The sequence below is a fragment of the Urocitellus parryii genome, chromosome 7 (assembly GCF_045843805.1).
Source record: "Urocitellus parryii isolate mUroPar1 chromosome 7, mUroPar1.hap1, whole genome shotgun sequence".
NCBI lineage: Eukaryota > Metazoa > Chordata > Mammalia > Rodentia > Sciuridae > Urocitellus > Urocitellus parryii.
In genome coordinates this window covers 100,035,636-100,149,795 of record NC_135537.1, presented here as the reverse complement: position 1 = coordinate 100,149,795, position 114,160 = coordinate 100,035,636, and the positions used below count along the sequence as shown (strand labels likewise).

Genomic DNA, 114,160 nt, shown 5'->3' with positions numbered 1-114,160 from the left:
TGCACTCCTGACCCCCTTGCCTTGGTCTGCTCAGGTACCCACCCTGCTCCTGACTCTTCAGCCCCCAACTGCTCCTTACCTTCTGCCAGTGCTCTTGAACATGGTGCTCACCTCCCTCACACGCTCCCATCATCTCCGTCCCTCCTGCCCTCTTGCTGGTCAATGTCCATTTCCTTGTGTCGGGCTAAACTGCAAAGCCACATAAGTATTTACTCCGAACTTCGGATGCCACCGTCTGCCTATGGTTGGCAAGATGAGCTTGCTAAGACAAAGACCCTTCCTTAGTACTAAAAATCTCACCTGCCCTAAAGACGGAATTCCATTTTTGTGTCTGGAATGTAAGGCTTTTAAGGCAGAGCTCACCTCATGTCTGATGCCTGAGGAGCCTGGGGACCCCCCACCAGGAGCAGTGCTTTCAAATGCCTCTGCCTCAGAACTCCTCCTGGGTTGCTGACTGACTGCTGCTGTGGCTTAGGATGAGCTCTGAGCTCACCAGGGCAGGGGGTGCTCATGCTTGTCTCCCTAGCAAGGGGTGCAGCCTCCGAAGGCCTGTGGCAAGCTGCAGGCAGCCCTGGGCCACGTGTGGCACCTGAGGCTGCAAGCACTTGGAGTGAGCAGGAGTGAGAAAGGAGACGTGGCAGAAAGTGGCAACCCCCAGGCACCACCCTGCCCACCAGGTGTCCATTCCAACAGGAAGAGAGGGTGTGGGTGTCACAGAGCTGGGGCCTTTCGAGAAAATGAGGCAATGCAAAGACCCCTCTTCAAACCCGATTCACAAGACAGAATTAAAGACAGGTAGTCAGAACAGAGGGTCGATGGAGAGAATGGAGGCCAATTTGGGTCTGGGAAGTTGGAGGGATTGAAATGTTAATTTCTTCAGAGCCCTTCCTCCACCCTGCTCCTACTAGCAGCTAGGGTGACCTGTCCCAGAGATTGTCCCTCCCTCCAGGGAGTTATAAAAGTTAGTGCACCCTGGTCTCCTTCCAGCCCAGATCACTCCACCAGGCCCCTCCAGCCCCTCTCTTCCCACCTTGGGGCCCTCCCTCCGAGCATCTCCTGGCCCAGTCACTAGGAGGAAGGAGAGAGACAGGGGAAGACCAGGAGAACAAAGGAAGCCTATGGCACATAGAGAGGCGGACGCTCTCACTTCCTGGGATACCAGGATAGCTATGGCCCCCTGCTCCCTCCCGGAGAAGTCCACGTTACCCTTTTTAAATAAGCCCTGTTTTATATGCTGGCATGCGTCTCTAATGCTGCACTTCAACCTGTGGGAAAGCAGGATAACTGGAGCTATCAACTCGTGTAACCAAGTCGGAAAGATCCCAGACGTTGCTCAGAGTAATAGGCTTAGTTCAGTAGTTCATGGAAGGGAGAGGGAAAGGGAAAGGGGTCACTCTCAAGGGAGGAGAGGGACAATGCACCTGTCCTGCACTTCAGTTTTGTTGGGGATTCAAGAGAGAGTTCCAGAATCCCGCTCAGGCTCACTTCTTTACTTTTGATTGACAGCAAGATGACATCAGATTTTCAAGTCCCCACTGCCTTGACAATTTCAGGTCACTTTGTTTGGCTCATGCTGACTGGTTCTAATTGGTTTCTTACCCATAAATTCTTACCGATTTTATGGTTAGGAGAAACTATCCTTATCTTCCAGAGTTTCAGGATCTGGTCACAAAAGTCTCTTGGGTTCCTCCCATTGACATTATCTCTGGCCTGCATTTCTCCTGCAGTTAACAGGTGGTTGGCTGAGGAATGTGCCATGTCCGGTCTACTCAGGCCAGGCAGGGCTGCAAGTAAATTGCTTCTTGGAAAAGAAAGCATGTGGGGTTGCACAATGAGCCCAGTTTACAGAATTATCCCCTCACACTCACATTCCCATCATCCTCACCTGACCTGGCACACTGACACACATCTGAAGGTCACTGGTTCCTGCGTGGTTGATAGTAGTTCGTTCAACAGAACTTTACGGGAAGGAAATGTTCTATTTCTGATCAACCTGACAGCCCCCATAACATGGAACCACCAAGCTCCATGGTCAGAGTGACAGAGGACCTGAATTTTAAATTTAATCTAAACTTAAATGGCACCTGATCTGGGCCACCACATAGGGTGGTGTGGGTCTGTACATATCTGCATTGAGCTCAAGATGCCAGACACAACCCCAACATTTCAGCCAGGATTTCTCTACAGCAGGACAAGGCCGGTGTGGCCCAGGAGAGAATGGCCTCCAGAGAACACAGTCAGGTTGCCCAGGCCACGCCTCTGACCAACAGGGTGAGTCCAGCACACCAGCCAGCACACAGTTGCTGGCCAGCCATCAGTCCATTACACACCAACCCTGGCGCTCTGCTGCGCCAGCAAGGAGGGCAGGTCCTGAAGGGCTCTGCATTCCTCCGGGCTTACTGTACATTCTAAGAGAGGCCCTGAAAAGTAAGTGAAAATTTTGCTTCTTTTATTTGGTTAAAAAAAAAAAAAACCTTCGCAATAAGAAATTTCTATTCAAAGGCAGAGAAAGAACCAATAACATGGTCTAAATTTGAACTTCAGTCTCTTGGAGTCTGATGGGTTGACCCCAGCACCTTTGCCCACCTCACACTCCTGCAGTGGTTCAGGTGGGCACCTGAAATTACTGAATGCCCCTCCCCAGGCAAAGCAACCACAGATGTGTCCATCACACAGCAGGATGTCTCTGGGGCCAGACTCAAAAGCAAACATGAGAAGGTTGAACCTGCCAGATTTCCTCTTCCCAGAGGTAGGGAGACCCACCACAGGAAGCAGCCCTGCCCTGTGGTCTGGAAGACTCAAGGCCAGAGAAATGGAGACTGAAACTCCAAGACCGGGCTGAGGACTGAGGCCCCAAACAGCCCCCATCCTCCTGCGGCAGGAAGTGCGGAAGCAGCGCTCCCTGGGGACTCCTTTGAGCCCAGAGGCCTCGGTTTCCTCCCCTGTAAACAGCCAGGCCTTCCACAGCCCCAGCCTTCAGCTGTGGCCCCACAGCCAGGCCAAGGCCTCTGGGAGGGATGTGAGGAGGGCGGAGGGCAGGCCAGGGCTTCAGAGTGCTTAGGTCTGGCTTTCATTTTTATAGTACATCAGGACCAACGGCCATCATGGCACTGCAGCAACAACTGACACTTACAGGTCCAAGGCTCAGGACCACTGGCCATCACAGCACGGCAGCAACAACTGACGCTTACAGGTCCAAGACTCAGAAACGGCTTCTAAGGATCTAAGGAAAGTCATGCAGGTGTGAACAACACGGGGCCCTGTCTTTCCAGAAACTTCTGGGCACAAGGCTGGGAAAGGCAACCTGCGCTGCATGTGGGTGGGTTTTTCTCTTATTATTAGAACATTGGGGTGCAGGTTCAACCTGGCCTTGTGTGTGCTCCTTTTGGTTTTCAAACAAAAAGGAATCTTCATTAGAATATGTTGGGTCCTGACTCAAAGAAACCATTTCTGAGAAAATGGAATCTATAAACTGAGCAATAGAAAAAACCAAAGATTTGTTTTTTTAAATGTGTTTTTTTAAATTTTTTATAGTTATAGATGGACAGACTGCCTTTATTTTATTTGTTTATTTTTATGTGGTGCTAAGGATCGAACCCAGTGCCTCACACATGCTAGGCAAGTGCTCTGCCACTGAGCCCCAGCCCCAGCCCTATAAATGTGTTTTTAAAAAATGCTTTTGTTCTTGTAATCCCAAGCCACTGTGGTGGGGGTGGGGGTGTTGAGTGAGGCAGGAGAATTTCAAGTTGGAGGCCAGCCTCAGCAACCTAGGGAGACCACCTGTATCAAAAAAAGAAAAGAGGGTTAGCTCCAGGCAGAGCCGCTTGGGTTTAATCTCTGCACCACCCCAAATGCTTTGTTAAGTATGGGAAGATCTTCGTTGTTAGAAAATGTCCGTGTGGTTGAAGATATACAATAAAGGGTGTAGGGGTGAAATGGCTGCTGAGCACCTGTGTCCTTGGCCAGCATGTCTATGTCCCTGTGCAGCCTGGAAACCAGAGCTGGCAGGAGGAGTCCCGTTACTGGTAGCCTCCTGTGCCCAGGGAAGCACAGCATCCCTCTCGTTCTACTCCTGGGCCTGTGAGGGTCACCTTTGGATGTTCCTGCCAATACTCTCTCCCACTCAAGAGTGTAAAGCTATGCGGCCGGGGCTCCTCACGGACCCTTGGCAATCTATGGAATTAACAGAACACCAGAAAACTTGAGTGCTTTAATAGTGACTTGTACTTGGGATCCCTGGCCTAGAAGACCACTATTTTTTTTTTTTTATTGAACCAGGGGCACTTAACCACATCTCAGCCCTTTTCTTCTATTAATTTAGACAGAGTCTTGCTAAGTTGCCGGGGCCGGTCTTGAACTTGCCATCCTCCTGCCTCAGCTTCCTGTGTTGCCGAGATTACAGGAGGGCACCACCACGTCTGGTGTAACATGTTATTTGTGACACAGCTCTCAATAGATGAAGACCCCCAGAGACCTGTATCTCTACCACACATGCTACCATCTCCCTCAAGTCACCTGCACCCAGCTCCTGAGGAACTCATCAAGCACCCAGCCCCATTGTTTAAATACAGAAGTTAAGGGCTCTACTTTAGACAGAAGGGCCTGCCCCACCTTTCCTAACACTGCTAAGTGACCATGGCTGGGCAAGTCATAATCTAAGCCTGACACTCTCTTTCTGAAAATGGGTATAAGATTAGTGCAACTATTATTAGCTCATAGAGCTGTAACAGAATAAGAAATGCTAAGTGTCTGGCACGTTGTACCAAGACAAGTAACTATTTCTAAGGTGTCTGTTACTCCTACTTATGTTTGTGGTCCCCACGCCAAAGCAGGTTCTGGGAGGAGCTTTATCTTAACTCCTGTCTCCTTGTGCTCAGCACAGTGCCTGGCTCAGAAGAGCTCTCAGTATAGATTGTTGAATGGATAAATGCATCCACCCATCCATCTGCTCACCCAGTCAACAAGCATGAACAGCTGAGGGAGTGGCTGTGCAAAGGCCGAGAAGCTCATGTGTTTGAAGAATAAAGAGGCAGGTGTGGCTGTGGTAGAAGAAATGAAAAGGTTTTATATTTTTTTTCTGTTTGATTAAAAATGACCACACAATAACATTCAGAAATTAAAAATGATGTATTAAAATATTCACAGAAGTACAATTGAAAAAGATCAAAAATAATAATGAATTGACATTTTTTTCCCTAGTTGGATACATTTCCATTGAGCAACTAGATAGTTTGGAGTTTTAATTTCCTAGGTGATCTCTTTTAGGTGTCCCTTCACAAGACTCATGAAAAATTTGGCCTCTTTCTCTGGTTACAAGTCTGGCCCTGGTCACAAGGGCCAAACAACCAGAGGGAAGTGGTGGACCAGTGGGTGGAGGCTCTGCTCCTGGATACCAGCCTCTGGTAAGAGGCTTTTCCAAGCAGCTTCCAGGGCAGGCAGGCTGGCCAGGACAGACCCAGCACTCTGGAAACTCGCTGCCCTGGGGGAAGGGTCAGGAGGGATCTTCTCCCATGAGGCAGAGGCAGACAGTGTGAGGTTTCCACTGGGCAGGGAGGCCAGGAGTCAGGGAGGGGAGGAAAGAGAAGTGTGTGGAGCCCACAGAGCACCGGCCTCCCACTTGCATGGTCCTACAGGAAAGAGAGAAGGAAGGCTCACACCTGGGCACTGACACTGGGCCTCCCCACCACACTCCAGCCAGCCACCCACACAGGAGCCTGCTGAGGGCTCCTGAGGTCTTGAAAACAGGCAAAGGTCTCAGGGTCGAAGGCCAGAGTGCTGGGTGGAAATGGCAGCCAGCTGAAGGGCAGGTACGGCCAGCAGATGTCCACCAAATCCGTCTGTTGGCTGGCGAGTGCATGCAGTGTGGCTGCAGCCGGGGAGCAGCATGCAGGTCTCAGGGAGCAGCAGAGCTCAGGAGTGGATGGTGGGCTCCACAGAAGCCCTTTCTCCACTCACCACCTTGGAGTACCTTTAACCCAAGTCGTGTAATCCACATGAGAAAGATTTTCTTCAAAATTAAACCTAAACAGGAATTAGCCTAAAGCATTCTTATGGGCTGAATGTGTTGCCCCAAGATTTGTTATGTTGAAAATCTAATCCCCAATGGTTTTAGGAGGTAGAACTTTGAGGAGGTGATTAGGTCATAAGGTAGAGACCTTGTACAGGAATTAGTGCCCTTATAAGAAGAGGCCCCAGGAGATGCCCCCATCCTTCTATCATGTGAGGACACAGCAAAAAGTTAGCCATCTACTGTTCGGCACAGTAGTACACCCTATAATCCTAGCAACTCTGGAGACTAAAGCAGGAAGATCCCAAGTTCAATGTCAGCCTCAGCAACTTAGCAAGACCCTTTCTCAAAATAAAAAATAAAAAAGGCTGGGGATCGCGCTCAATAATAAGTCCCTGGGTTCAATTCCCATTATCCAAAAAAAGGTCATCCATTAACCAGGAAAAGAGGCCTCACCAGATATCAAAACTGCTTGCACCACAATATTGGATTTCCCAGCCTACAGAAATGTGAGAATTGAATGTTTGTTGTTTAAAGCTACCCAGTTTATAGTATTTTTGCTACAGTAGTCCCAAAGGACTAAAGTATCATTTCTTTTTGGTGCCAGGGACTGAACTCAGGGGTACTTAACCAGTGAGCCACATCCCCAACCCTTTTAAAGTTTTTTTTAAATTTAGAGACAGCATCTCACCAAGTTGAGTGCCTTGCTAAATTGCTTAGGCTGGCTTTGAACTTGCAATCCTCCTTCCTCAGCCTTCCAAGATGCTGAGATTACAGGTGTGCACCACCACACCTGACAACAGACATCCATTCTCAACAGGAGTTGAGTATTACCCCAAATACAGTGAAAAAATTAAGTTGTTGGGAGACGAAAAAGCCTAGTTCTTTTTATATATAAAGCACAGATGAACATATTGTATGTAAACAGACAAGCAGTACGTATGGTATTAAAAATTTCAGAGGGCGATTGATTAGGGGAAAAATGTAAAAAAAAAAAAAAGAAAAAGAAAAAGAAAGGATCCTGAGATTAAGGAAAGGGAGATAATAATGAAAACTTTCAATAACAAGAAACAAAGGTGGCCTAAAAGTGATTAAGGACAGATCAAGAAATGCTATGTGTTTAAGTGTTCCTTTCCATTCTTCTTATTGAAGTTCCAAAATTAAATGTATTAAGTAATGAAAAGACCGAGCATTGATTTCAAATACTCAATGTTTTCTTAACAATAAAAACTGCTATGTTTATGCTGAGTGTTCCCCAAAAGTACAAAGGCTTAGTCGCTAGGGTGGCAATATTAAGAAGTTCTGTAGAATCTTGAAGGAAGTTCGTTAAATTGCTGGAGAAATGCCTTTGAAGAGGAATGTGGGAGCCTGGTCTTGTCTTCTCTCTCTGCTTCCTGGCTCAGGATATGAGCAGTTTGCTCCGCCACATTTTCCCTGCCATTGCAATCCATTGCCTTACCAGCACTGAGCCAATACAGGCACCATATCTTCACATCTCCAGAACTATGAGCCAAAATATATTTCTCTTTACATCATAGCTAGCGTTTGCCAAATATTTAATTATAGTGATGGAAATCTGACTTATACAGAAGCATTATAAATTAAAATGAGAACAAGAGCAAATATAAATGTGGCTTGTACAAATTTTAGGGCATAAAGTTTTGGTAATACTACGATAACTCAGCAACAATTTATATAAGAAAAAATACTCACTTGGTGGTGGTAAAAATTCAGGATGACAGTCACAATCATCTACCTTCAAAGCTTCATCTACCACCTTCCCATGAAAACAAAACTAGTGAGACTGTAAAAATAATATAGCCATTTCAGTTATACCAATCCTCAGCATTTATCCAAAAGAACTAAAGTCAACATACTATAGTGATCATGCATATCCATGTTTGTAGCAGCATAGTTCACAATAGTCAAAACTATGGAACCAGTCTAGGTGGTCATCTATGGATGAACTGATCAAGAAAATGTGATACATACACACAATGGAGTTATACTCAACTATAAAGAACAAAATTATGCCATTTGCAGGAAAATGTATGGAACCTGAGCACATCATGTTAAGTGAAAGAAGCCAGACTGAGAAAGTCATTGGTCATATGTTCTCTCACACTTGGGAGCTAGAGAAAAAAATATAAAAAGAGGACTGGTCTCATGAAAATAGAAGAGAGACCCAGCAGAGTAGTGGAGAGGGACCAGGGTGAAGGGAGAGGAAGTACTGGGGAATGAAATGGACCAAATTGTTATATGCACGTATGAGAATGTAACAATGGATTCCACTATGATGTATAATTATAATGTACTGTTAAAAAAATAAGAATTCACTGGCCATGTAATAGAATTTGTAGTAGAATATGATAGAATTCACTCAATCGCCTAAAATATGCATCTAGTTACTAAGTTTAAATGTATAAGCAAGCATACAAAATGATAACTAGTGACCAGAGATCAAGACAAATGACAAATTCTTGAATGACAATTCTATCTCTGATGCCTAGAATGATGTCTCATGTGGCAGCTATTCAACAATGACTAAACTGAATATTACCACATTATTCCTGTGCTCTTCTCCCTAAATTAATACAGCCTCTTGGAGATTTTCAATATTACCAACAAAAGGACTTAACGGTATATTAAGAAAGTTCCTTTCAATGCCCATCACCCACCCAATGCCAAAACATCATGATCTTTTCTTTCCTCATATCTTGAAGAGAAATATAATGTGACTTAGTGATAGCTGCTGAGTGTTGGATGTATATCACAGGTAGAGGAAAACTCAGACACATTTATCTGGGTCACCGGACCTCAGAGGCAGGCTAGAAGCCTTAGTGTGGTGCTCTGAAAAAAACATCAGACCAAGATTGCTGCTGAGCACAGCCATGAAAGGGCAACAGAAGCTGTAGATACACCCTGGCAGAGGTGGGGAAGGAGTGCCTCCTAGGCACCCCAGCTTAGCACAAGTTGGCTGGTGAGCTCCTACAGTGCCAGGTCACAAACAGATTACAAATCAGAAAAGGGAGAAAAAGACAAATCCAAAACACAGGGAGGGGCAGAAGTGACTTGACCAACAGACCCCATTGTCACTCATTCCTGAGACTGGCAAGGTGACCTAAAAGGAGGGTATAAAAATGGACTAAATGGCAAAATTATATCTAGAAAAAAAATACTTTTAATATCTGTAAATATAGTCAGGTTTGACAATACATTCCTATAATCCCAGCAACTCAGGAGGCCAAGGCAGGAGGATTCCAAGTTCAAAGCCAGCCTCAGCAACTTAGGAAGGCCCAAAATAAAAAAAAATTAAAAGGCTAGGGATGTGCTTAACTCAGTAGGTAAGCATCTCTAGGTTCAATCCATGGTTTAAAAAAAAAAAAAAGTTATGTAAGTGTGATTTCAGAAGAAATTCTGTGGCTTTAAATATATTATTTTTATGTAGTTGTATGAGGTATAATTGGTTGTAGTTATATGAGGAATAATTGCACTGGGGATGTGGTTCAGTGGTTAAGCACCCTCGGGTTCATTCCCTGGTACCAAAAAAAAAAAAAAAAAACCACAAAATCTTAAAAAAAGAATAATTTTCTTGATCTGAACAAGTAAGAGTTTATACCACCAAAATAGTTGGTTTCCACTATCACCGACATGTTACTATTAATAGCTGAAATAATTTTAAGTTTTTAACTGAGCTTACCTTTAGATTCTGATTACCACCATTTGCCATCTTGTAGTTTTTGTGAGATCTCTTTCCATCTCCACAAAGTTAAGTGAAGTACTAAAAGCAAGTGCTGATAAATTCCTAGGTATATTGGCCCTAAAATGGGATAAAAGGAATGACCCCTTTATTCCTACTAATTAATGAGCATTTTTAAAAGTTATCCTTCAAACAAACAGGTTACAGCAATTATAGTCTTTCTTCCTTGAAAGCAAGCTACCACTGTTTTGAAAAGATCCTCTACCTCTCAGATAAGCCTTTATACATAAGTAGTATTTAAAACAAGTTCAAGGATAGTATTCTGGGTTCTAATATTAAAGTAAATAAATCATCATGTTTCACATATTAACAGCTTCACTATCCTGTGTGCTTATCAAGGGAGAAAGGCTTAATCTATTTAAATTGCCAAATAAGCAAATGTAGAATCCTGGCTATTTATTTTCTTATAAGCATTCCTAAATCAATTTGTACTCTTTGAAAAGTATCAAGAGGTTGGGGCAACATTTCCAGGACAGAGAGGAAGGGCATGAGGCAAAGGCTGTGTATCAGCTCTCTACTGCCAGGACCCCATGACCAACTGCTCACCATCAAGCACAATAACTTCAAATTAACATTCCATTCCTCTTTTCTCACTAACTTAGGCTACTAATAGTCCAAGTCGTTCAATAAAATAAATCTGACAACTCACAGATCACCTGATATTTTGTGTACAAACACACACACACACACACACACACACACACACACACACCAAAAAAAAGAACCTTCTCTTTCTTCCATCCCTAAATTTACTATAGTTGCGATTAAGCTTTTAAAATGATGAACACAAGTGATTCTTAAGTTCACAGGGCAAAGTCATTCCAAGTAGTAGCTACTGATCTGATATTAACTCACCTGCTTTCATAAAAAGCTTTAATTGGATTCTTATTTGGTGTTCTACTTATAAAAGTCAATCACACACACACACAGAGTAATCAATGGATTGGCAACACAGACTTCAAAACATTTTCAAATTTCCTTTAAGCTGAGTTAAGAACATCAAACAACTTTAGAAAGTTGAAAAATAAATCAAAAGAATTTTACATTTCTAGATGTCAGTAATTTCAGAATGGTGTCAACAAACTGTTGTACACCATGTCTGACATTCCACTGCATGTGATTACTGACAAGATGACAGCAATACATTGATTTGAATCAGAGACGGTACCTGTTTCAAGGAGCTCACAATCTAAGAATCTTGTTAACAGCTGGATGACAACATCTGCTAGTTACAAAACTGCTCACTTCAGCTCCATAGACACTGAATATCCAAAGAAGAAAAAAAAAAAAGGAAAGACCTAGATATTCAAAGTGTAAAGAAATTTTTTCAAGCACTGAGAAAGAAAAATGACTAAGAAGAGAAAACAAGGTTGAAGAATGGAAATTTACAAGTCCTAGCCTGCACAGCCAATTTCTGATTATAGATGTTCATCATGCTATCGAATTATTTGCAAACTTGGTGCAAACAAATTAAGCAACTCTATTGAAGGACCTTTTCTTTTAGAAATAACTTAAATGATGAAAAGTTTTACACAATTTCCTTTCAAAAGCATTTATTTTATTCAAAATTTCTGAAAAGAATATTTTTCTATAGAAGAATAAATGATAATTTGGTTACTGGCTGTTTCAAATAAAAAATACAAATCATGTATAATAACCTAATGGAACATATTACTAACTGTACACAGAAAGATATAGAAAACATAAGTAACTTGAAGATAACATAACAAAATAAGCACAAATCATCTGAGAACTGATTTATGATCCTCTGTTAATCCAAGAAACCCACCTTTGAAACTTTAAAGAGAATTCAACTGTAACCAAAAGAATCTTAGGTGAAATACCTTGTCGGTCTTCTGTTTGTTTTTGTAACTTTACATGCTGCAGAATTAGATCCTTGATTCCCTCAGGGTCATTTTTACAGTTTTTGAGCTTTTATGTTTGCTTGCAGGGCCCAGTCATATTCCCCTAGCATAGAAAGAGCAGCACAATAACGATAATGACCCTGTTCCAAAAAGATGAATTTAATTTTTTTCTCAAAACTATGCTTAAATTAAATAATAGGTAAGGAAAAATATTGTTTGAAAATGAATTAATTAAAATGTTAGATCAGGCCCCTATCATGAAAAATAAATAAGAATGTTAACACCTCAAGAAATAAAACTAATGAATTAGTGGAATGTTATGAATAGGCAAGTGATTTTTAACAATTAACTAGAGATAAATATTTTTGCTTAAGAGATTTTGGTACCCCAGCAAAGTATTTAACTTCTGTTATATTTTACTAGTAAAGTACTAAACACAGTATTTTGTGAATAAAAGTAATTCATTATAAGAAACAATTTTTAAAAAAATACTTTAAGGCAATAATATTTACTAAGTCATGACACGCCTTACACTTTGGAAATCAAGATTTGGGAGCTGGAAGGAGCAACCAGCTTGGGCAGCATTCCCAGCACCTCCAAGAACACAGGCTCAAATAACAGGTGTAGTCAGGCTAACTCTTCTCTCCATCTCTCCCCTTCAATCAGCTTTTATTTTATCTGTAAGTGTAGTTCCTAGCTTTAAGAAAAGGTTCAAAAATCACTGACTTTATTCTCAATTCAAATGGTAAGGTTTGGGCTTCTTGTTTTTGTTTTTTGCTATAGAACCCAAATCCTTACTGACTCCAATATTTGGAAAATCCATTATATCTAACATCTTAGTCTAGAAAGCGAATAATATCAAACCTGGGGCTAATTTAACTAACCGGCTCCCAGTTATTCACAAATCAAACTTCCATTTTAGGTACCATGTCTCCTCTAGAGAGATGATCTACCAGAAATAAAACAGGCCAGAACCTGGCCTCAAGTCATAGTTAGAAACAAACTAAAGAACAATAATTTTATGACACCTAGTCCAGATCTCCTTCCTACTTACTACACATTTTACAAAGAACATTATGATTAGATGAGAACCCGGTAGAAAAATCAAAATAAGTGAACCCTTTAAGTGGAAAAAATCAAAAATAAGTGAACCTTTTAAAAAGGAGTAGTTTTTGGCTAAAAGAATCACTGGCACGTTTATTCAGAGTCAGTACTGTGTTCTTGTGGACCTACGAATTCTGAAGATTTTATTCTAAAGACTATGCATTTCATTAAACTTTGCTTCCCCTTAGAGGGCAGAAGTCCTATTTCCTGACACCTGCAGTATAAGAGGACAAAGAGATCTCTCATATATACTAAAAGGTGGAAAATCCTACCACTAGATATTTGTCAACTTTCAAGTGCAGATTACTACATTTAAAAAAATAAAACACAGAATAGAAATAATGTTAAATCATAAATCATACCTGCCAAACTTATAGTGAATACTTTCTTCTTTTCCCCTACTATTCTCACCACCTATTGGATCTTTTTCCCTGGACCCCATATAACTTCTTCTGGTTGAGAAAGCAGTTTATCCAGCCCCCAGTGCTGAAGCTTAATGAAGCTCAGATTAAAGTATCTCAGTTTCTTGAACCCAATTACCATAAAAATTTTTGTTGTTCTTTGACACTCTCATTCTCTATCATATATGGACGTTCCTTACTATCTGTTGGTCTAGCATCCCCTCACCTAGGGGTAAACATTTCCCACTCCTCATAGATATGGCATGGCAGTACTATCAGTTTTAGTGTGCCATCCCAACATACCACTTCCCAGGTCACTGTAACTGATCCACGCTGGGACACATGACCCAACTGAAATCAGCCTGAGCCTTAGGCTTATTATATAGATACTGACAGGGGTTTCTTCTCATTAGAATTAATAGCTATGACGGATATTGGTTTGGGGCTCCTACTACAAAGTCAAAGTTTTGTTTTTTTTTAAAATGTGAATATATGTACTAGGATATTTATTGAAGCAATGTGTTTAGTTGTTTGTAGTGAAAACAATGATTTGGATTGCATTTAATGACATGGATAGAATCGGTGATACATTTTTGGTTTTTTTGGTGTGTGTGTTTGTGGTAATGGTGATTGTACCTAGAGATGTTCTATCACCAAGCTAATCCTCAGCCCCCCACCTTTAATTTTTTTTTTTTTGCAACATAGTCTAGCTAAATTGTTAAGACTGATTTTGAATTTGACAATTTTCCTGACTCAGCTTCTTGAGTTGCCAAGATTATAGGCAGACACTATGACATCTGGCTTTGTGATATATTGTTGTGTGTTAACAAGGAAGTTGTATTTTAATATATGTAGCCCCATTTTATAATTTTTATAAAACAAAATCATCTGTGTGTTCATACTTATGAGGGTATTTGTGTGTGTGGATGTTTTAGAGAGCTAGCAAAGAGGATGGACATATGTTTTTAAACTACAAACCACTGAGCTTGGGAGGTAGGGTGGAAGGCTTCTCCTCAGATGCACAGAGGCTTCGTGTATTTTAAGAACTTCTTTTTGGATTTCTGTAGCATAAATTTGAGTTTCAACAGATAGCAGTTGCTACCTCATAGAGATCAAAAACGGGCATAAAATATAGGTGAGGAAATACCTTAGAATTTAGAATTCTGGGCATCTCTGATTAATGTTATATTCAGTTATCAGATCAGACTTTCATATGGACATTTTAGTTTCATTTTTCTCCCCAAATAATACAGTTTTGAAAGAGTATTTAAGAAAACAAACTATTTAGTATTTTTTTTAATATTTTAATTTAGACTTTTTACATTGTCTTTCTTCAAATATCAACTTTTCTTCTTCCTTAAATATAGTTTCTTGTAGTATTAAATTCTCAGCAGAACTACTGCAGTGATGACAGGAGACTTTACCAATAGAGTGGAATATATTGTATGTTAGAAGCAGGTGGAATTAGATGTATTCTGACTTCCAGTGGCTCATGTGTTCCTTCTCCTTCAGGTGGACTGTCTGAATCCTGCTAACCATCAAAGACTGTGTGTGCTTTTTAGCAGCTCATCTGCCCAGTCCAGCAATGCTCCCAGTGCCTGTGTCAGTCCTTGGTAGGATTCTTCTCCCTGTAAACTATTGCACTTAAGAACAGAATTCTAGCAACTGACAAAAATGTAGACATTCATACTTGTTTTTAGGTATATGGCACATTGCTGGTCATAGCTAAGTTGACAAAACTCTGAAATTTGTAAATATGTAATTTGTTTATGGGAAGAAATAAATGAGAATAACCTGAGAGTGAAAAAAAATGTGAGGGATAGAAGAGAAATTTGTACTTACAGAAAGAAAGTTGACACACACAAGTTGAATTTTGATGATAACAGTTAGGCAAATTTTTCTTCAGATACCATTTTTATAAAAGCAATCAGCCTTTTGCTATATTGTTTTTATTTTTGGTGCTGGGGATTGAACCCAAGGGCTTTGCACATATTAAACATGTGCTCTACCATTGAGCATACCCACAGCCCAGTCTTTTGCCTTATTAATGGGTTTTATTCTAAAACTTAATTCTCTGTTGAAAATATAAAACATATTTTATAATGTTATAAATTATTGTTTCAAATCACAGGCACATGATCCTCACATAGACTATATAGTTTTACATGACATAGCTTACGTTTAGTTTAACATGTACCTTATAGCTCAGTGGTAGAGTGTGTGTTTGTATTTGTGAGTCTCTGGGTTCCATCCCCAGTACCACACACAAAACAAGACAAAGTACTATAAGAATGTAATTATACTTTCTGCAGTATTGTTTCCATGACAAAACACTTACTTCCAGAAGTGATATTCTGGAAGTGGTATAGCAGTGGTATAGGTCCAGTAGGCAGATGGGGGTTGGGGAAGCCCACAGGGATTTTCTCTGGGAGAAAAGGGACTCCTTAGGTCAAAATTTGAATAAAAAGTGGGTTTTTAAAGGCATATAACCTAACTCTCATTTGTGAGCATTTGTAGATTAGATAAAAAGTTAGCAGTTGGATGCGTCAGATTAATGGATAAAGAAAATGTGTCATTTATACACAATATATTACTCAGGTATAAAGGAGAATGTAATTATGGCATTTGCTAGTAAACGGATGGAACTGGAGAATATTATGCTAAGTGTAATAAGCCAGTTCCAAAAAAAAAACAAACATCAAATGTTCTCTCTGATATGTGAACACTAACCAATAACAAAGGGGGATAGGAAGGGGAAGTATAGATGTGAATTGTATTAGACAAATGGGAGTGAAGAGAAGGAAAGGAGTATGGGAATAGGAAAGAGAGTAGAATGAATCACACTTAACTTTCCTATACTCAGATATAAATACACAATCAGTAGCCATCTTTCTTTTCCTCATCTCTACTTCATGGATATTGTTTTTATTCACAAGAAATATAATATAGCCCGAGATAAAACCTACCAGCTTGGAAATATGCTGGTCTCTCCTGTTCTCTCATTGAGATATAGGAGACAACTTGCCAGCCCCTGAGATGGGGACATATTGGTTTCCCTGTTCTCTCCTTGAGAAGATAAAACAGACATGCCATCCCTCTTCTCCCTCTGAGAGACAGAAAAACTGGTTGCCTGTCTTTTTTTCCAAGAAACAAACTTGCTTTCTATAAGATCAATGGATGCTTACTATATCAGTCAAGATTAAAGCCATCCCTACTGTGCAGCCATGATTCTAGCCTATAAAATGTTACACTCAAAGAAGAGTTGGGGCTTGTCTCCACCCTTGCTGCTGCTGTCACTCTCTTTTTTTGCAGAACAGACTTGTCAGATCCTGATAATAAACCAGCTTCTTATCCCAGGTGTGTGTGATTAGTCCTGCACAACCATTGTATCTGGTTTTCAAGCTCTTAGAAAGTGGCTGCTATTACATAGAGATGTATATATGGGTTGTATCCATACATTAACTTTCCTCTGTATTTCTATGCTGTTAAAATATTACTCTTCCTTCACATTCAAGTTCACATGTTAGCTCCTCATTGAAGGTTTCCATGACCTTTCAAAAGTAGGAAAACCTGGGCCCCATAGTCTGGCAGTGTGGTCCATCTGCTGACTTTGTTCAAGGCTCATTCTTTAGGGCCTCCAGTTGCCCTAGTGCACCTAGGTGAGGTTGGGCTGGGGAGGCTCCCAGGGCCACTCTGGCCTGGCAGTTGAACATTTCACTTTTGCTATGGAGTGGGCTCTTAATGCTGAGCACAAAGCCAAGTCCTTTAGCACTCACTCCTGCACACTCCTGCATTTTCATTTTCTCTCCCTTCTTCAGGACCAGCCTTGATTTTCCTTGCTGGCCTTCTATGAATATATACATAATGGAGCCAGAGATAGATCGCTCCCATGCCATCTCACTAGGGGTAAGATCTACACAGTGTGTGCCCGTTAGGTAAGAGGATAACAAGGGGAAACTTGGGGTGAATTTTATAATAGTAAACTTCCTGAGCAGGGAATAGGATACAACTCATTCTTTGTGGGGTTGCAACTTCAGTCACCTAGCAGGCTGTGGAGTAGCTGCCCATGGGTCAGGTGCCATTTTTTGTTCTGGTGATGGAGCTTGCTTCATTCACCAATATATATTTATTAAGCACCCTACCATGTGCTAGACCCCGAGTCATCTTTTTAGCGTACAGTGGTGAACAACAAAGGTTTTACTCCTCCCTAGTTCACTTCATTTAGTTGGGGAAATGTCACCAGAGCTTAAGATGATAGGTTTGAAGGAACCAAATAAGGACCAGACATGGAAAGTAACAGACCTCTATCTACAAGACAGTCAGAGAAGGATTAGAACTTGAACAACAGGGAAAAACCCTAGTGTCAAGCAAGAGAAAGAATGTTTTCCAAGCAAAGGGGTCATTAGAGAACAGATCTCCCAGAGCTTTAGTGGCCAGAGTGGCCATTGGGATTTTTATTCTCTGGGTGTTGGGGGAACCTTTGGCTTGTGTTCATTGGAAAATGTTCTGATTTTGGTGTGGGGAAGATTATTCCATGTCTCTTCAAAAGTGTGGACAAGGTACACACCAGGATATCTCTGGGACAACTTGTGTATGTAGTGAAAGAATAGCTTCAAATTTCAAGTCCTGGCAAACCTGCAGGAAACCATCTATGAGCATTGTGTGAACTAATCAATGCTGGAGACCTTAGGCTGGGAAGCCCAGTGTTAAGAACTTCCAGGTGAAATCCATTAGTTTGAGCAGCTCTAATCTCTGATGGAGAATCAAGTTTGAAGAATTACACCAGCAAACTTTTATTTCATTATCAGATAAAAAAAAATGCAATGGTGGCAGATACCTGTAATCCCAGTGGCTCAGGAGGCTGAGGCAGGAGCATCATGAGTTCAAAGACAGCCTCAGCAAAACAACAACAACAACAAAAAGGCAAGGCACTAAACAACTCAGTGAGACCCTGTCTCTAAATAAAATACAAAATAGCGCTGGAGATGTGGCTCAGTGGTTGAATGCCCTCAAGTTCAATCCCTGATATCACACAAAAATAAACATATAAACTCTTCAAGTATATTCTTTGTGTTCATGAAAGTTATAGATTTAGCAACATTATGCAGCGTATTCCACAGTTGAGCTCTACAGCTGCAATATGCAATGATAGGAGCTTTGTGAAGCTCTCAAGATAGTATATATTGTAAAGTTACTATTAGGAAGGTAGGTTCAGGAAAGATGGTGAAACATATGTTTGCCTAGCAAGAGAGTTCCCTATTCCCAGGAATTGTATGCCTGAGATCAAGGTTGAAGCTGATAAGACTGTGGCACAGAGCCACCTGATACAGGGCATTACCACAGCAACTGGGCATCCTCTACTTTGTACAGAAACTTCCCCAGGCACTGAGCATGCCACAGCCATGAAGACATCAGACTCATCCTAATCTCAGACACTTGCCACAGCCCAGCTGGCTAGGCAAAATAACCGGGGGTGGGGTGGGGGGGTGATGAGCAACATTTTTAGAGTCTGTAAACAAGTAAGGATGGTGCCTGGCATTTTGCCAGAGGAAGTGGTTTGTGAAGTAACGCCAGCGAGACATTAAGTGTGGAGATTCCTTATTGGTTGACTGCTGTATCTAGTTTATGTTAATTAAGATAAGCTGTGTGGAATGTATAAATACCTCTGTTGTCCTACAATAAACAGCTCCCACTCCTGCTGTATCAATCTACACAAGTTGTTCGTCACCCCCCTGTTATTTTGCTGCAGCCGGACTGCGGCAGACACTGTTCTCCCATTCTCTGTCACTGCTCTCCACAACACCTGACAAAAGTAAGCGCCAATAAAAGACTCCTCCCACAGTGAAACCTTGTACTCACTGGTCCTTTTGATCTGTATTGCTATAAATAAAACACGTAGGGGCTGATTCTGTGTTAGCACCAGATCCTTCTGGTGGACTCAATCAGTCATGCCTCTACTTTAAAAACATTCTTGACTTTTGTCTTTATTTCTGATATATTACTTTACTTTGAGAACTTTTATTTCACAGCTATCCCATCCTTCTGATGGGTATGCATTCCCTTACCCACAAAGGATGTGAGTGACACAACCCTTCCCTTCTGAAAGTAAGTGCCATGATAGGCTATGTCTTGAAGGGCTTTGAGTGGAGTGGCCAGCATCCCATCCTCCCAGAGCTTCGCCAAGCACCACTTGCAGCCCTCATCCAGTACACCCTTTACCTTGCCTTACTGCTCCCACACCAGAGGTGCTCGCTCAGTACTGGTCTACCAGGCCCAGGAGGACACCCCACCTGAAATTCTTTTATGTCCTGTGGTCTTCAAGCCCCTCAGCCCCAGGAGCAAAACAGAATTTTGGATTAGCTCAGGAATCTGAACTCAAACAAGTATTACCCTGTCTTTAAGCAGCTCACCTTGGTTAATTTTTTGAGCCTTACTAAATATGAATTCCTCATTATGAGGGAAAAAAAAACATAAAGACTCAACTGGAGCTGGAAAAAGGGAAGTCAGACTCCTTGGGCTGAACTTATTGGCCTTGACCTTGTTATCCAGCTGTGGACTGGCCCTAGTGTACCCCACCAGACACGTTGGGCCGTGCAGAGTTGGTGTGGTGGCAATGCTGCAGATCTGTTGCTGGTGGAGGTGGATGGAGTTGGAGCAGCTTGTAAACAGGATGCCCCAGGAGGGCAGATCTTCTTAGTACTCCAGCTCTTCCTCCAGTCCCATGGGTGTGCTCACAGAGGTGTGCTCAGACAGCTCCAAGGAGAACAACATATTTGCACATGGGCACTTGGAGGGTTCAGATAAGGAGAAGTCTGTGATGCTCCTGAGTCACTTCACTGAGAGCTCTGCCTGACCCATGACCCATGTATTACCTGTGCAAAATGAGGCTGGCTACAGCCCTTGACTAGCAAGCCATCACCATCTGCCCCTATAGCTCTTGCCCACAGCCTTACACCTGCCACCCAACTGAATGCTGAGTTGTGTGCACAAAACTGACAGACAAGGTGCCAACAGGAAGTTCCTCTCATCCTCTGTGCACTAGTGGTTTGTTTGGAATAAAAGGGGCAAATGGTCTGGCCCCAGGAGTGGTATTAAAGTATACAAGAGCTCTGGTAGTTCTGTGCTGCTCAACACCTTGCCCTCATTCACACCCCATCCCCCTGTGCAGGTCCTCTCCTGACTCTCTGAGAGCAGCTCCATGTCATACACTATCTGCTGTGGGCCCTTGACAAAAGTTGTGCCTGCAGCCACTCTAGACATGGTGCTGAAGATGGCACGGCAGATAGCCCTGGTAGTCCAGATCACCATCACAGCTGCCACCATGATGCCCAGTACTGCCCTTCACATGACATTTAGCATTCTGTTTGTTACAACACAGGCAACAAGGGGTTAGCAGCTAAACAGCATCTTCAACAAAGTTCCTTTGGACTTCTCTCCCCCACTCTCCTGACACTGATGATCCCTCTTCCTCTCCCTCCAGACTACAAACTTCCTGAAGGGTGATTTAAACGATTTCCTCATGGCCTAGCATAAGTCTCAAATGCTATCTTAAGATTTGTTTTGGGATAAATGAACTTCTTTTGAAGACCACCCATACCAGGCCCTCTTTGAGCAACATAGTGTAAGGCAGCAGGAGGGAAAAAAGAGACTTCCACCAAGCACATTATCCTAAGGTGGCAGTGTTGAAGGGAAAGGCCCTGACCTGCAGTTGCTACAGGTGTGATGCAAGCAGAAACCTGGAAGGAATAAATTGGAGGAGGGTGGCCATTCTCAAACTGGCTGCCTGTTGTCATCACCCGTGGGAAGTTTTGCCTGTCCCCTCCCTCAGGACTCACCCTTCCATGGAAAGCAGAGTCTCTGGGTGAGGTCCTGACTCTTCAGTGATCTCCTGCAACCTGCTGATCCTGGCTCTAATTCTCCCAAATCTGTGTTCAGTTGGCATCCTGGTAGCTTAAAATTTACTACTGTGTGATATTTCTATCACATCAATTGGAAAATTCAACAAATTGTAAATTAGTTCCATCCCCATTTTTTCCCCTGGTTATAGGTGGCACCTAGCTATATTACTTCTGGTTTTTAAAAAGCTCGCCAGATATTTCAAAGGGCAGCCATATTGAGGAGCTTCTATCCAAATTATTCCCCTTTTGGTCTGAAGTGTCCCACTAGAAAATATCTGTTGCCTACTTCCTGCCTTTGAGTTAGTGTCATTGCATGCTACTCAGATGGCCTCTATGGAACCCTTATGAAGTACAGAAGACAGAGTAGATTTGTGGTTTTGTTCTTAGTTGTTAAGTTTCTTTGTATACAATTTAATTTCTTTTAAAACTGGTCAAATCTCTTTCAGTGTCCTTTTAGGGTTGAATCTATGGAGACAAGCAAACTTAACGAAGGAAATGTGGGAAACTTGAAGTAATGTGCAATTAAGAACCCCGATTGTCCCCTTGTGTGATTGTAATTTCCCATTTGGAGGCATAATTATTTGTGGTGTAATCCCGTGGCAGGGATCTGATTTTAGACGAGTGAGCTCCACCCATCCAAGGGTAGTCTCACAGGTACCATGTAATGGACTGATTTTCTTGCATCAGAAAGACCTGCAACCAGATGCACAGCTCTATTCCCCTCTCAGGCTGGATGAGTCACATTTTGCTCTGCATAGTAGACTGCAGTATTAACTTAAGTGAAACTACCATCACCACCATGTGATGCAGGAGTTCAGCTAAACAAACTTGGACTCAGTAAACCCTGAGGTAACCAGAAATCCTAAGGACAGAGAGAACCACTGAAATGTAGAAATTCCACTCTTGAAACTGGTGCTGGGCTCCTAGAGAACTTCTAAAGCAAAAAGGTAACTTTAGTCTGGCTAAGAGAAGGCAGAAAGAGGTTGAAAGGGCTTTTTAAAATTGTATTGAGGATGACAGTCTAATCAGGATATGTTCCAGGATGACATCTGGAACAAGAGGCACATTTCAGTACATACTGCTTTGGACTGTCTGCAGGAGATAGATTGTCAAGGGCAACTTACTTCAAGGGCTCTAAACTGATTTCTGTAAAATCTTTGTTGTTCAGATATTATCCTCTATAGTGTTAACATCAAATTCTTCTTAAATATTTTTTGTCTGAAAACTAATTGTGATTAGGATAAGTGGAAAATTATCAACTTAAACATTGACATATATTGTGCAGGAAAAAAAATCAACAGAAACCTCTCAAGGATATTTTTGTGTCAGTAAATGGACTTGAATTAGATGCTGACTAGATCACAGAGGGGAGTTTCTAATCCCAGCTGCTAGAGCCTGGCAAATGTGACTTGACTATCCCCTCTCATCATCCCATAGGCAGTGGGCCACAGACCGAGTAGCAAGTATATATCTACTGCAAGTTTGGCCCTCAGGGAGAAGCATCCTTTCTGCTCCATCCACCTGCCATCAATAGAGAGAAATTCAAGATTGTATTTTCTTAGTGTTTGCTCCTATTTCCTTTTTCCCAGCCTTTCTGCTCTCCATATAATAATAAAATATCTCTTGGTGCAGTTTTACATATCATTTTATAGTGTTATAATCTCCACTGAATTTTTTCTAAAAGAATATCTGGTATCCATTAAATTTTGTGAACCAATTTTCTCTGCAGAAACTATTGTTTTCTCTTATGTTTATCTGATGAATAGAGCACAGTGTTGAAATAGACTCTTGGAGAAGAAAATACTATAAAAAATGAATATGATCATTTCCTTTATTTTCTTGAATTTTACTTTATAGCAAGCAGGAATGCGCCTGAATCATTGCCACGACTTGCTTCAGGTCTAGGGAGAACCTCAAAGCTGTGCTTCTGAGGCAACTTTCTCCTTTCCACCTCCCCATGTTAAATAACCAGTTAAGACCAAAAGTGTCTGATCAATTCCCATTCCCTTAGCCTGGCCTTCAACAGCATACATCAGCCCATCTCCCTGTTGCCTTCTTGCCAACCTCGTTAATCCTTCAGTATTTCTTACTTCAGCAGGCTCACATTCTCTGTGTGTATTATACTTTTCTTATTTTTACAGAGCTACACTATATAAAAAATGCCAGTTGCTTTCACTCAACAGGGTTTTGCAGCTCAGTCATATCATTGCATGTCTCTTGAGCCCATCCTTTGAATTGCCAGGTAGTATTCCACTATGTGATCATTCCATAATTTGTTTATTCATGCTTCTACCAGAAACATTTGGGGTTTTTCCAGAGTTATGCTATTATTAATATAACTACTATGAACATTCCAGAATGGTCTTTCATGGGCATATGTTTTCATTTCTCTTGGATAAGTTCCCAACACTGTTATTGTTGATTTATTGTATTGGTATATGTTTGACTTTATAAGAAATTATCAATTTTAAAAAATTTATTTTGTTCTCTCATTAGTAATTACAAAAAAAAATTATAGTTGATACATATCCTTTCTAACATTTGGAATTGCTACTCTATTTATTTATTTATTTATTTAATACCAGGCATTGAACTCAAGTGCACATAAATTATAGTTGATAAATATACTTTCTAACATTTGGAATTGCTACTTTATTTATTTATTTATTTATTACCAGGCATTGAACTCAAGAGCACTCAACCACTGAACCACATACCCAGCCCTATTTTGTATCTTATTTAAAGACAGGGTTTTCCTGAGTTGCTTAGTGTCTCACTGTTGCTGAAACTGGGATTGAACTTGCCATTCTCTTGTCTCAGCCTCCTCAGCTGCTGGGATTACAGGCATGTGCTATTGCTCCCAGCATATTTAATTTTAATAAGTTATATAAAATGGTCTTCTTGTGGCTCTAATTCACATTTACTTCAGGCAAATATGATTATCTGAAGCTTAGTTCTTACCCAAGCAGAAGTTCTAAGGTCATAGCCATGAGGAACGAGATTTAGATTCAGCATACCCTAAAGGTTGCAAACGAGAGGTGAAGGAAAAGGAAACTTGTTAGTACTCAAATCATGAAGTGAATAGCTTCTGGATGGCATCATAAGATAAAATGCATACCAAGTGTCAACAACACCTTCTTTCCCTTTCTGTGACCAGCACTGTTACACGCATGCATTCATATACCTTCCACATGTTCACACAGGATACATGTTATATGGCAGGCTTTAAATCTTTCCTCACATAAATCTGCAGTGATATAATCTATAAAGAAGGACCTAAAATATGAAAACTACTAGTAAAAAGTGATTAAATATAAAAATTAAAAGAAATATGCTCTACCAAATATTCAAATATTCTATGGCATACTCATACTTGCAAAGGGAGACCTACAGGAGCTAAAATCTACTTCATTTATTAAGCTAACATTGTCAGAATTATATGCAGTTCCCCTTCAAAAAATGTAAATCCAGAATCAATTAATAAACAAATTAACTACAATTAAGCTCGTCAAACTGCATGTACAGAATATGTTGAGAATAGTGAAGTGGTATACTATTTTCTTTAAAAGTTCATTATGATGTCTATATCTCATTATGTGCCTTACTAAATAAATTTTAAAATTAAATTTGATTTTCAAATTGTAAAATATTTGTCTTAAAGAAAAAGCAAATATTGTACTCATCCATTTTTAAAAGTAGAAATGGGAAAGCCAGGCTCGATGGCACATGCCTATAATCCCAGCAGCTTGGGAGGCTAAAACAGGATGATCATGAGTTTAAAGCCAGCCTCAGCAAAGGTGAAGCACTAGGCAACTCAGTGATACCCTGTCTCTAAATAAAATAGAACATGGGGCTGGGGATGTGGCTCAGTGTCTGAGTGCTCCTGAGTTCAATCCCTAGTACCCCCCCCAAAAAAAAAGGGAGTTGTTGCAGTAATTCATGTGCAGGTCAGCATGAGAAAGAAAGAAGAAGCAGAGCAAGCAAAGTAGCAGCAGAAAAAATCCTTTATTCTATACAAGCAATCTTTTTATAGTATTGTGAACAAAGAAGACAGCCTTCCAACAGCAATAAATCAGGTCTTTCAGCTAATTAAACATAGCATACAGAAATTTAATTTCTAATCAGAAGTGACCCGCTTCTCATGGCTAATCTACTTTCAGCTTGGAGCATGCTGAGCTCTGCTCTTGTTAAGAATAGATAATAAATTTTTTCTCAGTGCCCTCTTAGCCCACTTGTCAGAACATCCCGTTTGCAGGCAAGTCCTCCCAAGGACAGCAGACAACTCGTTTTCCAGCATGTCCACTGTTACCTTATCTAAACCTTGAAGGAGCCTCTTGTATTGAGTAGGCCCTCCCAAGGACAGCAGACACCTCGTTTTCAAGCATGTCCGCTGTTACCTCCCTATACCTTGACAGAATATCCTGTTTGCAGGCAGACTCCATCAAGGACAGTAATAGTAAAGCAGTCACATCTGATTCTCTACAGGATTGAGCAATATAATGGGTAATATGTCTCATTTTCATTATAGAAAAAAGACAAAAGTGAATAAGAAATAAGAAATGGAAATAAGAATAGGTGGGTCAGAAATGGATAAGACACCTGGGGTTGTGGCTCAGAAGTAGAACACTTGTCTAGAAAGTGGGGGCAGTTGGTTCAATTCGCAGCACCATGTGTAAATGTATAAAATAAAGATAAACCTCCATCAACATCTGAAAAATATTTTTAAAGTAGATAAGACAGGGCTGGAGGTGGTGTATATATTCCACACAATGTCTGAAGCTCTAAACCCAGCACTGAAAAAAAAAAAGATAAATACGTTCTCCTGTCCAGAGTTAGCTGGAGAAAACACTGATGAATCAGACCAAAATGGTGGATGTGGTCATAGGTAAATCTGAGAACAGGAACAAAGGATACAATGATTAGAAGCCAAAGAGCAGTTAAAATCATCTTGGGAAATCATGTTAATATAATAAAGGAATCAGGGCTATCAGAAGATTCACAGAATGCCATTGGCTTTTGAAACACCACTTATTCATCCCAATTTTCATTGGTTCTTATACCTATTACAGAAAAATCGCTGTTTGCTGTCTTTCATTTTGTGAGTAAACATATGGGAAATGCTCATATTTCATATTTCAGAGATTTATTTTGGAAACTCAGATGTGTAGGTTAAATTTTATATGCATAAGTCCTCTGACATCTAGAATTCTGACTACCTTACTTATGTGCTCCTAAAAGATTAAGATTCAAACATTTCATAAAGCATTTTGTCATTCTGACATTTAAATAATTTAACAGTTTTTGATCTAGTTAGCTCCCAGTAGAGAGAAGACACAGTGCAAATCCCTTAAATAATGTTAGAAGAAACATTCAGAGATAAGTAAGTCAGCACTCATCACATTTTACAACTGCTCTTTGACAAGCTATTTCAAAGAGTAAGATCCATCAGTCTGCTTTAAAAGAAGTCTTGCTCCAAGTTAAAGCACTATCATCAACACAATCACATTTTATATAGTACGTGCCAGAGGCCTCAGAAATTTGATCAACAAACAGAGCTATTATTCCACGTGTCTGAAGTCTTGAAGAATTATGTATATAACTCACCCATATATAGAAGACACATCCATTACAACATCAATCACAACACAGGAAAGTTCATAAGACTGCATATACATGGGGGTACTGTCTGCTGCAATGTATATATTGGGTGAAAATATCAAAGAGAAAATATTTTCTAATACCTGAATTCTTGAAAAAACAAAATTGTGGAAGTATTCAGTATCTTTTAAGAATCAAAGTTAGCAAAAAACCAAAGACCATAAATTATTAAATAACATATAAGGCCATACAACACAATACCAAAATAAAAATAGTAATTGTTTCAGAAACTCTTCTATTATCAAATAATAAAAGTTGAATTATATCTCTATTTTACTGACATAATTGCATATGTTAAATGTTTTTCTTATTCCTCTTTGATTAAGTGAATCATTTCATAGATATCACCAAAAAAATTAACAAAAAAATTATCCAAACTCAAGCTATAATTATAATCCATCTCTGATTTGAGTGATCATGCTACCGGAAAGTTCTTATGTGTGCAATCAATATAACACAAAAGATTTACAGTTTGATGTCAACATCTAGCATAACACAAAAGCCCAAGAAACCACTGAACACTGAATCCTTTCAAATTAATGTTTGGAAAATATAATAGATACATATTAAATTTACTGGGATGGGAGAAGTGGTACTTTTTTCTTAAACTTAATCTTCAAAATAAGAACACAAAAATATAAAGCTAAGATTACATTTGGTGGCTGGGTGTGGTGGCATACATCTATAATCCTAATGGCTCAGGAGGCTACCACAGGAAGAGCAAGAGTTCAAAGCCAGCTCAGCAACTTATTGAGGTCCTAAGAAGCTCAGGTATCTTCTCTCTCCAAATTAAATATGCAAAAATGGGCTGCAGATGAGGCTCAGTGGTTAACTTCCCCATACCAAAAAAAGCTCCCCAAAACAAACAACAACAACAACAAAATAGATTACAGTGGGAGAAGAAAGGAGGATACTTTTTAGAGGAAGATAGTTTGAATTTATTTTTTAGAATGTTTTAGTTGTAAATGGACAAAATACCTTTATTTTATTTATTTATATGTGGTTCTCAGGATGTAACCCAGTGCCTCATATGTGTGAGGCAAGAGTTTTACCACTGCTCCACAACCTCAGCACTGAATTTTATTTTTTAAGCACTAATTTCCTATAAATGATTTAAAAACTTAATCCAGGCAAACTAGAAGTCAAAAGAGACTTTTTGCATGGTTTTCTAGGGGAGTTACTAAAAGCTCTTGGACCCTGAGGCCCAGAGAACATTACTGAGCTTATAGGGAAGTCACCATAACAGACTCACGATAAGGTAATTACTACATTGAGTCGCTCCTTTGCTTCCCCTGTAATCTGTTACTATCATTAAGAGAACATTTTCTTGGTATGTTTAAATGCTCATTTGAACCAACATCATAAAAAATGAGATGGGCAAAGGTATTCCTTATAAGCTTATAGAAAGCAAATTCAAAATCTTTAATCTTAATTAGAAGATGATATTTAACAGTAGTTTCTTAATTAAATAATTATAAATAAGCAATACTTTCAACTATTTCATAGAAAAAGGATGCAAACTTATACAATAAATCCACCTAACACAAAGGATAGAGTTTCATAAAAGTAAAGTGTTTCAAAAACTAAGATACATTAGAATCAGTCCAGACTTGAAAGTGTACCACATTTATAAAAGACCCTTGCTAATAATAAAGATAGTATGAAAATTCAAGCTAGACTTTAACAACAAATATAACAAGAGATTATTTGTCTAAGGCAACTGGAGGTTGTGGGTGGGGCAAAAGTACCAATGGATACATGTCACATGAATTCAATTACCAGGAAAATGTGAAAAGAAAGAAAAATAACTTTTCAATTTCACCAGGCTTACAAGATAGCTTGGGAGTCAACAAAGAAGAGACCAGAATATTTCAGAACTAGGAATGGGCCTATCAGTAACAGAAAGCTATGAGGTTGTAATGAGAGAGATGGGAATATATCTTCAGGGCTCTCATATTGAACACACATGTTGTTTTTTAAGGGAGGGATCTCATTTCAAATATACATATTTTTACCTAACATGGATTTTTTTTTCTAGCCCAGCATCTGCAAGGTCATCACTGGCTCTCTGATAAATATCCCTCTTTGTTTCTATTTTGTGAGAATCAGACAGACCAACAACTTTGGGAATAAATCCCTCAAAATGCTTGTCTGGCTTAACTTTGTAGGCTTTATTTTTTTTAAATATTTATTCATTTCAATTGTACACAGTACCTTTTTTAAAAAATTATTTATTTTTATATGGTGCTGAGTATCAAACCCAGGGCCTCACACGTGGTAGGTGAGCATTCTACCTCTGAGCCACAACCCCAGTCCCAACTCTGTAGACTTTAGCAACAGTAATGTGAAGTCTTGTTGAAGCCTCCCTGTAGTTATCCTGTAAGTCAGAAAAATTATTTTATAAAAAGAATCTTACAAAAGGCAAGGAATGAGTTAAGAAAGTGTCACACTAACTCTTTCCCCAACCACAGAAAATATATTACACTATTTATTCAGAAATATCCAAACATCAAATATACTAATAGTTCTTCCACTTCTTAAGATAAAAAATTTAAATGCCAAATTAATGCCTCAAATTTTAATACTGATAATATAAAGGAAAGGGTAAATGAACAATTCTTCCAAATAGTTTTTAAAGCAATCCCAGCTCTGCCATTTATTAGATGTGTGAATTTAAACAAGTTGCTTAACTCTGATTTCTGTTTACTCATCTATAAAACAGGAATTACAATATTAACTTCACAATGTTGTGAAGATTAAATTAGATCATGTATGTGAAAGTTCCCAGTATATGGTCTATTACTCAGAATGCATTCCTAAATAATATATCAGCTATGAAAAGTAACATTCTTAGGAATAGGGACATGTACCATTCATATGACTACCTGGCACACAGTAGGCCCTCAACAAATGCTTTCTGGACTAAATTCAATTTGGACATTCAAGGAAACTAATCACTCTAGAATATATTGACTCAGTTCTTTCTCATAGTCCATCTTATGTTATGGGCACTGACAGGATCTTTTTGATAAGTTGTAGTACTACTATAATAGCTAATAGTAATGTGTAGCAAATTTTACTGGAAAGCCAATCCTAGGTGCTTATTAACTAGGGCTCAGGATGTAAACTAAATCTCCTAACCATCTGATTCTTTCAAATTGCAATGACATGCCTGTTCCAAAAGCACCTCTGCAATTGCATCAAATACTGTTATGGAATCTGCTGGTAGAGAAATGAGCTGCAAACAAATGACAATTAGACAAACAATTTTCCATTGTTTCTACATATTTTTGCCACCAGGGAAGAGAAGTAAACATAATTATTTCTAACTACCTGTGCATCAATAACATATATAAATGCTCTTGTTCCCCTGAATACAATCTTGCTGTCAAAGGTTGGGTCAAAAAAGTCCATTGGCCCAGGAAAATCCCAAATCTGGAAATTCACAAAGTAGCTATTGGAAATGTCATGTTTATAAATCTTGTTGGTGCTCTCCAAATAGAATGGGTGACATCTTGTAAAACACTACCTGCTAGGAGAAAAAAAAAAATGTTATGTCTCTTCAACTTCAGAATTTAAATTTAAAACTCCTTAATGGATTAACAATAGAAAACTTGATCTTTTGGCATAAACAAACAAACAAACTAAATAACTAATGTAAAAACTGAATGTTTATAAATGCATTGGTACTATCTTTTTACTTATAGCTAAGGAAAACAGTAAATCATTTTCCATTCAATCTATTTTAAAGCTGAAACGTTTTATCCTATTTTCTCTGCAATATACTCAGTACTAGCATTAGCACTCTATTGTACCCACATTGTTGTTGTTGTTTTGGGGGGGTTGTTTTTTGGTTTTGTTTGTTTGCTTTTATTGGGGATTTAAACTTGCCAAACTCTAATTTAATATGATGAAACTTTTGTAGCAAAATATCCAGAAGTTTTGATCATTCAAAAATCCAATGCCTACCCCAGGATCTGAGGAATAATAAACATGAAATATTTCCTCATTAAATTTGCACTCTTGTGGAAAAAATAAACAAGGAATGTAATTATACAGAAAATGTCCAAAACATGAGGGGGACTTGTGGGAGCTGATAGGTTAAATAGGCAACTCTCTTGAGAAAAGAAATGGTAAATGCAAATATTGAGAATCACAATATTCACAATCCATACAATCATAACATAAAATTAATTTGCCTCACCGTTACACTGTAGAAAATAAAATGATTTCCAAGGTTTTGTAACAAATGGGAGGAGCTAAAATCAGTTTGCTGCAAACCTATCATAAGTACCCCAAGTCTTTGTAGAGGTGAGAAGAAAAGTAAATAAAACACAGTAATAAAGCAAATTCAAGAGGGTACTTTTTAAAAACATCACAACTATGAAATATCACACAGACTTTTTTTTTGCATAGACTTTTTCAACAAAGTGTAAAAGGGGAAATACTAGGTGTGCACAATAATAGTTTAGAAGTTTGTTTTGTGTGTAATGAGGATGAGAGAAGTCAACTTTGCCTTTATTTTCCCCTTTACCAAACAGTATATAGTCCTCCATTCCTTTCTGACAGACCCAAAGTGAAAACAAATGGACAAATGTGTATCTGCAAAACATTTTCAAAGTTTTCAAAGATGTTTCTAACTACACATCTATAAGGTGAATACCACCAGTAACTACACTCACCAGGTCACTAGGATTTAAGTAAGTGGAGTGACAGTACCCAATTCCCATAAGTGTTGGAGCCAAGACTCCTCTGGAGTAGTAAAGTATTCAAATGCCTGGTGCCTTAATCAAAACCCTTTTGGACCCTGCTCCCTGGGGCTTGGCTGGGAATCCCTGCAAACTCAGGGCACCTGAAGCGAGCCAGGACAGGAGATGGAATCCAACAAGTTCTCCTAGTGAGATCTGGAGGCTGTGTTTCCCCTTGTCAATGCCCCACGGCCTGTGTCCCCATGTGACGTTTCTGTCTGTCTCCAGTCAGTTTTACCAGAGTTCGGGATCCCTGTGCATTTGGCTCCATGCCCACTTGTGGGAGTGTGAGAGAAAGTGAGCTGTGACCCGGGTGTAGGCCAGCACGACCATCACCCTCCTCTGTGCCTCCAGGTAGCGGCCACCTGGGACACTGGAGGGGAGCCAAGGGAGGACAGAAGGACCCAACACCACCAACTCACCCTCTGAATGGAGGACTTGCGGCTGTGCAGCATCCCCAAGAGCAGAATCCTCAGCTTTGAGCTGTTAGGGGTCCCCGGGGGACCGCCACCTCATCCTTCTTTTCTCCACTAGAGAAGAAGTCCTTTGGGAACCAATCCACCCAGTTGGAACTACGTGTCAGGGGCGTCTCCTCTGCCCCATACTGCAGGGACACGGTGGCAGCAACCAGAACACCACAGCCTGCGCCCTGACAGGCCAGGACAGACCAGGCGGTGCCACCTCTCCCCACTTACCCACACGCCTGCCGCCACCTCCGCCACCACTGCCGCTGCCACAGACCTGCCTGCCGTGGCTGCCTCTGCCTCCCACTAGACTGCTGCCGCAGTCACCTCTATACTGCTTGCCGCCACTGACGCTGCTTCTGACCCGCCTGCCTTGGCCGCCGCCTATCCACCTGTCGCCACCGATGAAGCCCTGCACGCCGCCACCAAGGAAGCCCTGCCTGCCGCCGCCCCGCCTCCTGCTCCGGACGCCAGGCCGCCTGACGCCCACGCCCCGCTGCCTGCCGCTGTGGCACCTCGCTGCCTGTTGCCGCCAACGCCTAGCCTGTCACCGCCTCCGGTTCTGCCACCACCGCGGCCGAAGGCCTGCTTCCCGCCACCTCCGTGGCCCCGCCTTCTGCTTCCTTTGCCTCGCCTCCCGCCACTGGAACTCCCGCCCCACCTGCCGCCAATGCTGCCTCCTCAGCCTCGGTGCCGCCGCCGCCGCTCCACATGCTGCAGCGCCTGCTGCTGTTGCCGACACGACCGCTGCTCCACCTGCAGCTGCTGCCTCCAACCCGCCTACAGCCGCCGCCAACGCAGCCCCACTTGCCAGTGCCCGGCATCCCGCTGCTGCCCTGGCGGCCAAGGCCCTGCCTCCCGCCACCTCTGCTGCCGCTGCCATCGCCGCCATCGCCGCCCCTCCACCTGCTGCCTGAGCCGCTTCTTAGGAGCTGTAAGGAGCCTTGCACATGCCCGGAATCGCCTGACTAGTGGCAGTGGGGCTGGGATGAGGATTCTTGAGGAGTGCGGCCCTGCCTTGATTTTTGAAGAGCTTGGTCCCTCTGCCCTTGGCCAGGCCCTTGACCACACGCACCATGGTCCTTCCCTGTAGCGCAAGGCTCCTCACAGTGTCTCTACACTCTTCCGAGCTCTTGAGAGCACCCCACAACGGGAGTTGCTTTCTGGGATTTTGGGGAAGAACTGATTGTTCTGCTTCTCTAATTATACTCATGGAACCAATAATTACTGATGCCTTGATACTGAGTATCCAACAAAGGGCTTGAAACTGGAACGGATTTGGACCCTACCTGCCCTCAAAACTGCTTTAAGATTAAGAGATGTCGGACCTCTGAGAAAATTGCCTCCACAGATTAAAAAAGAATAAAAACAATTAGAAAGCAAAAATTCCAGAAACTTTCCTCAAAATCAAAATTCTAGAAACTCTCCAAACGCAAAACTTGAAATGACTACATCCTACATAACACCCTAAATGCACACGAGTGAAGTATTGTGTAGGCACTCTATTGGATGTTTTATAAGTGGTCTGGAGATGATTTAAATTATATGGGAGATTGTAGGTGGGTCCTATGCAAAGTCTATCCCATTTTATGTGAGTGTTGAGCTTCCACAGATTTTGGTATTTGGTTAGGTGGGTCATGGAACCAAACCTACACAGATACTGAGAGACAACTTATGTTGGTTCAAAGAAAATCTGATATTTCAGAAATGCAGAAAGCCAAAAGCAGAAGCCATACTTCATTTTTGGGACCTGTGAAGTACATCTTTTCCTAACTTTTCATCTAAGTATTGAAATATGTATGCGTACATGTGTTGGCTTTTCTACAAATATATTTATCATTTCTATCTCATCCTTCCATTTGGGTCTTTCCTTATCATGACAGTGACTGTGTGTGAATGTGTATGTGAAATGAGTCTCATTTCTTTCTTTCTGTTTTTGGTACTGGGGATTGAACTCCAGGGTGCTTAACCACTGAGCCACATCCCCAGCCTGTTTAAATATATTATTTAGAGACAGGGTCTCACTGAGTTGCTTAGGGTCTCTCTTAAGATTCTGAGGCTGGCTTTGAACTCTTTTTACTCCTGCCTCCACCTCCTGAGTGGCTGGGATTACAAGTGGGTGCGTTTTTAATGGTAACATAGAATTTCCACATATGCATGTGCCGCGTCCGGCTAACGGGAACCGAGTCCGGCGAGAGACGTCGAGGTTAAAAAATAAAAAAAAAAAATCACAGGACACCAAGGTTCTTCATCCAGGAGGAGGCATGTGTGCCGTTTATTATCCAAGTTTGTTCCCTTATATACTTTCTATAACTGCAGTGGAAATTTAGCCAAAACAGAGGAGGAATAACACCTGCTACTCTTGGGTTACCGTGACCGTCCCTTATCAGAAAGCTCCGAGAAGGCCAAGATGTTCCCAAAAAGGCACATATGTCTGAGGCAGATAAACATGAAACCGCAAGCCTGCATCACAACCCTGTGAGCTGGCCACTTTGACATGCAGAACAAGAAACTCGGGGCTGAGCCCCAGGGGCCAGGGAAGGCCTGCCACCAGCAAGTCCCCCTCTTTAGTTTTTTGCATGTCAAAGGGAATCAAGTAGCCCCTGTCTTAGGTCGTCCACCGCCCCTGCACTGCTTACCCGTCTCTGGGGAGGCCCCATTCCCCTGGCTTAGGTTGCAGTGCAAGCGTGGAAGTTGCCCGTCACTGGGTACTACAAGATCAGCTCTTGTCCTAGTAAATGAACACTTTTCAGTTAGGATGTCATGGCCAGCAGGACACAACTGCGGATCCCAGTCATAATCTTTGCCAGTGGGATAGCTATGACCAGGGAGCTTTCTGAACGTAAGGGTCTGGGATGACGGCACCAAGTCAGCAGGGTAATTAGGGACCTGGGCAAAAGCAGGCACATAGGAGGGCTGGGTATTGGCTCCTGTCCATCTACATCTCATCTCCGGATGGGTCGTAAGTACACCTCGTGGGCGGAGTCATCCATCTCCAGGCGTTGATAGTGAACCTGTATTGGCTTGGAGGTTAAAATGTTAATCTGGTCCTTAATGAATTGAGTTATCCTATTTGCAACAGTCTGGCATAAGGTCAAGCAGTAGGTATTGTCTGCGATTTCCACTGTATTAAGTATTGCTATAACATTGGTGGTGGGCCCTTGCATTATATAAACCAACTAATGTTAAGAGATATCAGGAATAGAGATGATTAAGATGAAAGACTAAGAGGTAAGAGGGTAGAAAACTCTTTGCCATTTCAAGAAGTGAATAGGGAAAATGCAGTGGTGTTATAGGATGGGTTGCTTATGAAGAGGGAGGAGAAAAAAGTAGAAGTGAAAATTCAAAGAAGAGTGAAAGAGAACAGTCAAATTTGGCTGTTAGCAAAGGAAAAGAGAAAGAGGGAAACATGGAAAGAAGAGTAGTGAACAAGACAGTACAAAACAAAATTGAAATTCACTAATCAAAAACCCTAACCCTCAAAAAGCAGAGCAAGGAAAAAGGTCCCAATGTTGCAATCAAAAGAAGACTCAGTAAGGGCCCCAGGAGGGGAAGAAGGTAGGGCAGGAACCCATTCATCCCAGTCCAAAGAGGGTTCTCAAATAATTCTTTTCTCTAGGTCTTCTTGAAGCTCCTTGATTTTAGTGCGAACTATGCCCGATTTATTGGCATAGAAGCAGCACCTTTCTCCCAAAGCCAAGCAAATCCCTCCCTGATTGGTGGTCAGCAGATCTAGGCCTTGCCTATTCTGAAGGACTACTTCTGCCAAAGAGTCAATTTGGTCTTGTAGGTCCCCAATAGTGCCAGATAGGGTCTGCACATCATCTATAAGCTGCTGAGATAGACGGCGGTAAGAATGTATTGCTGTACCCAGTCCAGCTGTTCCTGTGCCCACAGCAGCCATTATCCCCAGTGTGGCGAGTAGCGGTAGAGCCTGTATAACTTGCCTGTGCCTTTTTACTAGGGTGTCTAGACTGGGAATAGGTAAGGGCTCATCCCCAGGGACAATGGTTGTTATATCAGGGAGGAGCAAGGCGAGGACACAGACACCTGTCCAATTTGCAGGGAGTTGGGGGAAGGCAGAGTTCCCACCACACATAAAAACAGTGCCATTAGGGGGGCAGAGGGCTGGAGTGGGTGAGGAATAATTCTTGGTTATTGAGATTGACCGGTTTCCAAAGGAAGTCACTCCAACATCAACATCATAGGTGTTATTTTGCATCATACCCAGGAGACATTCTGTGAAAGTGCCCATAGGTTGGACCTTGAAAGGCAGCCCGGGCTGGCAGGTCTCATCATCAGATGTGGTGGCATTGATAGGAACCGCCACGGGCATGACTGCCCCTGTTGTGATGCAGAGCCAGCAGTCACTAGCAAGCGTGGGATCAGAGTTGTTAAGTAAGAAAAGGGTGGTTTTTAAGATATCCCACGTATTGGCATCCAGATCTGGGAGCTGAGACTTAGGCAGCACCAAGGGGTGGTATATGAGGTCAGGGACCTGTGGTTTCAAGAGCTTGATAACTTGAAGATGTTTAACAGAATCAGTAGGTTCCCCCCCCCCCCATCAGAGATCCCTGTAGGGGCTGCAGTGGGCCAACAGAAGGGCTTACTGACTTGACCCTGGCACCCAGCCAACCGGAGTTTAGATTCAACTCCCCCTTGGCCAAAAAGAAACGGAGTGAAGTGAGAAGTCACTCCCACCCCCTCCCCAGACCGGGTCTCGGTCAATCTGGCCTCAAAATACTGTCGTCCCTTGTGTACACAAATCGAGGCCGTCTCATAGCAAGAGACATGAACTGCTGAGGTATAAGTGCAAGTTGTGGAGCAGTTACTGAGGGTTTTTTCTGGACTAGGGGGGGTTAATCTTTGGTTTGTTCATGCATACCCACTTAGGGTGGGTGAAATCCCCCAATTTGTTGATGAACTTCAGCCCAGAGGTAGGCTACTTTGGTTACACAATCAGCCGTCTGAATCCAGCTACTGGGGGCCTGATTCCAAATCCCTTCCCTGCACTCGCAGGGGGTCCCAAAAAGATGTTGATAGATATTACCTGGTGGGGGACCCATTCCTGCATCCACAGGCCTGCATACCAGGACTGTTATAAGGAAGATCCAACCCGCAAAACTCATTCTGTCGCTCCTTTGGAGAAGCGAAAATGGTTGAACCTGAAGTCCCAGGGTCGTCGCTCCTTCCTGAGTCTATGTCCACCGGTCTCGTGCAGCGTTCCGGGACCCAAATGGGTTTTTCCCGTCCCTGGAGGGAAGACACATATAGCTCCTCTCACTCTAGCCAAGAGTGGAGCAGGGGATTGCCACTTTCCTGTAGATAAATCCTTCCACCTTATTTGTGCCTTTTGCATGGTGGGAGAGGAGAAGTGACGCTGCACCGCTGTACGGCCTTCAGCGTCTGTGAGCAAAAAATTTAAAGTGAACAGAGTTATATTTAACAGTGCATGTGGTCCCTGACAACTCTGGTATATTTCTCCCTCTTTTGTTTTTTGCAAATAGGTTTTAAGATGTTGATGGGCCCGTTCTACAATGGCCTGTCCTTGGGGGTTATATGGGATTCCTGTTTTGTGTATAATATCCCACTGTGAGCAAAATTTTTGGAAGGTTTGACTAGTATAAGCTGGGCCATTATCTGTTTTTATGCATTGGGGGGTTCCCATGAAGGAAAAGGTTTTTACATAGTGCTGTATCACATCTTTAGCCTTTTCTTCTGAATGTAAAGTAGCAGAGATAAACCCAGAAAATGTGTCTATACTGACATGTACAAAGGACAACTTTCCAAAACTAGGAATATGAGTTACATCAGTTTGCCAGATGTCATTTGGCTGAAGGCCCCTTGGGTTGACTCCCAGAGAAGGGGAATGGATAAAAGATGCACAAGTAGGGCATAGGGAGACAATTTTTAAAGCTTGATCCCGGGAACATCCTGAGCGGAAGCGTAAGGATTGTGCATTTAGGTGAAATTTATTATGAAGCTGGAGGGCCTTATCATACTCAGTTATTGTATATACATGGTTAGTGGCATGTGTGGCAGCGTCTGCCACGGCGTTGCCCGCCGCCAGAGGGCCTGGAAGCCCAGAATGACTTCTAATGTGACCTATGAAGAGGGGATCTGCCCTAGCCCATATAAGAAGCTGTACTGTCTGTAGTTGGTCCATGATAGTGGATTGTTTTCCAATTTAAGGTGCTGTCTCAATCGCGGAGGCTAGCCTGGCGATATAGAGACTGTCTGTGAAAACATTAAGGGGCACCGAGCTATAGGTCTGTAAGGCCAATGTTAAGGCTGCAACTTCCACCTTTTGGGCTGAGCAATCAGTCACCTTTTTGCGGATGACCTGGGTCCCATCCGAGACGACAGCAAATCCATTTTTGGCCCCGTCAGTGAAGACGGTTTGTGCGCCTGGAATAGGGTCCTGTTTTAGGATCTTTGGGAAAATTATTGGACATGTTTTTAGACTTTCAAGGAGCCTGCTTTTAGGGTAATGATTGTCAACCTGTCCCATGAAACTACAGAAGAAGAGACACCAGAGATCATGTTCCTGTCTTAATTTAGAAAGAATGTCTTGATTATATGGTAATATGAGAACATCAAAGGTTTTCCCAAACAAGGCATCTCCTAGATATTTTGCTTTCCAAACTAATTGTATTACCAGATCATGGAAAGGTATCAAGACCCGAGAGGGGGATGCAGGTAAGTGAACCCAATAAATAGGACCAGTCTGCCAAAAAACTCCAGTTGGGGTGAGTTTTGACAGCAGAACAATGAATAACAAGGACTGGGAGTAGTCCACCTGCATTACCTGCATCTCTTGTAAGGCTGTCTCTATCAATCTAAGTGCCTTTAAGGCTTCTGGAGTAGGTTTTTGCGGGGAGGTGGGTAAGGGGTCTCCTCTCAAAAGGTCATACAGGGGTTTACGTTAGTAGTTCAATATACTTAATGTTTAATCAACAATGTGAATTTATTTACCAAAATTAATCTTTATCTTAAACAGTAAGAATTATTAGGCAATAAGGATCTTTCTTTAAAGAAATAAACTTACATTTTAATAGGTGTTTATCATGTCAAAATATGGACAAAATTTTAGCTCACATTAGTATAGTTAAATTAGGAAAATAACCTGAAATACCCTTAAATTAATTATAGTCAGTTTAGTATATATAAATCTCTTTTTTAATTGCTCTAACTTTTTACATCATCTGTTTAGATAACAATATAAAAATCTTTTTTACTTAGGAAAATGAATATAAAGACCTTGTTTTACCCAAAGATGATTTCTTTCTTCTTTTTAGGATCCATGTGTGCTTTTTCTTTGTTGAAGCATCTTTTTCTTTTTTTTTTTTTAATATTTTGGAACAATTTCTGAAAACCTTAGAATCTATAAACAAATTATTATACTTTGATAAGAAACATCAATGAAAATATAGTTAAAACCCTTAGATATTTTGTAGAAATAATTATAATAATTTATTATCTTATGAGTTTAAACAGTAACTTTGAGAATTAGAAACTACTTGATTGTATTTTCACTTAAAAGCAAATTTATAGTAAACACATTTATCTCAAATATCTGTAACTGAAAAGGCAGAGTATCTGATAAATGTAAATATAAAACATAAATTATGGGCTTCCTGTTGAAGAAAAACAATTAGGCAAATAAATATTAACTAATCAATAGGCATGTACTAATTAATTTATAGATTAACAAATATAGGTTATCTAAATATCTAAAAATATATATATTAAGAATAAGAACATAACTTATAATTGTATTAACTTTATGTAACCACGTGGTCTTAAAATATTTGGATCCATTTTAATTTATTTTTAACTAGGAGTGCACTCTTCTATGTGACGTCACTTGATGTAACTGAAATAAGATCCTTGAGTATACATTTTTATTTTTATAGTTAGCAATGAAAATAAGGATTTTTTGGTCATCACAGGAACTTTGCCGGCTTGTTCCTGTGGCGAGCAAATGCATCCTCATAACCTCCAAAATTAAAAGTAAAATATAAAGAAAGCATATTTGATATCTCTCATCAATAGAACATTATTTAGTAACACAACTATAAAGAAAAAGTCAGGTTATTTAACTTAGAACTAGTTTAAATTTAGGACTGTAACATAGAAACCTGTGGAATTAAATTTTGTCTGAAAAGGATATCTTTTGTTAGCATTTACAGGTAGGCATTTTTTAAAAATACAGGCTCTGAGCAGCTCTGGTAGAAATCTGAAACACAGCAGTACAGTTGGTGGCTAGAAGGCGGGACTAGAAGTCCTGTCTGAGTGACTGTGGAAGAACCAATCAGAAGCCCGCAAAAGTGTGGGAGGTGGGACCAGGAAGCTGCTCTTCTGGCCAGGCACCCCATGGTTACCATGGTGATGCAAACAACATGGAGTCTGCTGCCCGTTTTCGGGGCAAAAGTTTCCCAAGTTTTCCTAGTCGATTGCATTTTGTTTGATTTTGTCTGCATTTTTCCCCGCCTGGCCAAGATCTTACTGCAGTAGCAGCTTGTTCTGTCTCTGCGACCTGCGGTTGCAGCTGTACATCCTGCACTTCCTGGCGTTCCCCTGGGGAGTCTACAGATAGAAAGGGGTTGGTCCGTGGGAGGTGACGAAGCCGCCCACTCCCTGGGGCACCATTCCATTCCTGGATTGCCCCGTACACCTTGGCTTCCCGTTTTGAGGGCAGCGGCCAGAACCTGTCCAGTAATATGAGCTCCATCAATATCCTTACAAGCTCGAATCATGTCATCAACACTCTTTGCTCTGGTAGATTTAATGGCATTTTGGCAATAGGAATTTGCATTTTCAAGAGCCAATTGCTTAATGATTGGCATGGCTTGTTCCAAGTTAGGGAATATTTTTCCTGCTATCTGCATCAATCGGGCAATGAAGTCAGAATAAGGCTCAGAGGGTCCTTGAGCAATTTTTGAAATTTTTGTTTCAGCATTTGAAATAGGTAGAGCCTTCCAAGCCTGAACGGCTGCTGTAGCTATCTGAGCATAGACCCCAGGATCATAATTAACTTGTTGATTTATGATAGCATATTGTCCCGAGCCTGTTAACATTTCAAGGTTACGCCGTGGGAAGCCGGCGTCTTGATTGACTCGGGTTAGCTCGAGACACCTCTCTTGATTTTCACTTTTCCACAACAAAAAATCCCCTCCGGACAACACAGCCCTGCAAAGCTGTTGCCAGTCACTAGGTGTCAGCTGATTGGCAGAGAAAGACTCGAAGAGAGTCAATGTAAAGGGGGCATGGGTTCCGTAATTAGTAACTGCCTCCTTTAGTTGTTTAATATCCTTAAAGGCTAAAGGAACATGCACTCTGGCCAGCTGTCCATTGGCATCCAGGTTTTCAATTACTGGAAAAGTTTGGGCCGTCTTAGGCTGCCACTGAACACCCCCCACCTTCTGAGGTTGTCCTCATGCCAATCGGGGTTATAAGGAGGGAGCTCAGCATCGATCGGGGCCATAGGTGCTTTAAATCTTGACTTTTTCAATCGACCCTCCAGTTCCTCTATCTCCCTTTCCAGTTCTTCCTCCTGCCAGCTGTAACCATGGAGCCCAGTTAGTAACTCCCTTATCTTAGAAATGTAGTCAGCACTGTGAAGCCCAGCTCAAGGCCAGAGGCCTTGTTTACATATTTTTGTGGAAAACTAGTAAGGGAGTGTCCAGCGCCTGGAGTGCTGATTTTTTCAGACAGTAGCCAAATAAAACAGAGCAACATGAAAATAGGAAGTTTATCTACATTGAACTTTTGTAGAGATTCTTTTGCTGAAAGTCCTAAAATAAGCCATGGTGAATATTCTGGAGAAGGTCAGTTAAGACTTTTCTGTGGGCCTGGTAGGGAGGGGGAAGATGAGAAGGCAGGGTTGAGAGCAGCTAGGGTGGATCTAAGAATGAAGAAGGAGATGTGAAAGAATAATGGGAAAGGGGTAAGAACTCTGCCATTTGCTCTTCCTGGACCTGATTAAGGGCCTGTTCACATTCAGCAAGCTGCTCCTTAATCTTTACTTTATCAGTTAAAAGAGCATCCTTTACCAATCTCCATAGGGAGAAAGTAGCAATCGGGACTCTATCCGGACCCTGGTCCCTCAACAACTTTTGGATATCCTGCTTTATCAAATCCCAATCACTGTTATTAAGAAAGCCTCCTGTCAGAAACCAAGGACAAGCCTGGGCTATAGCTTCAACGAATTCGGTTGCTGTCTTGGTTTTTATTCCTGTTCCTTGTTTGCTTAACAGTTCTTTAACTTCGTTGGCCAGACGAAGTTTCGCTGTTGAGTTACCCATGGTACGTACCCTGTCTCTTTTAAATTATCTTTATACCAATCCTCCCCCTTCTCCCTTAGAAGGTGAGCCTCGTCCGCTTACCTCTGCTTTCCGGACCTCAGTGAGGACCTCCAGATGCCGCGTCCGGCTAACGGGAACCGAGTCCGGCGAGAGACGTCGAGGTTAAAAAATAAAAAAAAAAAATCACAGGACACCAAGGTTCTTCATCCAGGAGGAGGCATGTGTGCCGTTTATTATCCAAGTTTGTTCCCTTATATACTTTCTATAACTGCAGTGGAAATTTAGCCAAAACAGAGGAGGAATAACACCTGCTACTCTTGGGTTACCGTGACCGTCCCTTATCAGAAAGCTCCGAGAAGGCCAAGATGTTCCCAAAAAGGCACATATGTCTGAGGCAGATAAACATGAAACCGCAAGCCTGCATCACAACCCTGTGAGCTGGCCACTTTGACATGCAGAACAAGAAACTCGGGGCTGAGCCCCAGGGGCCAGGGAAGGCCTGCCACCAGCATGCATGTGCCATAATTTTGTGATGGATATCCTATAGGTGAATATTTGGGTTATTTCCCAAATTTACTATTACATATAACAGTGCACACTATTTGATGAGATACCATGTGGTTTCATTGGGTCAAATGGTGGTTGCATTCCAAGCTTTCTGAGGAATCTCCATACTGCTTTCCAGAGTGGCTGTACCCATCCAAATTGATTTATTCTAAGCAAGTGTCTACCCATGTCCTTTAAGTTTAGAGGCATGGGGTTCTGTTTCCAAGGATGTCATGCCATTGTTTAAAATTATTGTTGAAACTCCAAATATGTGTAGCTTTTCATCCACCCTTCCCACACACAAGTAAGTAATTATCACAGTATCTCACTGGATCTCCAGTGCCCATGCCCATATGTGTTTGCAGCTGATGGCAGGGTTGAAGTTTTGTGGCAGAGATCAGACAGCACAGGCTCAGAATATTTCTCTCTTCCTCATTTCCGATCCTTTTATCATTGGAGATGGAGCCCAGCAGCCTCCTTGAATCCTTAGGTAGTGTGAGCCTAAAATATCGGTGGCATTATTTCTCCTCTCCATTAGGCACCAATAGTGAAAAAGCAAATTGGGAGCACACTTATAGCATCTGCAGTAAGTCTGAAGTTTGTGTGCATCTGTTGGGCTGCAGTGATGAGATGAATCCTCTTTGCTAATATATGACTTGCAGCTTGAAGCCTCCCCAGTCTCTGGATTATAAAGCAGGTTGCTCTGTGGGCAGCCTTTCAGCCAGAGAACACGTGGAACAGAGCAAGGGCGAATCCTGGGAATGCAATGAGCACACTGGAATTTTTTTCCTTTCCCTTTTGGTGGTGACTTTAGCTAACAGCTGCGTCAAAACCTGGCGGATTCCATAAAGCCTTGCAAGCAAGGGCTGCTAGAAATGAGAGCACACTGAAGTATGTCAGCAAAAGAAGAACAAGGGGCTGCTCTTGTAACATGCACTCTAGTACCTTGACCCCTCTCCTAAAAAATATAGTTCTCAGTCAGGCGTGGTTGTGCATACCTGTAATCCTAGTGGCTCTAAAGGCTGAGGCAGGAGGATTGCAAGTTCAAAGCCAGCCTCAGTAAAAGCAAGTCCCTAAGCAACTCAGTGAGGAGACCCTGTTTCTAAATAAAATATGAAAAAGGGCTGGGGATGTGGATTAGTGGTTAAGTGTCCCTGGATTCAATCCCCTGTAAAGGGGGGATTTTTTGTATATGCTAATTATATAGAATAGTGGGTTTTGTTGTGGTATATTTGAAAATGCATATACCATAACTGTAGCATAGACAAAGGGGTCAGAGGGAGAGATGAAGGGGTGCAAGGGGAGGGTACGCTGAATGAAATATATCAGTCAGACTATCATGAATCCTATAAAGAAAGAAACTTTCAAGCCTGCCACTGAACTAAGACTCTGTCTACCACCAACAGATGGAGCTTATGTCATGTCCCTTTGGCTTGGAAACAAATATTTCTTAACACCTTTTCAGAACCTAACACATAAATTGAGACTGAAATAGAAGACAGGAACTTACTATACTTGATCATGACCTGTTGGCATATCACTTAAGATCTATTGATTCCCTTCTTCTATAATTCCATAGTCATAAAGAAAATTGGAATCATTTTGTTAAAAGCTAGAATGCTAGGTAGTGCTTGCCCTGGAGAAAATGTACCAGAAGTTTGTGCCTCAAAGGAGTGGAGTGGAGTTACAGCTACAAACCTGTTATCTCTGATATCCATTTCTAGTAAATTGTTTTCACACTATCTGAGCAACTCTTAATTAATTGGTAAAATGAATTTCTGAGCAGAATTTTACTGGGGTCTGATAAGCCAAAAAATCCCCTCTTATTCACCCCTCACAAACACTGTTTGGCATTTTGACAAGGATTCTCCCCTCTTCAAAGTTGAAGAATGAATGTTTTTATTTTATCAATCCACATATTTTAAACAAGTTTTTTTTTCCTGTTTTGTTTTATACCTGAAATTGAACCCAAGGGAACTTAACCACTGAGCTATATCCCCAACCATTTTTCTATTTTATTTAGAGACAGGGTCTCACTAAGTTGCTGAGGCTGGCTTTGAACTTGCAATCCACTTACCTCAGCCTTCACAGCTGCCGGGATTACAGGTGTGCACCACTGCACCCAGCTAAACATAACTTTTTAATTCCACTTCTACACATGGGTGTATAAATTCTATGTGACCTCAACTGATGTAACCTGCAGATTAGCCATGGAATGCTAAAAACAAACATGATTGGTGTCTATTTAAGCAAATTTTTAGATGGGTTATCACTTTTCACAGTTTGTCCTTGATTAGCATATACAGTTTCAGCAAGAATCTTGCAGTTTCTGATGTAAGTTCTTGCCATGAATTTTTATTGGTGGGGGCAGGGATAAGAGCTGGGATTTTAACACTAAAGCCTGCTGTCTGTTGTGTGGATAATCCCCAGTTTTTTTTCTTTTGCATTTGACTGTGCAGATGACATAAAACATTTTGTGAATTGGAAAGTATGATCATATCCCCCTCAGGTTTCATTGAGGCACAGATTCCTAGTGAATCTAGTTTGTGCCTGCACTTTTTTGGGGAGGTGAAGTATTTTTGCTCTGAAGGATGCTGCAGCCACTTTTCAAGTGAGAAAAAAGTCATCTCTAATACATGTGAAATTTTTCATTACCCAAGAGGAAGGGAGTTGGAAGACAGCCTTTTCTTTTACTTTCTTTTTTTTTTTGTTTTTCTTTTCTTTTCTTTTTTTTTTTTTTGTACCTAGGATTGAACTCAGTGGCACTCAACTACTGAGCCACATCCCAGCCCTGTCCCTTTGTATTTTATTTAGAGACAGGATTTCCCTGACTTGCTAAGGGCCTTGCTAAGTTGTTGAGGCTGGCTTTGAACTTGCCGACTTCCTGCCTCAGCCTCCTGAGCTGCTGGGATTACAGGCATGCCCAGCTAGGGAGCAGTTTTAAGTCACAGAGACATTTGATCTGCATATTTGTGTGAGTTAGTGTCTTACTAGAGACATTTTTACAAATAGTTTTTAAGTTGTAGATGAACTCAATAGCATTATCTGGTTTATGTATTTTTATGTGGTGCTGAGGATTGAACCCCAGTGCCTCACTTGTGCTAGGCAAGCACTCTACCACTGAGCCCCAACTCCAGCCCACAAATTAATTTATTAAAGCTCAGCTTTTCCTCCTGTCAAGTGGAATATTACCAATATACTTCACAGGGTTGCAAAAAGGAGTTAGAAAAAGTGCTTAGAAGAATATATTCTCTATAATCCTTAGATGTTGTGATTAATGTATCATGCACAATTTCAAGTAGCTTACATCATAAGACACAGCTAAAAATGGTGAAATGAATATCTCCCAGTGGTAGAAAGTGGTAGAAAAAGCACTTTGACACATTCTGGAGTCCTGATACATTCTTACTCTGGAGTCCTGATACATTCTTACTCAGATCGTGAATGGGGTTCTGTGTGCCCCTCCTATGGTCCATGATGGTTTTGCTAGGTTTGTATCTAGTAGGAGTACAGGTAGAGCAGCAGATGACACAGCCTCAGGGCCAAGTTTGGTGGTACTAAGCATGATTCCAGACAAAGAAATTCTCTCCAGCTCGCTGGTGACAGATTCCTGCTTGCTCTTCCTTTAAGTTAAGAGATGAGCAGAGGTTGATGGGCAGGGAGTGGGGGTGAGTTTGATTCTTCCTCATGGCTTTATCTTTGTGAAATAGGTTAGGGAGATTGTTATTTGGACCTTCATGATATTTCTGTACCCTATAATGAGCGAGTCTGTGCTATACAGATTGATAGCACTCCATAAATAGAGATGCCCCCACCTTACGATGGGTTGACTTAAAATATTTCAACTTTACAGTGATGTGAGAGCAGATCTTGGCAACCACTCTATTTTTTTTTCACTTTGAGTTCAATATTCAGTGAATTCCATGAGGTGTACCACACTGTGTTATAAATTGAGCTCTATGCTGGGCACAGGGGTGCAGGCCTGCACCTGTAATCCCAGCAGCTTGGGAGGCTGAAGCAGGAAGATCACAAGTTTGAGTCCAGATTTACCAACTTGGCGAGGCCCTAAGCAACTCAGTGCAACTCTGTCTCTAAATAAAATACAAAATAGGGATGAGATGTGGCTCAGTGATTGAGCACCCCTGAGTTCAATCCCCAGTACCCCCTCACGACAAAAAGAGGTATGGTGTCAGTGATTTTGCTCTGCAGTAGACTCACACCACTGGACTTTGGTTAAGGCAAGCCAGGCTGAGATTTGATATTTGGTAGGTTAAGTGTATTGAATGCATTTTCAATACAATGTTTTTAACCTCCTGTGGGCATCCTTTTATTGTAGGTTGAAGAGCACAAGAGTATTGGTTGGTGGGCTGAGGATTGGGGGGCAACCTCTAAATGTTTATGTCATCTATAGAAAAGCAAAGAATTGAAATAAACCAGTCTGTGCTTTAGTTATATATTAAAAATTCTTGATGTGCCTTATGATGGTAAACATATAACAAATTATTGCTGTAATGACTGATAACACTCAGTTTGGAATTGGGGAGACATGTTAGCATATGACTCTTTGGAGCCAGTACAAGCTTATAAACTCACACAACTAATTAATACCACTTGTGTGCTGGGGTACTGTGCTAAGTGGTTTAGGTATATTTGTTCATTTAAACATCACTGTAACTTGTTTTTTTGGTACCAGGGATTGAACCCTGGGGAACTTAACTACAGAGCCACATCCCAAGCTCTTTTGTTATAACCACAGAGCCACATCCCCAGCTCTTTTTATATTTTATTTAACGACATGGTCTTGCTAAGTAAGTTGCTTAGGGCCTTGCTAAGTTGCTGAGCTTGTTTTAACTTGCAGTCTTCCTGCCTAAGCTTCCAGAGCTTCTGGGATTACTGGTGTGTCACCATGCCTGGCATAGAACCTCTTTTGAAAGGAGAAAACTGAAGTTCATAGAGTTCAAGAAGTTGGTCCAAGGTTACATGGGTTGTAAGTGACAGAATTTCCATGGGCACCCACACAGCCTGGTTTCAGGGTTCATGCTGTGGACTCAAAACTATACTGTCACCTCTCAGCAAAATTTCAACATTGCTAATTTGAAGTTTCCTTAAGTTAGAAAAAGTCAAACAAGAGCACAGTCTAAATCAGCTAAACTTGACTAAATCCTTTGCTCTGTCCCATTTGCAAGCAGGTGCAGCTGTAGGTGGGGGAAATAGGTTCCTTCCTCCCTTTGAGAGTCCAGAATTACCCCTTAAAAGCCACACACTCCTCCTGGTTGTGTCTCCTCTCCCACAGGCATCCCTCTTTCCCCAGACTGTGCCAAGCATACATCACTCTCTTCACACAGGAGTCTCCAAGGGCCTCCAAAATCATAATTAAGTTTTACCTATAGCTGATTTTCTCCCTGGAATCAGCCACTGTGGAATTCTGAGGAACCAAACACTTGTCTTTATCACATTGTTTACTCTATATAAGCCATTTTTTAATTCTTATACCAGGGATTGAACCCCATGGTGTTTAACCACTGAGCCACATACCCAGCCCTTTTCTTGTATTTTATTTTGAGATAGGGACTCACTGAGTTGCCTAAAGCCTCACTAAATTGCTGAGACTAGCCTCGAAGTTGCCATCCTCCTTCTTCATCCCCCTGAGCTGCTGGAATTACAGGTATGCACCACCCCCCTAGCACATCCCCAGCCCCCTCCATCACTCAGACACTCATACTCCACCCCAACTGTACACTTTTGAGTTATTTCTCAAGCTACCCCCTAGGGCCCTCTTCTTCATAGCAGTGCTCCTTTTGTCACCAAATAATGTAGATCAGTGCCTTGAAAATGAAAATGTCTTAATTTGAAGATTATTTTTCCTTTCATCATTCTAGGCAAAGAAATGGCATTTCTTCTTACTGTGAACCATCAGGACGCTGCAATGTAGGAAACATTCTTTGTTGATATTTTGTTCTCTCAGTGGTATCATTGTAGATATTTCTGCCACATCAATCTGGGTTGTGTTATCCATCTGGGATACACTATGGAGGATGGACATGTTCAGGAAGAAAAGGACAGTGGTGTCCAGGGCTTATCTCTACCTAATGGTGGACCGTAATAGTGGCCTGAAGCAAAGTGTAGAGGATTGCGCTTCTGAAGGGTGCATAGCTGCCTACGGATTCACCTGTGACAGTTTCTTACCCTGCAGTGTACAGGGTAGACCAGGCACAGTGGTGCATGCCTGTCATCCCAGCATCTCAGGAGGCTGAAGCAGGAGGATCACAAGTTCAAAGCCAACTTAAGAAACTTAGTTAGGTGCCAAGCATCCCAGTGAGACCTTGTCTCTAAACAAAATACAAAATAGTGCTGAGGATGTGACTCAGTGGTCAAGTGCCCCTGAGTTCAATCCTGGGTTACCCCGTCCCTCCAAAAAAAAATGAAAAAAAGAGCTGCTGGAAAGGGTTTGACATCTTTCTCACTCTGGGTAACGTGACTGTCGTGTCAATATTTTAGCCTCACATCAGTGATGCCCAGGCAGCTTTATCTATTGATGGTCATCTTGCATGCCCCCAATTGTAGCCTGTCTTCTGTCTTTTGCATAGCTCAGTCCTGCACCATCAATGCTGCTTGATGTTGATAGTGACCATGAAATAATAAGAAGGTCAGACATGATCTAGGTGGGTACATGCACACTTGGTGGCTAAAAGTTTTCATGGCTCTGTGTGTATTCATAAAGCACTATGAAGGTGTCAAGAGCATTGATTTTGAGGTTACAAATTAAATCTGGTGGGTAGGAAAATTTGCACACATAGAAACTATTAATAATGAGGATTAAATGTCTCTCTCCCTGTGTGTGCAGCTGGAAAGAGGAACCACTTTTGTGATGCAGTGAAAAATCCCTCACCTACCAATTTATAACACTTTAGCTTTGGCTAAATCTCCAATTTTTCTTATCCTTCTTTAAAAAGGAATGATACCATACGGATTTATGAGCATTAAAAAATTTGATGACCTTAGCACAGTAGGTAGTTGATACATATGTGTGTCCCCTGCATAGATAGTATTATTTTGGTGGATGTGGGTGGTGGTGATGGTGACATGAGCCTTGGAGACATTAAGCATCAACCTCAGCATCCTAATATTGAAAAGAATAATGTTTCTGGGTATTCTGGTTTATTTTCCACTCAGTACATACTATAATAACTATTTGGAAGACTATTGTGAGCATTCAATAAAATATCCTGCTGGATAGATTTTGGTCATCTTTGAATCCCAATACAATTGGGAGCTGTTTCACAGTCATGGAACAGTCTAGATGTTGCTTATCATTTTCCTTCTCATTTTAAGTATCATCTAGGATATGTAATTTTTTTCAGTATTTAGGTGGAACCCAGGGCCTTGCATGTGCTAGGCAAGTGCTCTACCACTGAGATGCATCCCCAGCCTATTCTGATTCTCCTTCCTCTTATTATTATTATTTTGAGACAGAGTCTTCCCAAGTTGCTGAGGCTGGCCTGAAATGTGTCATCCTATTGCCTCAGATGCTAAGATTATAGGTATGTGCCACTGTGACCAGCAAGAAACACAAGTTATTTTTTTGTACCAGGAAATGAACCTAGGGGGCATTTTATCCACTGATCCACATCTCCAGTCCATTTATATATTTTATTTAGAGACAGGGAATTGCTAAATTGCTTAGGGTCTCACTAAGTTGATGAGTCTGGCTTCAAACTTTCAATCCTCCTCCCTCACACTCCCAAACTGCTGGTAATACAGGTGTAAACCACTGTGCCTGTCAGGATATAGAAATTTCCATGGATGTTATTTTTCCATGAGAATTTTAAAGTTTATCATTACTTGGCATATTATAGTTCTTGTTAATAGTGATTATCAATATTTTGTCTTATGCCAGTCATTCATGATAGAGTTGATTTGTCTGTGGAGAGACATATGGCAATGTTTTGCTTGTCATAATTATGCAGAGGTGCTACTATCATCAAGTGAGTAGATGACAGGGACACTTCTAAACCTCCTGCAATGCACACGCCATGCCTCAGAATGTGAATAGTGCCTGGGCTGAAGCACTCTGCACTAACTGCAAGCTCCTTGGAAGCAGCACTGTGTCCTACTCCCTGTCCTGAGCCCTGGCATGGATCCCTATCAGATCTACCTTGGGTCCTCAGATACCTCCTGAGTTACATAGTCTACAAATACACTTAGCCCCTGGGTTTAGCATTTCTGCAGATTAACTTTGTGACTTCTAGATTTTAGGATTCATCCACAGCCATTTTTAATATTTTATTCAGGACAGGGTCTCACTGAAGTGGTTAGGGCCTCACTAAGTTGCTGAGGCTGGCCTTGAACTCATGATCCTCCTGCCTCAGCCTCTTAGATGCTGGTATGACAGGTATGTGCCACCATGCCCATCTCTCTTCTGTTTTTATTTTACATTTTTGATGACAGAGATTTAACACAGGGCCTTGGACATACACATATAGCATACACTATAAATATAATTTTATCCTCTTAAAATATTAATCTCATAATATCACAGACATTAGGGAAAAAAACAGTATAAACACAGCTCAAAGCACTGTCCATGGACTGCCCTCACTCTCAAAACTGTTGGTTCCCAGGCAAGCAAGTACAGAAATTGAGAGAGTTCAGAAACTTGGGAAGCCATGGGCCAGTGCTTGGTGGTTTCTGTTCTCAGTAGGTATCTGTCTTCACCATATTCAAGAATATGAATTTCTTTTACAATGTATGACCTTTTAGTATTTAAACTTTGCATAATAGTTAAAATTGTTGGATAATTCAAATACATATTTTTCCAACTTTTATCATGTAAATGTTAAAATGCACAGAGAAGCTGAGGGAGTTGTATAGTGAACAATTATAGAACTACTAAAAATGTGGATTGGGTTGCCATGCTGCTGCTTGCAGGTCCAGCCAGTGTGGAAATGAAGCCTCCGTTTGAAAATGAACTTCTTCTGGAACAAGCCCTGCCCCTTATTTCATGTATTGTTTCTCCCTGCTGTCGTACCACTCAATCAGGACTGAGTAGTTTCTACAGAGAACTTTAGGTACTGCTCCTCCACCCAGTAGCAATACATGGTTGTTTCAGAAGCACAGAGAGCCCCCATTTGGATCCCCAGTTTTAGTAGGTATTGACATTTAGGTGTCTTAAGTGCACATTTATGTCTCTTTCCCAATCTTACCCTGTCATGTCCTACCCCGAGTCTTCTGCTTATTTTATGGTTTTCTCCTTTCATTCACCTTTTGGTTTACTCTGATCCAACTTCTTTCCTAAATTTATTAGAATTTTTGGTAATTTTTTTTTGTCTTTGTGTGTGTATGTGGGAGTGTATTATGGGTTTTTGTTTTTATTTATTTGTTTTATTTTGGTGGCAATAAAAAAGATATTCAGAGACAATTACAATAATAGTAAAACAGGAACACTTACAAGTGCCAGATGCAAGGCATAGTGAACTATGCCTTAAATCAGAGTGAATCTGTCACCCCCTATTTTTTTGTTTATACACTTTAGTGAAGGAAATAGAGATATGTTTAATGTCTTTGATTACATTTTTACCTTCCAGAAAGTAAGTTTATTATGATATTAAAAGAATTTCTTATAAAATCCAGGACACAAAAACACAAGATTTCTCCTATTCATATTTAAAGCTTGAAAAATATTAAGTGTGCTGTATAACAGAAAGAAAGTTTCAACAGGGTGTCTTTAACCATTTATTTTTTTTCTTTTTATAATGTATATTGTGTGAAGGGACACTTCAACAATTGCTTTCTGGTCACACATAAAACAATTCTACCTGTCTTCTATGAGGGGAACTATGTTGTATCAAAGGATTTCTTGCAACATTTATAAGGACCTTTCTTTCCCAAAGAATTCCTGCCAAGTATTTCCTGTGGGACAATAAAAATAGTTATCTCTTGTTAGGTTTATTTGTTAAAAAGCTAATTATGATGAAATGATAAAGATATTTGTGTCTTACATGTAGTTTTACATTGATTTTTTTTTTTTGTAACAGGCATTGAACCCAGGGGCACTTAGACACTGAACCACATATTCAGCCCATTTTTTACTTTTTATTTGGACACATGGTCTTTCTAAGTTGTTTAGAGCCTCAATAAGTTGCTGAACATGGCTTTGAACTTGCAATAGTCCTGCCTCACCCCAGAGTTATTGCAATTGCAGACATGAACCATTGTGGCTGACTGAAATTAATTTTGATAAATCCTGGGGTCTTTTGGAGATCAGAAAGCTAATATATCTTGTCTAGTAAGTCTCTCCATGAACCCTGAGAAAATTCTCATACTTCTATAAGCACAATACTCTTTGTTTTAAGAAAGCTTTAGAAAATGGAACATCAATGTTTATTCTTAAATTGCAGTTTTCACAAATATACTGGATGAAACAACACAAGTAAAATATCTAATAATTTTCATAAAAATCCTGAGTTATATTAAAATGCTATATCCAGATTCTCAATAATTAGAAAAAATGGAGTAAGATGGAATATGTTGGTTTTGTATTTTTTTAGAGAGAGGGTCTCACTGGGTTTCTTAGCACCTTGCTTTTGCTGAGGCTGGCTTTGAATTTGCGATCCTCCTGTCTCAGCCTCCCAAGCTGTTGGGATTACAGGTATGCACCACCATGCCCAGACAGAATATACTGTTTTAAATTAGTTTAAAACTTCATTTTTTCTTGTTAGTGTAAGCATGTGAATCAAAGAGAACACTAGCGTCATGGGAATAACAAGTATGTAGTTGCATTAAACAAATTTTACATTTTAGCAAATTTTTCACTGTAGGCAAATTTCTTTAACAATTCCAAAAATGTTAGACTACAGTGAATTTTGCTGATAGGTGATGAGCCAAGTTTCAGGGTCTTGGTGATATTATATGTGTTTGCCTCCAATTCCTTTCTGGAAAACATCTGATAAAAATTAACTTTTAACAAAATAGAAGTATCTATACAAATGGCTCATTTATTTTTCTTGGTCCTATCCATTTCCATTTGAGGAATTTTAAAATTTTGAATATAAATGTTTATCTTGACTATTTTAATTAATGTTCTAACATTTGATATGTTTTTCTCCTCACTTTTCTAATTTATCAGCAATTGTTTTGTACTGCTTATGGCTATTTTCCGCAGCTTGGTAAAATTTTATATATTTGTGGAGCATATTCATCACAGTGTAGTAAGTGGAATAACTTGATATTTTCATTTCTTTTAAGAATGTATTCTCACCAAACCCTAGAATATTCAGTGGAGCAGGGAATAAGTTATTTATCATTACCCAATAAAAAGGGAAGGTATAAAAACTATAAGAATGAAAATTTACTTTTTAAGAAGGAATGGAATTTTTTTGGAGAGAGAAAAGGTAAAAAATTTGTCTTAATGAATATAACAAATGAATGATTATTATTTAAAATAAAATCAGGTTATGTTTTGAATAGCATTTCAGAAGACTCCTCAACTTAAGCCACTCCCATTTGGGGGGCTAATACTTTTAATTATGTAATTATACAATTTTACTATTCAGTATTTTGTATAAAACCAGTAATAATATACCATAATTTCAAATCAAGAATATGTGTCAGTCTGCATATATATGCACACTTTATAGGTCATTGTAAAGCTACCTTCAAAATACTTTCAAGAAAATCAACATTCAATCAGTTCTGTCAGCTTTAAAAGTATGATAAGTAACATTTAAACAACAGCAACAAAAAAATCAAAACAATGATCAAAGACTTATTAACCATTTATTTTTTAAAACTAATAATCTGTTCATGAATGCAGATTAGATAAAAGTCTGCAAATTATTAATATAATACTGCATTACTCTTCTATGACAGTTCTTCCATGTGATAAGGAGGTAATTTCCTTCAGAGTATGGGCAAATTGTCCCATGTTTTAAACACACCCCATAGTAATTGCACGTAGAGATATTGTTCTTTCAAATTAAGAAGAAATGGAAGAGCAGCAGTGAGCTTCACTAGAACATTGTAGTTGACAATAACTATTCATTATTTTTTTTTTTTTTTTGGCGGGGGGAAGTTTGGTAATCATTGCTTTTTAAATGCTATAAAAATAAGAAAAAGAAAAGAAGCAGCTGGTTCCTTCTAGAAAATACCAAAAGAGTGCACTTCTCATCTGTCATGGATGGCAATTCAATAAAAGCAAAGACTCAAGGTGCTCTTGGCACAAGGCTTCCAGAAAATTTATAGTCTGTGTGGCCTGCATGTCTGCTTCAAGTCCCCAGAGTAGACAATAGGACTTCATGAGAACACTGGGAATGCTTCTGAGACTAGTCTGCACAAAAGCTAAGTGGGAAAACAACCCTTAGTAAGCAGTAGCAAGGTGAGTTTGGGGCCAATGGGGGAGTTGAAAGCTTAAGCTCATAACTGGAAAATTCTACAGAAAAATAAAGCCACCACACAGTACAGGCAAGGGTGCCTGTGAATGAAGCATGGCTTACCATCAACCCTCTCTATTGTTGAGAAAAGTGTTCTAGTGTCTTTTATACACCATGAGTTTCTCTAAGCTAGAGGAGCATACTTTTTAGACACTCAGCTCTGGGTCTCTTCCTGATGGTTGATGATTTGAGTGAAGGGCACCTATGAATATTCATTTCTAATTTTAATCCCAGTGGAAGTGGTTTTGGTGTATATTTTAAGGTATTTCAGGCCCATAAGTTAGTATAATCACTCTACCTGAAATGTACTCCTTCATTTTCTATAGAAGGAAGGTATTCAACTGGACTCCAAGTTACAATCCTTGAAGATTTGTGTATTTTGTGGTTTCCTGTTGGATGGAGTTTGCTCTTATTTGTTGCAGAAGGAACTTTCCATGTGTCAGACCCAGAAATTTTCTGGTTCATACACATGTCCCCAGTAAGCTTAATCTTGTTGCTATAAAATTCTTTGACGTAATAGCAGTAGTCATCTGGGAATCTGAAGGAATGTGCCTTCAACAAATCTAAAGTGTCCTCTGACTAATTTAGTGAACTACTTACATACAGTGTTTATGACAGTGATTTTAGCTGGAAAGTTGAGAAGCCAACCCAAAAAAGCAACTTCGAGAAAAGCACTGTGGTTACCAAAAGTTTTGACCAAGTCCCTAGATGGCTGTGCACTAAGAGGGGTCAGAATGTGGCATGAGCCAAGGTGTAAAGGACATCTACTCATTCCGCTGCAGGACATAACCATCTGCTGCAGATGGGCATATGGATTGGCATCCACTGAGATTAGTTATGGAGGACTTGGCCTTTACAAGTTTCACCCTGAGTCACAACAGTTAAGTCCTGGGCACAGCTCAAGTGTTTAGCATTTTCTCAGCATGGAACAGCATATGGAATGGTCCTACTTCCACCCAGCTCTTAGCCTTTTTTTTGCCTGAGGGACAAGAATCCACTGCTTTCCTGTGATCTAGTCCCCAGGTTTAAAAAACTGGCAAGATCCTGCCCGCTCAGAGTCTACTGCAGAAAGAATTGCCCACAAAGATATGGCCAACTGACTTCTGCCTTAGTTCCCATTAATGTCATGTTTCAATCCAAGGACAATTTATCCTGTCTTGCTACAACTTTGAAAAAAGGCAGCTCTGTGGATTCAGTCTTCCTCACACATTCACCTTGTCTTTGAAGAAAAGCATTGCCTGATGTTGCCTTCCAAAAGGACCTCTGTTCAGGATTCAGAGTAGGAAAGAACAGAATGGTTACGATGGATGGATAGTGTTCACTTCTTAGGGAAGTAACCAATGTGATTGCAAAATATTCTTTAATTACAAAAAACAGGTTTTTTTTAGCAGCATATGAACACTTTCTGTGATCATTGTGCATTACACACCTGGCTGTGTTCCAGGAAGGTTAAGGAAGAAGTCACTCAACAATTAAGTTCTGTCACTGCCAACAACTGTAGCTCAAAATTAATGACTTTCACTGGAATGTCCTCAGTGTGATTACACAAAAATAATAATCCAAATTGGTACAGGAAGACCATGAAAACTATTGATATTGTTTCTTTTTAAAGCCACCATAATGTGGGATTGCTCTTTGCAGAGGCAAAGCCCAACAGTGAGTGTGTATGTGTGAGTGTGTATGTGTGTGTGTGTGTGTGTGTGTGTGTGTGTTCATACATGGAGGAAAATAAAATTTTAATTTTACTGACTGGGATACCCAGTAATGCATAGCCTTCTGATACTTTGGTCCCTAAGTAATATCAAAAAGGAAGTTCCTTGGCACAAGTCTTCCAGAAAATTTATAGTCTGTGTGGCCTGCATGTCTGCATCAAGCCCCCAAAGCAGACAATAGAGAACACTGGGAATGCTACTGAAACTAGTATGCACAAAAACTAAGTGGAAAACACCCCTGAGTAAGCAGTAGCAATCATCTTTCAACTTAGAAACCAGTTCTGCCTCCTAAGTTTTCTAAAGTACTCATACAAGTTTCCTGGCAAGTTTTCAGTGCCCAATGTACTACTTGGTGTTCCAATATGAAACAGTGTTTAAGTGCCATTTTCAAAGGTTCTCTCTTGTAAAGCATGCTTTTTTGAAAGGCAATCAGTTGAGTACTTCATATAGTGAAATTCACAACAATATTTCAAAGAGAAAAGGCAGAATGATTGAATTAAATAGTATCCCATTTGGAAAGATCCATGGCCAGAGCATCTGCTGGGGTCACAGTGTAAATAAAAAATAAGAACATCAAAATCTCTCTTTAGATACACTTCTAAGAGCCATCAGTGAATATGATTATCAGTAGAAGGACAAAATGAACCACACAGACCGGGCAACACTCTGGATGGTGAAATTTGTGCTACTTTCACCTGAAAGTAAGTTGAAAACAGTGTTTTTGTGGTTTAACTCAGATAAAAGTGAATCAGGCCCTTCATGTCACTGCTCAAACCTCAGACTCTGGGTTACTGAAACTCTAGTGGATCTTTTCTTGTTCAGATAAATTTCTAAGGGGGAAAGCAACTATAGCATCTGAAATTTTGTTTTGTTCTGTGTAGAGAGCCATGGCCAGTCAGAATGACGCCTAGCATTTGCCAGAGGGAATGTTTGAAAGGTGATGCCAGCAAACAATTGAGATGATGATTTGAGTTAAGCTATATATAATTGTTGTGATGCTGGATTGATTGTATTGTATATTTGACCTTTACTGTCAGGCAATGGGGCGGCTCTTGATGCCTCGGGCACCTGCTACTTTGGAGTTCTTGGGGATTCCCAGAGAGTTCCCATTGGTTGGGGAAGTGCCGGAGGCAGGAGTGCTGGTTTTCTGGAAGGGCCACGTGGGGTGGCGTCGGCAGAAAGGCACGAGTGATGTGCCAGTGAGAGCTGAAATAAAGTAGTTGCTGTTTGAACATACAAGGCTTTGTGGTGGCTACGTTATTCGTGCTCAGCCAGACTGCGGCAGTTCTTAAAGAAATTTTTCTAAATCTTGTCAGAATTTTCTATTCCCAGATTCTTTCTTCAGTTCTGATCACAACTTTTTTATTTCATGCAAAAATATTAGTCCTTGTTAAAGAGGGGCTGCTAAAACTGCTTTTTCTCAAAGCAGATTACTTGGTTGTTTTAATAAAATTACATTCAAATGTTTAAAACTGTGAAGTGTGTAATGAAGAATTACTATGGGTGATATAATGTTAGATTTTGATCGTATTCAGCTTTTCAAGGCCCCAATTCTATCACCTTGTGGAACTCCATTTATTATGTCACCATCACTACCTTGTTCAGGTTTCTGATTGTCTTGATTTTCTACACTGCTTGTTGAAATACCACCTAAGAGAAGTCTGGTGAAGATTGATGCTGCTTAGTGTGTTCCATTCTTCTGCCTCCCTAACTTTTGCTGAATATGGTCCCTATCCAGCCAGACACTGGGTTGTTTCATGACCAAATTCTTCTGCTGAGGCCTGATCTCTGAGCTGGGTCTACAGATTTGGACCCAGGAAATAGTCTTGGCTGCTCTCCTCCCATAATGCTTTATGATGTGGCCTATTTGAGTGGACATTAGATCAAGGCAGACTTTACAGTGCATGGAAATGGCACCTTCTACATTTTCATACATACCCAGAAATTATTTTACAATGGCATCCATTGGGGTGCTATCATCCACAAGGAAGAAACCATGGTGATCAAAGAGTTTAGCAACATATATCCTTTTACTCAGAAAATACCTATAGTAACATTTTGAGTCTTACTATCAGGAGAATGTTGTGTATCTTGCATAAATTCTGCAGAAGGTGGTCTGATATTTTTCATTTTAAATCTCCATTTTTTGCTATTTCATAGTGTTTGTTTTTATCAATGTCAAATGTGTTGAAATTTAAGAAGCCATAATGTGTTGCCTTCTTCATTATATGAGAACAGTAAAGAAAGTAATATAAAATTTGAAACTTCCATAGGCAGCAACTCTGAACGGATTAGAGGATGTATTTCCATAGATTGATATTTTATGTGCATTTTCTGGACTTCTCCCAAATATAGAACCATATCCCATATGACAAAGAAAGCAGCAGTAGCTTTTCTCTGATCAGAGCTAGTAAAATGAATAATTCTCCTCCTTATTCTTGTAATGCAGTTGAATTTCTTATTTTTGTTGTAAAATTATCTGCAAACCATTTATGAATTGAATAGTTTGAAATCTGCACAAAAATCCTCATGTTCAAGTTTATTGCCTATGAGGAAAAATGTCTATTTGATGTATTTTTTAGTCTGCTATAGAAAATGGCACAGTGATGGCAATTAGTGTTAGACCAGGACGCAAGAAAAGACCACTGACTCCAATTAAAATCAAATTAAAGCAAGCTTATTATTTCGACCGGCCGGGCTGCCTTTCCCTCCCAAAACGGCGGGAACAAGACAGCCCCGAGGCTTCTTTGTGGCCCAGTTTTATAGCCCAAAAAGTTACACAAAGGGGGGGTTACAGATAACAACATTCTGAAGAGCATAACACAAGTTTACATTTTTGCTGGCCCCGGCATCAGAATTTATGGAGATCTTAGAGACTCAGAGAGGGTCATTGTCCGGCCAGGGAAGGCTAGAATTTATGAGGCGTCACTAAGGTTTAGGAAAGGGTTGTTATCTGGTCAGGGAAAACCGGACCTGGGTGAGTTCAGGGCACGGGCAGGCATTCCAATCAGCTCTACAACATCAACTAATGGCCAGGCCATACAGACATCCTGATATTTTTACAGAAAACAGAAATGAATCCTTCATAACTTGTGACAAGCTGGCTTCTAATCTAATGAGATAACTAGGCTAGGTATATCATTAGTAATGTCCAGGTATAGATCATTATCAAGGTGATGCATGTTCTGCAATATGGAGGTATAACTCTTCTTCACACTCAGGAATTTCAATCAATAGTGCCAAGAACAGGGGCATGCAGTGGCCCAACTCATTTGCTCATCAATTTTCCACTTCATGGACTTATCCATGGCCCAAAATAGAATAACAGCCATGGACCCATGCATATGCATGCCCAGGAGGCCTATACCAGCCCCAAGAGAGTTTACATGGATAGAATGTGGGATTTAAAACATAACAAATTTAATATGGTTTAGATTTTTTTTATATTAGTAGCTATTCTCAAGAATTGATTAAAATCTTGGTAAATACAAAACTACCCACCAGCAGTTGCCTTGGTTTCCATCCAAAACTCACTACTTTTAGTTGATACTGATTGTTTCTGTCTTCCTATACATGAGTTCTTCCTAACCAGAGAGTTCAATGTACATACTGTTTGTGTGAGAGGTAAGAAGAGCTTTGCCATCCATCCTGTGTTTTTCCTGTGGAGTATCAATCATAAGACTGTCTTATGAAAATTGAACTAAGGATGAAAGGTTGTACCTGATCCACTATTAAAAGAAATGTTTCTATGCAGCATAGGATGAGAGTAGCAGACCACTGTTTCTTCACTGATACCCTCTCTATTGCCCATTCTCTCATCTATAAAGCCAAGCATAGGATAGATCCACTCCACAGGCTGCTCCTGGAACACATTTTTCCAACTTTTCCATCAGAACAGAAAGTATTTCTTTCCAAGTCAAGTTCAGTGCCATCAGGATTCTGATCGGTCCTGTCTGTTATGTGCCCAGCCCTAAGACTACAGAAAAAGGGAGAAGAGAGTTATATGGGTCCTCCTCCATGTCCACATACTCTTGGAGCTCCTCTGTGTGATCTCTCCAGGAGTGCAGTTGGACATATTTGTTAGCACAAGGTTTCTAGAGAGTAAGATCTCTTAAAGTCACACCTAGAGTTAGCACAGTGCTTCTTATATAGCCCAGAGACCAAATCACTCAAAGACCAATGCATTCAGAGAAAAGGGATACATACTCCAGTTCTTTTTTTAATATCTAGTTTTTAGTTGTCATTGGACACATTACCATTATTTAATTTTATATGGTACTGAGGATTGAACCCAGGGCCTCACACATGCTAGGTGAGCATTCTACCACGGAGCTACAACCCCAGTGCCATACTCCAGTTTGTGATGAGATATATATTTGAAAAATTGTAGCCATTTTGAATTTATTATACCTACTCATAATAGAACTAGAAATTTGCTTTTCCAGGGTTCACTGAAGACTGAGTCCAGACAAAATCTGCTTAGGTGTATTGTTTCCAGACTGGCACAGACACGTGGTAGTGTTGCCTTCAAGGGCATTCAACAGAACTGCTTCCTTTACCCAGGTATTGTAGCCATGAAGAGGCAGCTTTTGGATTTCTCTTTCAAGGAGGTTTGCTGCCTAGAATACTAAGGAGTGCAGGTGGCAGCCTCTGGTTGTCAGCACCATCAGTCTCTGCCTCAGTTGTAGAGAGCTTTTCCCCCATCATCATGCTTTTTCTGAGCACTCACTACTTTTAGTTGATTCTGATGTATACTCCCTATACATGAGTTCTTCCTAGCCAGGGAGTTCAATGTACATACTGTTTGTGTGAGAGGTAAGAAGAGCTTTGCCATCCACCCTGTTTTTTTTTCCCCTGTGGGCTATCAATCATAAGACTTTCTTATGAAAATAGAACTAAGGATGAAAGGGTGTACCTGCTCCACTATTAAAAGAAATGTTTCTATGCAGCAGAGATGAGAGTAGCAGACCACTGGTTCTTCACTGATACCCTCTCTCATTCTCTCATCTATAAAGCCAAGCATAGGATAGATCCACTCCACAGGCTGCTCCTGGAACACATTTTTCCAACTTTTCCATCAGAACAGAAAGTATTTCTTTCCAGGTCAGGTTCAGTGCCATCAGGATTCTGATTGATCCTGTCTGTTATGTGCCCAGCCCTAAGGCTACAGAAAATGGGAGAAGAGATTTACATGGGTCCTCCTCCATTTTCACATACTCTTGGAGCTCCTCTGTGTGATCTCTCCAGGAGTGCAGTTGGACATATTTGTTAGCACAAGGCTTCTAGAGGGTAAGTTCTCTTAAAGTCACACCTAGAGTTAGCACAGTGCTTCTTCTATTTTTATTATTATTATTGGTTGTTCAAAACACTACAAAGCTCTTGACATATCATATTTCATACATTTGATTCAAGTGGGTTATGAACTCCCATTTATACCCTGTACACAGATTGCAGAATCACATTGGTTACACCTCCAGATGTTTACAGTGCTTCTTTTTATATAGCCCAGAGACCAAATAACTCAAAGGCTAACTCACATGCTAGGTGAGCATTCTACCATGGAGCTACAACTCCAGCGCAATACTCCAGTTTGTAATGAGAGATATATTTGAAATATTGTAGCCATTTTGAATGTATTATACCTACTCATACTAGAACCAGGAATTTACTTTTCCAGGGTTCACTGGAGACTAATCTGAGTCCAGACAAAATCCGCTTAGGTGTATTGTTTTCAGACTGGCACAGACACATAGTAGTGTGGCCTGGGAGAGCAATCAACATAACTGTTTCCTTTACTCAGGTATTGTAGCCATGCAGAGGCAGCTTTTGAATTTCTCTTTCAAGGAGGTTTGCTGCCTAGAATACTAAGGAGTGCAGGTGGCAGCCTCTAGTTGTCAACATCATCAGTCTCTGCCTCAGTTGTAGAAAGCTTTTCCCTCAACATCATGCTTTTTCTGAGCAGCCCACATCCAGTGGTGAGGGAAGCAGGAAGATGATGGCCTGGCCACTTTGGTCCAGCCATTTCCATCTGAGTTAGATAATACTTACTAGTGATACTTGTTCCAGAACTCTCTACTGGCTTATACAGGCTCTGCAAGGTTATATTGAAATTTCACTTCTTCTACTGCCCAAAACAACTTCTTATCTCTTCCTTTCCTGAGTGCAGATTCCCAATGAACAGATAATACACAGACAGTCACAGATTGTGCTTCCAGAGTATGTGGCCTGTGACACACTTCAGCAACTATTTACCCATACCTAGATAAGCACACATGTATGTGTATATAAACACACACATGTGCATAAATGCTCAAGGCATGCAATTATACATGTATACATACACATATATAAAATGCATAGCATATATACACATATATAAAACACAGACATTGGTACATGGGAATGCTGAGATCTTGGTAAAAAATGAAACCAGCCTCCACTCATTCATTCCTTCATTCAACCAATATGTATTGAGGATCTAATATGTGCCAGAAAAAATTCAAACCAACTCAGTTTCTGAAAATGAATGAGAATGAGAAGATAAAACGAAATTAACTAAGTCCAATTAACAAAGTTTGGAACCAATACACAACTAACTAATCTCCATCATTTTTGCAGAACAGATTTGTTTCCATTGCTGTTAAGGCTAAAGTGTTTACCATTTCCTAATTACTTAAACATTGTAGAAAGAGTGATTGTAAATGCCCTGTCTGGTTCCAAATTATACTGCACTCTGAAATACATCAGAATGATCTTAAATATTTTATAAATGTTCTGGACTCCACATAGGACATACAGTATAGGAAATCTCTCCTGCAACCACTACTATAATGTAGGGTGAGTTAACATAAACTTCCTTTGCTCCTATGTCATTATCTCTAGCAGACAGTTATCCTGACCATCCTGTTGTGAGTGCTTACTGGCTTTATTCATTAAATAAATGCTTACTGAATACTCTAGCATGTGCAAGATATTGAGCTGGGTGTCCTAGAAACAATGTTATTAGTAGATATTGCTCATCATTGAGAAAACTTTAGTTAATATGAGAGATAGAACTATAATCAGTTAACTATAATACATGTGCCATAATTATGAATATGTACTGTTCATGATGTATTCATGCTCTCTCATGAAAATATATATATATATATATTTATATATATATATATATTTATATATATATATATATATATATATATACACACACACACACACGTGTATATACATATGTGTTTGTATGTATTCATGCATACATACATACACACACACTCACACACATATTCTCTCTTACTCTTCACAAGAGCACTACAAAGTAGATATCATATTACACAGGCTTTAAGATTCAAAGAAAGTAACCTCCTCAGAGTTAGGTGTATCACAATAGATTAGACTAAGATAGGTTTCCAAAGTCCTTGCCAAATTCTCAATAGCATGAATCCTTAGGGAGTACTACATGTGTTTACATGTGTATGCATCTACAAGCCGGTGTCTTAAGATTGGGTTATACTACTTAGGAGTAAGTATCTTGCCATATTCACCAGGATTTCCTCCTCCTATGCTAAATATACATTACTTAATAAAAAAATTCAAGTTATAACCAAAATGAAGTACACATTAAACAAACTTGTGTTCTCTAGAAGTTTGTAATAGACATTGAGTGAGAGAAACCATACAAATGTAAAATATGTGGCAAATCTTTAATCAAAGCTCACACCTTATGTAACACCAAAGAATTCATAGTGGAAAGACCCAGAGAAATGTAAAGAATGTGGCAAAGCTTTTAATGTTATGCCAACCCCTATTGGGTACCAGAGAATTCACACTGGAGAGAAATCATACTAATGCAAAGAATGTGGCATAGCATTCACTGTTCAGAACAGCCTTGTTGTGCAACAGAGAACTAACACTGGAGAAAATCCATACAAATGTAAAGAATCTGGCAAACGTTTTAATCAAATGTCAAACTATATAATTCCAGGGAATTCATACTGGAGAAAATCCATACAAATATAAATATTTTGGAAAAATTTTTACTCAGAGACAATATCTTTGTTGACATCAGCGAATTCCTCCTGAAGAGTAGTGATACAAATGTAAAGAATTTGGTAAAGCTTTTAATCACAGATCATGCCTTAGTAACATCAGAGTATTCATACTGGAGAGAACCCATACAAATGTAAAAAATATGGCAAAGGTTTTAATCAAATATCACATTTTATTCAACATGAGAGAATACATACTGGAGAGAAACCATACAAATATAAAGAATATGGCATAGCTTTTAATGTTAGGCACACAGTTATTTTGCACCAGAGAACTCACACTGGAGAGAAACCATACAAATATAAAGAATGTAGTAAAGCTTTTAGTGTTAGGCAAAGCCTTGTTCTGCAAAATAGAATTCATAATGGAGATAAACCATACAAATGTAAAGAATGTGACAAAGCTTTTAATGAAATACCATACCTTAGTATACAACAGTGAATTCATACTGGAGAAAAACCTACAAATGTAAAGAATGTGGTAAAGCTTTTAATCAAAGATCACACCTTAGTAGACACCAGAGAATTTATAATGGAAAGAACCCATACAAATGTAAAAAAAAAAAAAAATTCAAGGCTTTTATTTGAAGAGTAGGCCTTACCCAACACTAGGGAATTCATACTGGAAAGGTTATACAACTGTAAATAATGTGGCAAAGTTTTTAGGTACAATTCAAGGGTTATCAAGCATGAGAGAATTCATACTTGAGAGAATCTTTACAAATCTAAAGAATGTAAAATATGATTTATTGTGATATCATGACTTAATAATTACTAGAAAATTCATACTTGAAAATATAGTTTAAATTGCCAAAAAGTGGCAAAGTTTGAATCAAAGCCCAACATTTAAAAAATGCCAAGAATATTACAGTAGTGATTAAACTCTACAAATGTAAAGAATGTGACATAATGTTTAATAAAAGAACACACCTTACAAATTTCCCCCAATTTAGAATTCAAGAGAAGTTTTGTACTTGCCAAAAAATGTCAGAACGATGCTCAAAATTTAAAATTCATACTCTCTCTATTCCAAATGCATATACTATCTATTATGGAAAATTGAATAAAGTACTTCTTCTACCTTAGCAATGACTTGCATGTTATATAAAAAAGCATCATCACTCTTTTCATTTTTATAAAAGCAATATGTACATTTATTCATTAATTTATGGCTGTTGTAAAATACTTATATTAGCCTTGCTTTTCCTATAACATGCACTTTTATAACAATGTATCTCAGAATCCTCTTTTGCCTTTCATTTTTCAGAAATACACTTTATTGTAAACAGCAAAAACCCAAATATCACATATGTATTTATTTTTCTTACTATAATGTCAAGTCTGAGATAATCTAATCACATAATTTATACTATGTGCCTTTTAAAGTTATTTTAATACCACATCAAAATTGTAAATAATAGTTGGATCCATTGTTTGACATATTTATGCCGCAGTCTGACCGAGCACAATAACCGGGAATGTGACAAGCAAGCTGAAGGTTGAAATGGGAACTGCTTTATTGCAGGGAAACTCAGCAGGAATTGAGCAGGAACTCAAGGTAGTGAGAGCTGCTCCTCTTCTGGACAGCAGAGGTACATATACACAACTAATTACACACAGCTTAACTTAATTAACATCATCTAGATACAGCACTCAGTCATTAAGGAATTCGCATCATCTTAATGGCTTGTTGGTGTTTCTTCATAGACCAATCCTCCTGGCAAACTGCCAGGCGCCATCTTGACTTGTTTGTGGCCCTCAACATATTTATACATGCAATAGTATAATTTGATCAATTTTATGCCCAAATTCCTCTCTTTTCCCTTCCTTGCTTCCTATCACTTATTGTTTTCCTCTACCCTATAGTTCACATTAAATTTTAATGAGATCCCCATTTTTCCATTCTTCAATTTTCCACATATAAGAGAAAACATAGGATCCTTGGCTTTCTGAGACTGGCTTGATTTGCTTAACATGAGGTTTTCAATTTCCATCTATTTTCCTGGGAATTATATGGTTTTGTTTTTTAGGGTTGAATAAAATTACATTGTATCCACATTTTCTGTTTGGTCTGTTGGCCAATATCCAGGTTGTTTCCATAACTTGGCAGTTGTGAATTATGTAGATTTGTGTTGCTAAAGTATGCTGACTTTAATTCTCTCATATAAGGAGTGGTATAGCTTAATCATACACTGGCTCCATTCCTAGGCTATTAAAGAACTTACATATTGACTTTAATAGACATTGCACTTATTTAAAAATGTTACCAATATTATATTAGTTTCAGTCACCTAGGATTCTCACCAGCATTTATTATTATTTAAATTCTTGATAGCCATTCTGACATATATGTTGGAATTTTACTTCTGTATTTTCTTTTATGGAATGCATAATTTCTGGTCTCATTAGCAGGTATTTGATTGAGTTGATTGACTTTTATTTGATTGACTTTCACTTTTGTACAGGGTTATAAAGGTGGATCTAAAATTATTCTTCTATATGTCCAATTTTACTAGTAGCATTTGTTTAAAAGACTGTCATTTCTTCAATGTATGTTTTGGTACTTTTGACAAAGATCAGATGACTATATCTGTAGGTTTGTCTCTGAGTCTTCTTTTCCATTGATCTACAAGTCTGTTTTTTTATATTGGTATCATGCTATTTTATAACCCTTCATTTTAAATTGAAATCAGTTATCATGTTGGCTACAGCATTATTGTTTTTTTCCCCCAGTATTATCTTGGCTACTCTGGTTATTTTATTTTTCCATACAGATTTTAGAACTATTCTTCTAGGTTCTGGGGAAAATACCAATATTATTTTAATAGGGATTGCATTGGATTTGTAAATCACTTTTGGTACATAAATGACTTAGCAATTTCAATTGAGCATACCCATGAACATGGGAGGTCTTTCCATCTTTTATTATCCTTTTTACAAATTCTTGCTTCAATATTTTATAATTTTTATTGAAGACATATTTTATTTCACCTCCTTGGTTAGATTTATTTCCATGTACTTTTAAAATTCTATTGTAAATGGAATGGTTTATTGATTTTTTTTCCCAGTGGATTGATTATTGGTGTGTTTAGAATTTGTATCTTGCTAGTTTGCTGAATTATTTTTAAGGATCATTGATTTCTTCTGCTGGAAATTTTTTAAATTTCTAGGTAAAAATCATATCGTCTACAAAAGTGATAATTTAACTTGTTTATTTACTAATTGTATATCTCATATTTCTTTTTCTTGGCTAATTGTTCTGGCTAAAATTTCAAGTACTACATTTAATAGCAATGATGAGAGTAGACATCCTTGTTTTATTTCTGATATTAAAAAATACTATCAGTTCTTTCCTATCCAGTAGGATATGTTTTTTTTTTATTTTTTGTATACAAATATATTGAAGTGAGGAACTCACTTGGTCTATAGTACCCTGATCTTCCTGATATGTCCCTAGGTATTTGGCTTATAGTAGCTTCCTAGGATGGTGATGGAAATATCTATGATCCACACACTTTTTCCATTTCATTGAGTGATTTGACAACTATCAGTAGTAACTCCTTAAAATCCTGGTAGAATTCAGCTGACACTCTGGGGTTTTTGTTGTTGTTGTTGTTGTTGTTGGGAGGCCTTTTATTACCAATTCAATCTCATTTCTTTTTATCCAGTTTATATTTTCTATGTGCTCTTGATTCGATTTTGGTAGGTTATATGTTTATATAAATATACCCTTTTTAAAAGATTTTCCAAATTATTGAAACATATTTTCAAAATAGTCCTTAATGATCCTCTGTATTTCAGTGATGTGTGCTGTTACCTGGTTTTTCATCTCCAATTTTAGAAACATTGTGTTTATCTTCTCTCTGTTTTGGTTAATTTGGCTAAGTGTTTATTAGTCTTATTTATGTTTTCAAACAATCAACTCTTTTTCACATTAATTATTTATATTGCTTTTTAATTCTCTTCATTAATTTCAGACCTGATATTATTTCCTTTCTTCTGCTGTTTTTTTTTTTAAATTTTATTGGTTCTTGCTTTGCTAGAGCCTTAGATTGTTTATTTGATATGTCTCTGTTTTGTTTGTTTCATGTTGTTTTTATGTATGTACTCACAGAAGTAAACTCTTCCCTTAGAAATACTGTTGTGATTTAGGTAGGCAATGACGTCCAAAAGCTCATGTGTGATACAATGTAGTAAAGTTTATATGTGAAATTACTGAGTTACGAGAAATTAAATTTAATTAATGCATTAAACCCCTGATAGGGATTAACTGAGTGGTAACTATAGGCAGGCAGAATGAGGCTGGAAGAAGTGGTTCTTTGAAGGCATGCCTTCAAAATATACATTTTCCCCCTTTATTAGGGGATCTGAAGTTTGCCTGCCTCTCAATTCTTTTTCCATTCGGTTTCCTTCTCCTGAGCTGCTTTCATCCATCACACTCTTCTGACATGTCTTTCTATTTCACCTGAGTGAAATAGAAAGTGGGTAATTTTTGAACTAAGACCTCTGAAACTATGAGGCCCCAAATAGTTGTTTTCCTTTAAAATTGTTCATATCAGGTACTTTGGTCACAATGGTGCAAAAGATGACTGAAAACGAAATTGGATGGTCATTAAAAACCTATTAGCTACCAAAGAGACCCTGTTAAGTACCTTACCTAGAAATAATAAGAAAGATGGCTTGAGGGCATCTCAGTGGATTGACCACACCCTTCCCAGGGATTAAATCTCTCTGTAGGGATTAAAAGTAAAAATTCTTTTGAGAAGGAACCCTAGGTCACCCTTTTTGTGCTGGGAAGTTTTGGGAGTTGTTTCACAATGCTCAGTCACCTAAGCACTCAGAGGCCACTATAGCCCTGATACCTAGAGACTTATCTACTGCTTGAGAGGGCAGCGTTTCTTGGTGTTAAACACATGGTACTTGTTCTGCAGGATTGCCAGATACTGGATTTAGAGTGTCATAGATTCTTCCACAGATATTTCAAAAGAAGTCCTAGGAGGCCAGGAAAATTCCAATATGATTATATTCCCTGCAGGCAGTTTCAGAGAAGACAATGCATTTAAAATATGAGTAGTAAACTAAAGTTACAGAAGAGACAAGATTTGAAAGTAAAATGAAATCGCCCAGCTGGTCTTTCATTTGCAATCCTCTGAACTCAATTTCCCAAGTTGCTAGGATTACAGCTATTAAAGTGACTCTAAAATAGTTCTTTGTTGTTGGTAAATTTGAGTGATACTCATATAGATGGTGTCAGGGGTCTTCTTTATGACCAGGTTCTTATTTCTCTGGGTTTATTATGTCTATTAGTTAATACCCTGTGACCTCTTCTCAAACAACTCACATGGTTTGTTCTTTATAAACAGATGGATATGAGCCAGGTGTGGTGGTGCTTGCCTGTCCTACCAGAAGCATGGGGAGGTGAGGCAGGTAGATTGCAAATTCAAAGCTATTCTTAGCAAATTATTGAGGGCATAGGCAATTTTTATAGACTGTGGGTCAAAATAAAAATAAATAAATAAATCTCAACATGTGGATCAGTGGTTAAATATATATAAACTTGAGGATTGTGTCTTGCAGTCTTAATGTATCAGGTTATTTTTCCACATGCTGATATATGTCCTATATGTCAGAAAGAGAGAAAGATGAAGATGGACTTTTTAGTTGTTTCAGAAAAATCTTGTATCTATGATCTCTAGTCTCAGATCCGAGATCTATGTACTAGTGCAAATAAGAGTGGTTTCCAACAATGAACTACATACAAAGCAGGAGTGACAACTAAGGCCTTGTGAAATTGATCACACAAATCAACAGGTAAACCAAGTTTAGATTCCAGATGAAATAAATGGGCAATAAATAAAATCACATGTGCTAAAAAAAAGTACAAGGACTGGTTAATTGTGTCAAATTTCATTCACTTAAGAAAACAATGAGGTATTGAGTGATGATTCAGTTGAAGAGTGATTGATTGCCCAGCATGTGTGAAGCACTGTGTTTGTTTCTCAACACCACATATAAATAAATAAAAATAAAATTCTATCAACAACTAAAAAAACAAAATGTTTTTTAAAAAGAAAACGAGGGCAGCAGGACGGAAGCATCAAGAAGATTGACCAGCTGTTGCTAAAATTCAGCCCAGAGAGAAGTGCATTGACACTTATCACTGTATATATGGTTAAAGTAATTTGTGAATAAATATGTATATAATTTTATTTATGGAAATTGTATCACAGTTACATTAAAAATTATTTAGCTTTTCTGTTCTCTGGTCTTATAACAAGCAGCTTGAGATTTAAACTCATTAGCAATTCCCTGAGTCAGCAATGTTCCCATATTCCTCCCCTAAGAAAAAGTGACTCAATAAGTATAATTTTAAAGTTTCTACTATTCACATTAAAAATGAAAAAAAAAAGTCAGGCACAGTGGAGTGCCCCTGATTTCAATCCCTTATTTCCTTAGTGCAAATGGGCCTGGAGTTATAGCTCAGCTTGTACAATGCTTGCCTTCTAAGCATAAGGCCCAGGATTTGATCCCCAGGATCATGAGAGGGGGGGAGGGAGAGGGAGGGAGGACAAAGGAGTTTAATGAAATGTTTGGAATGTTTCTATGGGTCATTTTAATAAAATGGTCTTACATATAAAAAAAAAAACATATGAAAAAAAAAATCTAAATTGTGGACCCATGACAGTTAGTCTGAAAAAATAAATCCTCCTATGGAGCAGTTCATTTCTATGTTTCCTCTGGGAAATCAAGTTTGAAATATACCAACAGCTGAAATTTTGAAAATTCTGTTCTCTCCATTTATGGTATCTTCAGTTGCCACAGTCTGGCTGGGCACAAAATGACCGAGCCACCACACAGCCTTGTAGGTTCAAAACAGGAACTCCTTTATTCTCCGCACTCCCACAAATGCCATGCATGTGGCCTTCTCCTGGGACACACTACACACCAACCAGAAAAACCTTCTCCAGAAATCCATCCTCTGGCACTTCCCCAACCAATGGGAACTCTCCGGAAATCCCTGGGAGAACACCAAAGTAGCAAGCCCAGGCGGACAGCAGGGGTCTAATATACAATTGAATACACATTAACATAACCATTATGATCTCAATGGCTTGCTGGCTTCACCTCTCAACCACTCTGTTCTGGCAAAAATGCCATGCATCATTCCAGTTCGGCTATGGCTCTTAGCATTCAATCATGACCTAAGCCCATGTGCATAGCTTTGTTCTGGAAACCTGGCATTTCCCCAGATTGTATGCTAATAATTGCTGTGATTATCAGGAGAGAATCCCAAACCCAGGTGTGATTTTGTTTCTTTGCATAAGGCTTTGCTGGTATATAGGTGATTGAGTTGTTTTTTCTTCCTGAAATTTCTGAGAAGCAGAACCTCAAATTCAGAATGCTGAAACTGATCTTTAGCTTTATATACATATCTCAGAATAAATCCTATATTTTCATCTTCTTGTTCACATTCATAATGCTAACTTTATTACTCCACAGTATAATAAACAATTTCTCCTATTATATTTCAGACACAGTATTGTGTAACTCTTTTTCTCCAACACTAGATGGCACTGTTTATGGGATTTTGCTCTGTTGTATTTTATATGAGAGGAAAAAAATGAGAAGATCACTTGGCTCTTTTTGTAAAACAATTCTCATTTCTGTCCCCTCTTTGTCTTCCATAGATACAGATACCTTATTGGAAAGTCTTTGAGTGGGGATTCCCCATTGTAGACTTGACAGGATGATGTGTTCTCATGTCACTTTCATACTTTCTCTTGGCTTAGGGGTTTCTGAGCGATCCACAACTCTCATGTGTATATACTTTGGAGTATCTAGCTAATTTGAGTCTCAGTGTCCTCTGTTGCCAAGAGAAAGTGGTCTGAAATACGGTGTAAGGGTTAACAGGGGGGTAGTTAGATGCCCTGCAGTTACAAGGAATCTCCTGGTACACTCTTCATTTGAAGAAACTTTATTTCTTCTTCTTTTCTTTTTTACTACTCACAACTCTGCTACATAAAAATTGGCATGCAGTTGTTTCTTTATCTTCCTCATTCTAATACCTTGAAATTATACCCTTGAACTAAGGCATCAGGGAAAATGCTAAAAATTGGAGAGCAGAGTCCAGAACATGAAACAATCCTGCAGAGCCCTCTCTCTAGTTCAACACAGTTATTAACTAGTTTTCTCTGAATAAGATCGTTCAACTGGTTCTGAATCCAGGTGCTGTGTTCTCATCCAGCCATTTCATTCTGTCCATGATGGTGCCATGAGAAATGAGACCAAGGCTTTGCTGAATTCCATTTTTAACACCCTTGTGCTTCCCTGATCTATAGGACCAGGAATCTTGCTGAAAATATTATGACTGGTTCTTGGACAATCAAATGAGTTCCTAGGATTAACCCTTATGAAGTGTAGCATGCTTTTTTATTTTCCTGAAGAAAGCAAACCAGAAATCACAAAGGTAGATTATAGAATCCTGTAACACAGAATCCAAAAGTCTCCAATTTATTATCGTTTTACAATGTTAATGATGATGGAAAGAAGAAAAGCCATTCTGAGTAAAATGCTGATAATGGAAGAAAACTCCCTATCAGTATGCCCTCTATTCTGACACCCTTTTGATAAATGCTGGTTAAAGCCATAGAACAGTGTGGCAGTTGGAAGAACTGTCAGGAGGGCAGTGAGGACACGTTTTTAGCAAGGTGAGCAGGAGCCACCAGACAACTGGCCAAGGAGAGCCATTGCTCCTGAGGCAGTGTCCCCCTCAGAGTTTTAATACTCTTGTTTGTTGGCCAGAAGTGACTGGAAGCTTCTTTCCCCTGCCCAAAGCTCATGGGCACTTTACAAGCCATGTCCTGGGGAGCTGAGCTGGGCCACGGAGGCACAAAGGGGATGGGGGTGATCATTACCTGACAGCTCTGATGGTGGCCTTGAGGGTGGGGATCATGTCTTCAATGAGAGAGTCATTTCCGTAGCCCCTGTCTTCTGCCATGGGATCATCATGGGAGGGAGACACAGGTGTCAATGGCAGGCCTCAAAACGTGGAGAGGCTCTGAGACCCTCCCTGGAGTAGGAGCTTCCAGGCCTCAGGCTTTGTCTCCACTTTGTGGGGCCACAATGTGGCCTCCAGCTGCCACAGCACCCACCCTTCCTTGCACCCCCCATTTCTTGTCCAGAAGTTTGAGTTAGAGGCCCAAGGGCTGGGGAGGGCATGTGAAGTGGGCAAAGTATGCCCCACAGTATCCAAGAGGTCTCATGAGACAGCAGTGGACACCTGTGTGGGCCTCACAGTCTGATAGATCTGAAGTGGGATTCTTTCTCTGTCGGTCTGTCCTGGTGACCTTGGGAAGTCACTATCTGTGCCATTCACACTTCACAGGTCTCAGACAGTACCCAGTAATATGGTGAGACTCAAGGACCCAGTGGCCTCAGACACGGGAGTCACTGCTTTCATGCTGGCCCTCCCTCTTCATGAGTAGAAGATGCACACAAGGCCATTGTTCCTATGGCTCCTCAACCTAGGTGGTGGTTTTCTGACCCCTCTTCCCCCTCCCAGACCTGGGTACTGAGGTGTCCATCTGCAAATGGCTGTGCAACTGGTCTCTGCCTTCAAGTTGACCTGCACAGCTGTTTGTCCTTCAGGGCCACCTCAGAAACCATGGCAACCTGTCCCCAGCTCCCTGGAGACAGCCAGGAAAGCAGCTAACTCAGCAGCCTCCTGTCCTATAAGCCCTGATGCCTGGAGGGACATGAATGAGATGAAGAAGAAAGAGGGAAGGGAGAGACATTTTGGGGACTCAGGAGTTCTTCAAAGGAGAAGAGGGGAGGTGGGGAGGAGGTGGGCTCAGGAGAGCAAAAGTCTGCGAGACAGGCAGAGGATGGGAGGACAGGTGGCCATTACCTTGGGAGCTCTGCCAGAAAGCATAGGCTTTCATGCAGAAGGCGGTGCGGAAGCGCTCTTTATTGTTTAAGCCAGCAGGCTTTGACTCTTTAGAAGGACTTTCTTCTATGTCATCTACATTCAGAGGGGTAAATAGCTTTCCTTTAGTATTGCTACCAAGAAGATTAGAAAGGCAAACCCGATCCAAGAGACCCAGCTTTTGGCTACAAAAGAAGCAAAAGTGAACAATTTTCCTCCTTAAGTGCAGGCTCTTGTAACTTCCCAAACCTCCATAAAGACTCAACGTCCTCCTCCAAGGCTGATGGGAATCAGCGCCCAGTGTAGGACACGGTGGGGCTCACATGCTGGGCACCAGTGCCCAGCCTCACATCTTGGGTGAGCTCCTCAACTCTCTGGACTCAGCTTCCTCCTATGCTAAAGTGGGGCACACATAAGATACAGGACACATAACTTGTGCTCTTTGGTCTCCAGCTTCCTCACAAGGAGAATAAAGACAGTGAGCCCATGCTTCACACAGCTGATGAAGAGTTAAATGCAGTAATGTTTGTAAAGTACTTTGCCCACTGTCTGGGATGCAGGAAGCATTCAATAAATGCTGGCTATTATCATTATCTTGGTAAATAATCCTCTTCTCACAGAAGCAGTGGAAAGCTTACCACATTTGTGAAAATAGTGAATACAATTTCCTGGGCCACAAAAAAGGTTTGTGTGGGTTTTTAAATTTTATTTTATTCTTTTACATGAACTGAGATGAGATTTGGGGATTTATATTTTATTTTCCAGTGCTCCTTAATGCTAATCTCAAATCACTCAACATTGCACTTTTATCCCTACTGGCAGAAACTAAGTACGGGAGGAGCTAAATTCCAAATAAATTAAGCAAGACAAATGAATGGGAGCCACTTTATCCTGATTTGAAATTTCAGCATAATTTTGGAATGATAATGAGAAGGCCCTCTTGGTTCTATTTGTGTTGGGACCTAATTCTTTGTCAGTTAAATGCTTTAGTCCAAACTCAAAGTCTGAATTGCTTTGGCCACGTTCACTTAATACTGCGTTGGTTACAGATGATACTCAGACTGTGTTAATATCCAGATGTGTAGGGTCCAAAGTCAGAAATCTTGGCTCTGAATTGCTAACAGCCCTTGTGCCTAAGAGGCTTACAGAATTCTTCTTCCAGCAAAGTGTATGATCAGATTACTTCTTAATTGCATTTCCTGAAATCCAAGACCCCATAGGATAATCACATGCAAGCAAAGTTCACCACTGAAACATGAGGCCCAATACTGCCCTTCTCTGTACAGATTTCCAGTGCACAATCCAGGACTTGTTCCCAGGGTACTGCAGGTCTTGCAAGCAAAGCCCTTCTTGGAGCTGACATCAAATTTTCTTGGAAAGCCTGGGTCCCGTCATTGTTAGGTACAGACAGTTTCCAAATATGATCTAGAAAAGCTGCAGGTAGATGGACTGGAGACAGAGGGTGAAATTTAGGTGGCTCTGTCCTGGCAGACACAGCCCTTGTCTTGGGCCCTGGCCTGAGGTCTCACCACCCAGGAAACTCCAGCCACATTCAACTCCTCAAGAGGAGACAGATCAGGCTGCAGCAGCCACACACCCCACTGTCCTTCACCCCCATCATCATTATAATCAACACTGGCCTCTTTCATGCATTCTTGGGCATCTTTCATGCCTTCTGCTTGGTCATCAGATACTTTCGTAGGTGCTTTTATACATCAGCTCATTTCATCCTCATTACAACCCTGTAAGGTAAGTACTAGGATCAGTCATTTTCCTGATGAGGTGTAGAGAAGTAAAATAAATAAATAAATAAATAAATATTGCTCAAGGTCACAATTAAGAAGCTGCAAGGTCAGGGTCCCAAGTTGGGCCATCTGGCTTCAGAGTTCATGCTGTCCTGAGAGGCACTGCAGGTGCTGAGCGTTTGACCAGCCTCAGCATTTTAAATATTCAATTATTTATTTACAGGTGGCTGATATATTAAAAACAATACATCACAACCAGAACACTCATCACTTATCCTCTTGCTGTGGTTTTGACTGATGTCTCAGGTGCCACAGGGTTTCAGGTTCCACACGGGGACCATGGAGACGGGGTCTGGACAGTTTTCCCTGCTGCCACTCCAGACTGACAGTTCAGGGGGCTGAAAAGTTGTTAAGGACAAATGCTCAGCCATTGCCCTAACCACCTGCAGCCACCCACACCCTATGCTGAAAAGAATGAGCATCAAACAGCTTGCCTGCTTAGGCATGGGCCTCTGCAGCTTGCCACTCACTGCCAAATGGCTGAGAGAGGGGGAATCTGTGCTCAGACTGCCCCCTCTGCTAACCAATTTTCAAACTCACCATGCTGCCCTCCTGTAATTTTGAGCCAGTCCCTGCAGCTTCCACACCATTATGCCCTCTGTGGAGGACACTGCCTTGGATGCTATTTTGGCATGCCCTCCAGTGGAGGGCTGCTGGGCCCAATGTTTTCAATCTCTGGTACCAAAAATCTACTATAGAAATGAGATAATATGCACACCACTTGGTTTGAAGGGGAGAGGAAGAGGCAGCCTATCAATCAGCTGATCTCAAACACTAGAACATCTGCAAAGTCCAATTTCAAGTCTCCAAGAAATATAATGTATGTGTGTTTTAAAACATAGTCTTCATTATTATTTAGGTATGGCAGGGCCAACAGCTCAGAGGAAGCTGCCACTGAAGAGGTAGCTTCTTATGTTCTGTTTCCAGTTAAAGGGAGCACCATGACATGAGTGCCACATAGGGGCTAGGAGCACTGGCATCAGTCAAAAGCACAGAAGAAAAAAAAACACAGATGGGAGAGGAAAATGTGGGCAAGAGCTCTTGGTGTGATTTCTATGATTAGGAAGAAGTGGGGTGGGGTCATGAGGTTTAGGATTGTCTGGCTTAATTAATTCAGTGGGACTTGAGGCAAAGGGCTGTTCCTTATTATCTGCTATCTGCTCTTGAGGGCATTAGCACAGGTGGATGATGACACAGGGAGTGAGATCTCTGTAAAGCAGGCTGTTGGGGCATCAGCTGGCTCATGTTTCAAAAGCCTACTCAGGCACACATTGCCATCTCTAGGAATTAGCAAAGTTTGAAAGTGGAAGAAAGTCCCTAGGGTTTCAGGAAGACCCCAAATGTCAAAGCATCAACTGCAGGTGCTTCCAATTTAGCCCTTTCAATCCATGTTTGTTATGTAATAAAAGAGTCATAGTTTTATGGAAGTAGAAATGTTTATGTGAAATTGTTTTTAAACTGTACTCTTTTAAACTATACTTTTTAAACTATACTTTTTTAAACTATTCATTTAAAAAACAGAAACAAAGATCGATGTTTGTCCTTTTCATCCCTGCTCTTTGATGGGAGGGTTCTTCTCTGTCAGATATATTCCGAGAGCTTATCTGATGCAGACTCAGAAGGCAAGCTGGACATATAGAAAGACCAATGGTTCTTAAGTCTGCAGGGCACTTGAAAGAACTTCTAAATGAATCTGGGAAAGTTATAAAGAAAAAAGGGTAGTTTTTAGTAAAAATTACGTTTTTGAATATGTTCTAGTGATGATGTTCAAGATATAATTATGAAAACTCTGATTGTTGTGAAATTATGGGGGGAACCTGGTATATTTTCGTTCAAATATGATATTACTCTGAAACTCAGTCATGCCTACCATAGATTCAATTTGTTACATGATTACTAAATGTCTTTGGATAAATATTTTATTTCCTATAGATATTTTTTTTCTAGAACATAGAGCCTTTAATTTTATATGCATGTAAGTGAACTTTAAAATTTAAAAGAAAATTAATTCACATATAAAACTATAATTCTAACAAAATTATAATTCTGCAGAATTTTTTTGGTAATAGCACATTTTTTAAAAAAATTCCATTAACAAAAGAGTGTATTCTCCACTTACATGTTAACTTTACATTCATTTAAAAAATACATAGTATTTCATTAAATAGATTTATTATCACTAAACAATAATAATTTAATTATTATATACTTAAAGCTTGCTTTCAATATTTAGACAATAAAATGCTGGGTATCTGTGGTATATATAGTCCCTTAAGTTTCAGTTTTTAAGGTTGTTTTACTTGCAGAACTCAGATAGAATGGAGAATAAGTATGGGTAGCAGGGTCTGGGGTGATATTTCTCTCACTGCAAGCTAATCATGTGTGAAAATGAATTTAGAGAATTGCATGTCTCCATGAACTACATCATGTACTGATTAGAGAAAAAAAGTGACCTTGACATTGATGAGATTGACTTATCTATAAATGTTGATGAGCACTCAAGATGGTTGAATGAAGTGATACTTCCTGTGTGGTGGCTGCTCTCATAACTGCATTAATCAAGGTTTAAACCATAACTTCTATAGTTCATTTGAATGATTAGGTATGTGTGATGTGAAGATGAAAATATTAGAGCAGATATGGAATTAAGTAGGCAGCTGTTCAGGAATCAAGTCACAAGTAACAAGAAAATATGTAGAGAGGGGTATTTTATAATGTAAAGGACTTTTCAAAACTATTTAAATGTGGCATTTATACACAATCGAGTATTACTCTGCATTAAAAAATGACACAAAATCATAGAATTTGGAGGGAAATGGATGGCATTAGAGCAGATTATGCTAAGTGAAGCTAGCCAAGCCCTAAAAAACAAATGCCAAATGTCTTCTTTGATATAAGGAGAGTAACTAAGAACAGAGTAGGGAGGAAGAGCACGAGAAGAAGACCAACATTAAACAAGGATGAGAGGTGGGAGAGAGAAGGGAAATTGCATGGAAATGGAAGGAGACCCTCAGGGTTATACAAAATTACATACAAGAGTAAGTGATGGGAAAGGGAAAAATAATACAAGGGGGAGGAATAAATTACAGTAGAGGGGGTAGAGAGAGAAGAGGGGAGGGGAGGGGAGGGGGATAGTAGAGGATAGGAAAGGCAGCAGAATACAACAGACATGAGTATGTCAATATGTAAATCAATGGAAGTGTAACTGATGTGATTCTGCAATCTGTATATGGGGTAAAAATGGGAGTTCATAACCTACTTGAATCAAAGTGTGAAATATGATATATCAAGAACTATGTAATGTTTTGAACAACCAACAATAAAAAACTAAAATAAAAAAAAATTATAAAAAAAGAATTAGTGAGGTAGAAAACAAATAGAGAAATCAGTGAAAATAAAAGCTGATTCTTTGAAATTATCAATGAAATTTACAATCTATCTTGCTGAATCTTAAAATGATTGTACTAAGAACACAGACAAAAAATTGTATATTTACTTCATTAATTTACTCAAATATAATTCTAGAAAACGCAACCTAAAATCAGCCATCAGCCAGGAAGAAGAGAGGATTTGGGGAAGGGCAGAGAAGTTCTCTGATACATTTGGGGTGATGGACAGGTATATTAACCCAATTTTGGTGATGGTCTGTCATATTTATTATATCCCAATTATACCACTTTAAGACTGTTTTTCTCTTTCTCTCTCTCTCTCTTTTTTTTTTTTTTTTGGTACCAGGGATTGAACCTAGGGACGCTTAACCAGTGAGCCACATCCCTAGCCCCTTTTTAAATTTTTTTTATTTTGAGAGAGGGTCTTGAAAAGTTGATGAAGACCTTGCTAAATTTCTGAGGCTAGTTTTGAACTGGCAATCCTCCTGCTTCAGCCTCCAGAGCTGCAGGGATTACAGGTGTACACTACTGCACCAGGTTTTACAACTGTTCTAAAAGGACAGTCTTATTTTTAATTTTCTTAATTTTATAAGAAAATATTAATACTAGCTACTACTAGTATGTGAGAATTGGAGGGGATATGGTTAAAAATGATTTCTGCTGTTCTTTTAAGAACTGAATTCACTGGACACAAACTGAACATTATTTGTAATACCTGCAGTTTACCCATTTAATTTTATTGCAGAGAAATGTGACTAATTATGAATATGTTCATAATATTAGTGAGTCTATGCAGTATTATTTAGCATATATCTAAATAGCTACAAGCCAATCATATTGTACAATGTTTTTACAAGCTGATAAGAGGAAATATACAGCCACATTTCAAAGAATATGAAGAAGTAATTCATTAAGATGGATACAAATAGCCAACAGAAATATAAAAAAGGTGGTCTGCCTCATTACTTATGAAATACATATTCAGAAAATGGTGAATTAACCACTTGGGTCTATCAGGTTATCAAATATTGAAAAATTGATATTTTCCAGGTATAGGTGAAAATGCAAAGAATATAGATTTCTAAAGACAACCTAAAACTGTATATCAAAATTTTAAAAAATGTTGACAAATTAATTTCACTTCCAGAAATTAATTTTAATTCCAGGAATTTGTATAAGATAATAAAATAATATATAGATACTAATCAAATATTGTATAAAGTAGTAACAAAGTTAAACAATTCATATGTTCATCAATAGGATGAAATAAAACATCATATTACCTATTGGGTAACATGGAATGTCACAGACAGTTGGAATGGAATGGATAAGCTAGATCTAGTGGAATGTGATGATCATTATTATTCAAAGTACAGATATTTGTGTGAATATAACCAGAGATATGAAAAATTGTGCTCTATACATGTAATAAGAATTGTAATGCATTCCACTGTCGTAAATAATAAATAAATTAAAAAATTTTAAAAAAAACTGTCTAATTGTACTTGCTAGTAAATCTCTTCATTACTAGTGGCACCCCATGTTAAAAAATAACAATAAATTCTTTGGAGAGCTTTAAAAATGACAAACTTATGGTCATCTTTTATCTACTCTCTTCTTCCCACCCTTTATCTCTCTTAGCCCATTTATCAATTACTTAAAAATTCACGTCTAAATTTATATATATATATATATATATATATATATATATATATGTAATTTATATATAATTATATAATTTTCATGTAATTATATATGTATATATATATATATATATATATATATATAAAACAAATTACACACACATGTTCATCTTCATCATTATCACCATCTCAATTCTATCATCTGTTGTATTTATATGAATTTTATGTTCCTGTAAAGATTAATGGGCTGAAATTTTAGCCCCTGGTATGGCAATATTAAGAATCTTTGAGAAGTGGGACGATGGAAGGTAACTAAATCATAGGGACTGAATCCTCATGAATGGATTAATGCTATTTCTGGAAGTGGGACAAATCTCATAGAAGTGAATTAGTTCCCATGAGAGCTGATAGTTATATAGAGAGAAAGCCTAGGTCCTACCATCTTCCACTGGCTATCTTGCCATGTGATTTCTCTGTTCCACACCATTGTGATGACATCCACAATGGGGCCATTACCAGAATAGAATAGATGCTGACAATATGATCCTCCACCTCCAGAGCTGAGATATATAATACTCTTTTTCTATGAAGTATCTACTATTGGGTATGTTGTTATAGCAACACAAAAATAGACTAAGTCAGTTACTCATCTTCATTTGTACTTTTCGCAAGTTTCTTGAAAGAAGTTTGCATTCTGATAATTGTGTAGCTGGGAACTTACTACTTCACTTTACAGTTAATTTGTTAGCTGTCTCTGATTGAGATTTTGACCCCCACATACCATCTGAGACTGTTTTGTTATAATCCACAAAGACTTACTTTTTTTGGTAAATCAATGAAAAATATTATTTTTATTTTACTTCTATTACATCTAAAATCATTTAAATTACTTCCTCTCTAAGCCATTGTGACAGTGTCTTTTCCTTATTCTTCATCTGTTCATTTTATTTTACTTCATAGTTACTTCATTTTTACTTTTTACTATATCCATATGCTCAGGGTTCTTAAATCTTTTTGGTTTTCTACTATATCAACATGCTGGTAATTCTCAAATACCCATTTGATGACCAAACCTCCCTTTCTTCCAATGTTATACCCATGTAGTCAAATCCTATTAAATTTCTTCAGCTGGATTTTTTTTCTCATTTAAAAATAATTAACTGATACATAGCTCAGCTGAATTCCATAAATGTCATTAAAATGGAATGCATAGATTTCTCATCCTAAAGTTCTACCTGAAATTTTTAACTCTGAACAGCAGTGAGGAGTACTTCCAGTCCCTTAGTAAACCTGCCAGAAATAAAATAATCCTTCACTCTTTCCTCCCTAGTTTTCCTCTCCATACTCTATTTATCTTCTGGATAGCTTTCAAATTCAAATTCATTAGAATTTCATTCTAATTCTTTCTTATGTGGATTGTTAAAATAGCCTTTGATCTGTCTCTACTCTCTATTCCATTGGGCTGTTCTTAGTACTGTATCAGGACTAAAGTTCATGTATTTAAATCCCAGCATACTTTCTAATGGGTTAGAGTTTACAATTAATGTACCATAGCTTTCTGAATAACACTGAATTTATTACCACAGAATAACTGACTTTTGTGACTCCATTATTTTTTTTTTCTCTTTGCAAGCATCTCTACATCCCTGTATCAAAATACTACTTAAACCCGAAACTCATGCCTCTGGGAATCTTCATTCTGCCCTTCTCTGGAAATCACTTCCTTTTCTTTCACCATGTATACATTTTTTCTGAACTTTGGGATTATGGTTAGTTACTTCTTTCTCAAGAAGTCTTTCTCTGACTCTGCTGCCTTTGTGTATGTATTTGTTCTCTATCCCTGTGACCCAAATCACTATGAACTTGATGACTTAATAAAGAAAAAAATCTTTTAAAAAATAATTCTCACAAGTCTGAAGTTAACACCCAAGAACCCCTTGGAACTTTTCTCACTACTGTAAAATTCACTTATTTGGGGTTGCATGTTTGTGGTTCCCATGCTCTTGCTGTCTGTCAACTGGAGACCTGTTTCATGGATTGAAGTCCTCCTCCTTTCCTTCTTGCTTGGCTTCTTCAAATCTCAGAGTGCCCTTAGTGATCAGTTCCTATGCTTCAAGTATCTCTTATTTATGTCCCAGCCAGAGAAGCGACTCTGCTTTGAAGGGCTTATGTGACTAGTTAGGCCTTCTATATCACTTTCTTACTTAAGGGTTTTCTGTACCATAAAACATAAGATAAGCTTCAGAGTGATATCTTGATATATTGAAAGACTCTGGAGATGGGCAGGACAATGCTGATGGCCTCTTTAGACAGTCTGTGTACAACAACCTAATAGGATTTTTCTCCTTACATGTTCTTGAAAGCTTCTTATTGGGGAAATAATATGCCACAAACCCAATTTTATGAGGGAAAACTGAACCTTAGAAAAGTAATGTAAATCAATGTTGAGGTGTACTAGCTAGGGTAATGTTCACAGAGATTATAAGAAAGTTGTTAAAACACTGAAAAAATGTGGTTATTTATATCTTCTTGGTATACATACATCATCATCATAAATAAGGCACTTAAATTAACATAATTGCTTTATATAATAAATTAATAATAATATCCTGATGGATATCTGGGGGAATCCCTTACCATGTACAAACCATTTTACCACATCATATAATCTATTTTGAAATTGAAACAGAAAAAGAAAAAAAGGGGAGGATGTAAATATGCTAAAGTGAGGAAATATGCTAAGTTGAGGAAACTTATAAATATATTTAAAAATATAGATGTAACATACTGATATTAAAGTTTATTTTTAGATAAAGGATATTTGTAAATGATTAATCAAACAGTTAATTACAGTTTCAAGTCCTCTAAAAAATAATTCTATTTTATGTTGTTGATACTGCCGGTTCCCAGTGACAAGTTCTGCTCCCTCACATATTGAAGTAGAACATTAGAAAATTCACAGTAAGGCAAGCATATAAAGCAGGTTTTATTTAACAAGGGATAGCATAAGCTTCTCTGAGGAGGGAGAAGGGGGCCATAGATGGTGTTTCTAGAAGTGGGGCCATTCTGCCTTTTTTTTATATAGGACTTAGGCTTCCTTTGTTCTCCTGCTCTCTTCCCCTTATCTCTCTCCTTTCTGCTTATGTGACTAGGCCCAGGAGCTGCTCAGTGTGATGGCCAAAATGTGAGCAGTAGATGGGATGAAGGGGCCAAGTTGGAACCATCAGGGCCGGAAGGCAATTAACAACTCCCTATAGGAAGGGACAATCTCTGAGACAGGTTATTTTAGCAACAGGTTGGAACAGGTTCAGGGTTATTCTTGATATGGGTGGAGAAAGGGCTCTGAAGGCATTAACATTTCAATCCCTCCATTCTCCTGATCTAACCCTTGCCTATCTTCCTCTCTGATTCTTGCTTCATTGTTTATTTAAAATTTTATTTTCAGAACAAAATACTACCATTATATAATTCTGGTGTTATATATTATACACATATATAATCTTTGAAGGTTTTTTTTTTTTTACAAAATTTTAGAATGTTGGTTAATAGAAATACAATCTTAAAAAAAAGTCACTTTGATAAAGACACATCAAGAATTTAAACACATCAGCTGCATGCTATAAATTCTCCCTAACACCAAAATATTTCTCAGGGAAAGGACATCCTTAATGCATGCTAGTATATTCAAAATACTATTTTTACTCTCAAGTGGCATGATTAATCAGAAGAAAAAATAAGTACAATGGCTAAACATGACATTTATTTTCATCAGTGATTTCTTTTGAATTCACGGTAAGAGGAAATATTTCATTTCTCTGTAGTTAAAAAAAGTATAAAGATTAATCATATGTTCACTCTCCTTTTTCAAGGCATTTTTCTTTTACTGATTAACAATTTTGATTTTTGTTCTAAAATCTCACTTTTCAACTTATATCATTATGATAAATCATTGAACAGTATAATTCCTACCTGAAAAGGTAGTATCAACAGAATCTGTAAGGAGAGTAGTCCACAAGGTCACATCAACTTCTTTCTTGCCCAATAGCACTCTCTCTATCTGATCTCCTTCATTACATTCCATATAACATGTTTTATTAATGAACATCACTTAGCAAGCTGAAAGGAAAAATTCCCCTTTCTATTTTCTCTTAAATACACTGGATAGATTTAAATACAATTATTTAAAACATATTTCATTATTGACGTCATAAAATCTGAAGAGGAGAGATCCACAAGGCAGATGGTTCTTTATAATTAGACTTACTCTTAGAAAGCAGGATTGGCCTACTATTACAGCTGTTCTGATGGCAGAATGTTGATTATAAATTCTTTATTTCACTTGTTTTTTTTTTCTTCTTTTATTTTTTCCTCTCCCCACCCCCACTAGCCACCTTCTTCTTGGATTATTGCTTTTTCACTTAGGTCGGATCAGGTCCATTTATACAAATCACCTGTAAACTCACATAAAGCTGTGAAACATCCAAAGCAAGATTCTTTTGCTTGCTTGTGAGAACATAAGACTCTTGTTCAAGCTTTCCCTTGATTTGATTTATATCTATAAGGCATATGTTTTTAGTCCTTTTCGGCATTTCCAAGTCTTCTATTTCTTGCAAAAAACACATTGTTGGATTTTATTTTCCTTTGTGAAATTTATGGATCCTTGTCTTTTATTTGGTTACTTTAATCCATCTTCATTTGTTTTAATTTCTAACTAGGATTTTATTCTGCCATATTATTTAATGTTCTTTTTATTTCTTGTACTTACTGTGCTCTTTTAATTAACTTCTATAATATTTTCTTCTGGTGTTTAAAGTTTTATACAATAATTTTATTTCTGTTTCTCTTTAGAGACACAAACAATACTTCTGTTTCCCTAATATATCAGTGGCTGTATCTTCCCTCTTAGAAAAGAAGAGCATTAGTAAACCTCATGTCTTTACCATCTCTATGATGCCCGGAATATTACTTACTTCTGGTGACATGAGTAATCTTTCTCTTTTCTTACATTTATATATTCATGAATCATAGTTCATTATATTTAATTAAAATTATTCCACTACCTTTATTGGTTCTTTGGGTTTGGAGAAGAACCAAAGGCCAGAACATAGTGTTTATCTCTGTAAGAAAGCTGAAGTATCTTGTGTGTGGGATAGGGCATGGATATGGACATTTTGACAGAAAGTCCCATTCAGTGAATCATAAGACAGCTATCACTTGATTTTGAAATAGTCCAGCAGAAAATAACTATGGTCAAGATGGCACTCCAAGTTCTTTTTTATGTTGGAATGTAGATAGAAGACAGTTTTGCCAGGTTGCAATCTACAAACACTGGGAGTTAGATTAGAGAAGTAAAGGACTGAATGCCCAAAGCATGTCAGCCTCCACCTACTTTAACTTTACCCAGAAGAACTCTTGCCCAAGAAGATTCCCACAGCAATGATGTGAGGGCAAAAGGATAGGCAATAACAATCCAAAGGCAAAGAGGTGGGACATAGGTTGGGGAGAGCTAAAGGAGAATTGGAACTGATCTTCCTGTGTTGCCTCTAGCTCTTCTCTGCCCTAAGCTGGCCACTCACTCCCTCAACAGAGCAGTTTAAAATATACTTGTTAGTGTTGTTGTTGTTGTTGTTGTTTTAGATCTTGCAGTCCATTTTTCTAATCCTGTGGATTCTTGGCATCATTTTTTGAGGCAGTAACCTATACAAGTTGAACATCTTGTTGAACACCTGCTATCTTGGGTGAATATATACAGATGTGTGTGCATGTTGAACTTGTATCTATATTCAGTATATATTAATTATATAAGGGATATATATATATATATATATATATATATATATATATATATAGATATAGATATAGATACCTTTACTATACTTCATGTTCTTTATTTAAATCATTTGGTTTTTTTTTTCATTTTCTGTATTCAGTGATAGTATATATGGTTTTTTTTTATAGCTAGATAATACTGTACAGTTTAAAATCTGCTTATTTTACAATGAAAAAAGTTTCCATGTACAATGAAAATATATGTTCTGAAAGATGACCTTATAAAATTCCCTTGAAAGGACACTTCATATAGTGTGAAAATACCAAACAAAAATTTTTTAAATGCAATTTTTAAATAAGTCACAAATTTCAAACCTGCAGTCATTAGGCAGCATTTGGAAAGAGTTTTGAAGTCTCATCAAAATTTTTGTTCTTTCATGTACAAAATTGAATACTGGTAATTGTTACTTAGTTTATAGCCTAAGTGACCTCCAAACATCATTTTAGTTTACCAAAGCATCTTTTATTTTTATGGTGCTTGAGCTTGAACCCAGAGCCTGTGCATGCTTAGGCACATGCTCTACCACTGAGTGACCCAAAACCCCATATTGATTTGGCTAAAAAAATATAGCAATTAATGGAAAAGTATATGTTTGATGAAGTACATACACAAAAGCATTAACGTGAGCACATTATCTTGTGTTGGTACTATCAAAAAAGCAAATTCTGGAGAAAAATTAATACTTACTCAAATTTCAGTTTAAATTTTGTTAATTCTCCTCATCCCCAAAACAATTTGTCTTAAGAAACACTGTACTACTTATTGTTTCCTTTCTTCTTGTCCCCTTTTACTATCTCTGCTTCTCTTTTCCTTCTTGTTCCTCACCCTGATTCTTATTTTTTTTTCTTTTATTTTCTGCCACCACTGTTTCCTCCCTTTTCTTCATATTTTCTCTCCTTTTTCCTTATCTTCTTCCTTGGTCATCAAGTAGCAGTGGTAATGGTGGCAAAGTTGCACGTACTAATAATGGTTGTATTCATCATTCAGTAAATGCTTTCCACGTGCTGGACATTGAGCTCAGCTTTTAACCAGATGAGTAATTTTAGTTGGTAGTTCTTGGGATTCAATGGGAAGTTCAGTTCAATTTGCATGCATTTTGATTAAAATTATGCTCTGACATCTTTGAAATTTGATTGAATTAAAAGACTAATGAATTTATATTAAAGATAGACTTTAAAAGAACTCTAGAGTTGGATTTATATACTCCAAGTAAAGTATATAGCCCCACTATATACACTTTTTCCCTGGGTTAATTTAAAAATGGAGAAAAATATAATTCTTGAGAAACAAGAATTGTCAATATTTGAAAATAAAATAACAAATTAAATTTAATTGCCCATAAGTTTACTTTATAAAAACATTACTTTTTTAAAAAAAAGTACTCTTCTCTTTGCTTTCAAACACCAAACTAAAATATATGGCACTTCATAATAAACTTAATGGAGATGGTATTGTATGCAATAATAATATTTAGGGTTGCTAAAAAGTTTCTTTTAGAGAAATGTGTTATAATAGAAAGAAAATATAGAACAGCTTCTTGATAGGCAGGTGCTTCCTTCACTGATGTATTTTTGTGATTGACTTTTGAGGGTAAAATTCATTATCAAGAAATTCTGTCTTGAAATTATTTTACAATAAATTGGTTGCATTAGATAAATGCAAACTAGGTGTTTCTTCTTTAAGAAGTTTACCATGTTTGCTTTCCTCAGCTCATTTAGAAAGAATGAAAATATGGAAAGCCAATTTACATTGTAACTGCAGGCATCAAACCAATTTGACTTTGTAGATGCAAAAAGTGAAATGTATAAAATCATTTTCATTTTAAATCACAAGAATAATGATCCTAAACAAGATGAAGAAGATTGTAGAGTAGATTTTTGTTTAAACTTGTTTGAAGTATAATAAAGCACAAACTTACCTGTGAGAACTTATCAGATTCATTAGGCAGAAAGTAATATTTTGGGGATGGGGTGATTTATAGTGTCCTGGAAATTGGTACACAATAAACATAGCCAGTCTACAGATCATGAAGAACAAAATGAATGATGGTAATGCATTTTAAATTACCTTGAATTTGTAAAGAAGCAGCAAAGCACAATCTCATTCTAGTTTGGAAAGATTAGTTTTGCTGCAATATGGAGCAATTATTAAGTGAAACAAAATAAGAGGAGGGACTACTTTTAAAATGTTATTGCACTGATTCTGAAAGAAAAAAAAAAAACATTTATTAGGTCCTGGAGTAAAACACTAGCAACGAAAATAGAAGAGATAATTTTGGAAATTATTTAGTAGTAGAATTTCTTGAACTTGAGATAGATGATTGTCGGAGGTTAAGTGTCAAGGATGACACATAGGGGCTTTATAGAAAATTATTTTGATAACTATGTCATTGTGACAGAGAATCTAAAAGAAGAAAAAACCACTAGAACATGACAAGTTTTGTTTAGAATACTGAGATTGTGATGCATGATGGATATCTAATTAGGCATGGCTGCTCAGCAATTTGACGTATAATATAAACATAAACATTATTAAAAGAAGTGAAATAGGTTTTAGTAATGAAATAAATGTAAAGAGTAGGCATGATATTATCACTCATGATTTTTCCTTGGTGAGTATTAGCTTTCTATTTTATTATAGTTGGAGCTCAAATGAAGTATGTTAATTGCAATGGAGAATGTTAAAATGGACCTCAAATGAAGAATGTTAATTACAATTTTTAATGGGGCATCAATGGCATCTAAAGGTAGTGGATCAAAAACAGATGAAATTATCTTTTAAATCATTACAATTTCAACAGAAGTTAGCTTCTGCTTTTATGCCTCTGACATCACTAGGATTTGTATAATATTCTCAAAATGAATATTTCAATTTTGAAGACAAATACCAAATGGAAAGTTACAGTAAATACATTTACCAAAAGTCACTCCCCTTGTCATCTCCAATAGTCACTCATACTTGGTATGTAAATACAATATAAACTTGAAATAACATATTCACTAATATAGCCAATATTTTTCAACAGAAATCAAATGATGGGAGCAAGGTGATAAACTGATACATGTATTTATTTCTAGAAGCATTTTTGCTTAAACTGTTTTTTAATATGATTCAGTAATATGTAGACTGAGTATGAAAGGTATTTGCAAACAGTATTTGATTCATTCTATTCCCTCAATTTGTCCTAAGGAGGATTTCAAAATAAGAAATGGAGATATGTATGAAAATGTTCAATGTGATTCAAAAGTTAGCCTGATATCCTCAATATTTAAATAACATTATATCAGAAAACTGCATTGAAAATTCACATGCAAAGGAATGGAAAATGAAATTAAAAAGAATGTCTACTAAACCTCAAATCTTAAGATTTTATTTTTATTCAGAATTATTTATTAATTGAATTGCATTTTCTTTTTGAGACCAATTGCACTACATGCTTTTTTTTAAGAGAGAGAGAGAGAGAGAGAGAGAGAGAGAAAATTTTTTAAATATTTTTTTTAGTTATCGGTGGACACAACATCTTTGTTTGCATGTGGTGCTGAGGATCGAACCTGGGCCGCACGCATGCCAGGCGAGCATGCTACCGCTTGAGCCACATCCCCAGCCCTGCACTACATGCTTTATTACTTAAATAATATGTACATACCAAAATTATCACATATTATCCATTTTATAGGTAATCAATTTATAGAAAGAAAATACAAAACTTACTGTAATTGTATAGCAATGTAGCCCTATCATATAAAGTAAATGTTCATAAATAAAAATTGGCACTTGTATATAAAGCTTTCATGATCAAGGATCACTAGATACCACCTAATTAAGACATGTCAAGAACCAGATATTAATTAGTCACCTAAAACATTGGTGTCTATTAAAAGATTTTAAAACAATATTATTAAAAATTGTGTAGCCAGGGAAAATTGAAGGAGCAGGAGAAAGAAAAATGGAGCTCAAATGAACTATGTAAATTATCATTTTTAATGGAGCATCAATGATTTCTAATGGTAATGAATCAAAAGACAGATGAAATTATCTCTTAAATTTTAGTAATCAAAACAAATAAAGTTAAGAATGTGTAAATCTGTGAGACTAGGGAACAAGAGAAAATAATTTTTCATTTTTATATTACTACTACTTAAAAGTTCAACCCAGAGGATGTAGATGTGCTGATGTTGCTGCAATTTTGTTTCATCCAGTTATTGTCACAAGGAGAGTCATCACCAAGCACTATTCCCTTCACAGAGCAAACTGTTGCTAGATTCACACTAACAAAGGGGTTTTAATTCTATTTCTCTTTCCTATAAGAGAATATGAAATAATTCCAAGATACTGAAAAAATGGTACTTAATGTGTTTTGACTATGTAGAGGAAAACCACTTAAACAATGAAAAAACTGCAAATCACATTTTGAAACTAAATACTGATCATGCCGTGAGTCCATCTTGGTAAATCTGCCTTTATGGAAGAAAAAGCTCTCCCATTTACTTGATACCTAGGTCATGGTTCCTAAGAACTGATACAATGTTTAAGACACTTGCAACTTTTTTTTTCCTGAAGAGAAATTTTTCAGACATTTTTGTAGAGTTTCCATGGGCTGTGGGATAGGAGTTGGATCCAAGGAGCTTGGTCCCCCATCAGCAAAGGCCTGTGTGGAAAGCAGGAGAATAGTATGAAAACTCACTTGTTTGTGAAATAATCAAAGTAGTGCAGTTTCTCTACTAGTAAAATGTGCAGTAAATCTTAAAGGAATTAAAGATGCAGAATTAAATGAAAATGAGCACTTAACTGCGCTTTATGAATACTGGTAATTCTATGTTAGGACAGTCCAGTTTAAATGAAACCATCTCCAGGGAAAGAATTACAAAAATCTATTTTTTTTTCTTGAAGAAAATTAAATCAAATACATAATATTTGGGGATTAAAAGTCTTAATCAAATATCTTTTCTTAAAATATGACTTGTTGACAAAAAAAATTCCAAAGTGTGACCCAACATGCATTCTTGGTCTTCTATGGTTATATGTACCATTTTGAAAACATCTTGTTCATGAGGTTAAAGTTAATGCTTGATTCTCTGTTTATATCATGTTTTCAAAATAGGTAAAATGGGTGTCACCAGGAAGGAATATGACAGTTACAGTGACAGTGCTGCAAAAATGCAAAGTACGTTTTCATCACGGTGTGTAGGCACAGGCCTGGAGCCACCAGACATAAAGGAACTGGCTAAAGATGTTTTTAACATAGTCATTCATTCATTCTTCTGTGTTTATCTGGAATCTACAACCTGTAGTGTATGAAATGCTTTTGCCTCTCAGCAGATTGCTAAGTGGACAGTGTTTGGCACCTTCCAACGTGCTGTCCATTAACAGTATCCCCAGACCTGCCAGCTTCCATCTCTGGTAACACAGCGGGAAGAATGGAAATGCTTTCTGTATTCAGCTTCTAGAAAACCATCCTCATGTGCTAGTGACACATATACTTAAAACCTCTCTACTTGAATTCTACCAAACTAACTCTCCCTCCCCACCTGTAAGATGTTGTTTACTGATCCTTCTCCAAAACTGTTCCAATGGAATTCAGTCGACTGGAGTCAAGCCAAAAAAAATATGTATGGTACATATATTATAGGACAAGACTGTGCTTAAAAAACAAGAAGTCCCTTACTCTTTACAGAGCTTGCTGTTTAGACAATGTTTGAATGAACTGAAAATCAGTTAATGCAATTCAGTATGTACGGGCAAGGATAGAGCAGGCAGTGGCAGAGGACAAAGCCTGCAGTAAAGGCAGCTTCATACAGGATGGGAGAGTTGCTAGGGTGGCCAGAGGGATGGCTTCATCAAGGGAGATGTCCCAGGAGGTCCCAAGACCGAAGAGCATCTGCATAAGCATGGAGGAGAGCCCCTCCAAGAGTCCAGCTGGTTCTCTGCTTCAGCTGGTTCAACTCTGACATTTCTTACATTCAATTAGTCCCTTCCTTCCTCATCTCATGCTAGTCTTTCTATGTTAAGTGTTTCCCACTCACTCTTGTTCTTCAGTGCAATCAAAAACATTTGGGACTTATTGATACATAGCCTCTTCCTCCAGGAAACCATCCACCATTCATTCCCTGATGATAATCACTTAAAAATAACATTGGTTTTTCATTTTGCAATCAAAGCATATACATATTGAAAAAAATCAGAAAATACAGACAAACATAAAATGGAAATAAAGGTCATCCACGAACCCACATCCAGATAAAAACCTCTGTGACAATTTTATTGTACATACGTCCAGATTTTCCCTACCCATGTGGATATTTTTCCTTGAACAAAAATTACAGTTTACAATACTTATCCTTGGAAATCTAATTTTTTGCTTCATGTAGTGTGAATCTATTTCCTAAACAAAACTTACCTGTGGCACAATTTCTGTGGTTGCATAGGATTCTTGCTTGGATCTGCTTTAACCTATTTAAAAAAACACTTTATTACAAATATTTTATTATTTCCATTTTTGTCATGTTCTCTTATCATGTCTGATGGGCTTATTTCATCTTAGTATTACACATTACCCAACAGGTTGCATTTGTTGACATGTCACTGTGCAATTATTTTCAAGTTATGTCTGTGCTATGGTTTGGGTGTGTCCCCTAGAATTCAAGTGTTGGAACCAAATGTCTAGTCATATGTTAATGATGGGGGCAAGATCTTTGGGAGGTGACTGCATCAATAGGGATCTGCCCTGATGAATAGACTCATCCATTCATGGGTTAATGGATTAATGGGATATTGAGGAAGTGAGTTAGGTATCATAAGGGTGATTTGTTAGGAAATCTAGATTGACCATCTTTCATGAGCCCCCTCAGCATGTCATGCCCAGAACTGCCTTGGAATTCTACAGAGTTCCCACCTGAGGAATGCCTTCCCCAGATGCAAGTCCTTGACCTTGGACTTCCTAGCCTCTAGAACTATAAGAAATTAATTTCTTTTATTTACAAATTAACCAATCTCAGGCATTTTATTATAGCAACAGAAAACAGGAAGATAGGAGTGTGTATTTGTAAGTCTTCCACGAAGTCAAAGCATCTTAGAGACATGGGCAGTTTTCCTTATTAGGAATTATTCATATAGCAAGTGTTCACTGCTGCTCAGATGGGTTGGCACAGTCTGCTAGGATTACATCTGAATGAACATTTGTCTGGGGGTGACCTGCAGATTTTGCCCACTGTTCAAACAGTGGCTGGCCTGTTGGAATGGAGAGCAAAAGGAACAGGAGCAGATAGTAGTGGATCCACTGGTTCAGCTGATGGCCCAAGAATGTTCCAGTTCACTTCCCAGGAAGCTTTGGGAAAACTGCTAGAACTTTAGATTATGAATTTGCTAGAGATTTTCTCAGGTGAGGAAAGGACAGACCACAAGGGGGAAAAGCAGAGCACCTGATGCTGGAGGTCAAGCATGGGAGCCATGGGAGGGTGTCTCAGTGCAGCTGCAGGTCCTGCTGCTTCTTGCTCCACTCTGGACTCACATCTATACTAAACTTCCTGTTCCTTCCTTCGAACTCTTTATTTCTTGTTCAATCATCTTCTGCAACCAAGACATGAACACAGTTCCAGACAAGGTGACAATGAAGTTTATGTCCCTTCTGCACACCACCCAGCCATCCGACCTACCCTATTGGCCGCAGGTGTTTTATTCACCTGGTTCAGGCCAGTTTTCTTCTGAAGTTATAGTGACCTCCACTCTTGTAACTTAAAGGGGGAAAACACTCTCTGTCTGTTGGTCAAAACCTAAACAAGAAATAAATAGTAAAATGCAATTTTTATCCAGTTTCCTTTTGGAAATTCAGATGCTCATTCATTTTATTGAACAGCCAAACAGAGCTGTGTAACTTAAGATAATGGTTCCAGTGAATGTATAAATTTAGAAATGGCTATTATATCATCAATATAGTTGTTTAGGGTATGATGCCATTGAAGGTGGCCCCTCCTGAGCCTGCTTTTGGTCGCCCCTCCAGTGGCTTTCCAAGTGTTAGCTGATTTATCCCTCAACACAGCCAAGGCTGTCACTGTCACACTCCTGTCTCACAGGTGGACCAGTGGAGGCCCAGTTTGATTGGCAGCTGGTGAGAGGCAGAGCAGGGTGTGACAGGCGTCCCTACTCTGCAGTTCTGCCCTGAGTCATTATGCTGCCCAGGAACCTGGAGCAGGGTTGGGCACACACTGAGGGGCCCTGAGGGAGATGGGAATCTGCAGAGCCCATGAAAGCAGGGCTCTTGGAGGTTTGCACTGTTATAGTTTGTGCGGAATGACCCCCTAAGATTCATCTGTTGAAGGCAGCAATGTTCAGAGGTGGGACTTTGAGGAATTAATTGAATCACGAGGGCTTTAGCCTCATCGTGGATTGATCCACTGATAGATTAGGATTTTAATGGCATTGTTGGGAGGAGTTGGGAACTGTAGGAGGCAGGACCTCACTGGGTGAAGTAGGCCTCTGGGGTGTGCATCCTGCTGGTTACAGCTTGACCCCACCCACTTCCCTGCATTCTCTCTCTCTCTCTCTCTCTCTCTCTCTCTCTCTCTCTCTCTCTCTCTCTCTCTCAGCTTCCTGGCTGCCAGGAGGAGACAGCTTTCCTCTGCTTCACCCTTCTGCCTTGATGTCCTACTTCATCTCAGGCCTAGGTGACCAGGGACCAAAACCTCTCAAAACGTTAACCTAAATAAATTTCCTCCTCTAAGTTGTTTTTCTGAGATATTTTGTCACAATGTTGGCAATGGACTAACCCAGATGTCCCCAGGACAGCAATGTCTACCTTAAGGCTGCCTTGTTTTTACGTTAGCATTGCATGTCCACATTCTGTTTTCTTATTTTTAGCCTGGTGTGTCTTTTCCATCCCTCTTCTTTCTAACCTTCTGCTCTGTCCTGTGTTGCATTGTTTTATGTTACATGATTCTTTCTACATGTTTAGACCTTTTTTTTCAGATAATGATATGATCTTGACAAACCTTTTCACAGATTTTGATAATATTTTTCATATTTCTTACTTTTTCATCCTTTAAACACCGTTCAGGATTCTGAGTGGGGAAGAAAAAAGCTAAAGATTTCCTGGTGGAGAGACAGCAGATATTATCCACAAGGTGCTATGGAGTCTGAATATACTCTGCCTATGTGTTTAGGATCCCAATCCAAGAGATCAGTGTAGACAGATGCCTGGCCCATGATCCTTAGGGATGATTGGCAGAAGCTAGTGCTAAGTCACTCTGCAGGGGTATTTGTATGACCCCAGACATTCCATTGAGAATGAGGTCACAAATCAAATGCAAAACACAGGGAAAATTATTCACTATGATTCATGTGCTTAACTCTGTCTTGCTTGAGACTTGGAGAGCCTTTTGAATCTGAACAATCATGCATTTTAGAGAGCTGCAAAATTATTTTAAAATAGTCTCTCTGCCAGTTTCTCCAATTCTTTTTGGAAAACATCTTTGTAGACTTACATTGGACCTTCTCATTTTATTCTATGTGCCTCTGAACAACACTTTCATGTGTGTGTATATAGATATCCCTTGATTTATGATGGGGTTATGTCCAACAAACCCCTCATAAATTGAAAATATCAGAAGTTGCAAATGCATTGAGTCTAACCCAAAAAGCATCCTGCCTTAACCACACAATAGATTGTATACTGTAGAGTCATTGTTTCCCTCTCATAATCTAGGGGCTGACTAGCAGCAATGCCTTTCTGCCCCCACCCATAATCATGACAGAGGATTATACTGTAGATCACTAGCCCTGGGAAAGAACAAAAATCAAAATCTATATAGTTAGGAATTTATTTCTATTAAAATAATATATATGCAATGTTTAAAGCTAAATAAGTTCTATTAAGACTTAGGATATAATAACGAAATCCCCTTCCTCACACAAATTCCAGCTCCCAAACCCACTGTTTTCAACTTGTTTCTTCTGACATTTGCCTCTGCATTATTACATTATGATAATGCTACTGTTTTCAGGTTTGGATTTCATCTACTGATTTCTTACTACAGAAATGAGGAATTTCCTCTCTTATACCTCTATGACAATGTTCCCCTTCCCTTTGTTATCTTTCAAATTTTTCCCAAGCTTTTCTTCCTACTATCATTTTTAAAATTTTCTAAAAGATTATTTTCTTTCTGCAGTGGTTTCCTTTTTAATTACCTCCTGTTCTTGATTCATGTATATACTATCTTTTTCTCCTCCTCCTCCTCCTTCTCCTCCTCCTCCTCCTCCTCCTCCTCCTCCTCCTCCTCCTCCTCCTCCTTCTCTTCCTTCTCCCTGAGGACATTATCAATAGTTGCTTGTCTTTTCTGATTTTTCTGCTTCTGCATGTTGCTTCCATTTCTTCAAAGTTATTTTCTTTTCCTTTTTGATATAGAACATTCAATTGCTTTCTAATCCTCACTTTTAAATAGGAGCCTGAGCAAACATTATCAGACAATTGAGGGAAGTGTTCATAAAAAAAGACTACATGTTTTCTTTTGCTCAGTTTTCTAAAAGGGACAACCTGCACATTTGTGCTCGGGGAGTAGACTTTGGACGCCCATGCTCTCCAAACCAAGTGCAGGAGGGAGTGTGAGGCTCATAATACAGTACTACAGTACGTGGATCATCTACTTCTACTTCCACCTTCTCCTTGTGGGCTCCGCATTAGCCTTCTCAAGCTACATGCTATTACTGATGTCTTATGGTGTATCTCCTCCCTGTTCCCTTTGCTCCTGAAGTGCCTGCCTTCCTTTCACCATTGTTACTTCAGTGGAATTCGTAGGAAGGAGGAGTGATAAACGATTGTGTTAAAAGAAACATTTATGTTTAAACAGAAACCTTTTCTTGTTTCTTAACTTCTTTCACTGTGTTACATTCTGAATAATAATTCCACATTTTTCTAATCCCTGAGGACTTGACTACTACTTCTCCTAGTTTCTTCTCTTTCTTCTGTTTCTTGTTTTGTGTTTCCTGAGTCACCTTCTCCTTTACATAAAACATTTACTCTCCTAGGTGCTTTTTTTTCTTTCTTTTTTTTTTCTTTTGTGTGTGTGTGTGTGTGTGTGTGTGTGTGTGCATGCGCACGTGTGGTGGGTATCAAACCCAGGGCACTGCCCATGCTAGGCAAGTGCTCTGCCACTGAGCCACACTCCAGTCCACTCTTCTAGGCTTTAATTTTGAGTCCGAGCTCATCTCTGGTGGACAGGGGAGGCCTACTGTCCACTCCAGAGGAGGGTTGGGGAGGGTGTGTTTTCATGTTTCCTCTGTAAACCACAGGATTTCACTGGCTTGAGATTTTTTGTTGTTCTTACTTTTCAAGATTCCTGCACTTTTTGGATGATGTAAATTTAGACTCTGCACCTAAGCTATGTCTAAAAGTAGTGTTTTGACTTTTCCTTGGAGACTTGAAAATTATTTCTTGCCCAGATCCCAAGGCGAGAGAAACCTCCTGCCACTCCTTGGGTCCAGAGGACAACCTCTCTTCCTGCCTTCTGTGCTCAGGTGGAGTGGTGGGCTCTCGGTTCCTACACGTTCTGTTTGATGATGCCAGGGTTGGGATTCTGCAAACAACATTTCCCCTCTGTCACTAAAAGGGAGGAGGCTCCTCTCTCCTTTAGCTTTTGCTCATCAGGTTCTCTGAGTGAGGATGGAAGGGGAGTGAGAGAGGACACTCCCACTTCCTTACTGCTCCATTCCTGAAGCATCACTCCAGCCAGGATCTCATTGTGGCTATCCATGGTTCTCTTCCTGGCTTATTTTCCCATCACCAATAACACCCTTATTGTACCCAGAGACACCAGTACCAGCTGGCAGCACCCCTTCCTGAGACTGGGTCTTGGTTATGTGGGGACCCTCCTCCAAGTTCTACTGAGCTCACTCTTGGAAAGGAACACATGGATCTAGATAAATAGCTGGTTGTGGTGGGCAGCTTCAAAGATGGCCCCTGTTAGCACAAAACAACTGAGCCACGTGCAAACTTCACAGATCAGCACAGTCTTTATTCAGTGGTGGAGTCATGCATCTGACGGACTCAATTTCCTGATGGAAAATGAGCCACTGGCCAAAGGGGGATTCTGTGCTTGTATATCCTACACTGAGAGGTGACTTAATTATTGACAGAGCGGGTCAGTTTGGGCACTCAGGAAACAGGTTTGTGAGAATTTTAAATTTGTTTTTCTTTGGCAATATTTTTACTTGGGGAAGAATGGAGGGTCTGGGGTCAGTGTTCAGTGCTTCTCTTTCCCTTCAGGGTCCCACTCTATTGTCACTGGTGAAGGATTTATTTGGGAAAGGATCAATGCTTTGGCTTCCTCCCAGAGATTACCATTCTGGCTGGATGAATATGTCCTCCCCAAGGATTGTGGTGTCTCTAGATGATGTTTGCTTCATTCCCAGGGGTTGTCCTGGCACTGGAAAAGGATGGACTGGGAAAGGATCGATGTTATCAATGTGTTCTTTCTCAGCCCCTCTTCCCAGGCCACACTATTTGGGGCTTGCCATTTCCCATATATGACCGCCCCAGCCTTTTCTCTCTGTTATTTGCACTCCTGTGTAGCCCCATCCCTTGAATGCAAGCTGACAGACAAATTGATAGTGGCACAAATGGTGGGGAGCTGCCTCTGAGACCAGGTCACAGAAGCCCTGGCCTCCATCTTTCCCTCTCCTGCCTCTTGCTTGTTCTCTCTAGAAATCTGGCCACCATGTGGCTAGCTGTTCCCTGGAGAGGCCCAGAGGCTGGGAGAACAGAGGGGAGCCTCTGGCCGACATGTGAACGGAGCCTCTGTGTCAACAGCTTGTGAGGACCTGGATTCTGCCAACGGGAGTGGGCTTGGAGACAGAGCCATGCCCTGTTGAAACCTTGAGTGGAACCTTATAGGGATGCTGAGGAAAAGGCCCAGCTAAGCCCGCCAGGATGAGAGACCCACAGAAACCATGAGCTGATTAATGTGTGCTTGTGTTTTTAGGTTGTGAAGGTTTGGGATCATTTCTTACATTGCCAGAGATGATTACTAATGCAATTCACTTCTGACAACAGAACATCTTTTTCATGGTGGCAGATCTTCAGAGATTCTAGCTGCAGTGGTTACAGTGGTAGTCTTCCTTTCTCAAGGGGCTCAGAACCCATCATGTCTCCCAACATGCTATTTAAACCCTGGCTCTCGGCTGTTAGGGCCCGTGTCCAAAGTCTGCCGCTCAGGGCATCATCTTGCAAGCTCATCCTTAGTTTCTGGCAGCACCTTAAAATTTCTTTTACATTTTAACTTAACTACATCTTTAAAACACATTGAAATGTTTGTCCAGGATTCCACTGTGTTTTAGGAAGAAGTGGCTTGTCCCTTCAGCTCAGTTTTCCCCATGGCCAGCTGTTCAAAGTCAAACACAAGGCCCTGAACATTGCTACAAAGGATAATTAAAAATTAGGAAGTCTCTGTATTTTAATTCTCAATATTGAAACAGATAGATCTTTACCAGTTGTTAAAAGGCAAACTCTAGTTGGTAGTACAAATGATCTCCCAGGATGAATACCATTAGGGCAATCTGGCAGCTTAATCGCTTCCTCCCGGATGACTTATGACTTGGAACAGACAGGAAAGGAGGGTATCAAAACAAGTGCTTGAAGTGCAAAGACAAAAAATGTTAATAATTAGTAACAGCTAGAAGCAAAGTTAATTTTCAGTGGGCCCGTAATGCCAGCTATTTAATGCAAATTAACAAATGACAATTTAATGTGAAGGACTTGAAAGCTAATATTCTAATTTTCCAAGTAAGATCAATAACTCAACAAACAATAATGTGTTCCAGAAATGAATTGAGAACTAGAGCAATTACTTTATTTTAGAGATAAGTGAAATGCTACATAAAGTTTATATTTGTGGATCCAAAATTAGACTAAATTAGAGTTGGGTGCAACGTGCATTGGAAGGACAGCCTCATAAAAATGACAAGTGCGAGCAATAGCTGATCACACCGTGATAAAACCTGTCCGATAACACCAGATAATGAGCCATTGCTTACCTCTCTGGAGGATTACAAAGGGGACTTCTGAGTTTAAATGGTGTTGTTTTGAAGTCTTGGATCTTGTGTTTTCAATAAGAGCTTTGTAAATGAGTAATGGAAGAGCCTGCTGCTTTCTGGTGCTGGTCTGCTCAGGATGAATCATTTTGACCTGAAAGATAAAAACATACTCTTGCGTTTAGACTGTAAGCTCACTGTGACCAGGAGCAACATTATTATTTTTTTTTTTTTGGTCTGTTTTATAGAAAGCACTAAATAAGCTGGTAACTTCATTTGTGTGGTCCCTTGCAATTGATAAACATATTCACACTTCATCTCACTTCATCCTTAAAACCAACCTGGGGGACAGGTGTTCTTAGCTCATTTGGTAGACGAGGGGGCTGAGAATTACAGAGGTGTGAGGGGAAATGTCTCTGGCAAACCCGAGGTCCAGGCTTCCTCCCTGGGTTCAGCTGTGCTCTGCCACATTCAGGATGGTTTGCGTGGCCCCTGCTCTGTCCCCCCAGGGATGCCTGCCTATGCCATCTCTGGCATGGCGGGTGAAGCTGAATGGGTGGTCTCCTGTACCGTGCTTCAGCATTTTCCATGTGCTGGGTCCTCTACCTGTCCTGATATTTTCTCACAGTCTTTCATTTTTAATTTGGTGTTTATCAGACAGAATCCCAACCCAATCTTCAACAATGGACTGTAGACACCTGCTTTCTTTTCAAGTTCTCCCTCTCCCTTACCCTGCCCCTTTAACTGGGTATTATTATTATTTTAACTTCAATTAAAATAAGAATACATTTGTATTGCAGTGTATGTGCACACAGAAAAACTCCATGCATTCATTTTTTCAACAACAAAACAGGCTCCTGTGGTTTTGGCTCTGAGAAAGAAACTAAGTTGCCAGCTCCAGAAAACCTTCGGGTCCCTTCCCTGTTACCACCCCCTCAAAAGCTCACCATTTGTGTGCCTTCTAACTGCATGCATGTGCGTTGCTTGCTTTTGTAGACTTAGAAATGAAATCTTCAGGTCTGGCTCCTTGGGTGTGAGGTCCAGCTCAGGTGTGTTCACACTCCACAGAGCACTGTCCCATGGTGATGCTATAGTTCCAGTACAATCTATCATTTTACATAACATGAAATAATGTTTGAAATAGAACAGAAACAATCAAAGGACAAAAGCACAATGTTGTTTAAAGATATCCCATGGCTTTATTTTCTGTTCTGGAACTGGTCATCATGAGCGTTCCCAGAGCCAGGCAGAGGAGGCTCCTTACATAGACAGGAAAGGGCTTCAATAAAAGGCAGATTGATCACTGCAAAGTTATTTTCCTTGTAAAGTGGGGACAGGAAGATGGACAAGAGAAAAATAACTAATTGGTTAAATCAGGTTACCTCAGGCCACTATTGTGTGTGTGTGTGTGGGGGTGGGTGGGTGGGTGTGTGTGTATAAGAATTAAAGCTGAAGGAATTTCATTATTATGACAGTTGAATCTGTCCTGATTGGAAAATTTGGCTATTACCTTTCTACCTCTGATTTCTTGTGCAGGAACTTATTTGAAAACCAAGAAAGAAGGGCTCTAATTTCCATTTAGCAACACTAATTCTGTAATACCTATAATTATCCATTTTATAGGTAATAGGCATTTGGATGGTTTCCAGTTATGGGTTATTATTGATAATGCTAATTAGAATATTTAACAGAAGGTTTTTGGTGGATATAGTCATAAATGTTTTTTGTTGTTGTTGTTCTTGTTTGTTTGGTAAAAGTGATTTAGTTTTTGGATCCTTTCTTCCCCTGCCAGAAACAAAAATTAATAAAGAGTATAATTTTCCACTTATATGTTTGTGTTAGTAATCTAAGTCACATTTTTTCTGAAAAATAAGTATCTCTGATAGCATATCTCATTTGTTTAAATTTCATTAGTTTAAAATTTTTAGTGGTTCAGATAAGGGCTCAATGAAGTCTTTTTTAGTTTGCAAACATTTTCTTGAAAGGTAATTTTAGTTATCATTTCAATGTGAGGAAGGGGTATATTTCTCATTCAAGACCTACTCATCAAACACTGGAGAAACATCATTTACATATATATTACAAGGTAATTATTAATGGATCTTATACAGAAATAACAACAGACTATCTAAAGAAATATCCTTTAAAATAAAAAGCTTTGTCAGTACGTCTGAGTTGGCTATTCTTAAATATCATGGGGAATTTCTTTTGTAAGCTAGGCTACATTCTGTCATTCCAAATCTCCTCCATTCAGATGTGGCCCTGGAACTGGGCAACACCCTAGTGGTGTTGCTCTGGCTTACATATAAGCACAGAAGACTTATCAATATGTAGAACTTTTCTCCCAATTAGTCAGGAAGGACACAGGGAATAAGACAATCCCAATTATGTTCAAATATCCACTGAGCAATCTGCATGGAAGTACTGGTGCACCATGCTCTGGCTGGGGATAGTTATTCATGACATCTGGGTGCTGGAGCCTTCCCCACCTCCTTCTTGTCTAAAGGTTTCTCTGCAGAGCCACACACACATGGAGTTGGGTCATTCCCACCCCCCTTTCCACTGAACACACCCTTCCTCCTTGTTTACTGACCAGCACCTTAGCAAAAACCCTTAACAGTTACTTTTCACTAATTCAGCCTCTTGTTTCAAAGGAATTCTCCTGCCATCTCTTGAAATAACACCTTTATCCATTTGCTGCACAATAAATTGGGAGGTGTGTCCAGTGCCTTGGAGGAGAAAGGAGGGGGATATCAGGAGAATCTTTCTGGAGGAAGTGACCTTGAGGCTGAGAGCTGGAGCTTGCATGGGTGGTGGTAGGGTGTGGGCTAGCAGGTGTGTTAGGGACAGAAGAGCTGTGGTTAGGAGAGCTGTGGTTAGGACAGAAGAGCTGTGGTTAGGATATTTCAGTGAACCTGTGGTTTTCTCCTTTGACCATATAATGCCCTGATAGAGCAGTTATCTCTCATGACAGTAATTCTGCGTAACAAACAACACACAATCACAGTGGTATGTGACACTGCTTAGAGAGGTGGTTCCATGACACATAGATTCAGTGAAACAAATCGTGATCTTCTAATCCCATGTGCAGCACCAGGGAGTGCAAGCCTCGGAGGTTGTGTGGCAGGGGAGAAGGTGAGCTACAGATCCCAAGCTCTGAGGGGAGTCCTGGTTGCAAGTATCCCAGGAGCTTGGCCCTGGACAGGGTGGTTATACACTTCTCCACATATAAAATGGGAACACTAACAATCCATACCTCACAGAATGGTTCTGAAGGTGATATTAAGAGAATATGTGAAAATCTGGGCACCATGCCTGGTGCATAGCTAGCACTTAGAAAGAATGAGATTAATGAATTAAGAGCAAAACTTCTAATTGTTCTTCTTAATTATTTTGTACCTTTTCAAGAAGACTGCTGTCTCAGTCTGCTCAGGCTGCTGTGTCAGAATACCATACATTGGGTGCCTGAAATGACAGACATTTATCTCCCACTGTTATGGAGGCTTGGAAGTTGAGGATTGAGGTGCCAGCTGTCCTGGGTTTGGAGAGGATCTCTGATTATGTGCTCACATGGACTATTTTGGTACACAGAGAAGAAGAGGAGGAGGAGGAGGAGGAGGAAGAAGAGGAGGGAGGAGGGAGGAGGAGGAGGAAAAGAAGCAGGGGGAATAAGAAGAAGAGGAAGGAGGAGAGGAGGGGAAGGGGAGGAGAGTAGAGGGAGAGAGATCCTGTGTCTCTTTATAAGGACATTTATTCCATTGCAAAAGCCCACTCTCTGGCCCTAATCTAACTTAAGCACCTCCAAAGGCCCCACGTCCAAATGCCAAATGCCATTGGGGATTAAGTTTTCAGTGGCAATCCCTTCCACTCACACAATACATTAAAACTCATTAAATGCTTTCAAATACTTCTTTGATCCACATCATCATCTGGATGGAAAAGGAGGACAAGGAAATGAGGTTTAAAGTGCCAAAGATTTCCAGTGAACTGTGTGGCCAGGGCAGCTCACTGGGTGAGAACTGCTTCTGGCTTCATGTTCATACTGGAGAGGGGAGGGGGTCCCAGAGGCGCAGCCCTGCCTTCCCTTCCACACTTCCCACACAGCAGCAGCCCTGGCTCACGTCCTGCTGGGCCTACTGTGAAAAGCTCAGGGGGAGTGTGGGAAACTCCTGTCTGCACTGGGCCCCCACATGCTGTCCAGCACAGCCCCACTCTGTTGGGATCCAGCCGTGACTTTCAACTCCTTAACGTTTAAAGAGGAGTTTTGAAGTTTCCTATGTAAATAAAGACAGATGCTATTAATAATGCAAGTCAGCAAACATTGGGAGGAGCAGCTCTCTGGGGGCAAGTGTCCTTTATATCAGAGTGGTTTCACTTCAGGCCACTTTACGTTGGGGTCAGAGTTGGAACAATTAAAGATTCACATTTTAATACAAGATTTCCTTTCTTTCCAAATTACTGATGAATGACGAGTTGGTGTGTGTGTGTGTGTGAGTGGGAACGTGCAGGCTAGGTGGTGGGGACCAGGGAGCGTAGAAAGAAGCCTGAGAATTTTACATACACTTGCCTTGGGTCTGCACAGCTCTCTGGGATTCTGATGCATTTCCTCTTCACTCAAGTGCCTGGTGGGAAGGGGCACCTCAGCTTTTAGAGTGTGAGCTCTTTACTGGCTTTGATTCATCTTGTGAAAAGTCCAAGAGGCCCCCCACCTCTGCCGCCTTCTGCATCTCTGAATTCTAACCTCTCTGCAAGTGGAAGCTCCAATACCATCTGCTCCTAGTCACCTCCCCACCCCCAGAACCTGCAGGGATATTTTCTTCCTACCATCCTTGCAGGTTCCTAGCAGAGCCACACAGGGCATTTACAGTCAGCACCAGGCAAGATGCGTGTGGTTTAGATGATAAGTCACAACAGCCAGCCTGAGGTGGGGACTAACCTGAGCACCTCACTCAACCAGCTCATTCAGCCTCATGACCCTCCACTGAGCAGACCATGATTTGTAAATAGAAAGGAAAATGTTATCATTACCCAAGCAGATGTTAAAGGGCTTTGTCTTTTGGGGTTGGGGCACAGTAGTGTGGACCTGGGATGTGGTGGGCACAGAGTAAGAAAACAGTGAAAGAAAACTGTTCACATCTTCACCATCCCCTTTTTCCTCCAAACTTATTTTTATAAAAATCTTCTAATAAAAAGAAAAGTGAGAAGAATGTATTTAACAACAAGTCCAAGTCCAACAATTGCTCACATTATACGTGTGGGATTTATTAATGTCATCCATATCATGAACATGTTCCTCACTAAATAATTTGCAAGTGTGTGGCCAATATCCTGATGCTTGCCCCAAGTCCAAAGCATACAAGTCCTTAAAACAAAGCACTTAAAACAGGTACCCATCCACAGTATTGTCCATACCTAAAGTGACTGACAATAAAACTGAGTGTCACTTGTCCTTTCTCCTATCACTATGTGACCAATAAAAAGGCGATAGGGAAAAATGTTTTGAGTTTGGTCACTAGTGATCTGGCATTGAATAGCCTGTGCTTCTCTGAATATGTCATCATCAGTCCTTCTGCTTCCTTTGAGGGCATCTGCCACTTGGATGAGGAGGGAGACTATTTTTTTTCAACACTTTTAATATTGGAATTCATTCACTTACTATAGTAAATATGGACATGCTCGTGGTATGTTGGGGAGATTAAGACTGACAGTTACAGGTCAGTAGTTTCAGTCTCTGTGGATTTGAATTCTAGATTTTCCCCTGAAAGTCCAGTTAAATTTAGAGCTAATCAGCAATGCACAGAAGCAACCTCTAATGAAGGAACTTAACAGTTTAATGGACAAGAAACCATAGACAGGTTCAGAATTCAACAGGGAGCAGATAGGGCTTGAGCCTCTATTTCCAGAGCGTGCAGCTGCTGAGGAAGCAATTGCATTGGTGAGCTGGTGATAGATGGTGGTTTTCTTTTTCCATTTATGAGATAGATCACTATTTTTGCTGACCAAAGAGAAATGCAACTTTAAAAATCTTGAAAAAATAATGTGTAAGCTTTGCTTCGTATTTATCTCCTCCATGCCAGCTTCAGTCTCCAGATTCCCTGTTGGATTTGGTTTTCCAGTACACTCTATATCCAACTCCTCAGATACACTGGAGTTGCCTGACAGAATTACTAGGAATGAAGACATTTCTGAATATTTTGACAACACTGGCTATTACTACCTTGTCTCTGACAGGCAAGTCATATCTTTTAACCTCTAGGTTTGGAACTGTGTTTGGTCTTTCCTAGTACTTACAGGTAGAAGGAAAAGTTACATAATATTTTAGGAAATATCCAAATAAACAGGAAGTAGTCAATGATCATATTGTGCTAACAGCAGAGGAATCATTAGTTTTTGCTGTGCAGGAAAGATCAAGAAGTATTATAGTAGAAAATATTGGTCTTAGCTAAAAAGCTGCTGTAGCCTGTCAATTTTAGGGAGTACTGACTGAATTTTTATTATACTTACTCTTCTGATGTAGAACTCTCTATTATGAAATGAGGCTAGAGGTTGAATCATGTCCTCCAGAATGGTTGGAATTCTAACCTCCAGAAGCTCAGAATGTGACCTTGTTTATTAGAGAAAGGGCCTTCACAGAGATAATCAGGTGAAAGTAGAGGTTTAGGGTGGACCATAATTCAACATGATTGACTCTTTATGGAAAAAGAAAACAGCATGTGTGTGTGTGTGTGTGTGTGTGTGTGTGTGTGTGTAGATAAAGGCAGACCTCAGGATGGTATTGGTGATTGCCAACTAACTAGAAGCTGGGTATTATGCGCCCCCAAATCTCATGTGTGAGTCAGTGCAAGAAGGTTCAGAGGAGAAATTATCTGGTTGTAGGAGTCTTAAGCCAATCAGTGATTTAATCCCCTGATAGGGATTAACTGAGTGGTAATGAAGTGGTGGGGTGTGGCTGGAGGAGGTGGGAATTGGGGCATGGCTTTGGGGTATATATTTGTATCTGGTGAGTGGAGTCTCTCTGTGCTTCTTGATCATCATGATGTGAGCTGCTTCCCTCCCCCACACTCTTCTGCCATGATGCTCAGCCTCATCTTGAGCCTTGAGAAATGGAACCAGCCTTCTATGGACTAAGACCTTTGAAACTGTGAGCCCTCAAATAAACTTGTCCTCCTCTGTAGTTGTTCTGCTCAGATCCTTTAGTCACAGTAGCAAAGAAGCAGACTGAAACACTGGTGGAGATGCATGGGGCAGGTTCTCCATCACAGCCTCCCAGAAGCCAATTCTGCTGACATCTTGATCTTTGACTTCCAGCCTTCAGAACTGCAACATGATGACCGACTGTTGTTTAAGTCACAGTTCATGGTAGCCCTAGCAGGCTAAAGCCAAGGCCAGCTTCTTAAGCTGATGTGTGTGGATGTGAGGTGTGGTGTTTCCTCCTCGGAGGATGGGTCACAACTAGTGTTACTCCCAAATCTCCTCTAGGGGACAAATAGCTCCGTGTATTTACTTAATGAGCTTTCCCCCCTGGGTTCCCAGGAATAAAATTGACTGACATGTTATTTCTAAGGGAATCACGTGGATGTTCGTGTACATTGGGGATACCCACATGCATAAGCGAATGGTTACTGACTATTGAAATGTCAATAGTGTTCACACTTCTGTCTCTTGGGTGGTAAAGTGGCATGTGCTAATCTGCTTCACTTTCCTCATCTGGGAAACTTCCCTGCACCATGGCCTTGTGCACACTCTGTCTTGTGGTATGGTTAGACTCACTAGGCTTGTCCCAAGGGTGGCCAGTGGAAGTTCTTTATTCCTTTTTAATGGTTCAGATTACTCTGCAGGATTTTTGCTGAGTTGGTCAGGAAATTGTTCTTTTATTAGGAATTAGGAGATTAAGATCGGTTCAGATGTGAGTTCTGGATGGAATCCTCTATGTAAATGGTGGAGCCATGCCACAGCAGTCAGAATTCCTGGATCAAACACTACCTGAGAGCAGAATCCTTCTTTGAACTTCCTATTTATGTGAGCCAAGAAGTTCTTTCTTGTGTTTTAAGCCCTTTTGAGTTGGGTATTTTTTATCTATCTGAAGGGCCTCCAGGGTTCCCAAGGTTGAGGTGGTCGCCACTCTGTCTGCAGTATGTAGCTGCACCTGATGGGTCCCTTCCTCTGGCTCACTGTGCTTCTTACCAAGGAGGAGACCACTGCAGCCAGGGGCCTGGTGGAAAGCATTCTGACGATAAAGAGGATCACAGCCACCTCCAGCACACAACCACCATGTTCTCTGCCAGTGGAGGTGCCCTGGGAGAAATATACCAATCCAACCTCGTGTGTTACTGAAGCCTCCCATTTCCCATGGTTTTGGGTAAGAAAACCCACACAACTTTTATCATTGTACATAGTTATAATTGCTGTATTTTATTGTTGTTAACCTCTTACTGTGACTAATTTATAAATTAAACTGTATATGTATAGTACAAAGCATAGTGTATATGTCTAAGTACTATCTGAAGTTTCAGGCATGCACTGCGGTCTTGGAATGGATCTCCCATGAATAAAGGTGAATAAGTACATCTTCTTTGTGAGGTTCATTCATACACAGAGAATATAAATCAAATAGGTAGAGTTACTCTTTTCTACCCAAAGTGTAGAGAGGCATTTAAATACCGAATGCACTGGAATAAATTGCATATGGTGGTGTTTCTGCTTGGCTTCCCATTGTGTCTCCTTCCATTGGGACTGCCTGAACCCTTGCTAAGATTACAAAACCCTTTGGACCAAATTGGTTGGGCCAGGTGTGGACACTTAACCCAGCCTGGTCCTATAACATTACATGTTACATGGGTGGCAACATGTCAGTATGGTATGGCAGAATTATTTTCAGGCGTAGGTGGTTGACATCCAGTCCAAAGGGATTACTCAGAAAGACATTTATTGACTGGAATAAAACATTGAGGGGCTGGGATGTGGCTCAAGGGGTAGCATGCTTGCTTGGGTTCGATTCTCAGCACCACATAAAAATAAAATAAAAATGTTGTGTCCACTGAAAACTAAAAAAAAAGTAAATATTAAAAAGTTCTCTCTCTCTCTTTCTCTCTAAAAAAATTGAAAGATAAGACTCAGTGAAGGTGTTGCTTGATCCAAGGACCTAAATATTATAACAGGATCCAGACCATCTCCACTTCTTGACTCTGTTTTCTTAGTGTTGGTGCAATCTCAGATTATTGTGCCAAGAGAGCTGCAGAAGCTCCAGTTTACAACTGTCAAGTCTAAGTCCACAAAGAAGAGTTCAGTGTTAGTTCCCTAAAGTCCCATTGATGACCTCACTGCATCTCCTAGGCTCTGCTTGAGTCACATGCCTATGGCTGAGCCAGTCCCTGTGGCTAGGAAAATGTAATGCTCTGACTGTGGCTCACCTGGAGTTACAAGCAGAGCCAAGGATTTAGAGAAATAGGAGAAACAAGAGCTAGAAAAATCCCCCAAGTTGCCAAATGTCCCCTGTCCACTGGAGCCCTAGGGGACACGTTACACCATGCACACAGAGAAGAAGAGGGAGTGCCTACTAAAATGAGAGAAAGACTGACAGGAACACGTGGAAAGGATGAGATACAGAAAGCAGAGGGTTTCCATGGCTTTCCAAGGTCTGCTTCTGTCTCTCCCAGAGGCTCCATGCACACGTGTCACTGGTGTCTGTGGCTTGACAGTTTGTCCTTCTTTCCTGTCCCTCAGTTCCTGTGGCTTGACAGTTTGTCCTTTCCTGTCCTCCATTCCTTGCCTTGCCTTCTTTCCACCCGAGGCACTTGCATTGGTTTATCTTACTTACAGCCGCGGACATTAACCAGTTTATTTTACTTACAGCCAAAGACATCGACCAGGGAGTTCATGGAGTTTTTCCATAGCCCCACAATGAGAAAGTAAATGGGCTGTTTCCCAGGCTCGGGAACTGGAACCTTTAGTCTGCCTTGGAAGGAGAAGCAAAACAAAAACAAGCAACACTGTGTTGTAGTCAGCTCCTTGCCCCTGGGGAGAGAGCATTGCTCCTCTATTCTCCGAGGATGCCCTGTGGGTAAAGCAGCTCTATTAAACCAGTCAGCATGTCCCACCCGTTGGAGCAGCGATTGACTTCCTGATGGTCACATGATATAACCCTCACCTAGCACAGCCCAAAGGAACCATTTTCCAGGTTTTGGTTGGAAGTATCAGGGAAGCATATTTCCTTTTTCTGTTGGAATGTGAGAAAATTGCAGGGCTGAATTGGGTCAGATTTTTTGTGGTTCATGGGTCTGAGCATGGACCAAACTCAAGGGAGCAGAGCCCAGAAACCCAGAGATATAAGCTCCATCCCTGTGAGTTCATGTGAGTCCTGGATCAAGCTATGCCTCAAGCAGTAATGACCTCTGGATTCTTTAGGTGTGTGAGCAAAGAAATTCTTTTTCCTTTTCTTAAGCTTACTTTAGTTAGAGTTTTTGTCATTCGAAGCAGAAAGAATCATAACTAATATAGTTACGGGAAGTTGGGTTTGAGGAAAGGTGTCAGGTAATCTGTAAGATGGAGAGGCTGAACTATAAACAGAGACAGGTTCTAAAACTCCAGTAGGCACACTTTCTCCTTTTTTTTAACTCAAAAAACACTTTGCTTCTACAGTAGATATGGCAGGTATCACCCACTGTCTTGAATGACAATTACAGTTCTTGTATAGTGAGTACAAATTTCACAACCATAAAACTCCCGTGTGTAGAAGTGTAACTTTCTTTATCGTTTTATAATTGAGCTTAATTTAGCTCACACAGCCTCATTTCTGCTAATGGTGGAGAACTTAATCTTGCCAATTCAGGGCGATTCTGGCAGTCCTGGTTTAAAGCATGGGATCCTTTGCAGGGAATCAGTTCAGGATTCCAAATCACTTTCCCTGGGGGTGATCTAGGGGCCTGGCGAGTAAGCAGACCATCTGGTCTGGGCTAACCTCTGACCCTGCAGGAATGCCAATTGTTCTCACTGTGAGCTGTGGATTGATTTCTTTGCTTAGGCTTGCTCTTGATTTCACTTGGAATACAATAAAAAACCCTTTTCTCTCTCACCTGCCTGAAGATTTAAGCTGAAAACCTTGGTTTCAAACAGACTGTGCCTCTGTTCTGGATTCTGAGTTGGTTCTGCAGCTTCCAGGGGCAGAGTGGACTGCTTGCCAGGGGCCTCTGGGGTTCAGCTCTTCCCTGCAGCCACTGACCTCTACCTTGCAGTTCTGTTTTGGGGGAGGGGAGACTGGGGTGAAGAGGAAACTGAAAAGAAGAACTTCAGAGTAGAAGGACCGCTTGTGGGAATCCACAGCATGGTCTGGCTCCAAGGGGCATCGCAGCTGTTTTTCCAGGGTCCTGTTCTTCAAATGGAAAGATCATGGCTGTCTCCTCTGCTGTCTGCCTGACATCCCCTTAGTGGGCCAAATGCTTCCCTCTCTATGGAGAAGCACAGCAGCCAGAGGGTGTCCCTTCAAATGTAAGTGCTCCTTTTCTTTAGCCACTTGGACTGGTGATTGTGGTTCTTTTAGCCCATGAAAGTTGGCCCCAGTGCTTTTAATTAGCAGCCTTCTCATCAAGGAGCTAACAGCGAGTTTTCTGCAGTGTCACTGGGTGAGGTGGCCTCTGAGTCTGTTAGGGATGTGACCTCTTCAGTTATCCTCAGTGTTTTGGGTTTGGTTGTGACTGCCAAGAGGCTATGTTGAAGTTCTAGCCCCCCTACCTGTGAAGGGGACCTTGTTTGGAACAGTCTGTGTAAGTAAAGGATCAGCTGGACTAGGGTGGACCCTAAACTTAATGACTGGTCTTTTTAAGAGAGGACACAGATGCAGATATGCAGGGAGAAGGCCATGCAAGGGTGAATGCAGAGATTGGAGTGGGACATTCTCCAAGGTAAGGTGCACTGGGCAGTGTGGGCTGGAGCCACCAGAAGCTGGACAAGGCTGTGGAGGGAGCCTGGCCCTGCTGACTACAGATCCCCCACCCACTAGAGCTGTGAGGACACTCTGCTGTTTTAATCCACTGGCTTATACTTCTTCACTACAGAACCTTTAGGAGACTAGGACCCCCACCTATTTGGTGACCCCCTTGGTCAGACGTCTTGAGGCCGGCACTCTCCTCTTGCTGGGCTTGAGCTCCCAGCAGCTGTGGTCTGAGCTTCGGATGGTTCAGAGCTGTGCTCCTTGATTATCCCTCTCCTGGGATGGAACAATGATGGATTATGCCTACCCCAGGAGGTCTTGCAGCTCCTGTGGTGGGTCACTAGTGGGTCACTGGCCGATTTGGTGTTCCTCTGCTTCTGGTGGGACCAGCTCTGTGGCACAGTTGGTGCTCTGCTCTGGGGGCTCTCCTGGGAGGCAGGCTGAGGTGCTCTCTAGGGGAGGCCTTGTTCTCGTCCCCTGTTCTGCCCTCTCCTGCTTCCCTTCCTCTTCCTATAGGAAGTGCTATAGCACTCTGTTGTCCCCAGTTCCTGAATCCCTGTCTCAGGTTTTGCTTCTTGGGATGCTCCCCAGAGGCCTGGACTGTGCTTTTCTGAGGGCAGAGCCTCGTCACAGAATGAGGCCCTTGTGAGCTGTGATTGTCGAGCTTTAACCCCCTGGGAATCACT

The 114,160-nt window shown here is 39.8% G+C and overlaps 1 protein-coding gene and 1 pseudogene across 1 annotated transcript; both read right to left on the bottom strand.

Annotated features, from left to right (window-relative positions):
* Positions 1-5,651: 5,651 nt before the first annotated feature.
* On the bottom strand, positions 5,652-32,044 carry LOC144256076 (ras-related GTP-binding protein C-like; annotated as a pseudogene).
* A 2,160-nt stretch (positions 32,045-34,204) lies between these two features.
* On the bottom strand, positions 34,205-77,260 carry LOC144256075 (syncytin-1-like). The gene is given in 9 exon segments (XM_077801222.1): positions 34,205-34,988; positions 35,383-35,512; positions 35,514-36,403; positions 36,988-37,158; positions 38,234-38,338; positions 38,714-38,804; positions 73,856-73,931; positions 74,848-75,050; positions 77,211-77,260. Coding segments are annotated over 9 exon segments (1,854 nt in total). The 3' UTR covers positions 34,205-34,850.
* Positions 77,261-114,160: the final 36,900 nt, after the last annotated feature.